This window comes from Ornithodoros turicata, chromosome 2 (assembly GCF_037126465.1).
Source record: "Ornithodoros turicata isolate Travis chromosome 2, ASM3712646v1, whole genome shotgun sequence".
Classification (NCBI taxonomy): Eukaryota; Metazoa; Arthropoda; class Arachnida; order Ixodida; family Argasidae; genus Ornithodoros; species Ornithodoros turicata.
This window is the reverse complement of record NC_088202.1, coordinates 92,744,124-92,861,596: the sequence shown is the minus strand read 5'-3', so window position 1 is coordinate 92,861,596 and position 117,473 is coordinate 92,744,124. Positions and strand designations below refer to the sequence as shown.

At 46.3% G+C, this 117,473-nt stretch overlaps 2 protein-coding genes across 6 annotated transcripts; one reads left to right on the top strand and one right to left on the bottom strand.

Moving 5' to 3' along the window:
* Positions 1-6,029: 6,029 nt before the first annotated feature.
* Positions 6,030-66,363, bottom strand: LOC135385796 (uncharacterized). 4 transcript variants are annotated; one of them, XM_064615315.1, is made up of 10 exons: positions 66,308-66,357; positions 57,960-58,001; positions 55,833-55,851; positions 55,627-55,748; positions 28,720-28,803; positions 26,445-26,501; positions 26,327-26,374; positions 25,092-25,376; positions 11,315-11,486; positions 6,030-6,641 (listed from the first exon to the last, which is right to left on the bottom strand). In XM_064615315.1, the coding sequence occupies exons 1-10, from the start codon at positions 66,345-66,347 to the stop codon at positions 6,191-6,193; spliced, it is 1,320 nt and encodes a 439-aa protein (XP_064471385.1). In that variant the 5' UTR covers positions 66,348-66,357; the 3' UTR covers positions 6,030-6,190. The 4 variants fall into 4 exon arrangements, with proteins under 4 accessions (XP_064471385.1, XP_064471386.1, XP_064471387.1 ...); XM_064615316.1 differs by having other exon boundaries at positions 26,327-26,371; XM_064615317.1 differs by lacking the exon at positions 55,627-55,748 and having other exon boundaries at positions 66,308-66,363.
* A 32,810-nt stretch (positions 66,364-99,173) lies between these two features.
* LOC135383846 (uncharacterized) lies at positions 99,174-114,649 on the top strand. Of its 2 annotated transcripts, none has more exons than XM_064613148.1 (9): positions 99,174-99,340; positions 99,820-99,889; positions 100,051-100,205; positions 106,402-106,700; positions 108,179-108,448; positions 109,811-110,003; positions 110,286-110,380; positions 110,458-110,546; positions 114,285-114,649. In XM_064613148.1, the coding sequence occupies exons 2-9, from the start codon at positions 99,857-99,859 to the stop codon at positions 114,414-114,416; spliced, it is 1,266 nt and encodes a 421-aa protein (XP_064469218.1). In that variant the 5' UTR covers positions 99,174-99,340; positions 99,820-99,856; the 3' UTR covers positions 114,417-114,649. The 2 variants fall into 2 exon arrangements, with proteins under 2 accessions (XP_064469218.1, XP_064469217.1); XM_064613147.1 differs by lacking the exon at positions 99,174-99,340 and adding an exon at positions 99,597-99,759.
* Positions 114,650-117,473: the final 2,824 nt, after the last annotated feature.

Genomic DNA, 117,473 nt, shown 5'->3' with positions numbered 1-117,473 from the left:
AAGCACCCGGGCGCTTGTCGTCTGCTTCTATGCACCCACTTGAAACAGGAGCGCGAAAAGCGGCACGGAGTCTCACACTCTCGGGTGCACGAGTGGCGCTTGCGTCGCGTTAAGTGAGTGGAGTATTAAACACTAATCCAATCTACACGCATCCAATAGGGAAGTGTAGTCTCGTAACGGGGTCAAATTGGAGGTTTCGGCACTGACATCCGTTTCATGACTGAAGTGAAGTTAGTGAGTAAGACTTATTAGATTCGAAATGGTTAAAAAACAGGAAGAGCCGCAGAAGCTTGCTTGGCCTATATATTGGGAAACATTTGATCTGGTTTCTAGTGAAGGTAGCGATCTGAAAGTTCGATGCAGGACATGTAATGGGACTTACTGAGCCAGCAAGACGTCTACGTCGAACTTGAAGAAACACCTTTAGGTAATTGACTTTTTTAATTCTTAAACCGCGTTAATCATGCAGTCAAAGTTAAGGGGTTATCGCTGCACAGTCTCGCGACATTCATTCACGGAGCGTGTAGGCATATCTGTTTGTTTATTTTTTCGTTTTTTTTTTTTTCGGTGTGATATGGAATTTACAACATATTTGCGTTATTGTAAGCAAGAGATAAGCAACAGGTCTTTTTCTTTCTTGTTTTCTGTGAGTATTCTCGTTCGTAATCTAGCTTGTGATGTATTGTGTATAAGTAATATAGTATACATGTACAAGTAATTTTCGTCCAACCTTGGTCTCTCTCCTTGCTGATTTGGAAAGTAACGCCAAAGTAACCTAACTACTTACTATTCCTGAAGTGTAACTGCAACTAAGCTACTTCTTTTGTGCAGTTGCTATCAACTGTACCTTAGTTACTTTTCTGAGCAACTATGGGTGGTTTTCAAGTTGAGAAGTGGCGCTACGCATGGTGGGTCTTCGAACTTCCGGTCCGAAATTTCGCTCAGCTGGTGAAAAGCAACACTTTATAAACTCTGACTTAAACGACAACCAAGATCAGTTCGCCTGGGAACGTATGCTCCCCCAAAGAAGTAATGTACTTTAACAAATACTTCGCACGTACTTTTCTTATGACGAAGATAAGATTTCGTGATACATCGTGCATGTTTCGGTTTCGTTTGGCGTGCGCTTTGAAATCGCGATGTTTTGCTGCGCGAAATGTTCTGTTACAACGCGGTCAACTTGACGCTTCAGATAACAAAGATAACAAGCAACATTTCAGATATGGCACAACACAATGTACGGGCAGTATTTTACGCAGCAATCTTTTGCACTCTGAGGATAGTACGCATGTAGCCGTTTCCTTTTAGTTTGGGAAAAAGCTGTGACTTTAGTGAAATTCTTGTCACATTATGAGTTGATAATGTTACAACAGCCACGCACAAGTCAACATGAGAAGTACACAGCACGGCATTTGGTGACAAGTGCCTACACCACTTAGTTCAATTTTCGTTTACGCTGATAACATTTTTCCAAAGGCGCAGGACCTCAGGGTACGCGATATATTTTATGTCCTTTTTCCGCACAATTAGCGCAGTTAAGCGCTGAGCATCCGCTTATTTTCACGTTGAACACACGCTGACGCTATACGACTCCAGCAGAACTTCGGACCGGAAGCGTAAATCCACGTGACATTGCTACTTCCCTTACGTCATTTTGACAGGAAGTTGCAAACCACCCATTCCCAAGGCTGCATTCGGCGAGAGCAATGCGCGTCGCACAGTGCACGGCTCTTCTTGGATTGGATTTACTGTGTACTTAGCGACGTAGATGCTCCAGGATTCCACAGAATCGCGATCTACTATAGGGGGTGTTTTTGGTTTAGCTGCACCAGATTTTTTTTAGAAAATGCTATGGACCAGCCTTATATGGCGTTTTTATAATTGCGTTTTACGACCAGGCGGACATCCTCTCGAAGAGAGTATATGTAACTGCTCGATGGCTAATTTCCTACAACGCACTAGGCAACTCTTTAATTAGGTGCTTTCGGGCAAACGTGAGACAGAAGGAGAGACAATCCTCGTGGAAAGCCATTCTTTTATTTATCATGAAACGAGCGCACTCGTTGTAATATTTATTGCCGAAGTTTGCTATGCAAATGATCTGAAACCGAAAAGCGGGGATCAAAAGCGCAGATAGGACAACGCTCGTTCCATGTCAGAGGATCACGTGCTTTGGAGCAATCGAGATTGGAATAGATGACCCGAGCACCTACGTCATCGATTACGTTTCGCCGCCGCGCAAGGTATGCTGGTGGGCACCATCAGCTTTATCAGCCTATATCAGCCGACGCATTTTTCCCGCTTCTTGCTCACCACAGCAAAATATAACCTCGAACCATTCTTCTCGTGACGTCACATGTTTGTAAACAGAGGATCGTCAATAGGTGCTTACCTGCTAGCCAGAAAACCTCTTTGCGGCCCAGATGAGCTTCGACGGCGAAGGCCAAGAGTTACTGAGTCGCGAGCTTTCGGTTCCGGCTCATTTAGCAAAATCAGGACTTTAAAAAAAATGGGATAGCTTTCAACGAGGACTTTCTCCCATTCTGCTATATCGCTTTTGCCCGCAAGCACCTAATTGAAGAGTTCATTAATGAACTGTAGGTAATTACTCATGTATCAGTTGTATACTCTAATCGAGAGCGTGTCCGCCTTGCTGTATATAGGAAACAGCATGAGTGTTGCTCTCTGATTTTTTCATAATAATTTGGTGTAGCAATAGAAACACCCTGCACTTTGTAGTACCGGTCTGTTACTGCAGCAAAATAGTTTTGTGAAAAATTATCCGACATTACTGAACTCATTTATCGCGCGCATGCCTCCTCTCTCCCGTCCCCTCCGGCAAGCTTTGCCCCTTTGCTTTGACCCCTTGGAGCAAACGTATTGCCTCTCCTCACCCTACCGAGCACTCCGCACCTAACCTGGTTCTGCCGATGGAGCTATTTTCGCACCTGTCCAGTGGACTTTGACCCAGCTCTACCTATGGAATTTGTCATACGATCACGGGTACACAAGCGCTGCATCCCACCGTCCAACCACCATCCACCTTCACGGCAGCCATAATTTACGTCATAAGTGAATGAACCCTGAGAGCAGATTAATGCTGACAGTGCAAGTAAGAGCGATCACATGCATCAGCCGCAACTCGATGTAACCGCAAGTGTCCTATTAGAGCTTCCAATCACGTCTGGCTTTTCGCCCCATAAATATGAATAATGGGTTTGACTACGTGCTTCATTTGAAAGCCACGCGATGAAGATCGTGATCTGTAAACTAACAGAAAGCTAACGGTCTCGGCTGCCAGTCGTTAATGAAGGCTCGTAACTTAAAGAGGGCATTCTATGGATTCATGTCCGTGCACTTTGCGTGGTTACATACGACGGTATGTTGTCTTTTGAGTACAGCCTCTCGAGTGCTTAACGTTTTCACTCTTGCTTTCACGCTTAATGAGTTGCAAGGAAACTACGCGTTATGTTGATAGCGCAGCCTGGGGCACCTTGATGAACGGGCTCTGATGGCAGCAGACCTGTACAGTAATTAGTTACAAGTAGCCCAATTACTGTAATTGCATTCTCAGTAATTAATTCAGGGTTACTTTCAACATTGTGTAATTGTAACAAGCTTTTAATAACTGTTGCTGTATTGTTTCTGATGCACTGGGGTTACCTTTGAAATTGCTTTACGTGCGAATTGGGCATCAACTTGATATGTATCTCGAATGATTTTCGCGATGTTCGCTATTTTTACTCATTCACGAAAGACAAGATTAGTGTGACCAAAACCTGAGCACCTAACAATGTGTCTCGTTAGGAGAAGCTACGAATAATAGGAGTGTGCTTTCGTATAATGCATTCGAATAGCTCAAATCCGAATGCACGTGATCAGAGTTGGATGTTATTGTGTTCCTGCTCAGCATAGATTTCTACTCGTTGTACTCCAACATTTCATTTCCTCTTTCAATCAATATTACAATATTTGTACTGCATTCCTCAGGGCAGGATAAACGAGAAGAATAAACTTACACATAAAATGCAATGCGTGAAAATACATCTAACTCGGTGTCACTGGGTTACTTTTCAGAGTAACTGTAATTAAGTTAAAATTACGATTTTGTAATTGTAACTAACATACTTGCTTTTGAGAGAATTTCGTTGTAATTGTTTTTAGTTAGTTCTGAAAAATTTATTTTTTGCAGGCCTGATAGACAATGATCTACAACTCGGCTCTGGTGGTCACGAAATATTCAGATGTTCGTAACGATAGCGAAATGCATGGAGAACGGCTGTCTGTATGAGGGTGCCCTAGGCCTCCAGGTTACGTAGTCTGTATGGCGTCTACGTGACACTTACCATAACTACTATCGTCATAAGCCAATATACTCCATTACATAGCTACAATGTAAGCTTGACGTGCTCATTATCTGCATGAGAACTGATGCATCCTTCCTTACTGTTTGCTCACAAAGAAACCACTAGTATTGTGTACGATCGTCGCCGCCTCTTGAATGTTAACACTTGGCGCCGGGAGACCAGCTAGCTGTATGTGCTCTGCTACATCAAATAACCTCGAAACAATTACTGGACACTTACACTTGCAATTACAAAATGGTATTGTGACCACTCTTGCGCACGTTTCCGATTCGTTTAGTACGTATAATGTACAAAGCCCTAGCGCAGTCAACCCCGTGAACAACTACAATCACAGTCACAGGACTACATGTGAAACACAGTGTGATCGTAGCACGCGACTGGAAGTGAATACCGGGCGGCCATTGGAGAACGCCACCTTGTGCATGCAAAGCAACACAAAGGTGTCTTGAAAACAACGCTAAAATTTGGGCAGGATGGTTCATTCTTGCTTAGAATCGATTAAAAAAACACAGTGCCGGAATAAAAGGACAAACAACACATCAACGCCTGTGCTGTGTGGTCTATTTGTCCTTTCGTCCCAGCACCGAGGATTTTTATCGATTCTATAGCTAAGCTGCCGCCTCGCTAGGGCACTATTCAAGAGGAAGATGTATGTTTCTTCTGTGGGTCTCGCGTTAATCCATGACAGCGGAGTGTATGACCGTTCTCTTGTGGGTTTAGGCTATGGGATGGGTTAAGGATGCAGCTCCCGTGTCCTAGTGCCTACGATGATGTCATTCCACGTCAAGACTGGAAGGTGACCCGGGTTCGAATCCGGGCTCCGGTTATGATGTCTGGGTGTTCTCCCTGGGTTTTCCTGCGAGGTCGGCCCAAGATGCACAGTCCCCTCTGCGATAGTCGTGACGTTGCCCAACTGAGCGTGGCCGACTACGGCAAGCTGTTCAACCACCACCACCACCGCCGAAGTTTTGTAACAGCTGCCTCACCCAATGAATGTGTGTGTTCGAAACCATGGCGATGCTTCTTCGAACCTTTTCGTACATTGCCGCTTCCTCTGTTCGCTATTCTGGGTTTGTCGTCAAATTGGCGTTTCTGCCTATAAACACCCTATCATTCCTTCCAAAATGCCCGAAGAAAACAAAACAAAAGCCCTGACTTATGAGAGCCCATTCCAAGTAGTGGTTGACGCACGCTTTTGGCAGTATATAGGTGCTCGGATGCTTTTTTTTTCTACCTAACATTTGCTGCATGCACTTTTTACGTTACAGTGCCTATTAATCCTACCACATTTATGCCATTACCATTTACGTGTCTCACATTGTATTCCACAACAGCGTCTTTCTTTTCTTTTTTGTATTCTGCATTTGTATTTTGTATTTTCATGCTCTACCACAATATATTCTTCTTCGCGTGACGCGGAAGTATCATAAAATGTCTAGTTTTCACAACTATGAGGTTAAATAATCGCGACCTGTTATCCACCTGGCAACATTGCTTCTCCAAAGTCCCTTTCCGCCTCCTCACCAGAGCAGGGTATAAAGTCTTTGAGCGAGGTTGCACATAGCATAAATAGCACTTTTCGTAGTCTGGAGTGACACATTACTGTGCTGCTACTGTGGGTGAATTCAATTTATAATTAGTGACTCGTACTTAGGTCATTCATGCCATGTTTGCCCAGCAACATATATTCAAGTTCTTATTAATACCATCAGCAGGTAGTCGACTAATATGCAGTGTCATAATCATAATCTGTCTTTAAAATAACGAATAAATTACTTTAGAAAAACATACGTCGCCTCTACGGTACACTGTGACGTAGCTGGTCACTGTGACGTAGCTGGCCTCTTCGCAAGCACTTCATATTCCGCGAAAGGTGGCATGCGACGGTCATCTTTCAAAGCGTATAGCAGCTTTACATCACTTTGCACAAACCCGAGTAGCACTGAACCGTCAGCTTGTGGAACAGTTCTGCCGACGACAGCGCGAGTTCCATTTTGGTGAGGCACATGAACCAGTTGGTCGGAACGCAGAGATGACAGTACGCTTTGGTTCACCCAATCGTAGGCCGTGCCTGGAGACTCCACCAAGAACTCGAAGATGTTCGCGGTGCTCATGGTGTCCCACATCATGCAGCCAGTGGACAGCACTTTGCAGAAGCTGAATTGGCCGTGATGGTAAGCTCGTCCCACGAAGGTAGGGAGGATCTCCAGGCCTCCTGGCACTGCACCTTGGTTGCACCAGCGGTAACAATGCATCCATTTCTCTGATGGATACCTGGGAACTTAATAATTTTACCATCAAGCAAAAAAAAAAAAAAAGAGCACAAAACTAAATTTCGCGGGCTACTAACATCCAAATCCTAGTTGCGGAATTAAAATTCCGGAATTGGAATGATTCCGGAGTGATGCCCTGTTTTTAGCGCACCGGAACGGAATGGGAATGGAGTTAAGTCACCAGCTGTTGGGAATGGAATTTGGATGGAATTAGACCTGTTTGGGGGCCAGCGAATTGTGTTAAATTGCTGGCCTCCAGCACGCTGGGTTTTGAGCAGAGGCCACTCAAAGTAAGTGTCTGGCAACCATTCAACCGAAGGTCGTCTATAGTTTCGGATTACAACGCAAGAAAAAAATCCGCACTTCGGACGCTGTACGTGCAGGCAATCTTGCTCGTAAACGCTAGTCGCGGCACTGGTTCTTGTTTTAAGATGTTAATGTTGGAAACAAAGGAACATAAAATTCATAAAAATAAAGCAGTATACTATTTGTTGTGCGTTGGCTGTTGGTGGGACATCTAGTATCCCGTTACATGCTTTTTTTGTTGTTGTTGCACTGATCAGTGCACCAGTTAATAACTTATAGTGCATCACGTTAGCCCCCGAGTGTGAATGCGAATGTCCTTTTCTTGTGTGGAATGAGAATGAGACTCACGTCTTCATTCCGAGGAATTAAAAGGAATGCAATTTCGACTCGCGACCACTCCTCGGAATGGAATTGGAATTGAATGGATCAACTCATTCCGCAACACTGATCCAAATAGACAGACATACGCACTAATACATCTGAGCAGCCTGCTTCCCTATGCCAGTAGTGTCTTTCAAAGAATTACGTATTCGGTTTATGAATGTGCTACTATTACCCACCGTAGTATTAGCAGTACAATAATAATTCTCAGTTAGAGATCCGTAATGAAGTGTTGGCGACAACCGTAGTTCCAGTGATAAAGAGTGACGGACAAAGAGGCTTGTGCAGACCTTGCGAAGTCGCCAATCAACCCACTTTCGTACGGTATGCCTCGGATCTAATTTTTTAGCCAGCTCCCATAACGGAATGAACTTCCCGCGCCAAACCTTTAAGGTAGTTTTAGCCTACAACGAGTTGCAAAGGTACACAGTAACCTGTATTTATCTTGGCGCGTAGCGTTATTCCGTGTATCCGCTGGATGCGTTAGCTATTCGCATGTCGTAACGCTGGTCCCAAGCATCTACCAAGAGCGTCACGTGCTAACACGTGACATCACGTGCCATATGTACGATATGCGTGTCAAACACAAAACTAGTGATGGCCGTCTACAAACGTACATAAAAGTGGTAAAGCGCAGTCTAGCATGTGGTTCACGTAGGAGGAAGAACACTGAGACACGCGAACGGAGACGACGACGCAATAAGGATTGCCACCAAACATAACATCGACGTTATTACGACGTGCGACATGACGAAATTGGCAGTGTACTCTGTGGAGCCGAAGCAGTGGCATTGCAATGATTGGCTACAGATCGTGGCTACAGATCGCTATTAACATTTGCAGGGTATAGCTGCTGAAATCAGTTCGGAGGAAAGGATGAATGACCACTGGAGAATATACTAAAATTACTCGCACAATTAACGCACCTTTTACCCAAGAACATCGAGAATGAAGGCGCTTTAGTTACACTGGGGAAAAAATCTCAGCATTTCAGCACTAAAACTCACAGAAACTTGTTCCCAGATGAATGTTGGCTTGAATAAGCATGACGCACCCCAATTATTTTACTTAGCGCTACTGAATAGGCCTCTCCCTGTTTGTAAACAAATGACGCGTAGTGTTCGACAGCGCCACCAATTATGTAGAGTTGAACTACGCTCGAAGCTAGGGGGGCGAACAAGGTCGCGTCCGAAAGACACGGCCCTGAGGAGATTACGATGGTCCCTGAAAGGGACGCGAACTTCGGTCCTACTTTTCTTTCAATTGGAGGCAGCGAACAAGTGCCCATTCGCGGAACCCACCCAAATAAAATAAATTTTGTTAAAAGAAACGTTTGCTGCGGTCATTGCTTTGCGGTCTCTGACATATATTCCTCAAATACTCTTTTTGTAAGCCCAGTAAAGTATGAGAATTCACCTTCCGATTTGTTTCGGTTGCAGTCTGTCTACCAACGTCCTTATGACGTTTCTCCGGTTAGAGGTCTATTTGTCGCGAAAACGCAACATCAAACACAGAAGGAAAAATGCCATCGTTAGCGCGACCAATGGGATCTTGAAGAGGCAAAAACAACGGCAGCCAATCGAATAATCCACGCGTTTTGAAACGTTATCTGTGCGGTGATCGTACACCGCATCATGCGCAATGTCGCGCAATGTCGCATTGGTAGCATTCATGGGAAACGTTCAGATGCAACAGACACGAGCCGACACGAGCAGGAAGGCACGCACATTCGGCTGAGTAACATCGTATCATAGTGGAACCACAATGACCAGTCCGTGTAGCGACCCGTAAGCGGGCAAAATCGCGATCTTGTTTTGGGATGACACCATCTTGAAGTCGCGTGATATTGTTAAACATCGTATTTTGGCGGTTACCAACGTTGCCTTCCCAGTGCAAAACGATTTAATAAACATGTTTTCCTGCTGTAAGTTATGCGACGCTTCTTACTCAACATAGTACCTTATTCCTCTGAAGTTTTGAGTGTATCACATTGGCTGAGGGTGTTTTAGCACCGGCGTTAAGGCAAGTTCCCACATATAGCGCTAGGAAATTGCGCTATATTTTCCTCCTCGCATTGCTGCGAACCGCTATAAAACCACTCTTTTCGAAGTAGAGCCCCGTTCAACTTTTCTAGCGCTATATTGAGCGGTGACTCTGCGTTAACCAATCGTGAGCTTCTTTCAGCCGTGACGTCGCGGAAGCTGGGGTCTGTTTTGCTTCCGATCACTCGAAGCAGCAAGAATGGAAGGCGACGACGACGGCGACGTGAAAATGGCCACGAGTTTCATCTGCCAACGCATGGGTGTTTGATTACTATAGTTTGATATCGCGATCACAGCATCGAAAGTGTCATCCCCCTTCATGCTGCGGATACCCGAAGTAAGCATCACGTCGCAACGAGATATCCCGTGACCCCAGCAGGATAGCGCTATGTGCTCGGTTGTATGTCAGAACGGCAAGCCAAAAACAGCGCCAGATTTTGATAGCTATTTTCTAGCGCTATGAAGCGAAGCGCTGTATGTGGGAACTGGCGTTTATTACCGCGCCATTTGGAGTGCCTAGTGAAACGAGCCCTTGTGCCTGGTTTGCACAAGCACTTGTTTCTCTGCAGGAATATTGGACACAACTCGTTACTGAGCCCTAAAGAGGTTGCAAAGTGACCTACAGAAAAAGAAGTTGCGTTGCTTGCGAACAGTTTCGCCGCCAACTCTAGACGCCTACATTTTTACGGTCAGGTGTGTGATGTTGACACTTGCAATGACGTGACCTGTCCAGAACGCATTGCGTTCGCCCGGCACTACCTTGTTCTTTATCCATGGATAGCTATATTGTAGGACACCCCGTAAAGTGAATCGATGGTCGCTGTGGGATGCCGAGACTACAGGAAGTATGTTCGATTATAATTGTAACTTGGTAACTGAATAGAAATTTGTAGTTATAACGCCCCCTACGAAATAAACAATATACTTAAAGTTTTAGTGCCACTTTGGCCATTGTATACTCCTAGCATCCCAGTCGCCGTTCTCAGAACCATGTTACATTAAATATGCGAGAAACACTAACATTTGGGTGCCCAAGTTCAGGAGCACTAAATATGTGAGTAAATGCAGTACTCCTGCTTCACTGATACCGCCTGGGGTAGTGTAGATCTCCGCATAGAAACGTCTACAGCTTAATCGCAACGTCACAGAAATGGTAAACTGGAGCACAAAAACGTGTTTATGGGAATAATGCTACAACATCAAAAGGAAACGACATTGATTGGACGAAGACGACGCAATAAATTATAAGACGACCACGAAAAAAAAAAAAAAAATATCGACGTTATTACGACGTGCGACACGACAAAATATGCAGTGTAGTCTGTGAAGCTGAAGCAGTGGAATTGCAGTGACTGGCTACAGTTCGTGGAGGCCATACCATAGCATTAGCCATGTATTTGGCCATAGCATTAAACATGTCGTCGGTGTTCTTTAAAAAAAGTGATTTCTACGAAGACGTGTGCGCGTTAATGCAGAGAGGTCTTGTGCTTCATTTGGCCCCGCTGGTAACAATTCCATGTAACCAAGTGTGCAAATTGGTGGCTCTGAAGCTCTGAAGGCGGCATTATTGGAATTTATTGCGCCGTCTTCTCCGTTTGAGTGTCTTCGAGCTTGTGCTTCTACCAGTTATGAAATTGAAAAATCGTTCAGGTGATTCTCCTGAAATGGTGTGTTCCAGCAGGGATAGAAGTTTAAGCTGAAGTTCTGAGTATTTCGGACACATTACTGATAATGTTAAAATATTAAAAAGGAATGGACATTTTACACATCGGCCAGATATTATTATCATTCTGGCGCTATTTTTTTTACATGGAAACGATCACCGTTCAAAACCCGTGCAGCGTGGAGACGTGTGATGCTGGTTCACGCGAATTGCGCATGAACTACCTGGAGCGCTAATATTGACAGCAAACAAAAACAAAGAGAGAGCCAGGAAAAATCTCACTGCAGAGTCATCTTGACAAGCACTTGAAAGCTGTGAAACTTCCGCATGCGCTGGCTATCGACCACGGTGAGGGTGCCATCGGAATCCCTTACCACACCCGCCAAGAGACTGTCAGGGTGGTATCCCGGTGTTCGTCCAAAATAGAACACTTCCGTTCCTCCAACGGTAGCCACTGCGAAGTTTACATAACACCACTCAAGCTTGGATTGGTAAGACTATCCAGCTTAGCTTGTGCCAGTTACATAACGATCACGCTAGAATGCCGTTAGTGATATAGCCATTAGGCACGAATTTGCTTTCGCATCAGCTCATACCACTGGCAGTGTGGATGTGCAGAGCAGATGGAGTGCGAAACGGTGGCAGCTGCGCAAGTTGATTTGTTCCTGACTCACCTCGCTTGCAGGTGTTACATTAGCGACGTGTGACGCCGCGCGTCGGGCAATGGCGGGGTGCCTCGACGTGCGCTTCGACGAAAAGTTTATGGAACACCGGAGTGTCGCATTTCTGTACTGCAGCGACACCCAGGTAGCAAACAGGAGTTGACACGCATACAGAGAGATGGATAGACCAGCCGGTCACCCGTTTCCTATTCGGTCTTTTCCGAACAGCTAGCAGGCTGCCGCTCCGATGAAGAAATATGGCGGTGCCGTGTTCCGTAAACTTTTGTCACAAGCCGAACGAGCAATTTTATATGAGGTGTACATCTACTGTGCCATGAAGTAAAGCCCGTTTGGCGAATGAGGATTGCGTCGGTACGTAGCTCCCGTCTATATGGTTGTACATGTCAATCGTGTAACTCATAGACTCTGGTACAAGTCCTAGGCAGTCTGCAGAGACGTTCTACTTGTGAGGAAGATTTTCTCTGAAAAAAAAAAAAGCGAAAAGGAAGTGACTATTACTTCTCTTCTCTACGAAGACGTGTGCGCGTTAATGGGGAGAACTCTAGTGCTTAATTTCGCCTCTGCTGGTAACACTTCCATATTTGTGGTTAATTTTATGATGCGCGTATTGTACGGCGCCGACCCAAAAGCAAAAGGTACAAAAGAATTATTGCATATATGTGACGTGGTTTAAAGGGGTACTTCGCCCCTTAACGAAACTGCAAAAGATAAAGGGAGAGAGAGAAAAAAAAACGTGCTGGACGTGTGCAATAGACAATGAACAACTCCCGACAATCCATTTCGTTCCAAATCGACATATTTTCTGACAGAATGGCGTAAATGCAGGTTAGCTGGTGGATGAATTCCATGATAGGCAAGCCTGAGCGATAGGCAGGACACGTAAACAAACACAAACACGAAGGCTCAATACCAGCAGGGTTTGAGCCTTCGTGTTTGTGTTTGTTTACGTGTCCTGCCCATCGCTCAGGCTTGCCTATCATGTTATTTTCTGAGTTTTCAGTATACCCCTGAGGGCGTCGGCAGCGCGGCCGAGCGCCGAGGGAGAAGCCTACTACGGAATGGCACGTTCGGCTCGCGTGACGTTTCATGACGTTGTTTCACGACTGGCGATAGGAAGCCGCATCCCGCTGCTGGGGAGACAGCCCGCCCTCTTGACGTCACATTTCTCTCAGACAGAGGTCGCGCTCGCGTCCTACTCCGCGGACAAGGCTACTTGCGTGGATCTCGCTGCTTTCAGAAGCCTACAATAAATCATACCGCCCGAGATGCGGGAAACTAATACACCGACCTGATAAAGTTCGAAATACACTACCGTCTGCAACAGAAATCAACGAATCGATGCTTGCAGAGCGAACTCTCCCTTTAAGGAGCAGTGCAAGCCCCCACTGATATTTCCCGTTTATCGCTGCTGCAGCTTGTACGACAAATAAGTATCGTACGTGTTTGCGTGAGAACAATGCTAGTGGTCGACATGCAGCGTGCAAGTGAGGTTTTTAATTCGGAAGCGCTCAAGAGTGGTGTGTACTGCTTTGAAGACTCCGTCTGCGGGTGGGTGATGTTGACTTCGCTCCGTGACACATCATGTCACTCGTCCACTGACGTAAGGTGGGTCGACCGAAACGGAGTGAGAGTATACACAAAAACGCGATTCAAGGAATGGGCGCCGCCATTAGTGCTGCCACCCCGTGGTAGTCACAGGAACTGTGCACGTGTGGACTGCCGTTTGCAGACTTCCTTCATTTCCCCATGTGTGTGTTTGTTAATTTTCGTGTTCGCTCGTGTTCATTTCATGCCCGTTCATTTTCTCCGGCTCCTGAACCGGTGTAGAAAAAGTTTTCTCATCAGCCAGCACTCCTCACGTGGACAATTGTGCATATCGCACGCGGAAGCAAGCAGTCTTCATTTTCCTTGATCTTTCGAACATTGATACGCTACTCAGATGTTTACCGAATGACTAGTTCTATGGAATGTTCGTAATCGTCAGTGATACTCATTAAAGACGGCGGCCACCAGTATTCATAGCAATAGGAAGAGTGATTTTGGCAGTCCACCCCGTTGTGTCGTCGCCGGGAACGAGGCTAAGCAGCGCACAGAAACTGGGGGTTTCAGAATAACGCGACAAGGTCTAGATGGCAAGCGGCGCGCCTCGTCCGTAGCGTTTTGCGCGGCCAGTGAGAGCTCATCTACCACTCATGTCACTGCAGCAGGATCGGTCTGCACCTTCATGGTTTTGTGCACTGCTGATCTCCCAGCGGTGCGCGTTTGGCAAAAGTATTTTACACAATCGCTCCTGACAGACTGCTTGCTGAATTAGGCAGGTTCCGAGAACGTTGAATGTCATTCATTTCCTTGATCCTTTAAGGAGGTGTACCCTCCTCAATAAGTGGCCGCCTCAAACGGTGACATCATAGCCGCGCAACTGGTGACCATAGCTGTTTGTTGGCACAGGCATACGGTATGGTATATCTTCCCACATTAAACGAAACTGTGGGAAAATACGCGCTCTGTGTGCTATTTTCAGAAGTGTGCACTCTGATGATACTCGGCGTGCTTTGCGCATGTTAGCATACTGCTCGTTCGGTAAGCGAAAATATAGACAATTTAGTCTCCTAGGTACGGAAACCTGTGCGCCAGGGTGCTAAACTAAATTAAACTGCCCCACTGCGCTTATCATGAATATGGCATGTGAGTTATTGGGAAATGTATCGGGTGACTATCGGAACTGCCCTTATCTTGGGTTGCACTGCATGCTGATATCGTAGCCGTTTTCAGAACAAAAATCCGTTCGATAGATCGCCCGTGAAAAATTCGTGAAGGAACGCCATTTTTTTCTTCATTTTGTTCATTGCGCTTCTTAGAAGACGCGTCTTTCCTTCACCCCCAATGTGAGAGGGAGAAAGAGCACACTATCGCCTCTCGCGTCCTGGAAAAAGATTAAAAGGAAACAGAAAATGCAACCCAAGATAAGGCCAGTTCAGATAGTCACCCGATACATCTGTTTTTGTTTTGTTTCCGCAAGTTAAAGCTCATCCTCGACGCATGAGGCGGCACTGTACACCTTTCCCCACTCAGGTTGGGGATGAAGGAAATACGCGTCTGCGAAAATGCGCAATGAACAAAATAAAGAAAAAATGGCGTTCATTCACTAATTTTTTGCGGGCGATCTATCGAACGGATTTTTGTTCTGAAAGCGGCTACGATATCAGGTGACCGAAAGGAACAGATGTTCTCATTGGGACAACTTTGTAGCTTTTATAATTAAAAAGCTGATTAATGAAGGTTATTTAAGACATTGCCTTTGGACTTTGCTAATGCCCTCCTAGGGAGTGCCCTTCAGCATATGCTATATTGCAATTGATTTCATCTTGGAAAAAGTTATATATATTTTTTTTGTTCACAGTTAGCTGGGAAACCCTGTATATATATATATATATATATATATATATAATGAAGGGGAAAAAAAGCCATTAAAGAAACGAGTAAATGACACTAGACGTATTTGAAATTAAAATTTACACATTAAGATGGCTTCTATGGCTGCACGCAGAGAAACAGATACTGATGGAACGATGCGACAGCACCAGAGGACACGTGTTTCGCCGTGTTCGCGGCTCGTCAGCTCTGGGTAGCTGCGCTTCGTTCGGAATTGGCAAACCAGGGGTCGCTCAGCGAGCGATATACACCTGGGAGGGTGACTGAGCACTCCTCAATGCCACAGTGCAAGCCAGTGAATTATAATGAAGGGAAAAAAAGTCATTAAAGAAACAAGTAAATGACACTAGACGTATTTGAAATTAAGAAATTAAGATGGCTTTCAGCTTGGCTTAAGCTGGCTTTAAGATGGCGAGCCGCAAACACGGCGAAACACGTGTCCTCTGATGCTGTCGCATCGTTCCATGAGTATATATATACACGCTTGGTGAATGGGGTTCGGACGACCGCAAATATATGTAGCTGAAATGAAAAATGAAACACAGACTACGAAGGTACGGGAAGTAAGGAAAAAAAGGGATAATTTATTTACATTTAAGATACTTGTAATGCTAAAAGGGGTTGTCTACGTTACGGCGGAAGCCCCGCCTGACGTACGCCTCGTCCTGACGAAGGCGGAGCTTCCGCCGTAACGTAGACAACCCTTTTAGCATTACAAGTATCTTAAATGTAAATAAATTATCCCCTTTTTTTCTTACTTCCCGTAACTTACTTCCCGTACTTCGTAGTCTGTATTTCATTTTTCATTTCAGCTATATATATATATATATATAGATACTCATTGAACGATGCGACAGCACCAGAGGACACGTGTTTCGCCGTGTTTGCGGCTCGTCGGCCCTGGGTAGCTGCGCATCGTTCGGGATTGGCAAACCAGGGGTCACTCAGCGAGTGATATACACCTGGGAGGGTGACTGAGCACTCCCCAATGCCACAGTGCAAGCCAGTGAAATATAAAGAGGGGGAAAAGCCATGAAAAAAATAAGTAAATGATGCTAGACATGTTTGAAATTCAAACACAGATTAAAATGGCTTCTATGGCTGCACGTAGAGAAACAGATACTCATTGAACGATGCGACAGCACCAGAGGACACGTGTTTCGCCGTGTTTGCGGCTCGTCGGCCCTGGGTAGCTGCGCATCGTTCGGGATTGGCAAACCAGGGGTCACTCAGCGAGTGATATACACCTGGGAGGGTGACTGAGCACTCCCCAATGCCACAGTGCAAGCCAGTGAAATATAAAGAGGGGGAAAAGCCATGAAAAAAATAAGTAAATGATGCTAGACATGTTTGAAATTCAAACTTACAGATTAAAATGGCTTCTATGGCTGCACGTAGAGAAACAGATACTCATTGAACGATGCGACAGCACCAGAGGACACGTGTTTCGCCGTGTTTGCGGCTCGTCGGCCCTGGGTAGCTGCGCATCGTTCGGGATTGGCAAACCAGGGGTCACTCAGCGAGTGATATACACCTGGGAGGGTGACTGAGCACTCCCCAATGCCACAGTGCAAGCCAGTGAAATATAAAGAGGGGGAAAAGCCATGAAAAAAATAAGTAAATGATGCTAGACATGTTTGAAATTCAAACTTACAGATTAAAATGGCTTCTATGGCTGCACGTAGAGAAACAGATACTCATTGAACGATGCGACAGCACCAGAGGACACGTGTTTCGCCGTGTTTGCGGCTCGTCGGCCCTGGGTAGCTGCGCATCGTTCGGGATTGGCAAACCAGGGGTCACTCAGCGAGTGATATACACCTGGGAGGGTGACTGAGCACTCCCCAATGCCACAGTGCAAGCCAGTGAAATATAAAGAGGGGGAAAAGCCATGAAAAAAATAAGTAAATGATGCTAGACATGTTTGAAATTCAAACTTACAGATTAAAATGGCTTCTATGGCTGCACGTAGAGAAACAGATACTCATTGAACGATGCGACAGCACCAGAGGACACGTGTTTCGCCGTGTTTGCGGCTCGTCGGCCCTGGGTAGCTGCGCATCGTTCGGGATTGGCAAACCAGGGGTCACTCAGCGAGTGATATACACCTGGGAGGGTGACTGAGCACTCCCCAATGCCACAGTGCAAGCCAGTGAAATATAAAGAGTGGGAAAAGCCATGAAAAAAATAAGTAAATGATGCTAGACATGTTTGAAATTCAAACTTACAGATTAAAATGGCTTCTATGGCTGCACGTAGAGAAACAGATACTCATTGAACGATGCGACAGCACCAGAGGACACGTGTTTCGCAGTGTTTGCGGCTCGTCGGCCCTGGGTAGCTGCGCATCGTTCGGGATTGGCAAACCAGGGGTCACTCAGCGAGTGATATACACCTGGGAGGGTGACTGAGCACTCCCCAATGCCACAGTGCAAGCCAGTGAAATATAAAGAGGGGGAAAAGCCATGAAAAAAATAAGTAAATGATGCTAGACATGTTTGAAATTCAAACTTACAGATTAAAATGGCTTCTATGGCTGCACGTAGAGAAACAGATACTCATTGAACGATGCGACAGCACCAGAGGACACGTGTTTCGCCGTGTTTGCGGCTCGTCGGCCCTGGGTAGCTGCGCATCGTTCGGGATTGGCAAACCAGGGGTCACTCAGCGAGTGATATACACCTGGGAGGGTGACTGAGCACTCCCCAATGCCACAGTGCAAGCCAGTGAAATATAAAGAGGGGGAAAAGCCATGAAAAAAATAAGTAAATGATGCTAGACATGTTTGAAATTCAAACTTACAGATTAAAATGGCTTCTATGGCTGCACGTAGAGAAACAGATACTCATTGAACGATGCGACAGCACCAGAGGACACGTGTTTCGCCGTGTTTGCGGCTCGTCGGCCCTGGGTAGCTGCGCATCGTTCGGGATTGGCAAACCAGGGGTCACTCAGCGAGTGATATACACCTGGGAGGGTGACTGAGCACTCCCCAATGCCACAGTGCAAGCCAGTGAAATATAAAGAGGGGGAAAAGCCATGAAAAAAATAAGTAAATGATGCTAGACATGTTTGAAATTCAAACTTACAGATTAAAATGGCTTCTATGGCTGCACGTAGAGAAACAGATACTCATTGAACGATGCGACAGCACCAGAGGACACGTGTTTCGCCGTGTTTGCGGCTCGTCGGCCCTGGGTAGCTGCGCATCGTTCGGGATTGGCAAACCAGGGGTCACTCAGCGAGTGATATACACCTGGGAGGGTGACTGAGCACTCCCCAATGCCACAGTGCAAGCCAGTGAAATATAAAGAGGGGGAAAAGCCATGAAAAAAATAAGTAAATGATGCTAGACATGTTTGAAATTCAAACTTACAGATTAAAATGGCTTCTATGGCTGCACGTAGAGAAACAGATACTCATTGAACGATGCGACAGCACCAGAGGACACGTGTTTCGCCGTGTTTGCGGCTCGTCGGCCCTGGGTAGCTGCGCATCGTTCGGGATTGGCAAACCAGGGGTCACTCAGCGAGTGATATACACCTGGGAGGGTGACTGAGCACTCCCCAATGCCACAGTGCAAGCCAGTGAAATATAAAGAGGGGGAAAAGCCATGAAAAAAATAAGTAAATGATGCTAGACATGTTTGAAATTCAAACTTACAGATTAAAATGGCTTCTATGGCTGCACGTAGAGAAACAGATACTCATTGAACGATGCGACAGCACCAGAGGACACGTGTTTCGCCGTGTTTGCGGCTCGTCGGCCCTGGGTAGCTGCGCATCGTTCGGGATTGGCAAACCAGGGGTCACTCAGCGAGTGATATACACCTGGGAGGGTGACTGAGCACTCCCCAATGCCACAGTGCAAGCCAGTGAAATATAAAGAGGGGGAAAAGCCATGAAAAAAATAAGTAAATGATGCTAGACATGTTTGAAATTCAAACTTACAGATTAAAATGGCTTCTATGGCTGCACGTAGAGAAACAGATACTCATTGAACGATGCGACAGCACCAGAGGACACGTGTTTCGCCGTGTTTGCGGCTCGTCGGCCCTGGGTAGCTGCGCATCGTTCGGGATTGGCAAACCAGGGGTCACTCAGCGAGTGATATACACCTGGGAGGGTGACTGAGCACTCCCCAATGCCACAGTGCAAGCCAGTGAAATATAAAGAGGGGGAAAAGCCATGAAAAAAATAAGTAAATGATGCTAGACATGTTTGAAATTCAAACTTACAGATTAAAATGGCTTCTATGGCTGCACGTAGAGAAACAGATACTCATTGAACGATGCGACAGCACCAGAGGACACGTGTTTCGCCGTGTTTGCGGCTCGTCGGCCCTGGGTAGCTGCGCATCGTTCGGGATTGGCAAACCAGGGGTCACTCAGCGAGTGATATACACCTGGGAGGGTGACTGAGCACTCCCCAATGCCACAGTGCAAGCCAGTGAAATATAAAGAGGGGGAAAAGCCATGAAAAAAATAAGTAAATGATGCTAGACATGTTTGAAATTCAAACTTACAGATTAAAATGGCTTCTATGGCTGCACGTAGAGAAACAGATACTCATTGAACGATGCGACAGCACCAGAGGACACGTGTTTCGCCGTGTTTGCGGCTCGTCGGCCCTGGGTAGCTGCGCATCGTTCGGGATTGGCAAACCAGGGGTCACTCAGCGAGTGATATACACCTGGGAGGGTGACTGAGCACTCCCCAATGCCACAGTGCAAGCCAGTGAAATATAAAGAGGGGGAAAAGCCATGAAAAAAATAAGTAAATGATGCTAGACATGTTTGAAATTCAAACTTACAGATTAAAATGGCTTCTATGGCTGCACGTAGAGAAACAGATACTCATTGAACGATGCGACAGCACCAGAGGACACGTGTTTCGCCGTGTTTGCGGCTCGTCGGCCCTGGGTAGCTGCGCATCGTTCGGGATTGGCAAACCAGGGGTCACTCAGCGAGTGATATACACCTGGGAGGGTGACTGAGCACTCCCCAATGCCACAGTGCAAGCCAGTGAAATATAAAGAGGGGGAAAAGCCATGAAAAAAATAAGTAAATGATGCTAGACATGTTTGAAATTCAAACTTACAGATTAAAATGGCTTCTATGGCTGCACGTAGAGAAACAGATACTCATTGAACGATGCGACAGCACCAGAGGACACGTGTTTCGCCGTGTTTGCGGCTCGTCGGCCCTGGGTAGCTGCGCATCGTTCGGGATTGGCAAACCAGGGGTCACTCAGCGAGTGATATACACCTGGGAGGGTGACTGAGCACTCCCCAATGCCACAGTGCAAGCCAGTGAAATATAAAGAGGGGGAAAAGCCATGAAAAAAATAAGTAAATGATGCTAGACATGTTTGAAATTCAAACTTACAGATTAAAATGGCTTCTATGGCTGCACGTAGAGAAACAGATACTCATTGAACGATGCGACAGCACCAGAGGACACGTGTTTCGCCGTGTTTGCGGCTCGTCGGCCCTGGGTAGCTGCGCATCGTTCGGGATTGGCAAACCAGGGGTCACTCAGCGAGTGATATACACCTGGGAGGGTGACTGAGCACTCCCCAATGCCACAGTGCAAGCCAGTGAAATATAAAGAGGGGGAAAAGCCATGAAAAAAATAAGTAAATGATGCTAGACATGTTTGAAATTCAAACTTACAGATTAAAATGGCTTCTATGGCTGCACGTAGAGAAACAGATACTCATTGAACGATGCGACAGCACCAGAGGACACGTGTTTCGCCGTGTTTGCGGCTCGTCGGCCCTGGGTAGCTGCGCATCGTTCGGGATTGGCAAACCAGGGGTCACTCAGCGAGTGATATACACCTGGGAGGGTGACTGAGCACTCCCCAATGCCACAACGCTGCAACACATTAGCAACAACGCTCCTGCAACATCACCAACCCCGCTCCACGTGCACTGTTTCCCTCTCATTTTCCCCCTTTCCCTTGTATATAAGCCCTTGTCACCTATTTCCAAGTTTAGTTCTGTTGAAGGCAGCGCTGACTGCCGAAACGTCGACCCCTAACTGTAAATTTATTCCTAGCGCCCCTTTAATTATTAATGTAATAAAAGTAGCAAGTGTTTTTAACCCTTATACGGCCTCCCAAGTCTCTTCATTACTTGTAGTCTATTTGTTTTCGCGTCCATCTGTACTCAGTTATACATTCATATATATATATATATATATATATATTCAATAAAGATCAGAAGTGTAGACGGTGCTTCTACAGGACAAGGAATAAAAGGCGAACTTTATTAAAAACTAAGAGGGAGTATTCGACGTTTCGACAGCAGCGCTGTCTTCAACAGGAAGCCTTCCTGTTCAGCCTTCCTGTTGAAGACAGCGCTGCAGTCGAAACGTCGAATACTCCCTCTTAGTTTTTAATAAAGTTCCCCTTTTATTTCTTGTCCTGTAGAAGCACCGTCTCCACTTCTGATCTTTATTGAATAATTTATTTTTCGTGGTCAACTGCATTCGTTTATTTCAACTTATATATATATATAAGTTGAAATAAACGAATAAACGAAGTTTTTTAAGTCAAACGCCGCCATGCCAGTACTGGACAGCTGTTTCGGCCTTCTTGGGCCTCATCAGCAGTGCGTAGGCAGGCAACGTTTGAGTGGACGGCGTCAGAAGGTCACGTGGCACGTGATGCCTCCCGTCAGGGTGTCCTAATACACCTCTGAAAGCCCAGTGCAAAGCGAGTCAAGTGTACAAGGGGAAAAAATTAGCAGGAACTCTTTGGCTGCACGTATAGCATATGTTTGTAAGTCAAACGTCGCCATGCCAGTACTGGACAGCTGTTTCGGCCTTCTTGGGCCTCATCAGCAGTACGCAGGCAGGCAACGTTTGAGTGGATTGCGTGAGAAGGTCACGTGGCACGTGATGCCTCCCGTCAGAGTGTCCTAAGGCACCTCTGAAAGCCCAGTGCAAAGCCAGTCAAGTGTATGAGGGGGAAAAAATTAGCGGGAGCTCTTTGGCTGCACGTACAGCATATGTTTGTAAGTCAAACGTCGCCATGCCAGTACTGGACAGCTGTTTTGGCCTTCTTGGGCCTCATCAGCAGTAAGCAGGCAGGCAACGTTTGAGTGGATGGCGTCAGAAGGTCACGTGGCATGTGATGCCTCCCGTCAGGGTGTCCTAAGACAGCTCTGAAAGCCCAGTGCAAAGCCAATCAAGTGCAAGTGAAAAATTAGCAGGAGCTCTTTGGCTGCACATATAGCATATGTTTGTATACCGATACAGGTATACTGATACCGACCTACAAACATATGCTATACGTGCAGCCAAAGAGCTCCTGCTAATTTTTTTCCCCCTTATACACTTGACTGGCTTTGCACTGGGCTTTCAGAGGTCTCTTCTCTCCTTCACCGAGGCAACGGTTGCAGCAAGCAGGCTGTTCATGTTCTTGGGCACCTGAGTCTTGTGTTGTGTTCGTCTGCTGTGTGTTTCAGCCTTGCAATAGTTACTTTTCATCGTGTTCGCCAGATACCGCTGCCGCCTCGTACTTGTCAGTGCAGTGTATGCCAAAGGGAGTCTGGCCATTAGGAGGAGCCTAAAAAAAAAGGCTCGACCTGTCAATCGAACTTGGGCGCATTTCATGGTTACGGTTTTCCATGAGAGCTGCCATTTTTTCTCCAAGATGGAGAATGGTGCTTGGAACGGCGAAGCGGAGATTTCGTGATAAAAAAATTTTCACAGACTACTTCAGTTTCATACTGTGAGTATATATCCTCATGTACGCATGTGCAAAATCAGCATCTTGCGCTCCGCCATCATTATTTACGCGAAAATGGGATGTTTCGTTGCTAACGTTAGGCCTAGTTAAGACCGTGATACCAAGAAAATAGCAAGGACGACGACCCTTATACGTAGGATTTTGCATAATATAATTGCATTTTATTTATACATACATCTTTGCTCATTTTTGATTCGATCTACTTACATTACGTGATTTAAAACTTCATACCGGCAGTCGTCTGCTACGAAGAAGCAGTTGTATCGCTCTCCTCGCCAATCACTTCTGCCAGCAACCATTTCTGCAATTCTGAGCCTTCCCCACGTGCCTCCCTCCATGCAGGTGGCGTTGATGAAAATGGGCGCAAAATCCGTCGTTTTGGTCTGTCACCAGTGATATCCGTTTCAATCCGAATCAATTAATCGAGTTTCTCCAAAACTGTGGCACCCAGTAAATAAGGGTGAGGTATAAGTACTGGATCTAATAATAGACAACTGTATTTCGACCTGTGATTGGCTAGCTCCCTCAAAAAGTGGGCGGAGCCTCAGGTATAGGCAGGTCCTATTAATGGCCAGACTCCCTTTGGCATACACGGTACAGGTACTTGTGTTCAGAAGTGCTTCTGTTGTGTGTACCTGTGTGTGTATGACAAGAGATGTAGAAGAGAATGTGAAGGGAGTGAGTACGTGTCCCGTTAGTGAATTGAATGAGGCCCCTTGGTAAGTCGTCGGAAAGCAGATGCCAGCGTAGCGTAATTGGTTAACGCACTTGACCGGCAATCCAGAGATGCGTTGGTTAGATTTCCGACGCTGTCTGGCTTCTTCGACGACTGCCATATTTCACGATAATCTGCCCCTGAGAGGTGCGAGTGAATAGACCTATCCCTGTTTACAAACAAATGACGTCAGATCATTCAGATGGTTAATAGCGCCGCAAACTTGGTAGACTGGAACTACTACAGCAAAAATTAAATAAGTCACAAGAAAACCACGTTTAAATATAGTTTTTCATATTGTAACGTTTTTATGCAATTCCTTGCATATTATTAGTTGCATGGCCTGCTTCTGCTCAATTCTACCGGTAATCCTATCGGTAGCCCTTTCTAAAGATGGCGACCGGGTTTTTCAATCTTCACTAACCTGAAGGGCACGAGTTTCTCTCGAATCGCACGTGGTGTCTCTATACAAAGCAAGCGCGAACTAAGTCGTAATAGCAATCCATATTCCACACAGGATTACGACATTGACTTATGAGACAACAAAACCAACCCTTGGGTGGCGCGTTCTTTTCTTTCCGCGGTGGACTGGGAGTGGGAACGCGAATGAAGACACCAAAGTGACTAAAAACGTGACCTCGTTCGTGTGTACCATTAAAGGTACTGTAAAGCAGCAGGCAAGCTGTTAATATTGGCAGCGGCATTTCAAAGCTTATTCCGAAAGAAATCCACACTGCAAATTTTATGTTCGACAGAAAGCTGTAAATATTTTTTAGTCACGACTGAATATTGCGGTGAAAAGACGAGGGGCGACGCCTGGTGGGAAACAATGGCCCATTCGTCGAGCAGTCTTTTTTTTTTTTTTCGAGCAGCGCCTTTCTTTGAAAACCTTGTTCAAACGAGATATTTCCTGACATATATTATCTCGAAATGCAAGAACATTGGTACATCGTGGAAATGAGTAACAAACTGTGAGCAGAAACACCATGAGAGTGACCCACGCAAAAATGCACCACTTCAGGCAAGCCGACGTGGTGATGGTAGCGGTCCACAGATGCCACTGTACACTCCCATTGTTATTGGCATGTTTATGTTCGCCTCCCTACAAGGGGGAACTGCGGAATTCGTGCCGGGTCTTAGGCACAGGGTTGCCCGTAATATTAAATCTGAATTTTCTAATAAACCACGAGGTGAATTTGAACGAAATTTGTGGAGTTTGTATACTGAGCACCCAGGCTGTCAAATGAGGCAGCAGTATAAAATTGTATGCCTGCTGCTTTACAGTACCTTTAACACAAAGAAGCGACCCTTGATCTTCGTGAAGGAATACGGCTTAGTGAAACAGTGGTGTTCTCCGTTGTTCCGCGTTGTTTCGGTTTCGCTATGTCTACCAACGTCATGATAACGTCACTGTGACGTTTCTTCGGTAGAGTTCTATATGCACCCGCATAGTTCTTCTTTGTCTGGAACATACCCACGGTTTTTACTATATTGGCAGGCCACGCTGTTTTCGGCGTGTGTAGCACCCAGGCGAAGGTGACGTTCGCTGATTGCACTAGAAACTCAAAGGTGTCCGCGGTGACAAGTGGCGTTCCAAGCACCACGAAGAGACATCGCCGGTGCTGTACGAGACAAGGCATCTTCTGAGAGCCATGCATGGCACGCCCTACAAAGGATCGCCTCTTGTTGAAGAGCACACCGGCCAAGATCGCTTCCACTGGGTATTCGCCTAGCTCAGGAACGGTGGTGCTTCCCGATTCTGCAATAGTACGGGATGTACAGGGTGTACAGTGGCTAGATTTTTCTTATTATTATTATTGACGAAGTATGGGGCCGGTTGTTAGGTGACTGGAGGACAGCGACAAAACCGCACACAAGACTAGACAACCACAAGGTCGCACTTTCAACCAATTTAATGTCAAATATGAAACACAGAAACACATGTAGGAATTTTTGCCACTAGGGCTTGTGAACTGTAGCTTTCACGTGCGACGTTGTGGAAGCCTTGTCTCGTGTGTGCATGGTTTTGTCGCTATCTTCTAGTACAGGGGTCAACTTCGCAGTTTCTTTTGTGCTCTCTGCACCTTTAATGCACCTTGCGATGTTGAAGGAAGAAAGACGCGCTTCGTGCCTTAAAGGGGCTCTTAAGGGGTTGATGTTGGTTTCATAGGCTACTGGAAGCAGGTATAATCTGTACTCAATGTCCGCTAGTTCAAATACACTCGTACTGCAATGCAGGGAGAAGTACAATTACGCGCTATTTTGCGATGCGCGCTGACTGTGAGGTATGGGAAACGAGAAGTTTCACGTCAAAATTAAGAAATGAATACGTCAGAATAACGAAATAGCCCATCTGCCAATGAGGATGACGTATGGATTCGTAACAAGAATCGTTCCACTTGAAATCTTATTTTTGTCAGGAACAGCGCGTTGAGAACATACAATACATGAGATGGACTTCACAATCACAATGGCACGACAGCGCCATTACAACAGCCCCAACACCGCTGTAGCTTCTGGTGCGCACGCATCTTCAATTTGACCTGTACTGCGCCGATCGCAGTAGGTAGCAGCTCTGGCTGCCGCTACTACGGAATACTCGTCTTGCGAGGTGTACCTCTACGCGTCGTGGCAAAGTCGGAGCTCCCCTCATGCGGCTTCTTGGTTCCTTTGGTTCCTCCGTTCCTTTCTTGGTTTTGCAAAACTTACCCTTCAAAGTTGTGTTGTACGCTGTGCGCTTCGGTTGGGCCCTGCCTGCTGCCGAAGCATAGCAAAATAAACACGATGCGCGACACACTATATACGTATATCGCACTTGAGGACATACCTGTGACCGTAATCGCAGTGGTGTGCTTTATGCTTTCCATGCCAACACGCTTCTTCCCTGTAACATAACGGGGGATAACAGCTTACTAGAAAATATAAATACAATTAATTTGGTATAATTCATTTGTAATTGTAGTACAAGCACGGACAAATGTTTAGGAAACACGGAAACTGTGTAATTTTTCTGCGGTGACCGCACCATGGCAGCAAACGGAAGCGGGCTCGTCCACTCGTTCAGATGTTCAGAGGCGGAGGAGCAAAAGTAGCGACGCTCTTTGCTGCTTCCGACGCCCTCAGCGATATGTCGACCTTGAACACGTGACATTCTCCCACACGCAACGCTCCTATACGCATCGTACCACACTGTGCCAAAGGGGTGCTAGTCTGATTTTGCTACAAGTTTAAGTATTTCTGTGACTTATTCGTAAATTTTGCCACGTCCAGTGAACTTCAGCGTATTACTTGATGCCCAAGTAGCACACAATATTGAACCCATATTGGCTGGCCATTGGCGATAGGGGTCCAATATGGTACCCGTTTTGCCAGGAATTGCCCCATATTGGCTCAAACGTGGCAATATGTGACCCATATTGCCACGTTTCATTCAGGCTAAAATGTCGCTGGTTCATCTGATGACAACGGAATTGCGGTAGGTCAGATAAAAAACACAATGTTTGATAGGAAGGGATGTCTCTTCTGTAACGCTACATGCTTTCAAGTTATTGCAGGCAGTGTAAGTTGCTGAGGCGTATGTCTGTCACCGTCACGAAAGTGTTTTGCTCCTTTGTACTCTAGGAGCGGGTTGGAAAATTTTCATTGCGGGGTGGTTCATACACTATTGCGATCCCAATGAAGGCTTCTAGCACCTGTTCTTCGTTTTTAGGGCGATGCAGTGTTGTTTTTGTAACGCTATGCAACGTAGATCAATAAGAAGATCTGCAGAAATGAAAAAGCAAAAAGAAGAGAGAAGTGATATTATACCGGATAATGCTTTATTGTTACACAGACTCCCCGTTGGCGTTATCACGGAAATATTGGCGCAATATGGACCAAATGGGCTTGCCAATATGGGGCCTGGTTGGGTTCCCCATATTAGCAGCCCATATTGGACCAATATTGGCGTGCTGCTGGGTGCCTTGCTGCTGTGCAGTGAGCTGTAACAATCGAAGCGAAAGTGACAAGTAGCTATTGTAGGAAGGGAGTTGCCTCAGGACAGAAGCCGCCGATATTTCGAACAGAGACTGTTCTTCTTCAGAAGAGCAGTCTTCTTCAGAAGAAGAACAGTCTCTGTTCGAAATATCGGCGGCTTCTGTCCTGAGGCAACTCCCTTCCTACATCTCTACCGGTTCGCTGGATTTCTACCCATCTAAGAAGCTATTGTGCATTCAATGCGGCAAAGGAAACGAGACAAGTCTTCGGATACTGGTGTCGAAAAAGAATTTTGTTCTGACACTACAGATGGCCATCTAAAAAAATTCAGATTAACAAGTCTGATGATAGTGTGTATGTCAATTTACCGAATAACGCGAAAGGTTTTGATGTGTGGAATTTGCTTCCCCAGAAAAAGTGTCACATAAACGTAGCTCCGCGCGTTCATAGGCATTAAAGTGCCCCACACGCCACTCTGGGTATAACGATGAGGAGAAGCATGATGGCACGTCACCGATTGCGTTACAGGGTCCACGTGTTCTGGTTCCCAGGTCAGTGGGTGTCAGCACCCAGTCTCTTTGCCGCCGTAAACCTTCTTGCCAGTTCCCCAGGAGAATTTTGGATAGAAAAGAGCGGCCGGATCATGACCGAGCCAGGAGCAATGCTTTTTCAGAGCCCCGAACAGCCGAGTAGCAGACGACAGCTAAGTAGCGGAGATTTCTCCAAAGCAATCAGCGAGCGCGGACCCTGTAGTGTCAGCGCGATGTCGCAGGCAGATCCCAGGCTGGTACTGCTCTCCACCGCCGTTACGCGCGGTCGCTTTTTGCGGCGTAGTTTAAATTCAATTTCCGTGATAATTATTAATCTGTGGCATGACTTCTCATGGTGCGTCTTACTGGCCTACTTAACAGTTTCACAGCAAGAAAACAGGGTGTACCATTGGCGTGCACGCAGCCATTGTATGATTAGATAAGTTAAGTACTGATGTGGGTAAAAGCGCTAAAACGGAAAGGGACGAAACGCAGACACTGAGCGCAAACTTTCAACTGTTCATTCACAACCCCGTGGATCAACCGACAGAAAAGCCATCTCGCTGTCGTACAATAAAATCGAGGCTGCTCACGCACCTGTCTCCCGCCTTCCTGATAAGAAAAGCCTGGTGGATTCCAGGTTCCCTTTGTCGCTTGTAACCTGCCTCGATCTTGACGTACCTGATTCACCAACAGGATCAAAAGGCAGTTTTAAATAAGTTAAGTACTGTATATATATTTATAAGTCATCTAGATATCCTAATAAATGACTAAAACGTGTATTTTTTCTCGATAACACATTTTTTTTGCAAAAGAGCATTATTCGGGGAAACGAATTTTCCTTTCAGACTTAGAAGCCTAAATATATGTGTACAGTAGTGGCTAAAAGTTTCAGGACACACATTTGAATCTTTTTTTTCTCATAGTTTGCTGCAAGATATTTTAGCGAAATATGTATCCGTAGTGTGATCATCTGATCACTCTTCATGACACCCTATGAGGTGAATGCAAGCTGTCACTACAAAGACCTAAAGCGCTGACACTCGTTCAAACGACACTTATAGACACGCACAAATCGCCGCTATAGAGGTGATCAATTACTGGCGAATCTTTCCCGACGCGATACATTCACTTCACGTTGCGTCGACAGGAATGTCGCCGTTCTCTTTTTCGAGAAAGCACGACGGCAGCAGCGGATAAGCCATCGGCTTCTTTGCATATTCGACATAAGGGGGTGTAAAATGCATCAAGCGCAAATGAAACACTCAATTATTCGGTTTTTCTGTTAAAAACAAGAAATCAGCCTGAAACTGAGGTGGGGACTTTTACGCGAATATGTGCAATTCGCGTAAAAGTCCCCACCTCAGTTTCGGGCTCATTTCTTGTTTTCAACAGAAAAACCGAATAATTGAGTGTTTCATATGCGCTTGATGCATTTTACACCCCTTATGTCGATGCAAAGAAGCCGATGGCCTAGATGCACGGTAGGCAAAGCTTTCCTCGTGCAGGAACACACGGGTTTGAGCGGCCGTCGTCTGCTAGTTTTGCTCCGTGGAACGTTGCAGGGGGCGCGCGCGTCGACACAGGGACAGCACAACTATGGAGGAAGGAAACACAGGAGTGGCCCCTCCGAAAGTTTTCCATCGGGACTAGCGCAGCCGCCTTCGCATTGCATTCTGGGACTCCTGTCTACCACGTGACCGCTCCCGTGACACTCCAGACAGCACGCCACCACCAAAACAGGCTCCAACAGCTCCCCATAGAGCCCATAGTTTGAGATAATTCACACAACACTGGGTGCACGACCAATGAGAGTGCAACGTTGTAGAAATTATGCGATGCCAGTCGGCCAATAAGGAGCCTTAACTTTGGCTGACCTTTCGACCGGTTCTGGCTACCATCGACTTCTACCGGATTTCATGCCTACCGCCGTTACCCGATATTCAAAATAACTGAAGCTTCTTTTGGCTAAAAGAAATATTTATTTGATACAAAGCACTGATTCAAAGATCTGATACACGGGTGCACTGTGAATACAAAGTCCACTGCGTTGCTGACGCACTGTAACTAAGTTCGAACTTAAAGCAAAACGAACACAGCTCTCGAAATCCGACGGGGCCCGCGCTTGTTCTTCACTCTTCAACCGCTCCAACTCACGAAGCGTTCCTGTTCCGGAGTTGATAGACTGTTCGTGGGATAATAGTCATGTCCAGGAGCAGCACAACACACGTTGAATCACATCGACGCATGAATAAACCAGCGAACACTTCTACGAACTGTTCTGCCGATTGACATAATCGAAACACGGGATACAAGAGGACGCCTTGGCGGCCGATTTTATGATGAGCATCTTCTCTCGTTGTTTGCAGAGCGGAAAAGACACTTTTGTGGCACGTAATCGTAATTCTGTCTTTGTTGTCAGGCCTCAAAATCCGACGGCGCCCGAACGCGTTCTTCACGCTCCAACCGCACCAGCCCACGAAGCATTCCAGTTCCGTAGTTGATAGACTGTACGTGGGATAATAGTCGTGTCCAGGAACAGCACAACACGCGTAGAATCACAAACTGTTCTGCCGATTGACATCACTGAAACACGGAACACAAGAGGACGGACGCCGTGCCGACCGATGCGAGCTATTTCGAAACTATGCTGAAACGGCCGCCGGGACGCTGCACACACATGCGCGCGTACAAAATGCGATTTCAAAACGTTGTCGACCAATCGGAGCGCGCACACAGTCTGGGCCAATGAGCTTGCAACGTTGTAGATTGGCGCAGTGGTACATACTCTACAGCCGCATCCTCGGTTACCTGAGGAGGACTGACTAAAACAGACGACGCGAGCTGTAGTTGTGTCACAGTTCAGATGGCAGTATCATGTTGAACGCCTGCTTGTACTTTTATTTCTGTATGTTCGGTGTTTACTCCTCTATTAGAAGACCAATCACAGTGTGCAGAACGCAAAAGGAATACGAAGGACCGGAAACATCACGTGTGGCAATGGTGACTTCCAACGTATGTACGTTTCGTGATTAAGTTGTAAAGAATGCTGTACCCAGAACACCATTAATCAGATTTGTACAACAACAGAGGTTTTGAAATGAATCTGCGGCACAGTGCCAGGTCCCAAACGAACGATTCAAGATGACTCGAACACACACAGGCGACTAACACAACAGATCGTGTACTTAGGAATGAAACGTGTTCCCATGACAGAACTGCTTTCCGTTCAACGAGAGCCGCAGCCGGCACAGGGACACATTACCATACGTGGTTTCTACGATGGTGCTCACATTTGCACAATAAATGACTTTCGAAAAGCAAAATCACACGGAGAGCAGCGCGAGAGACAAAGCCTTGCAAAACCGAAACTTTAGAGAGGATCACGTGGTGGACAGAACGTAATGGCGATTTTGATTCGAGCGACCGCTATAGGGTGGCTACGCTAGTCTGGAACAGAGCCGTATATTAAAAGGGAGTCTGGCCATTAATGGGTCATGCCTATACCTGAAGCTCCACCCACTTTTTCAGCTTTCCGACCAATGAAGTCTTGAAATATGGGGCGCTATCAATCAGCCTATCCTCACTATTTGCCCCCCTATCCAACATGGGCAGCGCCATTTTGGGTGGCAAGTGGATTGGATGGGATTGAAATGGATACCTCTCGCAATCTGCAAAAGTAGTGGATTGTTGGTGCAAATTTGATAAGCGCCACCTAGGGAGCGTAAGGCACGTCGGGAATTGTCGTCTGCTTCCGTCGTTGTACCGCTGCCGGCTCAACCACCTGCTGGGACACATTCTGTTGTCGGTATGATTTTTAAACAAATCTACATGAATAGTTGGAATATAAGAGGTAAGAATGTTTATATCCATGAAATCCAGCTGTTAAATACAAGATTGTACAGCACAGCGCCGTTTTTGTTATGATTTCGTTGTGATCGCCGTGTTCAGTAGGCCTAACACCGGCGACAAAACGCATTATTTTCAGTTAGATATTGATGGATGCGCATAAGTTGAAACTGATTTCCGAAAAATTTATATTAGGATGTACATTCGCAGCGTAAAATCGGGTTAGTCTGTGAAAATTTTTTGTCACGAAATCCCCGCATCACAGTGTTTGTTTTCGTCGCCATTTTGGGTGGCAGTATGGTGTCATGGCGACACCCTTGGTAAAAAGCAAACCAATCAGAGGAGCGAAACTGTGATTGACAGGTCGAGCCTCTTTTTGTGACTCCTCCCAATGGCCAGACTCCCTTTTAATATACGGCTCTGGTCTGGAGGGAAGAGCCGCCCCTTGTGTTTCCTTCCTCCATGGCACAAACGGCTCTGCACAGGGAGCTTGTCGCTACCTTTCTTCATACAGGAGCCTTAGGAGGAGCTAAAGGCGAGACTGGCGCGACAGCGGCTGTGTGCTGGCAGCAACACACCGCGGTAGATTCATTGCTGTTGAAAGAATTTCGATTTTCAATTCCACTGGACGATTCCCCAATCACGACACGTGACTGGAAAATTGGGAGAACCAAAAGCTCCTCGCTATCGTCGCAGCAACGAGGATGAGGCAAGCAGGCAGCAGTTAAAGGGGCACTAAACAGGTATACAAGGTGCCCTTTTTGCTAATCCATTGTGCTATGTTGTCGACTGTGAACGTTTTCCAAAAATTATGGCTCTAAACCGACACAATGTCCACTGCACTCTTTCGTGCTCAACCCCCGCCTTGCCGTGCCGTGCTGACAACAGCCCCACGTCATTTTGATGTAACGCTCCATCAACCAGTCATGATACGAGACTTTTATACATTGATTTACTGTAATGTCGGGAAGTTACAGGCAAATCTACATATCTCTCCGCTCGAAACGTAACAGATGCCAGCAATGTTCCATTTCATGTGCGCATTATATCTTCAGCGCGGTATGGACATTTTTCACATACGCGTCGTATCCTAGCGGCTCTCCAGCGAACCTCGCTCGGAGCGCGTCGAAACAAATCCACGTGGCTAACACAAAGGGCTAAAACCGGTCCGGAGTGGAACTGACGAGCGCGCGCCGTTCGTGCGGGCTCCCCACTGGTCCCCACTTCTGTCGTCCCCGTACTGCGCCATCTAGTGAACACGGAAATAACCCTGTCCGGCGCCTCAAGGTCATACGCATGTGCATAGGCCGTTATGAAAAATGGCCATTGCTCCGCGAGGTCACCTCGATGTTCCCACCACCGATTCCCCCCGCGGCGCAGCTTGTCTCAACGCGTCATTGTCGAGAAGTCCAAAACGTGCAACCAGCGCCGTAGCCAGAAAAAATTTTCGGGAGGGGTCCTCTAGGGACTCTACATGGGAGAGGAGGATTTAGCCTTCGTATCTGACCCCCCCCCCCACCCACCCACCCCACGGTTACGTCGGTGCCTCAAGTATCTGGAATGCAGTTTTGCTACACGTGCGAGACGTGTGAAGTGGATGCTCTTTGAATGGCATTGTTTCATGGCAAATACGCTCGCTACAAATAAAGGAAGTACATGTTTGGACTTAATGAGCCACTTTCTTTCATGGGGAAAGGTAATAGACCCTTTTCAAAAGTCAGCCTGGCCACCTTTTAGGAGACGACATTCGGCCATATCTTTGGCACATCGTACATGTGGTGCCGTGTATGGTAAGCGAACGCGCTGTGGCGAACGAGAATATTCAGTGGTCGAAAGACTTGACGAACATACCAGATGGCTTTTCCCAAAGACGTGTGGACGCCTTTTGTGAACATATAGTGCATCTGGCACGACTGGTTGCGCTAGCGAGAACAGCTATTATGCGTGCCATATAACGGATTCTACTTCCATCCGTGTCGCCTTGTCGAATTTCAGATACGGTACACCATACGGTATCTCATACGGTATCAGATACGGTACACCATGTTTTTGCATGCTGCATTGTGTTTCCTATGCACATTTCAAGACCAGTCGTGTATTTTGAATGTGGGACCTTACTGTGTTGCATGCTTTCGCCGATGCTTCCTACTATCCTACTATATGTTCAACGCTTTCGCCTGCGAAGTATTTATAGTTCGTCCATTTAGAATGGCAACAGAATGCTTCTGACGATAGTTACTTGGAAAGCCATGTATCACGTGAACTTTAACCGCCAAACAGTCTGTGCACACGCCTTGTTTCCTTCGGCGTCTCTCGCACCACGCTGGCTGCAGAGGGGCACGCAACAACAGACTGACATTACAAATGCAGATGTACGATCCACTCATGAAAAGAGCGATGCTTCGATGAGGAAGCAGACCAAGTCCATGGGGGCGGACGACAAAAGATCACCCCAGACGCGCGGTTCAAACAGAGCCATGCTGTCCGCGCGCGGGCAACGCTTCCATCCTTGCTCAAAATATGGCGGACGCGCGCGGCCAGAGCGTAGCTGGTTCGCCTTAAACCAGATGGCGCCGACTTATGAAAACACCCTATTGTGAAATGTTCCGCGAGCTGTTTAGTGTGTTATGTTTAATGCAAACCGGGCGTGTGCACGACAAAGAGAAAGGAACAAAATTACCACAATAATGGTAATATGCCTGTAATAAACATAACATGACGTTAACTGTTGCCAACCTTGCCTCATCCTTGTTATCATCGCCAGCATCGCACTCGTTCACCCTTCGAATGAATACACGCGCCCGCGCTTCCAGCTGCCGGCCGTCAGGGTGCTGCAGAAAAATGACGCCATTTCTGTATTCGTTAACATTTGTCTATGCCTGTACATAGCTATCAGGAATCCTATAATTATTATCTTTCTGTTTGCATCGTGTTCTGCACTGCCTTATTGAAAATAATTCCTGAAGTTACCTCAGAGGTCTTGAGGTATTATGGGACATCTGAGGTCTTGAGGTTGCCTCATAGCTTGAGGTTCTGATGTTACCTCAGAGCTTGATGTTCTGAGCTTACCTCAGAGCTTGAGGTCCTTGGGTTACCTCAGAGCTTGGGGTGTCCTGAGGTTATTTTAGAGCTTGAGGTCCCGGGGTTACCTCAGTGCTTGTGTTCTGGGGTTACCTCAGAGTTTGAGTCTCTGCGGTTACCTCACGGCGCTACGGGCGCTCTGTGTTGTCCAATGCTTTCAGGTCCAATCTGTGGAAACCTCAGGGCCTGAGGTTTCCACAGATTGGACCTGAAAGCATTGGACAACACAGAGCGCCCGTAGCACGACTTCGTGTTCAGAGACTTTTTATTGGTATTGAGATCATCAGGTTCTAAATATTTTTCAGACACTTTAATTTGTCGTTCAGTGTCGCGACTCTCTTCATTTTCTTTCTGGTTTCTTCGCCTTCCTCCGTTCTGCTCTTGAAGCACTGGAGGTATGCACATAGAGATAAAATTCAGTTCAGGTACGATAACCAAAGAGGTAATACAAAATAATACACGAAATACCGAATAATGATTACCAAATTGAGTGAGCATGTCTGCATCTACGAAAGTAATTTGCTCCACGCAGTGACAAAACTATAAAAGTTCATTACGGTAAGTTGCCATACTCAAAACGCAGACGGTTGCGACCACAGGCATACCTATAGAGTCTCCAAATAAGTTTAGTAGCTCTATGCATACCAAGAATATGCGTATACGTTTTCAACAAGAAAAAGTAACGATATTCCGTGTTCCGATTGAAAATCTGTGCGATCGTTGTCTTCAGAAAAATTCCTCACGTCGTCCACAGAGGTAACAACTCGAATGTCGTCATGAAACTCACGTATACACACGTCATCATGACACCTTATTGATATGCGGCACGCAGGACGAAGCAAATACACACTCATGCCATGGAAGCTGGCGCGTAACTGCACTAAGCAGAGGGAGGCGATTCCGAGAACGCGTTACAAAAGCGGGAACTTAGTGCAGTCCTCCTCAGGTAACCGAGGATGCGGCTGTAGAGTATGTACCACTACGCCAATCTACAACGTTGCAAGCTCATTGGCCTAGACGGTGTGCGCGCTCCGATTGGTCGACAATGTTTTGAAATCGCATTTTCTACGCGCGCATGTGCGTGTGCAGCGTCCGGCGGCCGTTTCAACAGTTCCAGCATAGTTTCGAAATAGCTCGCATCGGCCGGCACGGCGTCCGTCGTCTTGTGTTCCGTGTTTCGGTGATGTCAATCGGCAGAACAGTTTGTGATTCTACGCTTGTTGTGCTGTTCCTGGACACGACTACTATCCCACGTACAGTCTATGAACTACGGAACTGGAGTGAAGAACGCGTTCGGGCGCCGTTGGATTTTGAGGGCTGACAACAAAGACAGTATTACGATTACGTGCCACACAAGTGCCTTCCGCTCTGCAAGCAACGAAAGAAGATGCCCATCATAAAATCGGCCGGCACGGCGTCCTTTTGTGTTCCGTGTTTCAGTGATGTCAATCGGCAGAACAGTTTGTAGAAGTGTTCGCTGGTTTATTCGTGCGTCGGTGTGATTCAACGTGTGTTGTGCTGTTCCTGGACACGACTATTATCCCACGAACAGTCTATCAACTCCGGAACTGGAATGCTTCGTGAGTTGGAGCGGTTGGAAAGTGAAGAACACGCTTGGCCGTGTCGGATTTCGAGGGCTGTGTTCGTTTTGCTTCAAGTTCGAACTTAGTTACAGTGCGTCAACAACGTAGTGGACTTTGTATTCACAGTGCACCCATGTATCAGATCTTTGAATCAGTGCTTTGTGTCAAATAAATATTTCTTTTAGCCAAAAGAAGCTTCAGTTATTTTGAATATCGGGTAACGGCGGTAGGAGTGAAATCCCGTAGAAGTCGATGGTAGCCAGAACCGACCGAAAGCTCAGCCAAAGTTAAGGCTCCTGATTGGCCGACTGGCATTGCATAATATCTACAACGTTGCACTCTCATTGGTCGTGTGCCCAGTGTTGTGTGAATTATCTCAAACTATGGGCTCTATGGGGAGCTGTTGGAGCCTGCTTAGTGTACGGCGTCCGAGCAAAAAAAAAAAAAAGAAAAAAAAGAGGGAGAAATAGGGATGCGTGGCTGGAGCGAAGCCTGAGTGGAGCTGTAAAAACAACACCGACGCATGTTTCCCGCGTTGTTGTTTTCTTTTTTCTTTTGTTCAGAACCAAACGAAACGAAATATTCCATTCCAATATTCCATTTGTAGATTATTTGCACAACATTTCATTGTGGCAACCTGTGTGAAGCTAATAGAAGCAGAAAGTATCGCAACAACTCCTGCTTGCAATTTTATCTATCCATTATAGCCTCTAATAGAAATACACGTGAAAATCTACCGAACATGAGAGAACTGATGTTCTGAGGCTGGAACAACATAGAAAGGACAAATACATACAAGGCCTCAAATTGCCTAAGAAATTAACTATGAAAGATGAAAGTCACTGAAAAGGTTAGCCAGCTGTAGGACTCGAACCCACCGGTAATCCAGAAGATGTGGGTTCGAGTCCTACAGCTGGCTAACCTTTTCAGTGGCTCATCTTTCATCGAGAATTTACCGTTTACCCTATATTGCGCTTATTGTGTTTTCAGATGACTGGTCATGCAAAAATCGGTAGTGTATTTTTCACACGTAATGTGATTTCTGCTTGCATATTACCAAAACCCTCGAGACTAGGGAGCTACGCAAACAGACGCACGCGGACAGTGTCCGGCTGTTTTCGTAGTTCCCTAGCCTCGGGTTTTAGTAATATCACGGTCCCTCAATACTCTTTCTGGTCTGGAAACTCCGCTCGAATACAATAGACAAGGTCACTTAGGGACAATTGCTCCCGCATAGGGCGATCGCGTCGTTTGGGAGGAGACACCCTCGTGGAGCAGACGACGTTTCCATAGCGCTGCGTGTTTTTAGGGAAGATTTGGTCAGCTGCTTTTTAAAGTTCATTTCGGGTTTAGAGCAAAATAATTCTCGAATAGGTTCATGAGTTCAGCCCGCACATTTTAGTTCAGTTAGCGTAAATTTGCAGATTTTCCGCGTAGATTGCAACTTTCGTTGTTGTCTTTTTCTGGCACGGAAAATGTTGATTTTACTCTCACTCGTATCTCTCAATGAAGGTTGAGAAACATATTAATTAATTCTGTTACACAATCACACAAACTATAGTGGTGTGTTATAAGGTAATGCCGCTTTCGGTAGTTATTTCGTGAGGGCGAAGCTTTCCAAACGCGTGGTTTCCTCGTAGCATGCAGTTTGTTGCAGTCTGAGCAGAGATTAAATTACAATTTTTTACAACTACTATTTTTGCGGCTTGGACTGACTGACCAACCAGTTGTAATAAGGAGATTCCAACATGATTTAAGCCGGGTTACTAAATTAACAGGATATAATTTCCGCTTACTGAAGTGTCACCCTAATAGCACTTTTCAGCTATAGAAATTGGCTGACGAGATTCAGGTGTGAAATTCATCGTGTTGGAGATAGCCTCGGCGTATTAGTCAGATCAGTTCCAGGACGTTCCAATGAACAAACTACAGTCGACCCCCGTTTATCCGGACGGTGCCGTTCCCGGCGAAATCGTCCGGATAACGGGGCATCCGGATAAATGAAACGACCGAATAGAAACGTCCTACAGAGCAAGGTTTAATTAAAACACAGAAATCTCGTCAATATCAGCTGTTACATAGTAGTGTAGGCACTCGATTCCTGCAAGCTTTTGCTAATTGCATAGAGTTGAGCCACGCTGTTGCGCTCCTCGAAGAATGTCAGTGCGGACGCAAAGTGTCAATGTCGGAGCCTTGTTTCTCACTGGCGTCATCGGCACCGCCTTGCTGCACATCATCGGAGGCAACAGCAGCAATCACATCGTCATCAGTCATAGCTGCACACGCGTCATCATCCTTATCAACGTCAACGTAGTCAGAAACCGCAGCATCATCTACGGCAGTCGCAGTGAGCCTCTGCATCAGGGATCGCAGCTCAGCTAGGGGAATGTCTTCATCGGCCAACGGGCCGTAAGCAGCAGGCCCTCGGGTTGAAGTTTTCCCCTCTAGAACCGGACAGTTGCTCGAGATATTTCCAAATGACTCGATCGACTGGTCAACGTAACCCAACGCACACAAATAGAGAAGGGGGTCATCGTGCACGGTTGTCTCCCCTACGGAGGAATGTAGGTCCCTGACGTGTGACGGGAATAACCCCAACACAGCGAAAAGGGTGACGAAGCGGGGTCAGCGTCTCCTCTTACTCACGGTAGTCCGGATAACTGAAGCTGGATTACAAGAATTTTCGACCTTCGTTCCCTGGAATTCTTGTCCGAGTCCGGAAGCTGAAGTCCGGATAAACGAGAACAAAATACATGGAGGAAAATCCGTTCCCGTGCCTTTTGTCCGGATACCGCGGGATCCGGATAAATGAAGTCCGGACAAACGGGGGTCGACTGTATTTAAAATGAGAAAATTGTAGCGGCGTGTGCTGCTACAGAATGAAGTTTTATGTGGGAGCGGCCACTGTTCTCATAGCTCGGAAAGAAATTTTAGGACTGGCCAAGAACTACATTTACAAGAAAAACGTTGCAGTATCTGGTGACGAATAAATATAATAACCGGAAAGAGATAAGTAAGGAGAAATGCAGAAAATTTAATGAGTCAGTCTTTCGCTTGAAAGTAATGATGAAGCAAAAAAAAAAAACGATATTTTGTAGCACTATACACGGCCATGAACGAGCTCTAGAGTCTGTAGTGTATAGGCCGCAGAAAAATTTCACGTATTGCAGATCAGAAAGGAAAAAGAAAAATGAAAAGGTAAAAAGGTGAAAACATCATCCCTCCCTCTCCCCGCTTCCGATTCAGCAAAAACGAATATATAAGCCGGTATGTAAACGGGTGCGTAAACGAGTAAACGGGTATTAGCTAACTTCGTTTACTGCTGCATCTTTCTTCGCAAGTTGTACCATAAGAAATGTTATTGTATTGACATCATGTTGAAAGACCTATCATTTGAAAATTTTACGGTTCTTATAGTGTTTGATGCTCCACAAATCACGCTCATCGCAGTACACCACCAATAAGGCTATTAGCGAATGGTTTGTATTTATTCCCGTATACCAAGTCAGTGCTGTTTTGTAGACAAAGAAAAAAATACTTTCATTCACTTCTCGTAAAGTTAAGGCTCCGAGGAATATAGTCATTCCAAAATGCTGCGTGCTCGTATCAGTCTCCTTCATCTGTGTAGATCATTCTTACACGCGAACAGAGTGCAAATATTGCAGTAAATTTCAAGGATATTTAAAAACAATGAACCTCTGTTTACGCACGCAAAACGCAAGCACCAAAAAAGAAAGAGTTCTCACTTCCAACACTCGCAGAAACACATGCAATCGATACGCGCAGGCAGCGGCGGACACGAAAGTCTCCTCCCGAGCGACGATGCGCCGCCACGTGTCGTCGGGGCGCCCTAAGCGAACTTTTCGCGGGAGTTTCCTGACCAGTAAGAGTATTGAGGGACCGTGGTAATATGAATTATAATCTCCAGCTCGCTTGCTCTTTAGCAATTCTTTCATTGTGATTTTTGTGTAACGTTCGTTGTGGGCGCTTTGTGCTAGCAGAGCTTTAATTTATAACCGAATATAATTGACTTTATGCCTTCCTGATGGTTTATGTGGATGACACTTATGAAATTTCACGTTGTTACGGTTTGGTGTAGGCTTAATTCACATTGCCAATTTAATGAAGGTAACATAATTAAATTACAAGTCATCAAACTAAATTCTACTCCAAAACACCTTGCGAAACCTCTCAAACGAAAAGGCCCCCTGAGAAATTCCCACAGAAATTCCCAAGGCTGTAAGGTGTAGGTGTGAGGCCCTACATGTTGAATCTCAAGATTCGCCGAGGTAACCGCAGGAGACCTGCGGCCTGGTCTGAGGTCTTGAGGCAGAACCTTAAAAGAACCACAGCAAGGTCTGGGGTTCTGAGGTAGAACCTCAGAATTTCTTGAGGTAACCTTAGAAGAACCACAGCCGGGTCTGAGGTCCTGAGGTAGAGCCTCAGGACTTCTTGAGATAACCTCAGAAGAACCACAGGCAGTTCTGAGGTAACCTCAGACAACCTCAAGATATCCTGAGGTAACTTCAGGATTTCTGGCGTAACCTCAAGACGTTTTTCCAATAGGGATGGATAAACAAAAAGTAGACGCATCGCATGAAATGTTGCAACGCTTTATTTCAGCGGGGTGTTTCATCGCGACAGAGAGATTCTCCACCCCACTTACGCCATCTACATTGCTAGCGGCAATTTGGTGAAAACGATAGTGATGAGCCTCATAATGCGGACTGAAGTCCAACATTGTCGAGAGAGGTAAGCAGCGTCGTGGGAGAGCTGCATTTAATCATAGGCTAAGCCATTTTGTGAAACTGATAATTCATGTGGTCTGATTAGCCGTGCATAATACCGTCTCAGACCCACGATCATTATACTTACCTCCAACCGCTGAAAAGAGCACAAAGAAAACGCGTGCACTGCTTACTAGAAAATTTGACAGGGACAGGTGACGACAGTACGCTAATTAGAGTATTACGTGCTTCATCCTTGTTCGTATACTCGTATTTTAGAATTCTTAATAGTCTTCATCTTCTCTTTTCAAGGTCTGTCTACTCTTTACTGAACGGAAGCGAAACCATTAAGGTAGTACAGGTCCGTTGCCTGTGAGAACGTCCTATAGGATGTTTGTTTTTCGTCCTGTTCTCCTTGTCTCATCTCCCTCCTTCTCCGATCTGTGTAGTTGTATAGAATGAAAAAGCTGCATTAAAAAGAGGAATAATGTTTGTTTGTTTTTATGCGGAGTTTGTTTTTCTGTTTTCTTGACCCTACAGGGCTTTGATGGTTTCGTGTACGTCTTCGAGAAGGAAAGCGGGCTTAAGATATCCCTGACGGTGGTCCTTCTCCCACGTCACAATGAAGTCTTACTGATAATATTTGCACAGCCTTGCTGTGGACAATTTATGCCGCATCGACCGGCACACGCAGGTGTACTCTGAGAGAACATAGAGTATCCCCAGCTTTTTTTTGTTGCTGTGTCAAACGAAGCGTAACGTTTAGTCTTCTGTTCGAAAGTGTAAATATTATACTGCCCTCCTGAAGTGTGGCTTAACTCCTTTACGGAATTTTTTTTGATTGCTTGTTAGCGCCGCGAAGCAACTGTGGCCATGAGCAGCGTACAGATGTGGACAGAGGAAGGAGTGGGGGACAGGGGGGATTAGTATGCGTCCTGGGCCGACTTCAGGGGGAACTGTGTCGACATTCGTCTGGAAAGTCTTCGGAAAACCCAGGGAAAACCTCAGACAGCACAGCCGGAGGTAGGATTCGAACCCACCACCTCCCAGTCTTCCGCACGACCTTGGTTACCACCAACGAGCGGACGCCTTAGCCCACTCGGCCATGCCGCTGGTCCTTTAAGGAATAAAAATTACGCTGTGGGGATTAGGGATAAGTTTAGTTTACTGTGTTTCATTGGGCGACACTTCGTTATTGCTCTTTTATTGATCAAGAGTGCCACTTTTAACGCTCAGCATATACGTGTTTGTTTGTATGCGTGTTTGTATGTTTGTATGTATATTTGTTTCTTCGTATATGTGTTTGTATGATTGGTTGTTTGTTTGCATGCTTGCTTGCATGTTTGCTTGTGTGTATGTATGCATGCATGTACGTATTCTTGTATGTATGAATAACTGAAGCACACACTGGCTTAACGTAACAAACTAGCAGCTTTACCGTGACGTTTCGACGCCATACGGGCATCATCATCAGACAAAACAAAAAACAGCATACCACCCCGCGCTAGCCTTTAAAGCTTCAAAACTCATTTTTGACGCTTTAAAGGCGAGCCCGGGTCAACGTATGTATGTATGTTTGTTTCCATGTCTCTTGCTTGGATTGTTTGCTTGCTTGCCTCTTTGCTTGCTAGCTTTGATTTCTTCCTTGTTTGTTTGCTTGTATGTTTGCTTGCTCGCTTGCATGTATGTATGTACGCATATATGCATGTATGTATTTATGTATGCTTGTAGGTATGTATGTATGTACAGTGCTGGACAAAAGTTTACGGAACGCACGAGCGGCGTATTTTCTCTGGGCAGAGACACCCTAGCGGCGAGCGAAAGCGGGCGAGTCCACGCGTTCAGAGGGATGAGAGAGTGCGCTTGTGGCGACCCACCGTGGTAGTAGTGGTAACTTTGCTTTTGAGTGTAACGAACGCCAAAATGGCTTCGTTTTCGGTCTGCTGCACCGAGCGCGAGTGGAAGTCCCTCCGTTATCGGAGAGATAACAGGGCGCTAAGATGAATTGAGGTGACAACGGGCTGCAGTGCCTAGCTTTTTTCTTTTTTTACGCCTCAGCGTAATGCAGCTGACATGGCCTGCGCAGAGCCCGGACTTAAACATCATCGAAAACGTCTGGGGCAGCCTGATGAATAGGATGAGCAAGAGACGGACGCCTACAAGGAGCAAGGACGCACTCTGGGAATTTATAGAAGCAGAGTGGTCCTTGCTACGCGAAGACGTGGACCTTGTCCGTCGGCTATACGCTTCCCTTCCTGTGCGTATGGCCCCAGTTATTGCTGCCAAAGGGGGCCGACAAAGTATTGAGACAGTATCGTCTCCCCCCGCCTCTTTTGTGTGTGTGTGTTCAAGGGTATACGCTCTTTTCTTCTGTTTTGTCTAATAAAAAAGAAAAAAGCTAGGCACTGCGAGCACGTTGTCACCTCAGTTCATCTTAGCGCCCTGTTATCTCTCCGATAGCGGGGAGACTTCCTTCCCCGATAGCCACTCGCGCTCGGTGCAGTAGACCGAAAACGAAACCATTTTGGCGTTCGTTACACTCAAAAGCAAAGTTACCACTACTACCACGGTGGGTCGCCACAAGCGCACTCTTCCATCCCTCTGAACGGGTGGACTCGCCCGCTTCCGCTCGCCGCTAGGGTGTCTCTGCCCAGAGAAAATACGCCGCTCGCGCGTTCCGTAAACTTTTGTCCAGCACTGTACCTATTTATGTCTGTATGTATGTGTGTTTGTTTGGTTGTTTGTTTGTTTGTTTGTTTGTTTGTTTAAGGGATTGAGGAGGTTGGCCAAGAGTGTGCCTGACGTCATACTAGGAGTACCCACACTGAGACGGATGACCACTTGGACTGACAAACATGACGGCTCACTAATCAAATCATTATTTGAGAGAAACACGGCGAGTCAACGGGCGAAAACCTGCGTGTTCAGCATGGTATGGTAACGTTATGGTATTGCTGACCACTGCAGGCCAGCGCAACACAGCCATAACAGGCCAACGCAGCGCTCAATGTTGCTGTCCGAAGACCACACGCAAGAACGCATAAGATGTACTGCAGCAGACGCCTTCCGATGACCGTCTTTGAAGCAAAATCTTATGCGTATCTTACGTCGCTGCAATGTAAACAGTAAAACACCATAATTTTCACTCACTTTGAAAGAGACAGAGCCCGTTGTACCCAAAAATTGATTTTGTAAGAAATTATTTTGCGTTTCTAACTACTGTTTTCAACTACAACAGGCATGTTTGCTGCTATGTAACAGACAGATGCAATTCCTAAACAAATTTTAGAAATTGAAGACTATAGCAAAGACTAGCAAAGGGAATCCCGGAAGGGTAAGCTATAGCAATGAGGTATATCAGAGAAGAGGATATGTGAGACGAAAAGTGTAAAAGGAGAGTATCAGCTCCTAGCCTCTGCATCTTTACGCTTTGTTAGAGTATCATTTACTCACTTGCTGTGCAAAGTGAGTCTCGAAAGGGTAAGGCGAGATAATAAGACTAAAGACCAGCAGAAGAGAAGTGGAAAGGGAGCAAAAGTCCTAGTTGCACTTCATTTACTAGTCTTTTTCTTCTTCTTCTTCAAAGTGTGGAATACCGCTGGATTCTCTGTCGCAGTTCACATCTACAGATTAGGGGGTAGGCAGTAATCGTCAGTTTATTTTTACATTAAGCAATACTGCAGGCCTATCTCGAGTTCAAGCAGTTCAAATGGTAACAAAATACCTGTGAACAGCACGACTCACACAATTACAGTGTGAGAGGAGATTGAAGGACGTCTATATGTTCTTTCATGACGTAGCTGCTACGTAGCTGCTGCTGACGTAGCTGACGTAAAAGCGCTAAAAACAGGACGAACACAAGACACACACAACATCGAGCGCTCTTGTGTATGTCTTGTGTTCGTCCTGTTTTTACCGCTTTTACGTTATGAAAGTCTATCACCAACAAGTCCAAAGGGATGGTTTAATGTCTATGTGTTCGATGTACGACGTTCACGTTGAAAATAAATCTTCGTGTGATCTGCCTCTGTCCCATCATTATGGTACCGAACCATCATCTGGAATCACTTTGTTTAGAACTGTATATTTTTGTGCTCTAACTGTCGTATTAGACGTACTACCACCACTGTGTATCGTGAAATGCCCATTTCCTACCGTGTAACGCCATCTGGGCCTTCCAGGTGTACATGAATAAAAAATAATAAGGAAGGCATAGCTGATGACGGCCCGGGCGCGCAAATACGTACCAAACTCAGAGGGACGTCTTTACCCCATGTAAGGAAAACGGAATAAAGAGAGCATGGTGACCAAAGCACTTCGAATTAATACTGTTAGGTTTATAAATCATGTGTTAATCCTAAACTTGTACGCAATCCAAGCAGACCATGTATCGTGTCATGTCCTGGCAAATGACGCAAATTGTATATCGACCTGAACCTGTATTAGATTTTCCATGCAGTATTTTCGTGGGACGCAAGTAAAACTCACGCAGCTAATGGACGATGATGTAGAAGTCAGTGCTTCATTCTCCAGGCGCTCGACGGTTTGCGAGGGACGCGCTCTCGTCCAGCACGACGGTTGGGGACGACTTAGCCACTACAAATCACTTTTTTTGTCTTGCGCCATGGCCACTGTGCGCCCTCTGTCATAGCGCTGACGAGGGTGGAGCAAACGCGAAATTGCGAAGCTAAGTAATGGCGAGGAAGTACGTGAAGGAGAAGCATCTCGATAATTCCTTCCGCTTGCGTACAGAGAGTCGTCGTCACCTGCTCGCAGGAAAATTCGATATCGCCCCGAAGCGGCGCTTCACACGCAATGTCGTACCACCGCAGGAAGCCCCTTGGTCTCTACCGGTCCCGCCAGTTTTCGTGAGTTTCCCGGATGTTCGTGAACGAAGAGACGGATCGTGCTTCCGGAAACGGCAAGTCTGCACTGGCCTTTGTAATAGCATCCAAAGGTGTAGTGCAAGGACGACGCCTTCCGCACATCATCCTCATCAACAGCTGCAGAGCTTTATGCCATTCTCTTCTTTCAATAACACGTAATCTATCTTAGCCCGCGAGTAAGGCCACTGTTCATACTCGCGGGCTAAGATAGATTATGTGACCTTTATTATGGACCTTTCACTCGAAAAGTGTGTCGAGCTCCCTTTCACGCGCAAAGCTATGGCCAATTTCCCTCTTTGGCTTGGTACAAAGAAGCTTGAGCCGGTACGCTTCCACCGCTTCCTTGGCGTGGTAATCGACGCGGACTTGCGCTGGGCTCGGCACATTAAACACCTTGAAACTAAAGTGCAGCGATGGCTCCCCACAATTCAACATCTTTCTGGCTCAGGATGGGGCTGTGATCAGCGTTCCCTGCTCGCGCTTCACGCGGCATTGGTGAGGGCGACTGTGCTTTACAGCCTTCCTATTCTGCACAGGATATCAACAACTTCATTAAATACACTTCGATTCCTGTTTGCTGGAAGCCTTCGTCGATGCCTCGGAGTTCCAAGAATAGCTGAAACACAGCAAGTACTGGCTGAAGCTGGTGAGCTCCCGATTGAGGTTCTCCGTGAACGTGAAACGGCTCGGCACTTCCTCCGTTTGCGTGCTCACATTCCCTGCCACTCGCTCCTCAGGAAAATTCGATACCGCCCTGAAAGCGACTTCTATCGAGTAGCGCAGAGGACACGCCAGACTCTCACTGGCTTCATAACTAAGGACACTATAGCGCCGGAAGCCCCCTGGTCTCTACCGATACCGCCCACTTTTGTACGCCTTCCAAACCTTCTGGAAAGAAGAGATCAGGTCACCCCTCAAGTCCTCCGAGCCCATTTTCATGCTCTGGTAGACGAGAAGTTTTCTACGTTTACGGCGGCATATACTGATGGCGCATCCCGAAACAACAAGTCCGCCTCAGCATTCGTCATACTATCCGACGGCGTAGTGCACGGAAGACGACCATCCAACCTCCTCCGCAGCTGTGGAACTCTATGCCATCCTTTTCTTTCTACAACACATCGCTGATTTTACACCGCGGGACTGGGCAGTCTTCACAGACTCCAAATCTGCAAGCAATTGAAAATTTCGGCATACGAGGCCCATCCACACCCCTCGTCACAGATGTGTTAATGGCTTACCACATTATCTACGCAGCAGGCCACAGGCTAGTTCTCCAGTGGGTTCCAGTCCATTGTGGTGTCGTGGGGAACGAGCAGGCCGACAGCGCCGCAGAAGCAGCACTCTCGTATCGGAAACGGACCAGTATTGTTCTGCTGAGAGGAGACCGCCGTTCAATTCTGCGACGGCTAGTGACACCCCTGGCTTCCCACCAATGGACAAGCGATATTCTTCCCCCCTCTATGTTGAGCAGAGTTGATCCCACGCTCGCTTCCGCATGCCACGAAACAGCTCTCGTCAAGATGCTGCATTAATCCACCGAATGCGTCTCGATGTGGCCTTTACAGCTCGGTGGCGTTACCGCTTGAGGCAAGTTGATTCTCCCACCTGCTGCCACTGTAGTGTTCTTGAGGATCTGGAGCATATTCTCCTTCATTGCCCCCACTACCAACCTTCCCGAACCACACTCTCCGAGTCTTTTCGTCAGCTGGACTCTCGCCCCTTCTCCCTATGGAAATTGCTTGGTCCCTGGCCTAATCCCGCCCATCAACGCTCTGCGCTTAAAGCTCTTCTGACATTTCTGGACACCATCGGACTTCGATCGTTATTGTGAAGGGGCTCGTTATTTTATTCCCCACATTCCCACCAGCAATGGGGTAGAGTATCGCCTGTGGCGATGAACCTCCCCACTCTCCAAAGCCAAAAATAAAGTTGTTGTTTGGACACTGTTCACCGACTCACAATCTCCACTATACAGGCCATTGATAGCACAGGCACACAAGGCGCGTCCGCCCTCGTGATGATGGACATGTTAATGGCTTACCAACATGTGTGCGAAGCAGACGACAGGCTTGTTCTTCAGTGGGTTCCAGCTCAGTATGGTGTTACGGAGAATGAGCAGACTGACAGCGCCGCAGAAGCAGCTCTTTTAGGGCCAGTTCTCACTTGGCGACGCGCGACGCGGCGTCGTGAGCGGGTGGCGGAAGTAGAGGTGCATTTCCGCCGCCCCGTCAGCGCGCACAATTTTCATGTTCCCACCACAGTGGCCTTCCGTCGTCCAAAGCAGACGAAAAATCAGGGGGCGTGGCCTTTCTGTGTCACCTAATTGGTCGCCAGCTGTCGTTCTCGGCAGCTCTCGCCGACGTCGTGAAAGAAGTTCGACATGGCAGTTTTTTTGGCTCGACGTCTCTCCTCTCCCGACTCCGGAAATGCGCGTCTATTTCCGCCGCCCGCTCACGACGCCGCGTCGGGCGTCGCCAAGTGAGAACTGGCCCTTAGCCGACGAACGAGTTGAGCGGTGACTGTCATTCCACTCTTCGACAATTAATGGTGTCCATTCATCCAACACTCGTTTTGATGAACACAGACACTTGACACAGTCAAGACACAGTCAGCACTTTGACGGGCGAACACACTCGTTTCGGGGGCATCTTTGTCATGTTCGTCTGTGTGAATGGGAGAGTGAATAGCAGCAATGTATAAGAGAGAAGGTGTTGAGGGTGAGCGCGTTTCCCCGTGTTTCATATCCTGGATAGGTACGTTGAAGAGAGGGTAGATAGCGCGGTGTAATTGGTAGCATATCTGATCGGCAATCAGAGGGTTGAATCCCAGTGCTGGTGCCTTTTCTTCAACTGCCACTATTCGATTCATCACGCAGCTTTGGTGAGGTCGACTGTGCTTTACAGCCTTCCAATCCTGCACAGGATTTCCACAACATCATTAAATGCCTTTCTTTCAGACCCTGTTTCCACGAAGCCTTCGTCGCTGCCTTGAAGTTCCAAGAATGGCTGAAATACTGGCTGAAGTCCTGGCTAAAGTCCTGGCTAAAGTTGCTGAACTCCCGGTTGAGATTCTACGTGAACGTGAAACGGCTGGGCACTTCCTCAGTTTACGTGCGCACATTCCCCGTCACCCGCTCCTCAGTAAAATTTGATACCGCCCTGAAAGCGACTTCTATCGAGTAGCGCAGAGGACACGACAGACTCTCACTGGCTTCGTAGCTCAGGATGTAACACCGCGGAAGCCCCCTCGCCTCTGCCGGTACCACCCACCTTCGTAAGTCTTCCGAACCTCTGGAACGAAGTGATCAGGTTCCCCCTCAAGTTCTTCGAGCCCATTTTTATGCTCTGGTTGACGAGAAATTGTCTACGCCTGCAGCTGCACATACAGATGGCGCATCCAGAATTGGCAAGTCCGCCTCGGCATTTGTCATACCATCCGAAGGCGTAGTGCAAGGACGACGCCTTTCGCATCCAACCTCATCAACAGCTGCGGAACTCGATGCCATCCTTTTCTTTCTGCAGCACATCATTGATTTTACCTCGCGGGAACAGGGCAATGTTCACAGACTCAAAATCTCCACTGCAAGCTATTGAAAATTCTCGCATACGAGGCTCACCCGCACCCCTAGTGACGGATGTGTTAATGGCTTACCACCTCGTGTACGAAGCAGGGCACAGGCTTGTTCTCCAGTGGGTTCCAGCCAATTGTGTTGTCGTGGGGAACGAACAGGCCGACAGCGCTGCAGAAGCAGCTCTCTCCTTCTCGGAGACGGACGAGTATTCCGCTGCTGAGAGGAAACCGTCGTTCCCTTCTTGGACGCCTCGTGACATCCCTGGCTTCCCGCCAATAGACAGCTGTCATCTACGCCCCATCTATGCTGAGAGGAGTTGATCCAACGCTCGCTTTCCGCATGTCACGAAACACCTCTCGTCAAGATGCTACATTAATTCATCGAATGCGACTCGATGTGGCTTTTACAGCTCAGTGGCGTTACCGCTTCGTACAAGTTGACTCTCCCAGATGCTGCCACTGCGGTGCTCTAGAGTTCTAGAGCTCATTCTTCTTCATTGTCACACTACCAACCTTCCCGAACCGCACTCCTCGGGTCTCTTTATAAGCGGGACTCTCAATCCCCCCCCCCCACCTCCCTCAAAATTGCTTGGTCCCTGGCCAAATCGAGCCCACCAACGCTGTGCCCTCAAAGCTCTTTTAACATTTTTGGACACCATAGGGCTTTGATCCTTATTGTGAAAGGGCTCATTATTTCATTCCCCACATCACCACCAGCAATGGGGTAGAGTATCGCCCCTGGCGATGAAACTCCTTATTCATCATCTTAAAATAAAGTTGTTGTTGTTATCACATAGTCTATGGCGCTGATCAATGACTCATCAGTTCAGTACAGGTGGTGTGTAACAAGTGGTTAATTAGCACCGATTGAAATCGCTCGATGTCTAGCAAACCACCACATGAATGCACAGGGCATACCTGAGCCTCCGTCTGGCAAAACATGTACATAATACCCGCTAAGGGCTAAGCTACATGCCTGATAATTCCCACACGCTTAAGAGGATCTAACAAAGCGCACCAGAGCGAAAAGAAGGCTAGGAGGAGTGAGGTAAAGAGACAACTGACATAGGAACAACTATATTAGACGTGAACGCGGATAGCATTGACAGTACCCGTACCTGTAAGATCCGCGACCGCATCAGCAACCGCGTTAATTGGCATAGTGGCATCCGCATCCGCGCGGATCTTAAGTATAGCCACACATCCGCAGTCATTGTATTTACAAGAGGAAGTTCACTTGATGAAAATGTGATCTGACAAACGTTTTCACTCTTTAGCATGCAAAATCACTCAGAAACATTCGAACATGTGTTTGTTGGAACATTGTGTCATCCACAATTGTCAAATAAAATGCAGTTAAAGGTATACGGTCATTCCGTGCCAAACGTCCCAGACATTGCGCTCGACCATCCCCGATTTCTTTCAAATAAATTGTGGTTGATTGTTCCCATGCAGCCAATGTACTCCCGGCTTATTTTTGCCGAAAAAAATTTTTTCGCGCCATGGCCGCCTCTTGAAGATTGCGATTTGACATGTAACCTGCCTCGCGAAAAAAAATATATAGCAAAATAGCTTTTGCGCGAATTCCAACCAAATCTCTTCTGAGTGAAGGCAAAGCATAATACTTTCGTGCCAAGACCAGTTGAAGGTTGATGGACACGTTTTATCGAGAGTTTATGCCCCGAGAAAACTGAAAAATTTCGGGAACTTTTGGAATTTTTTACGGAACTCTGCAATGTTTTCAGAGCTGTTTAAACTGTTTAGCTCTGCTGTGTAGGAGGCATAGAACGTGTTAAAAATATTTTGAGGCGCGCAGACTTGGAAGAGTACGCAGAAAGAAATCATGAATTTCGGAAATATTGCTTTTTACCACATATTCAGCCGTCAATTGCACACTGAGGTGGTCCTGATAAAAATATGAGACAAATTGCGTTTGATAGTGTGCCCCTTGAACATTTATTTTACAAAGTTTCATCGAAACCCTTTTTGTTTTAGCAGCGAAAAAAATTTTTGAACTTTACCACCCCCGCACTCATCCGGCATTGCCCCTCAAGGCTGCTTCACCCGAAGACGCATCGCCGCCGCTGCTGCCAATTCGTAGGCGGGTCGTAGCTGCCGCCGTTCACTGCCGTAGTTAATATCGAATATTTTGCCATATGAACGATTTTCTACTTCATATTTCACAGGGTGAATGCTTTAGTGCAGAGGAACAAAACGAAAATGGGTGCGTTCAACAACCAACCCAGAGTAGGAGTTGTACCTCGTGACCATGGGAGTAGGGTAACCCTCGGGTAGGTTGTGGAACGGGCGCGTGTACGATTCTCAACATGGCGACAGCAGACGACATTGACATTTGGGCCACGCGACATAAGAACCGCTGCCCGCTGCTTCGCTTTAGTGTGACGCTGTTGTCTTTGGTATGGGGACATCTGCGTTGGTTCGTAAAGCATTCACGCCATGAATTAGGGGTATTTACCGCACGTTCCAAGAAAGAGTAGCGCTGTTCTCGTCCGCAGCTAGTTCTGAAACGCACAGAAACAGGTTTCGACCTTCATATACAACGATCCGATGTGTGTTTTATGTATGGTTCGGTTCATATTGCTCTGAAGAAAACATCAGGTCGCAAAATTTGCACTGGAACTTTCCTGGGTCCGCTATGATGCTGCCGAGACGAGAAGCAGCAAAAGCGGACTACCGTAGATTTCAATGCAGACGACAGCTCTGACGTCACTACCCTTACCTACTCCCGTCTGATAGGGAGTAGAGCGAGTCGACCTCGGGTAGCTACTCTCGAGTAGGCAGCCCGCTTTTGGAACGGGGGTCGCGACGCCATCGAGTAGGTTTTGGAACGCGGAGAGTAGCTACTCCCTACTCTCGAGTCGACCCGGGGAAGTTCTGGAACGCAGCCTGATCATAGGCTTGTCAAATATTCTTTCATTGTCCTTTAACAGAACGTCGTGGCCACATTATAAACTACATATCAACGTGGAGGGGCCCCCTCATGCTCCTTCATGATTATTACAGCATGAACATATCACTCTTCATGAAAAAGGGTTAAAGCTTGGACTGGTTGGTGATTCATAGTTAAAAAGCGTAAGATCCTCAGTGCGAGGTAAGACGAGGACGGAACACAAGAGAGCACTGCACGGGCCGACTTTTACGGGCCCGACCCGGCCCAGGCGCATCGAAAAATGGCCCGGCCCGACCCGGGCCCGGACCTTCATATTTTTATGCGGCCCGGCCCGGCCCGGCCCGGTGACCCAGTGACTAGAGCCCGGCCCAGCCCGGCGTCTAAGCAAATAGAGCCCGGCCCGGCCCGGCCCGGTGACCCAGCGAGTAGATCCCGGCCTAGTATTTCCAGCAGCGACGTACGCGTTTCTGGCGATTATCAAACAAATTTATAAGTAAATTTATAAGGAGAGAAGACAAACATACAAGTGATGGCGGTTTAACACCGTAACCGCACGAGACCAAATTAAATCCAGAACGCACGGGGCGTTATCGTTACACTGTCAAGATTTTGCGGAGATAGAGCCTGCTGTCGACAAACTGCTTCTCCCAGTCCCTATCCCTCTCACCAAGCTTTGCCAAAATGATAAAAAGATTGTGAAATATGTGAGGAGTGAGGAGCAATGTAAAGTGGCTTGGAGAATGTTCTAGAGGGTCGAATCATATGCATAATGCAGTACCCTTTGCTTGTCTTTGCAAAATATGCACAGGAATGACGCAAGCGCATGATGATATGAACTAATGCATCTCCAATGTGTGGAATTAGCTGCGTGGCCCGGCCGGGCCTGACTCTCGGGAACATATTTGTCGGCCCGGGCCCGGCCCGGCCCGCGGTGGTGGCGTATTTTAACGGCCCGGGCCCGGCCCGGCCCGTGGTGCTGGCGTATTTTGTCGGCCCGGGCTCGGCCCGGCCCGGAGCACACAGCCAATAACAAGCCCAGCCCGGCCCGCGGGCCGGGTCGGGCCCGGGCCGGGTCGGGGGCCCGGGCCCGTGCAGTGCTCTACAAGAGATGGCCTCTTTGGTTGGCAGTTCAGTGCGGTGTCTTCGTCTCTTTTTGTGTTCTGTCCTCGTCCTTCCCTGCACTGAGGGTTCGTATATTCGTTTCCCATTATTTTAGCTGATCGATGTCAATTGCCAAAGCTGGTAAAACGAGAGCAAGGATCCGCATCACACCAAAAATACATTGGATCGAATCGGATAGGAAGCGTGCTTCGTTGGCTGATTATGTGATTTGTGATTACCACGTGGGTCGTGCAATAGTGTACCCCCGGCAGGTGCAATGGGGCCCGTCTACGTGGGGTCGTCGACATTGAGGGGAAACCCATGTATTTCTTTTCGGTAAATGATCTTTATGCGTCCGCATGAATCGAAATGGTTCGCCTTCGTTCACGCACCCTGTGCGAATATCCGCAGGGCTTTAATCATGCCCGTGAAGCAGGGGAGCAAAATCACTATGGCGTTTTACATTAACGCACACTCGGGTAGAGTAAATCCTGACAGATAATGTCCTCACGTTCACGTGGTTCCAATATCGTTTTTATTGTCTTTCGTCGACCTTTCGTGTGTGAAAGAAATAGAACGCTTCGAGCGCTACAAATTTTATAGACACCCCTCTGCTCGGAGGCCCTTGTCTCGCGTGAATACTTCCTATTCATTTCAGCTTGATTGGAGTTTCTTGTTTTTTTCGCAGACAGACGGTGAACGTCCTTTTTTCGGCATTTAATCTTCCCAGGCTTCGCGATTCAATCCAAAGGAGCCTGCTTGAAGATTTGCTAATTCTCCAGGATATTGTTCTCACTTTGCAGAAAAATTCAATGAAAAACGAACAAAATCATTACCGGAAATAATTTATGCAACGCTTGCCCGATGTTTCAGCTGCATGAATCATCTACTTTCACGATGCAAAATCGTACATTGTACTTACATTGAGAGAATAAGATTTTAGAATGAATCACGACGCACCAACTGGAGGGCTTCTTCCCCGTGATTCTCATCCTCGGGTGAGGATTGCGGACAAGAACACGCAGTTTTGTATAATGCTCAAACAGTCGGAATAGATGGACCACGTGGGCCTGAAGAGACGGACAGTGGTTTGCGAGCTACCAAACGGTGTCGATATTTCAAGACGGATTCCAAAAAAGTATGCTAAAAAAGTATCGCCCCGGAATATTTGGTGTGTGAAGGAGAAAAAATAAATACGTGGAGTTGAGGAAGAGCTCTTCATAAAGTGAAGATGTACTACTAAAGGGACGGTCGCATCCATTCCAGTCGATTTCGAAGCTACGGTGTCATTTATTTCCTCCAGGACCACTGACCATGGTATCGAAAATCCCATAGGAGATAGTGTCGTTGTTTGACTGTTATTCAACGGAATACATGACAAGAGCAGACGCAGGATGTTGAGCGCAGTCGGGATTCCCTCACTGGAAAAACGAGAAAACGTCACTCCCTAAGAACCAATGAGGGCGCGACCTTGAGAAATGGAATGTCGCGGCCGTGTGGGCGACATAGAGGAACGGGGCGTCTGGACGGCGCCTTTCGTCCTCTGATGTCACGCCGCCGTAGCTTCTGCGGCCGCGGAAGCAGCGCTAATGTTTAATATTCGTTTATTTAACATCTAAGCACTTTTCGGACGAAAAAATCAGCCGGGTAGATTGTCGGCTGATGCAGAACATAGAGGTATAGATTTCATAGATCGGCTGCCTGATGCGACCGTCTCTTTAAAAATATGGTATCTCGCAAGAAAATGGATGCAGTCTCCCTTTGCTTAGAAGAGCATATAGGCAGTGAACGTGTACCTTTGGATGGCATGAAGAGCAGCATGAAGCCAATTACGAGGAGAGCAGGAATGAAGCATAAACCGAATATGGTGTTCATCGTCCTGTTTATTTCTTGAAAGCAACCATTATCTGCTCGAAGCCTAAGGTGAACATGACCAAATGTCACGTAATGGCTCACAGAGACTAAAGAAGACGAGCATTTGAACGTTGCACAAAATGCTTACCCGGCTCGTGGAACATCATCTGGAAGGATAAATTTACTGAAGTGCCAGCGCGGGAGACCACTATAGGTTTGTTTAAACTTCAAGCACGGAGGAGCAGCTATGAAACAACTCGTGTGTGTTTGTGTACCGATGCACAGGCTGCAGAGCACGAGCACTAAAAAGGTCCATGACGAAAACCATTTTATCTGTACTAAAAAGGATCAGCCTGTGTGTTCCCTGTGCACTGCACGTGCAGACATAAATAATGAATGCGTCGACTCACTCTGACGCATTTTCTATTATATTAAATTCCTCAACAGTGACATTATAGGAATCCGTTGAAGTACAGCAGACGTTCCCTATAAAGTTGCATGTCACAACTGTTCCTAGGAATACTTTGTACTGAACAAACAACCAGTATGCTGCCATATCTTGCATAGATATTGAAGCCAGACTAGGGGCGGATGCAGACCGGGGGGTATTTTTCGAGGCGTGTAACTGAGGAGGGGGACAGGGAGAAACCCAATACTTGGCCTAATGTTTGTCGGACTCGATCCCCCCTCCCCCTGGCTCCGCCACTGAGTCAATCATGCAACCAAATTATTACACGGAGCTGCAGTTCTCGGCATGCTAATGTGCGGTCTACGATACAGGGTCATATTAACAGCAGCAATCGAAGTAGGGACGACAGAAACACATGCACAGGACAACTGCTGGCTCTTGCTGACATACTTGTACTTACGACAGGTTTAGATATATACAGACCACCTTCTGCAATTCGTAACAAGTTTTTTTTTTCTTATTCTTCTTTCAACAAGAAACCCAAAAGTAGGGCAGCCCGGTGCATGCAGGCTGGGGTATCAAGGCTGTAATATATGTTAGTTAATATGAGCAGTTAGCAACCGCCCCACCTTGCTACGCTATGCTGCTGTTATAGTTAATATGAACAGTTACCAATTACCACGCCTTGTTACGCTAGTATGATATACAGGGTGTCCACCGTAAGTATAGAAGTAATTTTTTTTTAAATAGAAAAATCACTTTTTCCCAGTTTTAACAAATGGCGATGTACTCTACGCCTAAATGCCCACCTTAAGAGGGCACAGGCAAGCTTCTGTGTCGATGCATTAATTAACTTTCATTAATTAACTTTTTAATTATCATTTATCAACGCTAGACGATCGACCCAATGAGAACATCGAATCCCTTGGGGTCACTGGAAACATCGCCGTTTTCAGAACAAAAATCGAGACAGTTATAGCGCGAGGAAGGGGTCTGGAAATAAGGCGATCTGGTGGTCGTTTCTCGACGCTCGAGTAGAAGCACTCCCGTTTTCCTTTCACTGTATGCGGGAGGGGAAAAACACTGTCGCAGGGGGGACAGATTGCATGGGGGCAGATTGGTGCGACAACTTTTTACCACCCCCACATACACGGGACCACCAGAGCACCTTATTTCCAGGCCCTTTCCTCGCGTTATACCTGCCTCAATTCTTGTTCTGAAAACGGTAACGTTACCAGTGACCCCAAGGAATCCGATGTTCTCATTGAGTCAATCTTCTATCGTTGATAATTAAAAAGTTAATTAACGAAAGTTAATTAATGAATCGTCACAGAAGCTTACTTGGGCCATCTTAAGGTGGGCCTTTAGGCGTAGAGTACATTGCCATTGGTTAAAACTGGGAAAAAGTGATTTTTCTATTTTTAAAAATTACTTCTATAGTTACGGTGGACACCCTGTATGATTCGGCTCTATTCTTCAGACCTTATCCTACGGCATTCCTTCAATTATACCGTTAGCTTTGAATCCCTTCAGAGTTATACTCGAAAAATTGCCTACTCAAGTGAATTTTGGCTGCAGGAAACAAGCAGAGCAAATACCATTTACCCCATACCGTCATAACGAACTTTCACTTTCATGAACTTCGTCAATTAGTATCTGTAAGCAAAAACTATCGCCAACGTCCCTTGGCAAGTCTGAGCTGCCTCAGGAAGGGTGATAATGATTAGGGGAATTAAACGGTGCAGTGAAAGGAACGCACAAAGTAACACCAAGTAATTAAGGAAAATCAGGAGTGTGATACTTTACATATCGGGTGACACCGCACGTATTCTTTTCGCCGCCTCCGCAGCAGGAATCATGCCTTACCTTCTCGTCGCGGAAGTATCTGCACTTGCGATCCGTCAGAGGCTGTAATAGTTCCAACACATATCGTTAATCGGCGAACATCAGCTTAGCATAAAATACTTGCAGCAGCTTGCTTTTCATAACGAATTGCTTAGCTTCACACAAAAACATGTACCGTATTTTCACGCGTATTAGCCGCGGCTTATGCGCGATTTTTTTTTCTCACGGGTGCCCTGCGGCTTATCCACCGGTGCGGCTTATCTGATGACTATTTTTTTCCTGGTATTTTCCCCGTACGCCGATTTTAACGAAAGGGCCGACAGTGTCTCTGGAACAGCACTGCCCTGCCGATGCACGAACAGTGCGTAACAGGCACGGGTCCACATTCGAGTAGATTGATTTTCCTGGGTCATTCCCCCAAGCAGCTTTAAGGAAAGTGGTGACAGTGATTCACGTCTTCTGGAAAATCACTGACCCATCAGTCCACGAAAAACACCCGACAAGGGCACAATCTGATCTTGGTAGAACTCCAGAACTGACCTCCTCTGTTGTACACTGTGCCGATCCCGGAGTATGGACCACAGGGATTATGGCCTTCTCTATGGTCTCCTTTGTCGCACAAATCAGTCGTCTCGTATTGCCCGCGGCTTATCTGCGGGTGCGGCTTATCTGCAGAAAATTTTCAAAACGTCCCAAAAAACGCGTCCTGCGGCTTATCTGCGGTGCGGCTTATACGCGTGAAATTACGGTACTCTAGATATTTCGGTTTTCGGTACCGCCCCCCCACCCCGCTTTTTGTTCTTCTTTCTTTTCTTTCCCTTTTTTAAAATAGTTTGAGACAGCGACTTAACTTAATCCTGAATAATTAATCCTTCTACGTTCTGAAGTCTATTTTGAGGACTCCTGGGAGACATGCACACAAGAGACAACGTTTATTCAAAATATACATATATACGTGATTTCTATGAACAGCTAATATGAACGTGGTTTTCAGGAATGTTACTCACGCTTACAACTTGCAAGTCACTATAAGCGTATAAGAACTATGCTTCTTCTATTTACTGTATACTACTTACTTATATGCTCCAGTTTGATAGTCCATTTTAGTTTTAGTTCTTCGGCTAATTTTCGTTTGCTTCATTGAGGTATATTTCATCACCTCAGTATATATTACACCTATATTACACCTTCACTATATTAAACCTTCCCGAACCGTACTCTCCGCATCCCTCAACGAGCTAGACTCCCGCCCCCTCTCTCTCTCACAAAATTGCTTGGTCCCTGGCCACATCCAGCACACAGACGCTCTGCCCTCAAGGCTCTCTTCACCTTTCTGGACACCACAGGACTTAGATCCTTTTTGTGGAGGGGCTCATTATTTCATTCCCCGCATCACCACCAGCTATGTAGTAGAGTATCGCCCTCGGCGATGAAACTCCCTAGCCATCATCCCGTAATAAAGTTGTTGTTTGCTATTTCATTAATTTATCTACACGATATGGTAAAAAATTGCAATAATTCGGGTCCTGCAGTACCCGAATTATTACCGTAAATTATTGTCGTTCCCGTTTCTGTTTCTGGTATTCAAAGTGTGCGATATACGTCCCTGTTTCTGTTTCCGTACGGTTTCCGTTTCTGTTACCGTTTTGCTACCTTTCCCTGGTTACGTGGGAACGAAGATGATGGCCAACAAGAGGCCGCTGCCTGGCCTGCCTGGCCAGGCGATGGGTGGGATACAACGTTACTATAGTCATGTTCAACTTAAGAAGGAAAGGAAATCTAGTGCGTCAGCTCTCAAAATATTACTGCGCCGCGGATAGGATGGCTGGACACAGAGAGGCCACCTTCCCTCCTTGCGTCAGAAAATGTAATTCATCATACTCACTGTTGGAGTCAAGCGTCAGCAACACCAGAGTCCGTGGTACCGAGATAAAGGTTTAGTGGAAAACTGAGAACATACAGGTGCGCGCAGATACGCATGCACACCCGAGCATGCAGAAGGTGCCAGTGTTGTCGGCTTCTTCCAACCCCCCCCCCCCTCGACAACTAATCGTCCACGAAGTTCATGGGAATCCTGAGCGCCGCGAGCCTGCGCTGCATAAACCAGACGACCTTGTGCCACTCCTTTGTTGCTCCTCTCCGAGCGCCTAACCTGGGGAAGCTGGCTGTCCCCGCGACTAGGTTCTTGATGATGTTCGGGTGGGGTCGCTGTTGTCAGTAAGTCAACAACGAAGTCACCTGAGGAACCCGAATCCTATTTATGGGGAGTAGGTTCCTTGCGTCATTCCTCTTGCGACTGGCACCTAAGTTCCAGGGACGCACTACCGGTTTCACTTCCGCCGCAAGGCTTCGCCATGATTGGAGTCTCATCGAAAACTACACTCCGAGTGGCCTTGACCTTGTGACTATACTTCAGGAGCACCCTGTAGCCTTTTGAGGTTTCACTGAAGCCCACTAAAACACTTTCCACAGCACGAGCGCCCCATTTACTGCGGTTTGCTCTCGGTACGTGCATGAAAGCTCGGCTGCCAAACATACGCAGATGCTGCAGGGCGGGCTTCTTCTTCTGCCATAACTCGTAAGGTGTCCTATCCACTGCTCTGCTCGGTAGCCGGTTCTGAAGGTAACAAGCAGTTACCACAGCTTCTCTACAGTACGTCTTGGATAACTCTGCACTAAACAGCATCGTGCGCTCTCACAGAGCGTGCGGTTATTTCTCTCTGCCACACCATTTTGTTCAGGGCTATGGGACAGGCGTCTGAAGTTCGATGCCATGCCTCCGGAGAACTTCGAGCGTCTTCTCACCAGTGCACTCTGTCCCGTTATCTGCACGGAGGACCTTCGGGACTTTTCCAAAATTGGTTTGTAGAGCCGCCAAATATTCGTGAAGTTTGGAGCAGACTTCGTCCTTTGATTTGAGTAAGTACTGTACCGCATACCTGGAAAAATCGTCGATAAACGTAAGAAAGTACTGGTTCTTGCTGGGTGTCAGAGCCATCATTGGTCCACAGACATCCGAGTGTACCATGTCAAGAATATTCCCAGCTCGCGTGCCGCCGCCTTTAGGGAAGGATGCCTTCTTCATCTTTTCTTGAATACAACTAGTGCACTGCTGATGATGATCGCACTTCGCAATGTGAATACCTTCAGCCACAGCCTGGTCCTGAGCCGTTTGACAGCGCCTGGGTCACGGTGACCCAAACGATGATGACGTGACGAAAGTCGAGTGGTGCGCGCCTCTGCAGTGCCAGGTTCCGTGAGGCGCAACCGATAGAGGTCCTTAAGGATTGCCCCGGTAGCCACAGCATTCGTTCCTCGAGAAAAGACGCAGCTGTCATCCGCGAGAGTTACAACGTGGCCTTGTTGCGTCGGCCTTGAGACTGAAAGGAGGTTACTCTCCAATGCAGGAGCATACTGGACGTTGGTAACTTGTACCTTTTGAAGCGTTGTGTCAGAAATCTTGCAATAAAAAACCCTATCTCTGATACCTTCCGAGGAGACCTACTGTCCATTGGCGACGGCAACGATTTCAGCCCTAGTCCTGTAGTGTTTCGTGAAGAAACTTTGGTCATTGCACATGTGACTGGTTGCACCTGAATCGATGTGCCAGGTCCTGGATGAGGAACCTCCGTTGAGGAGAAAAGCGACCTCTGGGGGTGAAGACCCACGTGACGTAACCGTATTTGCTCGCTGTTTCCCTCGTTCTGTGTCAGCCAATCCTTCCTTTGTGCTTTCCATGCTGGACAATCACGTTTCAAGTGTCCCTCCTTCTTACAGAAGAAACATTCCCGGGAGTTTGAGGGTCCCTTCATCGCATTCTGCGACTGTGGCCGGAGCGCAAGACCAGACACCACTGCTGCGGAAGTCATCTTCGCCTTTCTCTTATACTCGTCCACCAGCTTCCCTTTCACGTACTCTAATGTCAGATCTTCATCCGGGCGAGCATCGAGGGCTGTGACGAGAGACTCATAACTGTCCTGAAGGCCACTCAGCAGAAGTGCAGCAACTTGAAAATCTGTTGTATCTTCACCGATTCCTCTCACACGGTCCACTAACTCCAAAGTGCTCCTGATGTAACACTGCATGTCCTCTGCCAAGTCCAACTCCGTCTTATACAATTTCCTCAGCAGATACAACTTGTTGCTAAGATTCGCCCTCTCGTGCACCTTGCGGAGCTCTTCCCACATGCTTCTTGCAGTCGTGAAGTTGCAAACATGTACTATCTGGCTGTCGTCCACGCTCAGACAGATTGTGCTCTGGGCCTTGCAATCCCCCACAACCCACGAAGCAGTACGACCCTCAGCTTCAGGTTCGACCTGTGTTACATAGGACCATGTCGCTTCACGATTCAGCAGTATTTTCATTTTGAACTTCCAAGACTGGTAGTTCTCATCCGTCAGTTTGGCCACCGCAAACTTGCCTGCATCTCCCATCGCTGGTCCTCACTGAGCTTCCGTCTCCGCGGTCTCAGTAGGTGAGTGGGCCCATAACTTGTTGGAGTCGAACGTTAGCGAGAGCACAGTCCGTGGTACCGAGGTAAAGGTTTAATGGAAAACTGAGAACATACAGGTGCGCGCAGATACGCATGCACACCCGAGCATGCAGAAGGTGCCAGTGTTGTCGGTTTCTTCCAACACTCACTCTGCTTCCGTGTTGGCTGTTAAGACTGGCTGCATGACACTACGCTACGGCAGAAATGCGCTCCCCTACTGGTGGCGCATGGTGGCGCTACAGCATTTCTCCTGGCGCGCTACTGCTTCTCCTTATCTCCAACGGCGTATGCAGTTGACGGACTAGATTTCTGTTACATCTTAAGTTAAACACGACTATAGATTACCTGATCTAGTAACGTTGGTGGGAACGCCCTCGTATCGTCACATTGTTGTCTCATGACATCATGCATACGTCTCAGTGCGCGGGAATTTCAAATCATGTGTATTCCAAGGCTTTCGGTATTTAGTTTCGGTATCGCGGCTTTGCGATACCGATACTAAATTACAGCGTACAACTTCACGCAAAGTAACGCAGAACCTTGGTAAAGCATAAAATGCACTACCCTTTCCAACAAAAATATACGATCTGATCTGTCAAGATCGAACTATCCTTTTAAACTCACTGGGGTGAGTACATCAACGACCCTAAACTACTCCCCTATTTGCTCTTTCAGTACACTGTGTCACCTGTGCTGTAAACTACATGGGTGTACTTCGTTGGATCGTGTTCCACAATGTGGAAGGTCCATTCGTAATGGAGCATTTTTTTATGTGTGTGTTTGCTGCAAAACAAGACGAAAGAAGTTAGCGAATTTGAGCACACGCCGAGCATGTCCATGTGTCATATACCCCGTTCAGTGCTATGCTGGAAACTGTCTCCTGTTAACGGAATGCTGCATTTATACATCACTTCATTCGAATCTCCGTATCGGTTCGAATTCTGGACTTCGGATATCAAGGCTAATTTTAACATTAGCATCTGCCACGAGCCATGTATAGGGATTGAAAACACTTGCAAGGGAAGAAGCAAGAAACGCTAGCAAATAACGCCCATAAGACTCACTTGTAGGGCGCATGCCCTTATGTGCACTGTATCGTTGTCCTAAAATATCGTAACTACATTCTATATAACCAGTATACATCTAATACAATTGCCAGTCAGGCACTTATCGTTTTCATGAACCATCGTATGCATGTTCCATGCACCTATACATTGTTCGATCTTTGGAACACGTTGTTTAGTGAACACATTCATCTCCAGAAGAAAAACGTGTAGAGAGGTTTCAATTCCCCTATTGGCCGACCACCAGGGCGCGTGGTTGTCCTTCTCTGATTTCTGCACCGAGCAATGACAAAATGCCAAGCGCTGTGAGCCATGCATAAACCAATAGACGTGTACAGTCCACTTCCAGAAGAAGCAGGAATCATTTTCTTTGTTTCCAATGAAGAACTCTACGCATTTCATAACCTATTCACACGGATTACACGACAAGTTCAGCTTCCCTACGAAAAAATAGGGGTGACACCATACTAGATTATCGTCAGTTGTTTCGCTATTCTCATTTGCCTGAGTCGAGAACACGACACAACCGTCACCTTCATTTACCCACACCCAATGTTAGTGCCTACGAGTTTTCGTTTGCTTATCGTACCGCATATGAACGGAACTCGCTCCCCTTGTAGAGGAGGTGGTGTCCCTCTACATGAGTCCTGACCGGCGATGATGGAATGTCCCAGCGGGCAGATGGTCGTGGCCTCACGCTAGGACGGTGCCGGTAGAACTGCCGTGCCAGAGCCGTAGCGCGTGGCAGCAGAGGCACGTCTTCGTCATCACACACGGGCCGCCACATCACTCCCCCCCTCAGACGCGGAGCGGTGTAGAGCTAGCGGATGGGGTCCGCGTCGATACATAAAGAGGAGGAAGACTGGCGACACGTGGAACAGGGACGACTTGTTCAGAAATCGCAGTAGCAGCAGAATGGTTGGTGCGGGCAAGCGCTAACTGGGCGGGTTCCAGGGGCGGTGTGAGGGAGGTATGCCGAAGTAATTCAGAGAGGGGCGACAGAACCGCGACCGGTTCGTGAGCGCTGAGCTCGTAGTGTTGTCGCCAAGGAGGCTGCGGGGAGGACCATCGTGAAGCACGGGGAGACCGGGAGTAAAACTCACTGTGGCCTCCGTGCGTGTCCCCGGTGGAATGTTGGTCCCGGAGCCTCTTGACCGCATCTGGACGAGCTGCCAGTGTCTTGTATGGAAGCCTGGTGGGAAGGCGAGGCGGGCAGGGTTCTTGGACCGCAAGCGTAGCGGATGCGTGTGGGGCGGTCGACAGCGGCGTACCGCGACCGGTACAGGAGCGTGACGCTCGGGAAGGTGCCGCTGGTGGAAGCCCGAGGAGTGCCATCACGAAGCGTGTGGCGACGTGACGTGGAGTGTGGGACCATTGCGACGTGAGCTGGGTAGATGGGTACAACCACGGTGTTTCGCGGCCAGGCGTTGCGATGAGTGGAGCCGCGTTGAGTTGACGTCGTCGCCTAGCGGTTCCTCGGTAGAACGTTGCACCGTACCTTCGGAGGTGGGCTTGCAGTAATTTGGGATGGTGCTTGGCCGAATTATGCCGAACATGGTGTTCGTTGTTCGGGTCACCAAAATGTAGAGGAGGTGGTGTCCCTCTACATGAGTCCTGACCGGCGATGATGGAATGTCCCAGCGGGCAGATGGTCGTGGCCTCACGCTAGGACGGTGCCGGTAGAACTGCCGTGCCAGAGCCGTAGCGCGTGGCAGCAGAGGCACGTCTTCGTCATCACACACGGGCTGCCACACCCTCTTCCATAGTTTGCTCGCCTGACATGGACTCGCTCTTCACTGCTATTTCGCACATTTATGCCTAGTTCGTAACGTTTTCCTCCCCTATATCACCACGAGCAATGTGGTAGAGTATCGCCCCTGGTGATGTAACTCCCCACTCATCATATCAAAACAAAGTTGCTGTTGTTGCTGTCTTTTTCGCAGTAATTTCTACCGTTGTAACACCCCGTTTTTTTTCTGTTGTTGTTATTTCTGTTGTTGTTTGTACTGTTGTTCCCTGTTTGTTTGTTTCTCTGTAACTTATATTCTATATTCTATGCTTTTAACTACTTTGTGTCATTGTTTTTGTAACATGCTTAGGCCATGAACAGACGGTCAGCATCGTCAATCAATCAATAAATAAATAAAACTGCCTCCAAAGACGGCTTTTGCCTTAAAATGTACGCTCCACAGTCTCAGAGATGCAGACATTTACTCGTCTCCTGATATTATACTTCAGTGCTAAATTGTACAGACAGCTCAGTCACTAGACGATTTCCGTTTGAGGCACTGTATCTCAGTTGACCCGAACAAACACACTTCCTTAGGCAGGGGATTCCTTTCTACGTCGGCATCCAGCGCTTCCAGCTTGGGAGCCAAAACCGGATAAACTATATGGCTTCTTTCTGTCCGTTCCTCCGCTAGCTGCGGAGGTACCTCTCAGTAGAGAGTTTTAGTACATCGTACGCAAAGGTGATAGCGTACGTAACTGATAGCGTCGGTGGTTCTGCGCACTGCGCGAAGCTGTCTTTCCGTTATGGGCATGCGCGGAAGCATCAACGCTATCCCTTACGTACGCAAAGTTGATAGCGTACGATGTACTAAAACTCTCTAATGTCTCGTACGTACGAACGTAATCCGTTGAAATCCTGCGCGCGTGAATAGCTTAGCAAATAACATTGATTTCTTCTGCTTCGCTATTTCATAGCAAAGACAACAAGAATGCCTTCAGGTGTTCTCTCAGAGCCCACGAAAGGAGCCGCCTAACTGGTTGTATCCTTACCCGTTTTGTAATGTAGAGTCATAGTATCTTACCATCTAAAGCCGTTCTGTCTCTACCAACGTCGAGGGCCATAGTAGTCTCTTTTCCTTGTCTTCTGCACCGTCTACTTCTTCTTCTTCACACTCTCTGGCCTTCTTCATCATCGTTGCTGTAAACATTTGCCGCCTCCTAACTATTGTTTTAGGAGTTTATTTTTTGGTATATTCGGACGATGGTTTCGGAGTTTATTATGTCCCGAGGATTCGGAGTTTTTCAGCTTTTATTTGTCATACCTATGTTAATATCCGAAGACCGGAGAAAAAGCTGCAGCTATGAAATGACATATTCACAAAAAGAATGACCCACCACGTCCCCAAAACGCTCACTGTCATGCTGCGTAACTTTCACAAAACGACATCTATGCCACTATCACCTGGGGACGTGAACACTGCGGGATCCTGGGTATTCGTCTACATAATCGTTAGCCAGCTTTCGCTTGCGCTCGATCACGCAGTCAGTGTTGCAACATCAAACTGCCCTTTCATGAAGACAATTTGTATGCCATGCGTGTTTCCTTTTCTATTTTGAGCGAAAATCACGATTCAAAACGATTCAAAAAAAAGAGAAACCCTGCTAGGCGCTGGATGTTTTCCAGTAAAATCTGGAAAATGGCTGAAATGACCTCAAAGTGCCCTCTGTGCTTAATCGCTTGTACGTCTAACGAGCTAACGAGTGACAGAAGATCCAAAAGGACGGGCACGTGACACATTGCGCGTGACGCATGGTACGCCCTTCACGTATCGCGCGAAGTGCGCAGTGCACGTGTTTTAACACGTGCCCTTCTCGACGAGTGCGACGAGTGATGTCGAATAGTGTCACTAAATAAGGTACCCTATTCAGTGACTCTAATGGTAAATTACCTCTATTTGGCAAGGATGCAGTTCAGCGCATTACACGGATGCTTCAAGGGTTGCTTCGTGCGGATGCTTCGGGAAAGACTGCTACACGGTGGATTTGGTTCAACAGAGCCACCCTCCCTTGTTGCAGGGGTTGATAACCCGCGATGCGTGGTAATCTCGACACCAAAGGAAACGATCCAACCAGTCATCAAGGCATGGCTTTTTTTTTTTTTTTGCTAATTTCCCGATTATGGAACCCACAAATCGGAAAAATCCGAATTGCTTCTAATTTTACTGCCCTACGTTTTTCGGATTTTTTCGGGATAAATTCGAAAAACCCGCAGCCCTACTCATAACACAACTCGCCCGATCTCTGTGCAAGAAGGAGTGGCGAGTACCCCTAAGCATGAAACGTTTGCGCTAGGAAGAGGGGGGGGGGGGGGGGTGGCGCTGTGCGCATTGTCATTGTCAGCAAAATGCTGTGCGATTTTTTAATGCGTAAGCATTCTAGTCTTCGCTATGCAAGACCAGCTCCGGTGGCGCAGCGGTAACGCGTGCGCTTGGAGACCGGGAGGTCCGCGGTTCGAATCCGCGGGCCGGCTGTGCAGTCTGGGGTTTTTCCTGGGTTTCCCTCAGATGTGTAATAGGCGTATGCCGGCACAGTTCCCCTGAAGTCGGCCCATGGACGCAGCTATCCTCCCCCCGAGCGGATTCCGCTCGGTCTTCCACTTCACCCTTTCCTCTCCACCATCTTTCCCTTTCCCGAGAAACATGCCGCCTAATCAGGCAGGCAGGCTAGAGCCCTGCACCATCCGCGGATGGAAGCGGATATCCGCGGTATCCGCAAGATACTTGCGGATTCGGATGAAAATTTAGCACTTCCTGCGGTGTGCGGATCGGACGCGGATGGCTCGAGGTCGTATGCGGATCGGACGCGGATGTGAAAGCAGCGGATCGGTAGCGGATCGGATGCGGATATACCGCGTGCTGTAATTTTTCGACCAGCAATTTCTTTCTATTGCGCGCCGACAGCGAGCGCGTGGTCGGGTTCACCTTTGACCATGCACGGCCAAGACGGGAGAGGAGGCATTCTGGCATCTCGAACCACGCGAGCACTGGCGAGGTAGCGTTCCACGCGTTGCAGAAGTCTCTCCATATCGCGTTTGTTGAAAGGTTTACCTTTGCTTGTCGTCGTGAGTCCTTCCGTGACAGCATGGAGGCATCCGAAATTATACCAACATATGATTCCTGCGGTGTTTACGCGCCCTACGAAACTTGCGGATTTTGCGGATCGGATGCGGATGGTGCGTTTTGCTCAGCGGATCGGATGCGGATGGAAACTGTTGTGTATGCTGCGGATGCGGATCGGACGCGGATAACGTGTGCGCGGATGCGGGTCGGATGCGGATGCAAAAAATCTCATCCGCGCAGGGCTCTAAGGCAGACCTCTCGGGTTCCTCCCAACGACACTCCTCCTCCTCCGCCTCCTCCTCGCTACGCAAGAATCGCGGCGTGGTCTGTCTGTCCGCACGGCGCGGTGCACATGCGCGGTGAGTGGAGAGGGGAGGAGAGCACGCACGGAGAGTGCGACGCGCGACACGGCTACGTCGCTGCGCCGGAGCGTCGGCACCAGAGGTGGGCATCCTCATGAGGGCAAATGAGGGTGAGGGTGCCCTCACCCTCACATCACCCTTACCTCACGCACATTGAGGTGAGGTGAGGTGAGGAAAAATTTCTAAAAGGGAAATTGAGGTTAGGTTGAGGTGAGGAAAATGTTTTGACAAGGACGTTGAGGTGAGGTGAGTGAGGAAAATTTCCGAAATTGAGATTGAGGTGAGGTGACGAAAAATTTTTGAGAGGGAGGTTGAGGAGATGTGGAGCGGCTATTTTCAATTGCGCGATCTCGGAAAAGGGGCACCGAAAACCAGCTTTTTCTATTACCAATGTAGCAGAAATGTTTTCATACTGTGAGCATAGGCTCTCTACACTAAAATGTGTTCCCCGTAAGCCCGTTAGTTTCAGACTTTCAGTTGAGTCAGATACATGACAGACGTGTCAGATCAGATACACGTACAAGTGAATATAGCTTATGTGTGCTTTATGTATTTAGCTTAGATTTCAATACAATCAAACTAGTCAGTTGAGTCACATACATGATGTGAGACACATGAAAAAGTCAAATAGTTCCGTGTGCTTTGGGTGTTATTTCAACAAAGCCAAACTAGTCAGTCTGTATGCAGATATCTTTCACGTATTATTTGGAACGATAGTACATGACAACCAATGACCTTATCAGAGACTGATGTAAGAAATGGAGGCAACAACAAGCGCTTTAAGTGCAATAAGCGCAAATACTGGCATATATATTCCGTATTGCCACAAGTTGAACCGTTGAGCTTTTAGTACGGCAATGAAGTTAGGTGAAAAGGCACAAGAGGTCTGTGTCTACATAAAGTAATTTAATTAGTAAGTCAACACGTAAGTCACTAGTAATCCGTACAGCACGTCTACCTGATTGCTTCAAATCAAGGGTCTTAAAGAAAAGGTCCCCGAATTCCGGCAACAAATGAATACGTCTGCTATTTACATAATACTAATCGATAATATAAAGTCATAACAGACAAAAATGTAAAATGTACTGCTTGCGACATACTTGTTTGATATCTCCAGACCCCGTAAAAGCGGGTTCCCGAACCAAGTTGCTGTGCTACCGTCGCCTTCGCCTCACTTCCGATCCCCTGGTGGCGGCGATGCTGCGCAGCGCCACCAGACGGGAGAGATGGCGATCCGATAACCGCGCGTCGTCTGCTAGCTCCAAATAAGTCGACGGGGCAGCGCCTTCCTCGGAATGCTGAGTGCAATGGGAATTGTAACCTGTTTCCTTTTGTTCCTTTTTACTGTTTTTAAAGCATAAGTACACCGGGATTAGGCCACATTTGAGCAGTTCCTGCGGTCATAAGGACTTTTTGTGAAAGGTGTCACAGTAACGCAAGGGACCAAGGCTACTCCGTGGAACTGGCACAAGCGAGGGATTACCTCATTTTATTTACTGGTGTTATGTGAAGCAAGCAAGCCTCGCTTGCTGGCTAGGATTAAAAAAAGAAATAATAAATTTATACAAAATGAGGCAAAGAAACGCTGTGGAACACGGGACCTCCGTAACGCGTGGGTGCCCCTCCACTCTCAATCACTGCGCTCATTCGCCTGGGCAGGGAAGCGTAGAGGGCGGAAGAACACGTTAGGAACAATCGGGATAATCTTATCAACACTTTCTCGATTGTTCCCGATGTGTTATCCCTGAGGTGTTGTGACCATTCATTGGTCCACGCATCCGCACTCCGCATTCCGAGGAAAGCGCTGCCCCGTCGACGCATTTGGAGCTAGCAGACGATGCGCAGTTATCGGATCGCCATCTCTCCCGTCAGGTGGCGCTGCGCAGCCCCGCCGCCACCTGGGGAACAGAAGTGAGGCGAAGGCGACGGTAGCACAGCAACTTGGTTCGGTAACCCGCTTTTACGGGGGCTAGAGATATCAAACAAGTATGTCGCAAGCAGTACAAGTAATTCGAAGTATAGCTGCATACCATCCCGAAAACGGCTTCCGCAGCCCCATTATCATTCTCGCTTGAGAGATACTCGATAAAAGACATTCCTTCCTTTCCAGTACGAAAAACAAACGACTCAAAATTACTCGGTTTGTGCAACTTCTCTACCAATGTACCCTACGTCCAATTTTTACTGTAGTGGATCGTACATGTAGTGGATACTTGTTGCAAGAAGGACGAACCAAGCAAGGTAATGGCAACTACAACGTATACATCTACCCGCTCCTAATACTTTTTTGATTCCGTGTTAGCGCCGCGAAGCAACTGTGGCTATGAGCGCCGCCACTCCTAATTGAAAGAGCAATTGTGAAGTGAAAACGTTTTACAGAAACAGGTTAAAGGGACCATGAAAGGATATCTGACAAACCCACCATCATTTTTAATGTGTTCCCCTGTACTAAATCACTGATTCTGTGAAATATGAAGTTGAAAATCGTTCAAATAGCGAATATATTCTATATTAACCACGGGCGTGAACGGCAGCTGCTACGGCCCGCCTTTGAGGCGAACTGGCCGTGACATCATACACAGAACATGTTGCCGATCCGTGGACGGGCTTTTAGGAGCAAACTGCAAAATTTGCAAACCAGCTGGCATACTTCGCCATGAAATATTTTTTAATTACCTGGAGGCAAGATTGTATATAGCCGTTGACACAGAATCCTACGAAAAATGTAATATAGCCGTTCACTCTCAGCATGGTTTTCCTCCTTGAACTTCTTCTTCGTCAGAACCCGTCCATAGGCGCCGACTGCGGGGGGGCTTGCCCACCCGGAACATGAACTAGGGGGGGCGCCGCCTCCCCCGGGGAGTCCAGCTAAGAGACTAACACCAACCTTTGGGGCTCGGCGCGCCCAGATCAAAAGAGTGAAGAGGCACCAACCCCAAAAATGCATCTTGCAATTTGTAAAATATGTATCCGCCCACCATACTCATTATCACAGTAGAAGGGTAGGTGAATATATTTTAGAAAGAAGGTTGAGGTGAGATGAGGTGAGGAAGATACTTTAGAATGACGGTTGAGGTGAGGTGAGGAAAATACTTCAGAATGAAGGTTGAGGTCAGGTGAAGTGAGGAAAATTTTTCTGAAAAAATGAGGTGAGGTGAGGCGAGGAAAAAGTGTTCTGGAAAATGTTGAGGTGAGGTGAGGTGAGGAAAATAATTTTAAAAGGAGGTTGAGGTGAGGTGAGGTGAGGTGAGGAACGAAGTCCCTCAAAAATGAGGTGAGGTGAGGGAAAACATCTGGGACGAGAATTGAGGTGAGGGCAAAAATCATGAAGGGATTTGCCCACCTCGGCACTCCGCAGTGCGGCTGTGGTGGTGGACATGTTCAGACGTGTCTGCATGGACGCGTCACGGGTTATGAAAGCTGCGCGAAGGAGCAGCGGCGAAAGGAGTCTGCGAGACGGCGCCGCCAAGCTGAATCGGAGTATGCCGGATAGGCTGGTTTGGCTGCGAATGCTGTCTTGCGTTAGCATGTTGTAGGGTGGTGTGAAGGGTCGTTGAAAGGTTGTGTAGCGTTGTGAAGGGGAGTTCCCAAATGGTTTTCAAGTTTTAATGCTAACGCATTTCCGTCGGATCCTCCGATGGAAGGACCATGATTTTTCGCTCAATTTTCCCCGGTTCTTTTTATTGAGGCTTCACCTCAATACCACCTTCACCTCTATTAGGAACCAGCGCTTGGGAATAGCAGGACCCTGTTATCGTAGTTTTGGGTGGTAGGCAATCAATCAGCAGAGCACCATCCGCATCCCAAAAAAATCAGTGGCGATTTAGCAGTACATGCTAGAGAAATGCGTTCGCATTAAAGGAGCATGGAAATCATTTGGAACATATATTTTTTCATCGCTTGATATGAACATACTACCTTCATAAACTGTCACGCAAAATATTTCCTTCGAAAATCGCGAATTTCCTGAGAAAATTTGTTTGCAAGAATGCGCTCCGCGGCGACAGTCTCCCCCAAGCCGAGTCTGGCGTGTGGTGACGTCAGGCGGCCGATCGCTTCACTGGCTGCCGGAAGCGTCCGCTCCCCGCCAGAATCGTCTGCTAGCTCCGGAATTGTGGCGACTTACCGACTGAGACGCTGTTGCTATTTATTTGCGTTTGACATTCATTTGCGTTCTTACATGATTTGTCTCGTACGTTTTGCATAAAACAAGACTGCGGGCAGTGTAAAAGGTGTGGCTATGCCTCTGTGTTGCCGTGATGGCCCGGGTTGAGGTGGATCGTACGCGGTTGTGGTTTCTGTTCCGATTGTGCTGAGGTGTCGTTAATTAGTGCACAGTATTGTGCCTGTGTGTGCAGCATATGTATGATACGACTAAATACATTCCTGTCAGTTGGAGATTTATTCCATGTGCCATTGTTGTATGCTGCGTATGACCATTCAAAAAAGAAAATGCTTATTTCGACATGTGTTTTGGTATTTCCCACAGATTGCTAGCGGATGAACTCTACTGACTTTATTTTGGTATCCATGTTGTTATGCTTGTGGAGACGTTGCGCTCCTGGTATCAGTAAGATATGGTAAGGTGGTATGGTAAGATATGGTAAGGTATGGTATGGTGTTACACAGCTATGCATTCATCGGTCCGCTCTTTCGCCTCAGAGATGCCAGTGTCCATGCGGTTCAGAGCCCATAGTGTTGACCACCACACGGAGAAGTCATGATGGTCGACGACCTCTCCAAGTGAAAACACTGGTCACTGCGCCGCGTCTTCATGACTATGCATTTGTAACCAGGAAGAAGCACTATATTTCAATCCGAATGTTCGTTCACACTTAGCAGCATCACTTACCAGCCTCCGGTACATTCGTGTGGCGAAATCGGAGCTGGCGGAGCTTAGGCTCCAATTCCATAAAACGTTTCTCAAGAAGAGCAGACGTGTCGCCTAAAGAGTGTTCAGTTCATCACCTGTCCTTTCCACGACGTCCGATGAACAACAACGCTTCCTGCTCGGTCGGCTTGCCGGCGCGGCGACGCCGGAGAAATTGCAAAAAGGAAAGAAAAAGACGGCGCGGCCATATGACGTCAGCGGCTGGCAGCAGAGTGAGGGGGCATTTCTGCCGTGAGATTCAAAGTTCCCTCGCGCTCCAGGATTGCGCGCTACGCTCACACTTTTTGTGCGAATATGTATCACAGGGCTCAGAATCGTAATTTCTACTTCTCCCGTCATATTTTATTCCGATCATTTCCATGCTCCTTTAAAGGGACTGTCGCATCCGGAACCGTGGTTACGAATCCAATACCAATGTGTTCGGTACACTACCACTGAGCTATTTGCCAAATTTTCTCCTTCCAAAACGGACCTGGTGATGAGGAATCGAATTTAAAAGATCCGGTTTCGTTTTGATCCTCGAAAGCGCCAGCGCCAACAACATCGCGTGACGCAAGGTGGAATCTGGCTAATCCGCTGTGAAGGACGCTGTTGTCTGCCGCCAAGTCTGGGGCTGCTTTGTTTTTTTTTTCCGGCACGTCGCCCGTATTCACATGTGACACTTTCTAGTGACGCGGATACTATCTCTACGCTTGCATCCTTCGCGTGAGATGTCGTTTGGAAACCGACACAGCGTTCCTGACTCCAGGAAAACTTCCTTCGAAAACCTCGATGTTTGATTTTTCGCACGCCAAGGATACAGCTACAGCCAGACCCCAGACGAAGCGAAAGTTGGAAGCAGCTACATCACTAGCGGGTATCCAGATGAAGCAAGGAGTGTTCATGCTGTCCGTGTATGCTCCTCGCATTTCACCGATAATGTGTACCTCGATGAGAACATCATGCAAGTGCAACTTGGATTGACACAAAAAAGGAACGAATTGAAACTTGACGCCGTTCCGACAGTGTTCCACGAACAAAGCGAGCCAGCAACTTCGACAGTAAGTCACAATGTCTATGTAGTTTCCCAATCGGGTCTCTCACTCTTGCGCGTGAGTAACTTAGCAGCAAAAGACGAAATCGGTACAACGTAAGGTATCCCCTAATCTATGATTAATAACTAGATAAATAAAATACAATAAACAAGTAAAAGAACATGATGTCATTCATATGAACGTGATTGGCTTTTATCGTTGTCGGACGCGTTACTGTCGGCCCTGTTACTGAACCTGTGACTTTTGTGGAATGTGGTAGACATGATTGGTTTTCATGTGTATTACAGCTGCAGGCAGCTCGACAGGGTCAAGCGCAAGTGGTACGTATGTATTACTTAAATATATATAATGTGTTTACAATTTTTGGACACAACAATTCGCAAACTATGAACCCCGATCACTAAAAGGAAGAAAGGACTCTGTTTGTGTGCTGGTGTTAGAAACGGACACTATATACAGTACCTCTGTCCGCAACATAAGCGCCATAAACCACTTCCCAGTTTCCTTTTATCTCTCTGTTTGTGAACTGTTTGTGTGCTGTAGGGCGGCGGTTTTTGCGGTTGTCGTAGCCAACTTGAGGTGCACTTTTGATGTTCTGTGTTATAGAAGGACAAGGTGCTGCTGATCCAAGTCCCATCCATCCATGAAACGGCATCAAACAATGTACGTGTGTGCACGGCGTGTGTGCAGGCCTTTACGACGCCTCTGACAAATTAGGATCTTCCAGAACAGTGCTTTCTTCATCCAAGTTCAAGAAGTAAAGAGAATGACTTCATGGCTTCTACTGACATCTCACAGCTACATGCCAAGACAAAATAACTTGACAACAGGAAATGAAAAGAAAAAAAGAGGTCTGTTTCAGGTCCATCCAAATCTTTGTGCAGAGGCTGACAACAACAACGGTATTGTGAGATGATGAATGATGCTGATGCAGCGTTGAGATTAAGCCCTTGTTTCCTTTTTTGCAATGCTATACATTACTGCTGGTTAAATGTAAAATGATGCACCTACCTCCAGACATGTAGTGTCAATTCAACAGAAAGCTGCATGTTCTACGAGGCACTGTCACACAAGCATTGGCCAAATTTGCTGTCCTGTGAGCTTTGATAGGACATGCCGTAGATAGTAAGAGGCCTCTTACTGTAAAAGTGAGGTGCATTATTCGAGTAGTGGGGTCTGTGGTATGAGGGTCATTTCCGGATGTACTAACCCTTCCAAAATTTTACACTTGGTTGTGCCCAGAGATCGATCCAGATCCCCCCCAACACCCCGAGTTTTTTCCCTGTGTACCACTGTTATAATGAAACCGTCCAATTTACTGTCCAACCGTCCCGTTTTCATTGCAATTGAAGTACTTACAAAACTGTTTATTCTATTTTTTATTTTTGTGAGTCCCCGCTTCAGATCCCAAGGGACATTGCCAGTGTGGTGCACGCTGATAACTGTCTGTGCATAGCAAATAATAAATAGCTGTGCGTGAAGAGTTGGATGTGGACTTGTGCAATGGCTCTTGAATGGACAACACTCAGTCAACACAAAGATTTATTCACATTTGCATAACTTATTGCATGTCATTATAATAATTATTATAATACATAGACAAGAGGTGATGCTCTGCCAAGGATCTCTGAAGTTACAGTCTTGAAAGCTGTTTTCAAAACAGTGGTGCTAAAAAAATTTGATCAATGGCAGGTATCAAAATTTGTTTTGCTGTATCAAGGCAGAACAATCTTCCGTGGGAATGACAAATTTTGGACATTCCCAGACAGATGTATCACTTACTATGATAATGAGGTGTAACTGTACCATTTGTGAGTTATGAAACGTTACCTGAAATTATTTGACGTGTTATATCCCTCACATGCTATAATACTAGCTGCCAACGATAAGAAGCATTACACTACCATTAAAAGTATAACTGTCACTTATGGCCAGGTAGTTTATTGCTCCTGCCTATTCCTTTGCACTTCTCGGGATTACTGTGGTAACACAGATTCTGTTTCACACTTCTCAATTGGAAACTACGCAAGTCTATTATGGTGTAGGTGTGAACAGGAAATGAGGCACACTAAAGGTGATAGTCCTGATAGGACCAGGATGGAAAAACGTTGGCGAATCATGCGGACGACACACCCAGGTATCTGTCGTCTGTTTCTCGGTCCAAGGAATCTCCAAACTCAGCTTGTAAACACACAATAAGCAGTGAACCTGACGTAGCTGTAAAAAGAAAGGACACTTTCCTAAACACGTAGCACAGTAATTTCCTGACAATCATTCTAATTCTAAGCCGGCCCTTGAGTTGCACAGTTGGTTAGAGCCTTCGTAACTTTCATGGAGCATTCGTCGTGTGTGCAAACAACGACGACAACTACGAAAATAAGGATTGCTCGACGTGCCTATCTATCGTGGGCACAGTAGGCGAAGACTGTGATCGTCGCTGCAATACTGCGGTGGATACACCACCAGAAGTTCTGGCCGATGACAGAGAGCTGGGAACAAAGTGTGATGCGTGCGTGTGGTGCGTGCCGTCACTGCACAACTCTGCCACTTCACCAGCACTGCACCATATAGGTACTCATCCGTTCCTGGGGAGCACAGACGCCGCACAAACACTTGGATTGTTTCCTGCGTCGTAGTGTGAACGCCACGGGATTAAGTATTGAGCACTCCGATCATGAACGTACCTAAAGCAGTGGTCCTGAGGCTCGTTCTGTTGCGCTAACGCAGCTGCGGCACGTACATCAAAAGCGACTTGCAGAAGAAGCGGATCCGTCGAATATGGGCCGTCATCACACATGTATATTCGTCACGGGAGCTATTACTAAAGGCATTTTAACAGCACGATTCGCCACCTCCGCGTTCTGAGTCCGCCATCTCCGTATGTGCCTTCGCCTTGGTCTCCCTGACCTTGCTCATGCAAGCTGCAAGCCGCGGGGACTCCTCTGGCTCGCCGCGTTCTTATTGGTCAGATTCCTTGTGACGTTGCTAAAGATTCTCAGCAGGGAGTTCCGCTTGACGACCGCATCCGTCGTCTGCTGTAGCGCCGCTTACACACGAATTATGCAAAAAAGTATTCCGTCGATCGGAATGGGACTTTCGTAGTCATGGTCAGTAAAGGACGGGGAATCTTATTTCACTTTGGTTTCGGAATCGATCTGTGGTCGATGCGACTGCCCATTTAAGGGCATTTTTCGGTCTATACTTGATTTCCGGTCTGAACACGACTTCCAGTCTAACCTGACCTCCGGTTGTCCACCTCCGGTCTATACTTGACTTCCAGTTTGACACTTTCAATTAGTATATGTAAATCCATTAAATTAGCCTCAATTACCCTTTCATGCCCCTTTAATTACCGAAGGTAACCGCAGGTTATCGGAGGTAATCTTCAATTTCATTGAATTCCCTTTAATTACGTTTACTAGCTTTTATTACTCTCAATATTCCTTAAAGGGGCACTAAAATGAAAAAAAACAAGTTCACTTCAAATTACGTTACACGCTATGTTAATTTTGTACTTGTTATCATAATTCAAAACTTTGATGCCACTACGGAGCTACAATCGAAATTACACCGGACTCTTTCTTGCTTCAGCGCTAAACAGTGAACGTCTTTTCAGCTCGTGCATCCGTGTTTTTTTAGTCCATGCTGCGCGTGCACGCGCGTGCCACAGTGGAGCAGTCCCGGTGAAAAGCATAGTGCGCGTTGCGAAGCGGACTGGCGTCGCTGTCCGATGGACGTGAAGATAGATGTTGTCGGTGGAACATTAGCGAGAACTGTTGTGGGATACAATTCAGTGAATCGGTATTAAAAAATGCAGCAGTGCGCATCATGCCGCGCATATACGGAACACCAGATCCAAACGGCCACGATAGGTATGGGCGCGCTTGTCCTGTTGTCTCATTGAATGCCGCCAATTTTTGCCTCCTGGTGATCCCAATCGTTGCCGCCAAAGACCGCTCTGTTTCCATAGCGCTTTTCTTCTAAACGGTAGCGCTGTGTAAACAAATTTTGCTTGCATTATACTAATTGAAACACGGACCTTCACTTCAGAGCAAGTGACACACACACACACACACAGCTTTTTCCACTCTGACACTCCTAATGCTAACGCATTAAAAATGTCGCATGATCTTTCCCGCAGAGGCTGTCTTGAATTCTACAGGCAGGGGAGAATTATTCTGCATCAAGACCATGCTCTCTTGGTCCCAGTGGTAGATCCAAGTTTCATCCCCAGCCACTGACCGTCCGTAAAAGCAGCTCTCATCAGCGTTCATCATGGCTAGCATTTCACGGCAACAATAACTGGCTATGAAGCTCACCACTGGCGATTCCCTGACGATGAAACTCCCCACTCATCATCATATCAAGAAAGTTGTTGTTTGTTCTTCATTTCACGTGTCGAAAGTTTGGGTACCCAACACGGACAGACCGTGAACGTACCAAAATAGATTTTAGATGTACCAAACATACACCATGACCAAACTTGAATATACCAAACATGAACGCACCAACGAACCTTTCTACGGACCCAGTACTAACGCCCAGTTCCGTAGCAACATCGTAGCAACGGAACAACCCAGTTCCGTAGCAACGGAAAAACCGTCACACGCCTAAACAAGACTGTTCCCGTTTTGACAGTCTCGTATGACGGCGCGGCCCTCGTACAGATTCTTCATGCGCTCATGAATACTTGCCGACGCTGTTCCCCCTTTCGTCTAACATTACATGACGGCACGATGCTTGGTCTGTCATTCGCTTCTGCCATTGCCACCTAGTGACCTTGAAAGTGGCACGACGCGAGATCGAATGGGGATCGAATAACTCGTAACTATTACCTAGAACACTGTTTCTCAGCCTCGGTTCTGCTGAACCCAGGTGTTGGTGGTACTATTGAAAGAGCTCGCCGTTGTCGGCCTCACACAGGTGGGCAACGTCACGACTAATGCTCTGGGGGAATGTGTGTCCTTGGCCGACTTTTAAGGGAACTGGGCCGACATATGTCTGTCAGCGTCTGAGGGAAACCCAGGAAAAACCCCAGACAGCATGGCCGGCAGCTGAATTCAAACCTGGGTACCTCCCAGTCTCCACGTTGCATGACCAGTACGCCAGTACCTAATCGTAACGCTTAATCCAAACGCCAGAATCCTAATCGCGGAACCTCACGACAAGGCTCACGGAACCCTGGGTTCTGCTAGCCTTGCCCTGAGGTTCCGTGATTAGGATTCTGTTCAGCACCTGCGAGTGTTCACTTGACCACCTACCAAGACTAGCTGTCGGAAGGCCATGTTATCAGACAGTGCTTGACATTTAATCGTTGACTTGATCAGTGGCATTTGACAACGAAATCGCAGCACCAGTTGCTGCGGCTGACGCTCACTGCAGCTGTCGTCTTCCTCTGTTAACACAGAACTCGCTACTCAACCCAACAGTATCTTCGCACCACGCTTTTGCTTTTCCCAGACCTTAGGGTCAGTGACAAAGCCGGCGAATGGCCACTGGACTCCATGAAAGGTTAACGATGCTGTTGAGCATTCAATGATCATGAATTCATTGGAGAAGGGACACGAAACCGAAAGCGGAGAGGAGACTGAAGTATACTATGACACCGACACTGTTGCATCGTAGTTTAACGGCTTTGACTAAATGTGTTTCAAATAAAGCATGCATATATGATATATTATTGTGTATAATGATGGCAGTGCGATGCCTGTAGCAACATTGCGGTGCACGTTATGCAGCGGTGCGCGTTATACATCGAACTTTTTTTTCAAATTCAGCCCGTTTTTAGGGGTGCGCGTTATACACGAGTGTGTGTTTACACTGGAAAATACGGTACATGTCCATTTGTCGAAATGTAACTTTGAACATTACGTCGTGCGAATATCGAGCCATGGTAGAACTACAGACGCAGCAAACTTGGTTCTATAAAGTGTAACTGTAGGGGCTGAAATAACATTGAATTTATCTTATTTCGTATTCTGAAACAAACAACGTTCGAAGACTCAAAACGCGGAACCCAAATGCCGCCTGTGATCGTCGGTGGTCTCACTACGCGTATTTCCACAAATGTTCAAAAGAACCCGCGCAACCTCACAATCTCGGATTCTCCGGGTGCAGTGGACGTCACCACGAGCCTCCATCGCTCCGCTTTCTGCACAACGTTGGAAGACTGCTAGTAGCTGTTGTGGGGAGATGGATTAATCAACCTTGGAGGAGGAATGTTTCCAGACGGTTGGCGCATTGCGCACACTGTGACATTGTCTTTAATAAATGTAGAAATTAATTTTATGCTACGTCTACGTCCAAGAGAATACACTGCGGAACACGTCGATTGCAGTGGCATAAATTTGGTGAGGTTCTCAAGACACGAGATTTACGGAAAAGCAGGGTAAGCTGAGACGCGCGGCAAAACGCGATATTGTTAACTTAACGCCATTTATTTCAGGAATGCACGGTCGGCGTGAGCCAAAACAAATCCACGTGGGTAGCACAAAGGAAAGGACCGGAAACAGTTCGGGGTGGGACCGACGAGCTTCTGCCTTTCGTGCGGTCTCCCCACTGGTCCCCACTTCTGTCGTCCCTATAATGCCTCATCTAGTCGAGACGGGAATTACCCTCTCCGGCTCCTCAAGGTCATGCGCTTGCGCATAGGCCTTTGTGAAAAAGGTTCATTGTCGTGCTTGGTCCATGCGTTGAAGAGGAGTCCATGCCTGGAAAGACTCCCCAAAAAGGCACGAATTCCTGTAGTTCTTTTTCTTTTCAAGAGTGCAGCGGCAGTTTACGAGCCTACCATGCCAAAATAAGCTTGCATTCTATTTGTTAATTTACCTATCGAGATTTGTACAAAATATATAGATTATCTCGGATTGCTGTTTTTGAGGAGAGTTAGGCAAGGACATGCACGGGGCATCACGGGACAGTGCTTCATTTTGAAAGGCATAAATCAACCGTTAAGTTTTACGCTCGTTCCTGAGGGATTTCGCTTTCACTCATTGTCTGGAATGTTCAGAAAATACGAGAAACAAAGAGATTTTGCCAAGTGAAATATGGGGATGAAGCAAAACAAAGGCGCCATGAAAAGCGCGCCATATGTGTGTCACCGCAGACTGGCAACAGGGCCAGCGAGAGAAATTGCGGGCCCAGTTTATGGGTCATGACTGGACCCCCTCCCTTTATATGATTATGGCAGGCCTTGGGTCCCGCGGCCCCTGAAGAGGCACGGGCCGCCATTCCCGGATGCCCCGCCCTCTCGCCGGCCCAGACTGGCAATGCCTAATTTTCAAAGGACTAGTGCAGACAATGGGCTCATCAAGACTGCATTGGGCATCATGAATTTGACTTAGCTCTCTTCCATTGGAGCGAAGGATACAGTTTATTTTTCTTCGTGTTCCCCGAGGGTCGGAACAAACTGGGGCGATCGTGACCTGTAAATCTCGTGGTATATTTTTGTGTTAGACTTAGTCTTCTGCTTTTAGATTTACAGGTCGGAAGCTAGAGACCCTTGAACGCTCCTACGATTTTTATTTTTTATATTTTTTGAATAGTAGTGACGATAAAAGAATGGCGTTCGATTGCAAAATTGTGCCTCATCCTGCCCCACCTTACAGTCCATAGGGGCACTTTAACGCTCCCTTGCTGTTATCATGGTGCCACGAAGTTCTGACGTGTTCCAGAGACATTACAGGAATCTACTTCAGTCTGTCGAAAGCATAGAGCAAGAAAATTTAAGATTTGTCTGGTTTCAATTTTCCATCTCAAGACATCACGTTGTTCAGAAAGTACACACCCTGCATCACTGACCAGGCTTAGCCCTTTAACTGGCGCTAATAGAATTCACGGTCAAATAATTGTTTAATGCATTTATGAAGCTTCAACAAGTCATAAAAGTGTAAAACTGCAAGCGCCAGGTCGCTGCAGCACTCCATTAAGAAATCTCCCAAATTTGTGGAAATGGTGAAAATTTATACAAATCGGATAGTAGTGAGCTCAATGGGTCCCAACTACCCTGATAGGCCGGTAATCAATGCCACCAACCCTTAGAAACAGCCAATAACAATATGGAGCATCCACTGAAGCTATGTAATTCTCACTCACTGCATAACCCCTGAACGGGCACCTCGACAAATTTGTAGAGTTCAGAAATGCGTGTTAGGAGAGAGCCCAATAAAACAAGGGAGTCATTTTTTTTTATGTACGTGCTACAAGGGCCATATTATTACTAAAAAACGTTTGGATGCATTGCATGATCTCTGTCTGCAGAAATGTCCTGCAGAAAGACGCCAGTTCTGCAAAGTGCCAGCAATTTTTGGCACGCGATCGTCGTCTTTCTTTTTAGATGCCACCTGGGACACCTATCATCAGGATACTTAGTCAAACAACAGAACGTTATTTCAGAAGCAGAATGTAGGTGTCGGCACTCTTCAATCGCTCTCCTCTTGAGGAACGCCGGTTTTGAACATTGTCGAGCAACCCGTTAAAGGGAGTGCAACACAGCTCACAACAACAACGACCTGGGCCATAAAATTGAAAATCCAAACGGTATCGCTGTATGCTGAGGATATCTATATACGCTCTCTTACAGATAGATGTTTGAAAACATGAAGAAGGGCATACCTCCTAGGGGGAATAATCATTTTGGCGTAATCATGACAATGCCGTTGCTAAGAATTATCAGTTTGCATCGGCAAAGGGTACCACTAGACTAGCTAAAGCTTCCTCTTCTTGTGCACCAACAATCTACGATCTAGCAAAGTTCAACACAGTTTGTTACCGAATTTCAATCGACGGAATGAGCTGTCCCAAGTCGGCTGTCAGCCCACATTCCTCAGTTATCAGCAGCGCTGGTTCTCGAATAGAAGGTAGTTAAGCCAGTCATGCCTTTAAGTTGGGCGATTAGTTTCTGTGCACAAAATCCCCTATCAATTGGATGACGAATGCCGGAAGTTTTATTGGGTCAGTGTTATAAACTGTGCAAGTACTATCCTCGTAGCCTCCCGATTTAGCTGCTACTGGCCGATACATCTGCAGGCCCTGTCTCTGCTAGCAACTGATATGACCCAACTACTACTGATATGACTCATACAGTTGCGATGAGCTGTATCACCTACCGTGTTATTCCCTAACCGCCATTGCGTCGCCAATCAATTACTACTCCGTAAGCGAATATTTACTGTGCAGGTTAATTAATAAAGCTCCTAACGGTACGATAGAAGGAAATGGTAGCTAAGCGAGTTTTAGTATATCCGAAGGTGATTTTGAACATGCTGAGGTGTTCACGATAACAGCTCCGAAAACATGATAAGCCAATCGCCCTGTTCCTTTGAAGCGGGCGACATATCACATTGCTAGGTTTCGATTTGATAACTTCCTTTATCGTACCGTTTTCGTGGAGTTCTTCCGATGTACTAAAACTCACTAATATCTCTAGGGTGTTTCAGCTAAATACCCCGGGGTAACTAATTCGCGAACGGGTGCACCAATCGAAGAACTTTCTGTTTTACAAATATCTGTCCAATACCACCTACAAGCTGCGCACCGTGTGAATGAGTGAGAGGCGCTCATTATTTAAATAAAAATTCAAGTGAGTTTCGTGAAAAATATAACTTCTAAGGCAGGGCGCCGTCAGCATTAAAACGAGTACTACCCCTTTTGGGCCTTCAGTGGCCACCTTTTAGAGAACATCTGCCACCGCGAAGCGGGTCATTTGTTGCAGTAATTAATTGGTTTCAGTTTACATATTTTTTGTCGCGGCTGGTCACGGTGAAGCGCAAAAGGACGCTCTTCCACTCCCTGACCCACCAATGAATTACTTCCTTACACCAATGAATTACTTCCTTACACCAATGAATTACGTTCTTTTGCGCTTCGCCGCGATAAAAAAATACAGAAGCCACATCATTACTGCAACAAATACCCGCTTCGGTGGCTGGTTTTTCTTTAAAAGGTGTTCACTGAAGGTCCCAAAAGGGGTACTATCCAGTTTAATGCCGACGGCGCCCTTCTTTAGAAGTTATGTTTTTCATGAAACTCATTTGAATTTTTATTTAAATAATGAGCGCCTCCCTCTCACTCATACGATGCGGAGCTTGTGGGTGGAATCGGACAGATACTTGTAAAAAAGAAAGTTCTTCGATTGATGCAACCGTTCGCGAATTATTTAGCCCTATAGGATTTAATTGAAACATCCTGTTTCCCAGAGTGACACGAATCGTAATTATATTCGCCTTTCTGCATCACACACAGACATCTTCCTCAAACATTAAATCTACTGAAAGCTACATTGCCTTTTCGATAAACTGGAAAACTACAATAATATATGTGGACGCCATTGTTATTATCCCCAGAACCATCCCTCTAGTCACCTCGAAACAGTGACATCCAGTGATATGTACTTTCGTTGCCCTGATAGACGTTAATAATAATCGTAAGTTGTTTGTGACCTCGACGTTAGTACTGTCGGCATAAACAGAAATCATTAGCACCTGTATGTACGAATCCTTCAGAATTCTACCGGGGTCGTCTAAAACAAGCGTAAGACTGACTAAAATGACTAACATCATCAAAAGGTCCGTTAGCATGTAGGCATAATCATATGGGCTGGCATTCCGTATCCCAAGCATGATGCCGGGAGTTGACAAGACGAGGTTAGCAACAATATTCGTATACCAACAAAATACTACGGAATTGCAGAGGTGGTCAAAGCGGTACAAAATAGTGACCATTGCAGTATGAAGATGGCGTAGACCGTACACTTGCTCTATACTAATGCGCGGTTGCTTCGAAAGGTGGCATGTAACTCTGACAAACTGCGAGGATAGCTCGCGCAAGTAATACGCGAAGCACACATGGAAACTGATTAACAGTGTCAATGTGCCAGTCATGATAGTGTACACCGTGACATCAGTCAACCCTAAGGCATACGCAAACGGTAACGATATGGTACCGTTAGTGACATCTCCCTTGTACAAATAGTAGTTAAAGTAACGCTGAACATTCTGAAACAGTGCGAATGCCGTCGCGTACCAGAGACAAACAAAGCTGGTCGCATTGAAAAGCGCCAGTAAAACAGTCACCAGGCGAACGCGCATTCTGTGTTTCTTTGGAAGCTCACCGAAGATTCGTGAACCATCATTCATAATCTCCAAGAGGACCGGCTGGAACACGATGAAATGTACAAGACTGAATGCGGAAAATACGTTGCGCATCACGTATCCGATGTTGGCGAAGAACCCGAAAAATCCACCCTTGTGAGTGACGTTGTAGATTGTAGCAGCGCTGAAGTGGAAGAGGTAGCCGACGACCAGGAAGATCACAACGCTGCCGCTTCGTATCCTACGCATTGCCGCTGCGAGCTTCAATTGGCCGTCGAAGCTAGCGCGCAATACGTCCCATGGAAGGAGGCCACAGCATCGCATGAGAAGGACAACTTCACGGAAGAGTACTAAAGGACAGGTCGGCCTTCGTATTGTTCCTTTTCTAGTGACACCACTCCAGAATGGTAACGACTGTCGAGATACATGCTGTCGGTGTCGGAACGCCGAAATGCGCTCCATGTTTTTCCTTGTCGGGAACGGCATGCTCATCGCTGAGACGAAATGTTGACTACGTTCGAGTACAACAAACAAGTCGAAGTCTCATACATGAAGTGCAGAGCACGTGTAATGTTACTTCGGATCCATGCATGGAAATTCTGAAAAATGTTGTGGTGGCTACGATTCAGTGTACCTTTATTAGTTCAAGGTAAAGTCTAGGGAGGGTTGATGGTAGCTATTGTTTCTGTTTGTACCATTAGTATTCCATTAACTTTTCTCTTTTTGCTCCTGTAATGTCTGTGTTATGCTAATGCGTAATCTTCCTGAGCATAAATAATGCATTTCGTTTGAATAATAGTGGATTGCAGTGCGTGTTGTTACTCGCGAGAGCTCCATGCTGTACAGACACGAATATCTGATGACAGCAAAAGAAGTTACTTGAGAATTGGCAAACACACATTGGACACAGCGGAAGCAAGAAAGGAAAATGGCAAGAGCTCAGCCAAGCTAGACTGTATTTTCCGTATCAACTAACTTCATCCATGGTCAGAACAATAACGGTTTACGTTGTGGTGCAAGTATAAATTCCGTCAGAAGGTAACCGGAATTGCGATATATTTGGGACCATATCTTGACGTCAAGTACGCGGAAGACAGCGTCGAAAGAGTGACAGAGAGGGCACCGAAGTCCATTTTCATGTGAATTTCAGAGAATTCATCGGAGTACTCGATTAATAATCACACCACCCGAACAATAACTAGGCTGGTCTACACTCCTGGGTCTATGCTTGCTGTTACGTGTTGCGAACGCATACGGTAGATGGTTGCATTGGAAGCGGGGAGGCGCTGTTCACAAGACACAACACGAGAAGTTGAACCACAGACTTCAACTTTCTTGACGCAAGCAACGCAAGCCATCTGCCCAATCGAAATTACTGGAGGAACGGCAAAGCCGGTTAGTTGATTGAAATTGATTGAATTCATTGAAATTAATTAATGTGAACGGGGCTACAAGCGCTGGGTCGTCAGCCCGTTGCGTGACGAAAGGCACGTAAACGCAGACCTTTGCATCCAAGCATAGACGCAACAACAGAGAGTGTTAGTACATCTCGCCTTTGCGTACGTAAGGGATAGCGCTGATGGTTCTGCGCACGCCCATAACAGAAAGAGAGCTTCGCGCAGTGCACAGAACCAGCAACGCTATCCCTTACGTACGCAAAGGCGATAGCGTACCATGTACTAAAACTCTCCAATGTGAACCAGCGTTTAGAGTTGCAGCACGGGATTCATCGTATGTATAGCCCAAATTTGATGATGATGACAATTGCTGCGTGAAAAGCGCGTTACTTGAATCCTTATTTCTGGCCGCAGTACGTTTCATAATAGTTCTTTTCCTGTTTCTTTTTTTTTTACAACCAACAGCCGCGAATCACAACTGCCATCATTGCTCTGACTTATCATATTCTAAGGTAACTGGAGTCGATTTACGCATAAGGTGTGTCAGCCTGTTTGTGTGGCGACATTCTGCACGTGCCACTGGGTAGAACTGCAGATAGTTTCGACCTAATTATCCATTATGGGTTAATCTCCGCAAGTTAAAGCACTGTATATGGGGCGACGCTGCGAAGGGCTGGCACGCTACAATAGCTTCGGAACAGACCCGTTTCCTTTTCAAAATGCCCATAGCGGTCCATGATCATACAAGTACACTGCCAACGTAGTCTGTATGTAATCGTATGAAAAGCGCAATGCGAACTTTCACTTTTCATGAAAAGCTTTGTTGTCTGTAGAAATGTAATCCATGTGACCCATTAGAAATTTCAGAACGCATTAATCGAAAGCGTGTGTTTCAGCCTATTCCTTTACTTGATCATGTAATACGTAAACTGTAAGAAAAATTTCCATAATTTTACTGTACAAGTGAGTGAAAGTGCAAGTGACTGCTAATTCTGTTGCCGGCATATGTGCAGTAACGTATATACTGCACAAAATCCGTTTGGTGTGCACGTTGCACAGTTACGGACTGGGCTTTCGCAGTTTAATATCCCTTTAATGCAAGTGGCTCTCTTTTCGCTTATATGAGCTGTGCAGTGTGCACTTTTTTTACAGTGTCGAGCCCAATCACGCATTCTGAAGTAGGATTGTTCCCCATCACCCTGTTACCCTCTCATGCCAAAACTCCTCCGTCAACAGTATATATGTGCCTGTATCATGTCCATACTTTTGTAATCTGAAGAAATGCAGTCTCGTGCACGAACGTCTTGTTTACCATGTGTAAATAAATAAGTTGCTCCTACCGTTTAATATCACTCTTTGATTTACTCACCACCGGCAACTTGACATCGCCTATTTTTTGCCTTCGTATCTACAATTGTTACGTGTAACTGCCGCGACGGAGCAAACAACGTTGGCATTTACTAGAATCATATTTTGGGAGAACCGCGGAGACACAAACCCTAGCCATTTTGCTACCTGTCGCAGTGTCATAACGTGTGTCCGTAGGTGACCCCGACTTCTACCTGTAGAACAACATGAAAGCATTGTTGTTAATAACTTGCCAATATTTCCAGCCTGTCAACATTTGAGTTTCTCCAGAGATGTCTCTTCAAAATAGAAAAATTAATTTTTCGCATTGCCACGATTTTCGCCTGCAGCACCAGTTGGGTACTTGAGTACACTTGAGTTTGAAATGTATTTAAAGTAAAGTACACGTAGAATCAAAAATAACGAAGACGGTTAGTAGTATACGACTTGTGTTAAACTACGGCCGTGTTAAACTACGGCACCCTGCCACCCTTGCCCCTGAGCCTTGCACGTATTTTTCCCCGCGCGGCGCGTGTGCGGAGGGTTATCGGCGCGCTTATCGGCGGGGGGAGGGCTGCGTGCGCGCTTACTTTCTCACACTTTTCAGCCTGGGCCGACTTCTTTCGACATTTTTGAGCCTTGGCCGACTTCGTTCGCATATTTTTTTCCCGTGCCCGGCGGGCGGCGCTCGGGTGAAGGGCTGCTGTGGTGGGCGGAGCGTGGCCGGAGAGCTGCGTGCGCGCTTACTGCTCACATTTTTCAGCCTTTGCCGACTACTTTCGTCATTTTTCAATCTGTGCCGACTTCAATTGCAATTTTTTTTTCCAGCTACAACAGGTGTGCAGTAGCCGGTTTACATGCAAAGGATAGTCATACACAAAAGTACAAGTGAAAATGTATTTATTAAAGTCATTAGTGTCAGGAATTATGTTATGACTCTGTGTGAAGGAGAAAAACTTAGCCAAAAATCTGATGCAATAGCATTGAAGGGGTATCACAATTTTTTATTAGTGATAATCACGCAAGTTTTCAATTTAACAGAAGGAGTAGCACATTTTAATGAAAGAAGATATTTTTAATCAATACGATTACAATCGAAATTAAAAGTTTTATTATAAGAAGTCTAACATTATCATATGCGAGCACCCTAGCGGAGTTTTAATTACAAAGTTCTGACAGATGTACGTAACTTCATGCACAACAGCTAATATTCCATTATGACACATTTAATCAAAGAAGATATTCCATATTTATATATTTAATCAATATGATTACAATCAAATTACAAGTTTTATTATAAAAAGTCTCACATTATTATACGTGAGCACCATAGTGGAGTTTTAATTACAAAGTTCTAATAGGATGTATGTAACTTCAAGAACAATAGCTGGGTCGACTTCTCTAGCTATTTTTTATTATTTTTTTCCAGCGCCGGTGGCTGGCGCGCAGGTGAGGGGCTGTACGTGTGCTTACCAGCGGGCCGAAGAGCTGAGCGTACACTTATGGTTGTGCACCCTGAGCCGACTTCGCTCGCATTTTTTTCATGCGGCGCGTGGGCACTTTACATGCAAGTAGGGGCATGCACACTGACAACACCGGGCCGACTTCTTTGGCGATTTTTCACACTGGACCGACTTCGTGCGCAATTTTTTCAGGTGATGCGTGAGTGGTTTACATGCAAGTAGGTGGGTGAGGGGGTGTCCGAGTGCCTACCAGCGAGCCGGAGACCAGCGCGCGCCCTTATCCTTCTGTATTTTTCCACCTGGGCCGACTTCTTTCGCGATTTTTCACCCGGGCCGACTTCGTTCGCAATTTTTTTTTCAGGCGGCGCGTGAGTGGTTTACATGTAACTAGGGACATGCACACTCTCAGCCCATCCAGGCGACGATACCGTCACACCTGGACCGACTTCCATCGTCATTTTTCGATCTGGGCCGACTTGAATCGCTAATTTTTTCCCGCTACAACAGGTGTGCAGTAGGCGGTTTACATGCAAAGGATAGTAAAGTCAATTAGTGGCAGGAATTATGTTGTAACTCTGCGTGAAGGCGAAAAACCCAGCCAAAAGAAAGCAGAAGGAATGCAATACACATAATAAAAGATATGGGAGGCTAAGTTGAATATTCCAACACGACACAATTAATCAATTTCTTATGATGTGAATACCACACACGCAAGGAAATAACGAGAAATACGATCAACAGCTAATAGAGAACCATAACCCATCACGTAAACAAGAGGTACACAAAGGATAAATATTTGAAAAAGAATCTATCAAAACGAGAAACATGACGAATTTAATACAGCACAGAGCTAACGCTGAATAGCAGACACACAATTTGAACTTTGCCTCATCCACACGTAAACAATAGACAGGAAAATAATATCGAAACAAGATCAACAGCTAATAGAGAGCCATAACTTTTCTAGTTTCCGTAACTTTCCGTAAACTTCGTAACTTTTACTATCCGTGTCATGGAGAATTGACATTACGTTGTAGAGTATATAGAAAATATCAATACACTCGATTAAATTCTTTGTCATCGTGAAAGAGTTCTTAAAAAACCTTCGCGTATCAAAGTGAGCCAGCTAAAGCTGTGAAATTACACTTTCTACAACTCAGTTCGTTAATTGTGGCAGCAGTTCAAATTTTAATTAAACACTTACTGATGTGTGATAGTCGCCACTGCTCTTAATGTGATCTGATAAATTTGAGCAATTAATGTACAAACAAATATCTTGTATACAATGTGTGACTATATAGACAGCTTTTTAATCTATATATTAAAAAATTTTAAGAAAGAGTGTACAGTTTTGACTTTGAAAATTTAAACAAGAACCTTTGGTGTTGGAGTTTGCGTTTTGTTTCATTATGAGCTAAAATCTTCAAAAATTAAAGTATGCCCTTCCCATTTGTAGTGCCTCATATGCCGTGACATAATGGATAGACTCATAGTTTTTCAGTATGGCTAGTGAAAAACCTCGGGTACATTCTGTGAATTGGAGCTACGTTTATGTGTGCTGCTTTGGTTAAGTTTGAAAAAGGAATATTTACTTATTATAATTACATAGCTTATGCATAGTGCTCATCTTCACTGTATAGTGGTTAAACATTTCTGATGACAGTTGTGTAATTCGATTCTCTGTGTGCCGCATGTTATGATGATTACCATTGTAGACTCCACCTGCGCGTCATTTGATAACAGATTCCTTTCAATATAGTATTGTTAACTGTCCAATCGTCTGAGAAAATATATACACTGTGCAATTTAATTCATAAAATAAGCTTTCGCAAAATATTAGTGATCCTCTTTGTAAACAAAGATTGATGTAACATACCTCTAAATTTCAATTAGCGATTCTTCTACAATTCTTTCCTTCGGGTGTCGGTGTTGTATAAAGTGTGGTCGTGTAAAATCTCTGATTACCATCGCTGATTCCATGCGAAGATCATTGTACATAGTGTGGAATAAACGTCTCCTTAGCAATCTTCAATCTAATCATAAGCTGTTTTCGTTGCGATGTGTAGAATACATTACAATGATGACAAAGAATACATTTATTATTTCAGTTATACACTTGTTTATTTCGATAAATTACAGTTCTATTCCAAACTCTGAAGTTTCCGTTTGTTGTCTTGATTGATGAATTCCGAAGACATCAAGTAGTTTATTCTGATTATTGGGCGCTTGAATCCAGCGTTGATTAACGCAGGTGATATGTTGTCGCCGTGTTTGTATTGCTTCAACAACTTGCACTTTGTTGCGATGAACTTGCACAGAACTTGCACAAGAGAGTATTAGATGAAAATCGTCCTGTGGTCCACCGCAATTGATATGTTTGTTGAGTTTCAATAAGTGATGATACATCAGACCTTGCACGACAACATTGAACTTCTGTTCATTCGACACCATTGACTGGTAGAATAAAATAAATGTGTAGAGGCTCTAGAGTGGAATACATCACGTGATAAGATTTTCTGTGTACTTTTCATTTCAACCGTTACGTGTAATTTCAACAAATCCGTAATGAATCGTGCGATATAGACTGCTTGTATATGATAATTTGATCTGATTGCTTTCTTGATTAATGCAATGCCCATTGCAATGATTACAATTACGTTTGGTCTAGTGTATTTCAATTCTTCGTTAGCAAACCTCAAAAACTCCACCATCAATCCCAGTGGTCCTTCCGATGTTGACGTGCAAATATTTTTATAACTATTGTACATTCGGCATACAAGTTCTCGCATCTTGAATTCCATAATTTGCACCATATCTCCGAATACTACCACGTCTAGGACGTATTGAAATGCAGCGATAATTGAATCGTTTCGAGGCTCCTCCTTTTCGAAGCAGCTTTTTATCAGGTCCTCCCATGACCTATGGTAACGAGTACAAAATCCGTCTATCTCTTCAATGTATAGCAATTGTCTGTTCTGTTTTGTAGTGTGCCTCGACACTTAATTAAATCATATCGATGCTAATTTTATTTATTAAAAATTTATTATGTTATCATGTTTAGCATGTTATTAATATTCACCTGTCGTGAAAATTATGAAAGTCAATTTACAAAAAAGATGTGATGAACGAGAAAAACGCGAGCTTTAAACGCACTAGAACCCTCAATTCCCGGCTTGAGTTGTTGGAGTTAGTTTATGACTTTGACCACGACCATTGTGGGATCCCCCTACTCCCTGCGGGGCGTAACCTTGGCGAAAGTGCTGGGGAGCTCAGCTTCCCTCTCTTACTCGCTCTTTTTTTTCTTTTTTTTTTGTTTGTTAGTGGGCTCTGAATGAAAAAGATGTGTTCCTGTGATGTATCGCCCTGCTTGGTCAGAAAGTGTTTCCCTAAATTAATTACTGCTTTGAGTTTGCTTCAGATGATCGCTGGATTGATATTAATAAAAATATTCTACTAGTTGGGAAAGTATTTTTAAGTTGTGGGTGCGTTGATTTTCACTGTAGCAAACTTTTACATTAATTTGCATTTCAGATGAGTTGTTTTTTGTGGCTTCTGCGTGTAGAAATTACTATTGCAAAATTATCATAAAACGATGTAATTAAATTTGATTCTCGTTTTCGAATGAGTATTGTTTCTATCATTGAATAAATTTGACTTTCTCTTTTTGCTTCAGATATTCACTCGATTGATATTTTGTGAGTTGAGAATAATGTATGCATAATAGTTGTGTCAGATCTGAAATACATTAAAATGCAGCGTTTCTCGTTTTGGTTGAGTATTGTTTGCGCCGATAATATTTCTCATTTGCTTAGATAATGTTTCCCTAAAACCAGTTTGCACTGACATAAAAGTCTATTCTTAGATGTTTTTCTTTTTGCGTGCTATTGTTTGTTGATAGAATTCTTATTTTGTTCATGAAAATCGAATAATTCCAATGTCTATTTGCGATCAATAAAAAATTTCGTCTCTGTACACCGGTCCTACGAATATTTCCTTTTGGAGGAAAGAATGTGAAAAAGAGAGAGGGTTCCCCACCCCGTAGACTGACAACGGATGTGCGGATTCTTCTCTTTGGGCTGTATAGAGGGAGAGAGTGACCCCACCGGGCTGAAGTAGCAAAGATTGGCTGTACTGTGAAAAGCTTGTCTGTACTGCATGTGTTGGATATCTCCGTCAAATTAATGTTTATAGTGCCCGAGTAGGACGAAAATTGTATATTGTTAGGTCGCAAGGATGATTTTATGATAGTTCAAAAGCTATATTATTTCCATTTCAATTTGTAATGTTTGATAGTTTGTTTCGCTATTATTTTCCTGTGTGTTGTTTACATGTTGGCAGATGCATCGTTCAAAGCATTTCTCTGCTATTCATCCGTGCATGTTTATCGTTTTGATAGATTGTTTTTCAATTATTTTCTTTTGTGTAACTCTTGTTTGCTTTGGTGTTTGGTGCTGTTGATTGTATTTCTCATTATTTCATTGCATATACCTATTGTTTACGTGTGGATGGATGTGTGTTTCTCTGCTATTCAGTGCTAGCTCCGTGCATGTTTCTCGTTTTGATAGATTCTTTTTCAATTATTTTCCTGCATGTGTCTGTTGTTTACACGTTGGCAGATGCGCCGTTTAGAGTGTTTCTCTGCTGTTCAGTGTTAAGAGCGTGCATGTTTCTCGTTTTGATAGATTGTTCTTCAACTATTTATCCTTTGTGTACCTCTTGTTTACGTGTTGGATTGTGCATTGTTTGGGCTCTCTATTAGCTGCTTATCTTGTTTCGATATTAGTTTCCTGTCTATTGTTCACGTGTTAGCTCTGTGCTGTATTAAATTCGTCATGTTTCTCGTTTTGTTAGATTCGTTTTCAATTATTTATCCTTTGTGTACCTCTTGTTTACGTGATGGGTTTTGGTTCTCTATTAGCTGTTGATCGTATTTCTCGTTATTTCCTTGCGTGTGTGCTATTCACATCATAAGAAATTGATTAATTATGTCATGTTGGAATATTCAACTTAGCCTCCCATATTTTTTGGGATATGTATTGCATTCCTTCTGCTTTCTTTTTTTGGCTGGGTTTTTCGCCTTCACGCAGAGTTACAACATAATTCCTGCCACTATTTGACTTTACTATCCTTTGCATGTAAACGGCCTACTGCACACCTGTTGTAGCGGGAAAAAATTTGCGATTCAAGTCGGCCCAGATCGAAAAATGACGATGGAAGTCGGCCCAGGTGTGACGGTATCGTCGCCTGGATGGGCTGAGAGTGTGCATCTCCCTACTTACATGTAAACCACTCACGCGCCGCCTGAAAAATCGCGAAAGAAGTCGGCCCAGGTGGAAAAATACAGAAGGATAAGGGCGCGCACTGGTCTCCGGCTCGATGGTAGGCACTCGGACACCCCCTCACCCACCTACTTGCATGTAAACCACTCACGCATCACCTGAAAAAAATTGCGCACGAAGTCGGCCCAGTGTGAAAAATCGCCAAAGAAGTCGGCCCGGTGTTGTCAGTGTGCATGCTCCTACTTGCATGTAAATTGCCCACACCCGCATGAAAAAAATGCGAGCGAAGTCGGCCCAGGGTGCACAACCATAAGTGTACGCTCAGCTCTTCGGCCAGCTGGTAAGCACACGGACAGCCCCTCACCTGCGCGCCAGCCACCGCGCGCTGGAAAAAACAATAAAAAATCGCTAGAGAAGTCGACCCAGCTATTGTTCTTGAAGTTACATACATCCCCTATTAGAACTTTGTAATTAAAACTCCACTATGGTGCTCACGTATAATAATGTGAGACTTTTTATAATAAAACTTGTAATTTGATTGTAATCATATTGATTAAATATATAAATATTGAATATCTTCTTTGATTAAATGTGTCATAATGGAATATTAGCTGTTGTGCATGAAGTTACGTACATCCTGTCAGAACTTTGTAATTAAAACTCCGCTAGGGTGCTCACGTATAATAATGTTAGACTTCTTATAATAAAACTTTTAATTGTGATTGTAATCGTATTGATTAAAAATATCTTCTTTGATCAAAATGTGCTACTCATTCTGCTTAATTGAAAACTTGCGTCATTATCACTAATAAAAAATTGTGATACTCCTTCAATGCTATTGCATCAGATTTTTGGCTAAGTTTTTCTCCTTCATACAGAGTCATAACATAATTCCTGACACTAATGACTTTAATAAATACATTTTCACTTGTACTTTTGTGTATGACTATCCTTTGCATGTAGACCGCCTGCTGCACACCTGTTGTAGCTGGAAAAAAAATTGCGATTGAAGTCGGCACAGATTGAAAAATGACGAAAGTAGTCGGCAAAGGCTGAAAAATGTGAGCGGGTAAGCGCGCACGCAGCCCTCTGGCCACGCTCCGCCCACCACAGCAGCCCTCCACCCGAGCGCCGCCCGCCGGGCACGGGAAAAAAAATATGCGGACGAAGTCGGCCAAGGCTCAAAAATGTCGAAAGAAGTCGGCCCAGGCCGAAAAGTGTGAGAAGGTAAGCGCGCACGCAGCCCTCCCCCCGCCGATAAGCGCGCCGACAACCCTCCGCACACGCGCCGCGCGGGGAAAAATACGCGCAGGGCTCAGGGGCAGGGGTGGCAGGGTGCCGTAGTTTAACATGGCCGTAGTTTAAGTCGCATACTCAGGGTGTCGAACCGAAACGTTTTTCGTTCCGGTTTTCGTTCCGGTTACATCATAGACGATCCGGTACCGGTTCTGCTCCGGGGCAAAAAAAATAACGGTTCATACCGGTTTTTAACCGGTTCCGCTTCTGCTGGGAATATTCATCCCCACAAAAAAATCAATGTTACAAAATGTAAACCCGTTTATTCCGCATACATGGTATCTAATATTAATAGACAGCTGCGAAATTTGTAGCTCCTGGTTCATGTAGGTTACTGTCTGTTCAAATGGGCTTTCTCCTTTCTTGAAGCGCATGCTACAAACGGACTTGTTTGTCGTGATGTCATACGTAAAGTACTTTCTTGCTGGGTTGCAGCGATCGCGTCCCATCCGTACGTCTGTTGCTACTGACTAGCCAACACGCACCACCGCACGAGTACGACGCAAATCGAGGAACACCCTCTCTCACAAGCGCGCTCGACGGCTCCGTTTTATTTTCTTCGTGTCCTGTCCACAGAAGAGTTGCCACTTCGCACGGGCTTGCCCTCGCGTATACGTAAATGTGTTCAACTTAGCTGCTCTCAAACAAGGGACGCGTTGCGCGACATTACCGATAAAGAAGCCGTTATGCAGCCCCCTTGGGTCGCTGTTTAGTTGAGGAGAGTTTGGGGGGATCAAATTAAAACGAACACTACGGCACATTGCTAGAGAGTCACATGTACCTTTAAGTCTGTGTACGTGCGCGAACGATGAACCATTACAAAGGGAGCCTAAGGGTCATAGTGTACCGACATACATTCCATCGTAACCGTAACTCTCGTATAGTATCCACGACATGACTTCAGAACACACGACGTCTGTTTCATTCGCCTATCCGTAGTCCAAACCGACGAAGTTTTTTCTTGGACCGAAAACTGTTAAGTATATTTTTCGGTTTCCCTCCTGAGCGAAAAAAACGTATACGGTTTCGATTCCGTTCCGGTTCGCACCAAAATAGCGTTTTTTTTTTTCGGTTTTCGGTTCCGGTTTTGGGTTCGCTCCGACACCCTGCGTATACTACTACCAACCGTACTACTCTCAACCGTCTTTGTCAGTTTTGATTCGGCATCGCCGGAAACTTGCACATTGATTTTCTTCACGTTCTATAAAGTACACGCACTCAGAAATGTACTTAAATACTTGAGTACTTAGCACTTAAAGTACTACCTGTCACTATGTCTATACATTTTGGACCTCCACTTTTTATATCGTTCCCGCCGAGGGACAATTCTTTAACCGAGGGGGACATGTATAATTCAGATGACGTACCTGTGTCAATGAATGTCTTGTGGAAACAACGTAAGGCATAAACTAGTGATGGACGCTGCTTGAAAAATCGTTATTGCCCTAATTCTCCTCCATTAATTTATTTCCCTTCTGCTCTACGTATACCTGAATCAATACGCAGAGTACATGAGGAAACGCTAATGGTAGACGTCGCTTCTGCACGACGGTATTATACAACGGCTACATGGTTCCTTTGCTGTTTCTTGATATTCTAACCAGGCTGATGTGTAGCCCGGTCAAGCAAGCTAATGCGTTCCATTTGAATAATGCAGGGTCGTTATTCATGATTCTATGTCGCATAAGACAATACCGAGTGCAAATGTTTACTACCTGTACAGTTCGTGAACATCGCAACGACGTATGTAAACAGACAGGGTGGCTTGTCCCATAAAAAGCGTGCAAAGCGTGGTATAGCAGCTGATGCCAATGAAGCACACAGAACAGCATAGCCCTTGAAATGACAGACCGGACGCATATCAAAGCTTAAAAAATTGGGGATATATGACGGGAAAGTCGAGGAAGCAAGAGACGGAGAGGGTCACACTTGTTTCTTCTTCATGTTCAATCTTCGTTGTACACCTTTTCGCGCTGCCTCAAAGACGCTGTCACATTCTTTTTCGTGATGCTCATAGCTGCTGCGAATGTATTTCAATTAAACTTCCAGATAAATATTTATAATCGAATTTTGCAGCCAGGGCTTTCGATGCCATTATGTCACTGTGCGTGACTTCCGCTGTTTGTTTTCCCACGGAGTCAAGACACCGATTCCGCAGAAAGTTTGCTAATCCCGTTTTGTCACACAGCGAAACAGTCCTGAGTCACCTTTATCTCACTAAGACACCCTTGTGACCTCTACCACGTTGCAGCAGCTCGTGCTGTAGCTCACCATAGCATGGGTGTACCGAGGGGGGGGGGGGGGGGCAAGGGGGGCATGTCCCCCCTCCCCCCGGAACACCAAGGTCGCTTATGAAAATAGTGCACTCTTCAGTCATAGGTCGTAATGATTATTCTCAGTTGTCATGATAAGAACCCCTGAACACCCACACAGTGTGAAACGTCCGCCTCCAGAAAAAGATGTGGTAGGGGGGTGGGGGTTTGCACTCTTGCCACCCCCGTAAGTGCTTTGCCCCTCCCCCCCTTGGAAAAAACCCTGCGAACGCCCATGCACCATAGTGACATCACGCTAAAAGCGAAAACGTATGTGACCGTGCCCACGCGCTTTGCTTGCCGTGCCGTGCCGTGCCATTGAGTTTTCTTCTTTGTCTCCATTACTACGACACTCTGTTGAACGAAACTGTGCACATGGCATCTGATGCAGCTAATCTAAAAACCTGTCGACGGCTCAAGAATATCCCTTTTAGGGCTCACGGCGCCCAGATGCATGTTACGATTATAGAGAGGCAGTTGATGAAGAGACATTTGCGGTACCGGAAATAAGAAGTGAAAGCTTGAGTAAGATATTGTCACTATTTTAGCCACTCCGGAAAGATTGAATCTTGGTAAGCCAAAATGTTCAGGAGAGCATATTTTGTGAACGGCGCTAGACCCTCCTGAAGTAGAATGGCCACCCGTAGAAAGTGTTCGTAAAAGCTTTGCCTCCTTCGGGAGATTCATTACTACGAAAATTGAATGTGAAAATAATATTTTCTTATATGAGTACACCGTTACTACCATAAAAACGATATTCGGTGACTCGCAGTCACGCAGCACGCTCGCGTCACGCGCGTCTTAGTTGCCTGTGGCACGGCGACAACATTCTCAGCAGATGTTCATTTACTCTTGCATAAGTACACATTACTAACCAATAGTGCTTTCATTTGTCCACTGAGTTATAACTGAAGTCAGTGTAAAAGTTGACACCAAGATAAAAGGTTTACATCCAGTATCTAGGTATGGTTATCTTTATGATCATCACCCTATCCTCATTCCAGGATCAAGGACCATATCACAGGACTGTCAAATATACAAATGGCGCTTCTGAGGACAGTCGGTTCCTGCGTGGTAAGCCTTTTCCACCTCCTCATTTCAGTCGACCTACACTGTGCTTCACACAGCGAGTAACATTGATGTACACTCAATGTGTGTGGAAGTGTGGGTGGTCATGTAGGTGGCCAAAGTGAATCCAATTACAATTATTATTTCAACTCTTATTTCAATTGCAGAAATTATTGGCGTGTTTTCTCATCCCGTGCACACAAATGCTTCTGAGTGCCGCCGTTTTAGCAGAAGCAGAAAAGCAGGATCTAGGCAGCGCCGTGCAAGTGCAAGGTGGTAGATCCGATCGGCGTCCGTGCGTGTGCTTCGTCAATAGTGCCAGGTACGACGATACTCGGGCATTCATTTGTGTGCCATAGTGAACCACGTAGCGGACCATTATAATTTGGAATTCCAAACGCTTCATGTGCTCCGGTAGGCTTTAGATTACTTACCTTCACTGTGGTGCAATGCTACTGTACATCAGGAAACAAGCCGTGTGTTAGCCGAGACAGGTTGTTCGACATCATTATAGTGCTTGGGTTCAAATCCCGCTGCAGGTTTCATGTTCGCATTGACGACACTGTAGACGAACTGAAAACGAATGCGTAGCGTACCTACCTAGTCACGGTCAGGCACTGCTCTAACACATCGAGAAAAACATTCACAAAAGAGCACTTGGCACATAATGTTAATGAGAAAGTATATTCGTATGGCATCAGGAATATTGATGAGAAAAACGGACTTCTAACCCGACTTATGTGAGTTGGGATCCTGCCTAGTCTTAGCGACTGTGCGTCGACGCGTGTACAAGAATGCGCTGCTTCGTTAGGTCAACACAAGCGCCACCGCTATCGTACAAAAAGAGCCCCCCTTTATCTCCCTATTTCGTGGACCTACAGTAATACCAGTGATGGCCAGTAGTCAACAGTGATGGGCAGTACTTGAAGTACCAAGTACTCAAGTAGTACTTTAAGTACATTTCTGTGTACTTGTACTTTACTTTAAGTACATTTGGAATTGGGTACTTTGTACTGTACTTCAAGTACTTTTTCCGAGTACTTTCCCATCAAGTACTCAAGTACCCAAACTTGGACTGCAGACAAAAAATCACAAAAGAGTATAAAAAATGCACCCTACTAAAAGCGCTAAAATGACAGCAAGAAGACGAAAACACACCGATAGGGCTATCTCTGAGTTTTCGTCTTCTTGTCGTCATTTTTGCGCTTTTAGTGGGATGCAGTACCAAGAGTCCCAGTCTGACATTTTACCAAAAATGATTTTTCTGCTTTCAAAGAGCATATTTCTTGAAGCAGATCTATTGTTGAAAGGCTTGAATTGTTGAAAAAGTATCAACGCTTCTATGATTATGTAAAACGAATGGAACGGACACTGTAACCAGCAGCACAATGACTTGGTCCATTGTCATTTCAGTTCTCCCAGTGGAGGGTGCTATGCTTTTTTATATTGTTTCCTTCATTGGCAATTATCATTTTATATCACTTGATATGTGTGATTGCATTACATGATGAACACTCTAAAAGATACACATGCTTTCATTTTTACGTTTTACGTTTTTTAATTGGTCACATATATGCATTACATTACTGCAGATCACAGTCGTATAAAAATGAAGGCTTACATTGTGCTTCATCCTTTTTTACTTTCCTCATATTCTTTTTTTGAACATGTTGTATTTCAAAAAGCATCAAGGAATGCCCAGAAATATATAATCTATATTTGGTTGTATTTTTTCCCTTGAAATTTCCTAGCCTGTTATAGCAGAAGATTAGTACCGGAACACCACACTAGGCGGGTGATCTTGGATCAGTCAGGACATAATACTATTTTGCATAATCACAGCACAGCTGAGTGATTACCTCTCTAGACGTTACTGCAAATTATGACATCTGATGAAGTTCATATTCACGGGTTACCACTTAACCTAGGACTTTATGGCTTCAGAGCATTTGTCAAGAATACTCGCTAAAGTTTTGACAAAAAGGCAAGACATAGATACTACACAGTGAAATGCAAAGTGATACAAATTAAATTGGCAATGTACTTGATGAATACTTGAAGCACTTTGCCTAGTACTTTGTACTTTACTTGAAGTACATTTGGAATTGGGTACTTTGTACTGTACTTGAAGTACTAATGATGACAGGTACTTGGTACTTTACTTTAAGTATAATTTTGAGGTACTTTGCCCATCACTGGTAGTCAACTACATGTAGTTAAACTACTAGTTAAACTACCTGATTGTAGTTAAAAAGTAGTTAACTACTTGCAGAAATGTAGTGGCAACTACTATTTCGAGTAGTTAACTACAGTAGTTAGGTTACTGCGGCGCCAACTACTTCCGACTTTGCCGCAAGCTTCACGGGACGATTGTGCTGCCGACTTTTCCCTTGAGCTACTTGTTTGATGAGAACGGAGGTGCAGAGCAATTGTGCCGTGCATGTGTACTAAATCTTCACTTTTATCACTGCTTGTGATTCATATTTAGGTGTCCTAGAACACTATAGTATGGGATTGGTGTTGATGGACAACGTTAAGTAGTCATAGATGTAGTTAAGATACATTGCAGTCGTTAAAGAAGTAGTTTTAACTACCTCCCCTGAAAAGTAGGTGAACTACTAGTTAAACTACTCCATCGCGAAGTAGTTAGTAGTTATAGTTAAACTACTGTAGAAGTAGTTAGTGGCCATCACTGAGCAATACATCAAGCAAAATGGAAGCAATGGAGGATGCTCACATAAGCCTACGTAACAACCGACAGCCAACTTATATCCGATCGTAGAAGTGCAAGGGTGCATGCGAGTTGGTAGGTACATTGTAAAACGACGATAAAACCTGAGACACCAGACCTGAGATTGCTTCGTGACTTAATCTCTTTGTACACAGCTAAGAGTCGCCCAAACGGGTCACGCACCTTTTTCAAAACACTGGTCTCTTGGAAAAGCGGGAAACTATTGTGACAATCTTTCAAGTGTTCGACCAATTCAGAATTTCCTGAAAGGCTGTCTGCATTCCTTTTATGCTCTAAGAGCCTAATGTTTAAGCATCTACCAGACTGTCCTACTTAGCAAAAACCACATGCAAAAAGAATATAATACACAACGCTTACGGCGCACTCAACAAAGCGGGTCTTGTGTGAAATACGGCAGACTGACTTATCAGAATGAAAGGGTGTTAGAGCTTAAACGCGCAACATTTAAAAAAACAACTTGGACATCGAACTTCTTTGCAGCGGCTAGGATGTTATGAGACACAGCATGAAAATATGGAATGCAAACTCGTGCGGAAGGCTGCTCAGAACGACAAGGTTTTAGATCACCTATGCCCAGGAAACACTCTAGTAACTTTGACTGGCAGCAAGACTTATTTAGCGTAGACTGGATGAGCGAGGCTACAATGCCCGACTTTCTGAGTTTGGAATAAGAGCTGTTTACGGGAAGTAACGGCTTTCCACCAGATTTACCATGCGCCCAACAAAATAGGGGACACAACCTCAAAGAAAGATCAAGATACTGAGGCCTACCATCAACTACACGTTCAACAGAGAAAACTAACTCAGAGGATGAAGACTTCATAGCCTGTGGGGCTTGGTAAACAAGAGCGCCGTCCGTTGAAATAACTAAGATGTCATCTACATAACGCGTAACCAGACAAGGAACAGAGCCCACAGAACTCAAGAATTGGTGTACAGCACTATCAAGAACATTGAGGTAGATTTCAGATAAAATCGGAGCAACAGATGAACCAATACAAATCCCTTCAGACTGTACAAAGAGAGATTCGTTATCAGAAACAGTGGTAGAACTGAGATACAGTTCCAAAACCCGAAGAAACTCACTCAGTGACATGCCGGCAGCGGATTGAAATGATACATGTCACCAATGTCACACGATGTACTGGATCTTTCGTGGTGCTCAGCAGACATAATTCGCCACTTGTCGTGCGCTACCGATGTCAACACCTGACCACTTTCCCCTATATATTTCGCACGACAGACTGCCTCTCTCACCTACTACTGGACTAATCACTTTCACGAACTGGAGATTCTTTCGTGCCGGCCTCCAAACATCCGTGCACACCGGTATGTCCCAAGAGGCCCTCTCGCAAGCCATTCGTTGCGCCATTCAGGACGCGGTGGTCCTGTCTAGAAGGGTAACAGGTCACGTCGGCCATTCTCTAGCAATTAACCACCTTAGGGCATTACGTCGCAGAGCAGAAGGAACGGCTCGTCGAACAGGGCAATTTCCTTACATTGTAGCATACCGCCCGATGAAAGCTAAAGTTACACGAGAACTTAAGAAAGAAGACGGAAGCGTTGGCGTAGGTTTTCCCAACACCTTTCACCGTTTGGCCCACTCACAAAGATCTGAAGGACAATTCAAGCTCTGAAGGATGCACCCCCACAAAGAATCCTCTCGCGGCATTTGCTGTCGTTAAGGGTGTAGATGAAAACACGCTTGCAACAGAGTTCTCCGTCGTACTAACGACACCGGCGGCTACCTCGACGACTGCGGTACACAGCAGTTTTGTGCAGAGCTTGACGGCCGAATTCACCGAGACTGACCCCATCCACCGGAGGTTATGGACCGCGACTTCACTCTAATCGAGCTAAAGACTGCGTTGAAACTTGTGAATGTGGGCTCATCCCCGGGACCAGATAACATCACTTATGCCGCACTGCGAAACGTTGACGGCCGGTCACTCCAAGCTCTCCTTCATGTTTATAATACGTCTTGGCAACAGGGATCCCTACCATCTCACTAGAAGGAGGCGTTAGTTGTTCCCGTCCTGAAACCAGGCAACCCACCAAATGACCAGTCCTCTTTTCGCCCTGTGAGTCTGAGAAGCTGCGTGGGAAAAACTGATGGAGAGAATGGTTTTGCATCGTCTCGACTGGTGGCTCGAAAAGCAAGGTGCGTTCCCTCACGAATTGGCAGGCTTTCGTCGCCACCGAAGCTCCATGTATCTAGTTCTCGACGTCGTTTCTACAGTCTAACACGCTCGTGCACATCGGCAGATCGTTGTATCAGTTTTCCTTGACATCAAACGCGCCTATGATACCGTCTCGCACATGTGTGTGCTGCACGCCTTACGCTTTTTTGGTGTGTCTCGTCGACTCTTCAGCTGGCTCCACGATTTCCTTACGAACCGGACTGTCGCTGTCCGCACATCCCACGGCCAAAGCCCTACGCATCCTGTACATCAAGGCGTACCCCAAGGAAGCATTCTGAGTCCTACACTCTGTGGGGGGGGGGGGGGGGGGCTGTGATCAGCGCTCCCTTCTAGCCGTTCACGAGGCTTTGGTGAGAGCGACTGTGCTTCACAGCCTTCCAATCTTGCACAGGATTTCCACAACGTCATTAAATGCCCTTCGGACGCTGTTTGCCTGAAGCCTTCGTCGCTGCCTTGGCGTTCCAAGAATGGTTGAAACACGGCAAGTCCTGGCTGAAGCCGGTGAACTCCCGGTGAAGGTTCTCCGTAAGCGTGAAACGGCTCGACACTTTCTACGTTTGCGTGCGCACATTCCCCGTCACCCACACCTCAGGAAAATTCGATACCGTCCTGAAAGTGATTTCCATCGCGTAGCGCAGAGGACACGCCATGCTCTGACTGGCTTCATAGCTAAGGACGTCACACAGCAGGATGGCCCTGGTCTCTGCCTGTGCCACCCACCTTCGTACGTCTTCCGGACGTCCAGGAACGAAGAGATCAGGTTCCCCCTGAAATCCCCCAGAAAAGTTTTCTACCTCTGCCGCAGCATACTCCGATGGTGCATCTCGAAATGGCAAGTCCGCTTCGGCATTCGTCATCCCGTCCGAGGGTGCAGTGCAAGGACGTCGCCTTTCGCACCAAAACTCATCCACAGATGCGGAACTCTATGCCATACTTCCTTTCTGCAGCACATCGTTGATTTTACCCCGCGGGAATGGGTCGTGTTCACTGAACACGACATCTGCGCTGCAAGCAATTGAAAATTCTGGCATCCGAGGCTCCTAACAACATTGTCTACGAAGCAGGGCACAGGCTTGTTCTCCAATGGGGTCCAGCCCATTGCGGTGCCGAAGGGAACGAACAGGCCGACAGCGCCGCAGAAGCAGCTCTCTCGTCTCGGAGACGGACCCGTATTGCGCTGCTGATAGGAGACCGTCGTTCCGTACTTCGACGCCTCGTGACTCCAATGGACCGCTGACATTCTCCCCCCAGCCATGCTGAGCAGAGTTGACCCAGCGCTCGCTTTCCCCATGCCTCGACATACCTGTCGTCAAGGTGCCGCATTAATTCATCGAATTCGCCTCGATGTGGCTTCTACAGCGCAGTGCCGTTACCGCTTGAGGCAAGTTGAGTCTCCCCAATGCCGTCACTGCGGTGCTGTAGATGATCTAGAGCACATTCTTCTCCATTGCCCATACTACCAACCTTCCCGAACTGTACTGCTCTCCCACACCCTCTCTCACAAAATTGCTTAGTCCCTGGCCACACTGTCACATCATGACAGTTCGTCAATTTTCTTATTCCAGAGTGCGACCCTTACATTGCTCTCGCACGGTAGGGCGTGGCACGGGGTCGACTGCACGAGTAGTGCATTACTGTCGTGGAGACGAATCTGGACCCTGGGTCGGCTGTCGGCCTCCACAAGGCAACAACAACATAGCATGCATACCACGAACCAGTACGGAGATTGTATCTCAATTCATGAGCGACTACTTGGAGCAGTTAACAACTTACTTGGCCTGCGTTTTCGCACCATGCATGAAGTGTCCAGGAGGGTATTCTCCTTTAGCAGCCTGCTTCGCCTTCCGTACAAAGCCTCGCAAAAGTGAGTTTTATCGTTGTTATTTCATCTATTGAAGTATGTAACTGAGAGTTGTGAGGCTTGTGTTGTGTTTGTCTGACTGTAGCCACGTTTACATGAATACGACACAAGCGTATCGGATCCAGTTGTCGAATCCAATCCGCCCATGTAAACGGGCCAATTCTCTAGGAGGGCGTATCGTATTCAATCCGCTAAACAGAGGTGGATCGAGACTGTGGATGCGTATTCAGATAGTGTATATAAACAGGAGTTCAGCGGAGTGGAGTGGATGTAAGCGGTTCATTCTGAAGTGTGCGTGAAAATGGTGCGTAGACGCTACGCTTTTTACTTTTTACACGTTCGGTGCGAGGGTTACGGAACACCGGAAACGACAGTATTTGCGGAAGAGCGCCTCTAACTTTCCAATATGTCGCACAATGTGGCGCTGTCTTCATCATCATGGCGTCGTCATGCGCAATCTTCGGCCTGCACTCGATGCGCATCCATCGAAATGTGGCGTATCGTCTTGTTTCCGGTTTCGACTCGATTCGATACGCTCGTGTCTTATTCATGTAAACGCTGCTTATGCAAGCGGTGGAGCGACTATAGTCACACTTGCATGTGACGGTCTGCGTACACAGTACGCAAGAGACCTCAACGTGGGAAGGCGATACGTTCGTTCTTCCCAACGTATTTTTACGTGACACTTAATATAACGCGGGACGAGTAAAAAACAAATGTGTCGAATACTACTCTGTGGCGCTGTAGCACCTTCCAATGCATCTCCAGGCAGCAACCCTTCCATCTGATACAACCTCTGTTGGGCTATGGGCTCTGCTAAGCAGGCAAGAGGCTATGAATCTGAACATGCGAGCCCCTTTGGACGCTAAATTATAGACTCGGCACAATGAAGAAAGAAGGAAGTCACTGAAAAGGTTAGCCAGCTGCAGGACTCGAACCCTCATCTTCTGAATTGCCGGTCCAGGGCTCCACCAATTGAGCTAAGCTAACACGCCTCTCCAGTGACTCCCAAGGTTGCGTCATCTGAAGGGACAAACCACGCCCACTCACTCTTACATGTTTTCTCACTCACACGCACATTCATACGACGGGACCACGCAAGCGGCATCTGTTGAACACGATGGAAATTGGTGTACTGAGGCTGGAACACAGAAGAAAGGACAAACAAACAAATCCTCGACTGCCTAAGAACAATGAATTGTTCTTATGCACTTGTGGATTTCTGTGTTTCTGTGTCCCAGCCTCAGAACAATTTCCATCGTGTTGGATTCAGTAGTTTTGAACGTCGCAAACGTCATGTAGTGCGCAGGAATGTACTTTGGTGGGCCATGCCAATGTGCGAGACCTAGATTAGTGTCCCGATAATCTCCTGCTGAAAGCTGTCCATTATCAGGTGCCTAGTGAGTGGTAATCACCTTGTTGATCGTAGTTTGTTCAATCACGGTTAACGGTTAATCGCCTTGTTAACCTTGTTTTTCCAGAGATTAATTTCAGAAGCGTAGAAGAGTCTCCGTTCCTCATCGGTGTCAAATGGCAAGGCTTCTCCAAGAAGCTTCACGGGAAGACTGCCAGTCTGCTCGTATTAATTTGTTGGTCAGAGCGGTCGTGTGATTTTCAGTGCGCTGAAGATCACGTTGACACTCGAGCGGGCGTCTACATGGTGCCCTCCAATCTCTTAAGGTTCAGCGTCTTTATCGGGGTGTACACATCCAGAAAACTGTTTTCCAGCTTCTTCGACAGCAAGAAAATCGGTAGGTCCGTTAGTCTAAGTACAATTCAATTGTTCGTTAAATGCGTTGATTTCGGTGCGTTAAAGGGACCATGAAGTGATTTCGGGAATTCTGAGTACTCTGCCGGAAACGGTTCTCAAGATCCCTCACTATCATAAACACATCGACTTTTAACCGTATTCAGTACACCGGGGGCGCAGTTACCACGCGAATATTGCGAGGCGGATACATCCCTTAGAAGCGGGCTTACGTCATCGACATCCAGTCTTCTCAGTCAATTGTGGACGACAGGAAGCACACACCCCGCGGGACCACGTAGGTGCATGGATGCAGTTCAGACAACAAACGACGCTGTCGTGTGTGTCTGCCGTCGAATTCAGTAGAAATATTGCGAAACGCGAATTGTCAGCGATGGGGGAAGCGATTATGCGACGCACACAGCGTCTACGAATTGTTCCGTATGCAGCAGCTCCCAAAAAGCCACCGACAGATACATTTTCTGACGAAGAAGCAGCTCAGAGGAAAATGTGCTCCGGTAACCGCACTGATCAGTAGGTACCACGACCTACTAGATTATAGCGATCATGTCATAGGCACCCCTTCCCCGCGCTGCATTTGGGCGCTAGCTGTGGCGCTACCCATCGGCCCGGTTATTGCTTCTCAATTTCAGCAATACTTTGTACTTCAGCTTACCTTAGCATTTTTGTACAAGCGGTGGATGTCCCACGAGAGATGCTTCATTCTAAAGTTCATCACGTTCATCATCTACGCGTTTTCATAGGAGCTGTTGCTGTCGTCTGCTACGGTAGTCGTACGTCCGCTTGTGCGCGTTCAAAATTCACATTTCCATTGTCCAACCATGATGTAGGTCTCGCGGGTCAATGAGTTGCGCCCCTAGCGGATCGTGCGGACGGGCTCCTTATAGGGGTTGCCGATTATGACATGGTAATCTAGTAGGTCGTGGGGTATCCATACCAACAATCAACGGCTACATTACACTTCCGGTTGGCTACTGTGTCAACCATTAGATACGATCTTAGCTCCAGGTCAAATTAAAACATGTTTTATGATGAAGTTTGCAAGCTTGCTTGGAAAATTTGCAATTTACTCGCAAAAGACCGTCCGCCAGTCTGGAGCATCCCCTGTATTTGACGCACCAGCCAGTTTGCCTCGCAGGCGTGTCGCAGCAGCCGCCGTTCACGGCCGTGGTTAACATAGGATATTTTCGCTATTTCAACGATTTTCAACTTCATATTTCACAGGGTGAATGCTTTATTATCGAGAAACAAATTGGAAATGGTCGTATCAAATCCTTTCAAAATATCATCAAATATCAAATATCCTTTCATGGTCCTCTTAAGACGTGTCCTATTGTCGTTGTAGAGCCAAATCCTCCGTGTCACGTCATGGTCCGACCTTACGGGGCTTCATCGGTGAAACTAACGTGGAAAGTGTTTGGGCATATGTATGACGGCTTCCAAGTGTCCTGGTGTCCCTGGGTAGGCACCTGCTTCGCGGCGGTTTTGCCAGCTAATCAGACCTTCGTCGTCATCGGAGATGTTTCACCATTCCGAAAGTAGGCATTCAGTGCTTTCATTCTGCAAGTGCTCAAGAGATCGTGGAAAATGTGCGCGTGCACACAAAATAACACGGCGATGGGCCGTTGCAAAAAATGTCTATACTATTTGGCCCACACTGTCGAAATGCGCTTGATGCCTCTGCTTTTCTTTAATACGGCGTTGCAATAAGTCGATAGCGATTTTGGATAGCGATAGACTACCACTACATAAAGTGGTGACGCCATGTGTCTCGTATGACGGTTGTGTAGCGAAAATGACGCTCTGTTATCATTGCTTAGATTCTACTACAACGTTCAGACGTTCCGTGGGAATTCCTCGAATGTAACCTACAGTGAACCAGTAACAGCGCACTGGAAAGCTCGAACTAACTTCGGTAAGTGACAAGCTCAGCGCTTGAGTCAACCTGTAAGCTGCCACCAGTGGGAACTGACGATCAATTGCCATGTCTAGAGGTCGCCATGTACTTGAAGATGCTCGTGGAATTCCTTATGGCTGCCGTGTTTGCTGGAGGTGCAGCTATTCTGTTGGGATTTATTCTGGTGAGTAGCCTTCTGCTCGCTCAGCTATTCTTTCTCTGTTGAAAACAGTGTTGTATCGTGTGATATTCATCCAGGACCCGAAAGTATGGAAAGTTTATTTTGTAAAATATGTCGCACGCCTCTTCGCTACAGATTGGCATGCATTAAGGAAGAGTGTAGACGAAATAACTACAACGAAAGTGTTATGGCCTCGTCTCGCTATAGAGAAGTGGACAGTGTCCCAACTAACGAGCACAAAGATTTAAAAGAAGGCTGAGCGCTGTACGCCAATGAAAGCATCTGAATGTTAGCAGTTGTGCATTAGTCATTTACTGTTGTCTAGTTAATTAGATAAGAATAATTAGCTAACTTATACCTTATTCCCTAACCCGAGCTAAGACAAATGGCAACGTTTCAAGTCCCAGCCTACCAAAACGGTTTGCACATACCGTCGCGCAACGTTTCGAGCACACCATCTTAAAGAATAATGATAACGAATGTCTTGTTCAGTTCAGCGTCGGTCCCAAGATGCCAAGTGGAAAGTTGCAAAGCGCTCTGAGAAACACCCAACGCCCGCCGCGATTGGGCACGCGCGGTGTCACGTGGTATATTTGTATTTCGCGGGCTCTCGTTTTAGACAAAAAGGAAAAACACGCCTTTTCGCCACAAAGCGCGACGAAGTGCTAGTAGGTGTCGTAGTGATAGCGATACTTGTATCTTCTTCCCGTAATGCGGCGCAATGTTATCAAGGTTGTGTTCACCACGCACACTAGGGATGGGCCAGCCGAATCTGCGTATCCTCGAGTCCTGGGCAGGGATCCGAGATTCGGGAATCCTAATCCCAGTTCCCAAAACGTTTGTTTGTTCCTTTTTAAAATTGGCGCCTCCGAAGTCCGCCGAAAGCCTGGTTGGCCGGCTGGCCCTGGGCCCATTAATTTAAAACTTTCAGCTGTGTGTTCTTGTTTGTTTATTTTCATTGCTCTGGACTGAAAGAGTTCAGAAAGGCAGGAACTCTTGCACTACAAGTTTAAAAGTGACATGGTTTTGCTTTTGATTGTTCCTTAGCTTTATGGTAAGAATTCAGACTCGAGAATTTATGTATTTCCTGTAGTCGAAGAACAACATGTTAAATAAATTAATGTTTAATTTGTTTTTCATCAAATATAAATATCAAATTCTGCGTCAAAACACTTTTCAATAGAAGTGCGTGTTTCTTTTTTATTCTTTTTTTTTTTTTTTGCTGTTGTTGTCTTTTTAAGTTCTTTTTAAAGAAAGGATTCGAAAGACTCGAGAGTCGTAAGATTCGTAGATTCGCAGAACCTTCCTTGGATTCGTCCCATCTCTAGTTTTCACACTTGCTTTATTTTAGAGATGAAACGAATCCAGAATTTTTCGAATCCTTTCTTTAAAAAAGTTTAATACGCCAGGAAAAAAATACTTCTACTGAAAAGCGTTTTGAAGCAAGATTTGATATCTTTGTCGAATGAAAAACAAACTAAATAATATTACACTTTCAGGGGAAAACATACCCGTATACTTCTTAAATGTAATTTAGTTAACACGTTGTTCATGGACTACAGAAAATACAAACTCTCGAGTCTGAATTTTCTCCAGAAAACAAAGTAATAATCAAAAGCACAACCATGTTAGTTTTAAACTCCTGATGTCAGAGTTCCTCCCTGAACTCCTTCACTCCAGCAACGTAAATAAACAAACGAGAAAACAAACGCCGGCCAATCAGGCTCTCGGCGGACTCCGCAGGCGCCAATTTTAAAAAGAAACAGATAAACGTGGTAAGCGGATTCGAAAGATTCGATTCGCCGTTTTGGTCACAGGGATTCGGATTCCCGAATCTCGAATCCATGCATAGGATCCGAGGATTCGAGGATTCGCGGATTCGCTTTGCCCATCTCTACTTTATTCAAACAGCGACAAATAGACATTTATATAAGTAAAGTGTGTCGCGAATGCGAGTCATCGCAGCTCCGCGGAAATGTTCTTGGCGAGGACTAGGTCAATGCACGTCGGACAATACACACAGGCATAATTGAGAAGCGAGAAAGCTGCAAAACCACTTGTTCTCTTGGTCACTGATGTTCACGTTAAGTCTCCGGTGATTACGATAAGTAGACTCATAGACTCAATGCACGAAATGGTTGTAGCATAAATTCTGTGACGCTCGCTTGTGAGGTTCGGGGCGATATGTAGACGACGGCGACGATGCTATCGTTCGCACGGCCACAGCTTATCTCCCACTCCCTGCGCTGCGATTAACTACCGCGCCGGCCAATGGCAGTGCCGCAGGTGGTTAAATGCAATTTGTGTGTGATGTCATTAGTGGCGCCCACCGTACCGTATGTTGTGAAGTCATAGCAAGATACGTCATTTCGTTTCTGCTACATATCGGTCGCCATGAGCAACTATCAACGCCGCAAAACCTTCCTGATACAGCATGTCGCTGTAAAAATAAGCGTCCCTTGCTTATGCAAAGCGTACCTTGTTGAAAGCGCCTCGGTCGGGTGTTTCCCAAGACACTCAACTTACCAATCGAGACCTTGGCGGTTAAGCTCATACAAAACTTAGCTAATTAGTCGTCGAAAAGGGGAACAAAAAAACACTGTCAAGGAGCCAGCGCTCCTAACCGTTTTTCATGTTACGTGTCTAATTAGTCGTATATAAATAATTAGACACAACAAAAAATGCTGATACGATACACGAGTGGCTTACAACATTCAGTGAGTTTCGTTCATGTAGAGCGCTCTGTCTTTTATAAATGTTAATATACATCCATCGGGACATCTTGCATATCTGGCGCCAACCTGAGAAAGGCACCGAGCCTCACGTGGCGTCCAGTATACATAATATTTCGTGACTTTACGTCGCGAGGCAACTATGATCATTAGCATTGAGAGATTCAGTGCATAAACCGATTTAAGTGACTTACCGATTTAATACTTTACCGAGAGCAAACCTACTTTACCGATTTAATTTACATACCAATTTAATCTACTGGTCGTGTATATCTCAGATAATTTACTGTTTGTCAACTAGCAAGCCAGCATAGCGTACTGAGTGCAAACAAACATTAAAGGAAGAAGGCACAACCTAAACCTCACAACCTCCAGTTGCATATTTCTTCAAAGTTGGTGAAAAGGAACAAGAAACGGGAAGCGAATGCACACGTGGAATGCGCTGGGTATGGGTCCGAGTCCCATAGTGAATGCCCTTTCATCAACTGCCCCTGCATGACACTTTATTGGCTGTCAAAAAGCTACAGAAGTCCTGGTTATCCTATAGTCCTTTGTTCCCCAAATCCTGCTCGTGTTCCCTTTGCATTATCAGAAGATAGGCAAGACAAAATTATGAGGAAGTCGACGCATTAGACAAGTACCTGACAAAAATTAGTCCACCAATGAAGAGTTCCGACATTTCTACACCCGCGACTACTTCCTCAGGGCAAACTCCACTCCAGACGGAGTCGCCATGCTAGTGCCCTGCAATCGGCCCTGTCTGAGGCGTGAGGAGCACTAGTTGCGCAAGATTGACACAGTTCCCTAGGTTAAGTAGAACTGGACTAATAGCTGGCGTGGTGAAGTGTCCCATTGCCGGCACGAATGTCATTGGAAGGCAGTAGCGTGTGCTGCCTCCTAGCAGTTGCAGTTGGAATTAGAAAAGAAAAACATGGAGATGGTGGCTCCTACAAAACTCGCAGATTCCTGTTGTAACAGATCTCTTCGTCTCTTTTTTCTTTTCGCATAGGTAGTCCGAGATCAGCATGCTGACGGAGCGAACGATGGTGACGTAGACGCATCCCAGAGGGGCGACCACCGACGGGTGTTCCGCCACCGTCAACCACGACCCAGACGTGTCTGCTCCAGAGGCGACAGCTGATGATTTCCAGCAGACATACAAAAATATCTTCTTTCGATGTTGTCTACTACGGGGTTTTCGTGTATTCAACATGATCTATACGTACTTCCTACAATATGTTTCCCCGACAATTCTTACTTTCGTATCGTTCTGCAAGCGTCCGTGGCGCATCCCTGACTGCACGCCAAATGTGCCATCCTTATATGGCTGTGTCGCGCACAGACAGCGCAACAGTTTTGACGGTGTATTAGAATTTTTGTGGTGTATGAATGTGAATGAATGAATGGCGTATAGAATTTTTGCAAGCGCCGTTCCTTCACATCACTAGGGTCGTATGTCGTCTAACTCCACATTGATGTATGGCTGCGTGTCTCTGAGACACCAGTTCTCTGCGGATACAGATAACGGTCCTGTCAGTAAAATTACGGCTAATCTCGCATGAACTACACAATTAACGGTGTAACAGAGAAAGTATTGTTCAGCAAGCCGATGTGGGGAGAGAGGGCAACAAGCTATATAGCTTGCAGTCCAGCAGCATGGACGCCAAACCACAAGGACAGCTACCAGCGTCATGGCCGAGTGGGCAAAAACATCCACGCTGTGGTTGATAGTGGTGGGACTGGGAGGTGGTGAGTTCGAATCCTACCACCGGCTCTACTGACTGAGGTTTTCTGAGTTTTCCGGCAGACGTTAGATTAATATGGGCACAGTTCCCCCTGAAGTTTTCCCATGACGCATACAAACCTTGTCACCCACTCGTTCCTGCTGCCTTCTCTCCATTTGTTCATGTATCTGTTCCCCGTCCATACCCGCAGTTGCTACGCGGCGCTAATACACAATTAAAACAAACAAGCACGGGTAGCAGCATAGCTCGTGATGCGACAGAACTTGAGGGTGCACCAGACCCAAGAGAGTACGCAATGGTAGGGAGAATAAAGAATGTTGGGGAAGCTAACGAGGTAGTCTATGTCGCAGATAGCCCCACCTTCTTCAGAACAAAAGCGATATAGGGTAACTCAAGCCATTTTAGGTTTTTCCTCCTGATTTAATATTCCTGATTTAAGCTTAGAGGGTAGCGTCGCCCACCTTGGGTTTCAGTTGGGTTTCTACCGGATTCCATAAAGTGGGCAAGACTGCAGCCCAGCTTAAAAGAAAGCGTAGAAGCACTCAATTTTTTCATGTTTGAGAGTACACTAATCATCGTTCTATCGCATCCGGAAACGTGGGTACGAAACCCTTACCGAATTCCAAGTTTCTTACCCGGAACCCTCTCTCTGGGACCGCGAAAGCCCCAGCAGCAACGACATCAATGTGACGTAAGCCGGGGTCTGACTGAAGAATCAGAGGGAAGTGCACGCTCGAGTGGCTTTGGCGACGATTGCCTCCGAGACCGTCTGCTTAGTTCGTGTCGTCAATAAGAATTTCTTATTTCATCGAAAACTTGCTGAAGTGTGCGTACTAGCGAGATTGTGACATATCGAGGAGTATAGGAACTCGGTGTTAATGTTCCTGGCTGCAGGGCTGAGATAGTTGCCGTGCGGCTCGTTCGGAACATCTGCACATCTATCACCGGCATGGTGAAGTGGTAACGCATCTGTAGAGTACGGGTCGTCGTCCACTACGTTGCTGCTTTCGTAAAAATCGATTGAAAGCGACGCGATGTCACTTTCTGTTTCCGACATGATTGGAGCACAGAGATCCCCGGCATCCCCGGTCCTTCCAGACACCCCCTGGTCAGCTGTGCCGAGGCGCATTCTCATTGGTTCGGTCCACATTGTTCCGGGTGACGTTTTCGGGATTTTCCTGAGAGGGAATTTCGCAATGCTCTCAACGTCGTGCGTCTGCCCTCATGATGTATTAGATCAGATTGCTCAAAAACTACGCCACTAATTCGCGTGGGGCTTTTTTTTTTCGGATAATCGTTACTTATTCAAGACAAACAGCAGCCGAATGTTAAAACAGCGCCATGGTACAGGGTCAATAGCACATGCTAGCAGAGAATCCTACAACACGTAGTTAAAAAACACAACTAATAAAGAAAGTAAAATATTAAGCAATATTTAAATGTTTTGATGTGGCAAGTACATGCTGCCTTAACTTTGTGACAACACAATTACTATTTTTCACGTCGAGCGGTATTTCCACAATCTCGTACCAAAGCACACAGCTAAACGGGTGCCATATAAATTATTTGGCCAATGCAAAAGGAAAGTCGTTTACATGCACTTAGTGGCGACATCCTGTCCCGCAGAAGTGGCAATCGTGAAGCAATATGACCCCAACGTGTTGCTTTCAAGTAGACGACACAGAAGTGCAGGTGTAGTTCAAAAAACCAAGCGCTTCCCACCACGAAAGCTGGCCCCACCACATTGACTACTTGAGCGTAAAGGCATTGAAGACTTTCACCATCCTTCATCGATGCTGTAGTCCTCGAACTGTTATGCGCAGGACTTCTCTGTGATACATTTATAAAGAGTACGTCCGTCCTATATCAGAGTTTGGCTGTGTCCTCTTCTCCTCTCTACCTGAGTGGCGCACAGTAAACAAGCTATACCTCTTAGAGAGACGAGGCCTGCAACTCTGCTTAGGTCTTTCCAAATACGCGGCAAACGATGCGCTTCTCTATGAGGCCCGTTTACCCTACAGAAAGAACGGCTTCCGTTGCTCACTATATGCTGTTTCCTATCGCAAAGACAGCATTCCACCGAGGACTCACCTTTAACGAAACCGCTGACACCCTCGCTAAAATGTCTGCGAGATATTTGATCTCCTCCCTGTTCTTGGGGATACTTCTGTCCAGGTATGGACGACTCAGAAGCCTGTCCCGAGCAGCACCCCCCTCCCCCCCCCCCCCCCCCGCACGACACCCTTATGGACATTTCACCTTCTCGTGGAAACCTAACCACTGCAGCTCAAGACACACAGAAGTCTGGTTGACGCGAGTCCGATGCCTGGCGTTACCCTTGAATTTTTACCTCCACCGTGCGACTTGTCTCCGCCAGTAGTATATATGTACGCCTCTGCGTTTATTGGGAGCCCCCGTCTGTTTGGCTTCACTGCTATCCCTCGGAGCATCTC

Coding starts and splice junctions, on each gene's coding strand:
- LOC135385796 (XM_064615315.1), bottom strand. CDS start 66,347: ATGGCCCTCGACGTTGGTAGAGACAGAACGGCTTTAGATG. Junction 25,377..26,326: donor GTACAACACAACTTTGAAGG/GTAAGTTTTGCA, acceptor GTACTATTGCAG/AATCGGGAAGCACCACCGTT. Junction 11,487..25,091: donor CAATATAGTAAAAACCGTGG/GTATGTTCCAGA, acceptor TAAACTTCGCAG/TGGCTACCGTTGGAGGAACG.
- LOC135383846 (XM_064613148.1), top strand. CDS start 99,857: ATGGCGCTTCTGAGGACAGTCGGTTCCTGCGTG. Junction 110,004..110,285: donor GATGTTTCACCATTCCGAAA/GTAGGCATTCAG, acceptor ATCATTGCTTAG/ATTCTACTACAACGTTCAGA. Junction 110,381..110,457: donor GAAAGCTCGAACTAACTTCG/GTAAGTGACAAG, acceptor TGCCATGTCTAG/AGGTCGCCATGTACTTGAAG.